This window comes from Euprymna scolopes, chromosome 21 (assembly GCF_053919585.1).
Source record: "Euprymna scolopes isolate OS-2025 chromosome 21, ASM5391958v1, whole genome shotgun sequence".
NCBI classification, from domain to species: Eukaryota; Metazoa; Mollusca; class Cephalopoda; order Sepiida; family Sepiolidae; genus Euprymna; species Euprymna scolopes.
This window is the reverse complement of record NC_136502.1, coordinates 95,049,196-95,176,969: the sequence shown is the minus strand read 5'-3', so window position 1 is coordinate 95,176,969 and position 127,774 is coordinate 95,049,196. Positions and strand designations below refer to the sequence as shown.

At 33.3% G+C, this 127,774-nt stretch overlaps 3 protein-coding genes across 5 annotated transcripts; 2 read left to right on the top strand and 1 right to left on the bottom strand.

The window, feature by feature from the left end:
• The first annotated feature begins 9,659 nt into the window (after positions 1-9,659).
• On the top strand, positions 9,660-75,901 carry LOC145242604 (uncharacterized). Of its 3 annotated transcripts, XM_080105715.1 has the most exons (4): positions 9,660-9,815; positions 30,797-30,906; positions 52,258-52,434; positions 70,185-75,901. In XM_080105715.1, the coding sequence occupies exon 4, from the start codon at positions 70,417-70,419 to the stop codon at positions 71,197-71,199; it is 783 nt and encodes a 260-aa protein (XP_079961841.1). In that variant the 5' UTR covers positions 9,660-9,815; positions 30,797-30,906; positions 52,258-52,434; positions 70,185-70,416; the 3' UTR covers positions 71,200-75,901. The 3 variants fall into 3 exon arrangements, with proteins under 3 accessions (XP_079961841.1, XP_079961840.1, XP_079961842.1); XM_080105714.1 differs by lacking the exon at positions 52,258-52,434; XM_080105716.1 differs by lacking the exons at positions 9,660-9,815; positions 30,797-30,906; positions 52,258-52,434 and adding an exon at positions 57,866-58,186.
• Positions 47,674-70,261, top strand: LOC145242871 (uncharacterized). Its single transcript, XM_080105984.1, has 3 exons — positions 47,674-48,081; positions 48,202-48,904; positions 70,185-70,261. The coding sequence occupies exons 1-3, from the start codon at positions 47,674-47,676 to the stop codon at positions 70,259-70,261; spliced, it is 1,188 nt and encodes a 395-aa protein (XP_079962110.1).
• A 26,102-nt stretch (positions 75,902-102,003) lies between the features above and the next one.
• LOC145242870 (zinc finger Y-chromosomal protein 1-like) lies at positions 102,004-102,816 on the bottom strand. The gene has a single exon (XM_080105983.1). It carries the CDS (start codon positions 102,814-102,816, stop codon positions 102,004-102,006), a length of 813 nt encoding a protein of 270 aa, XP_079962109.1.
• Between the last annotated feature and the right edge of the window lie 24,958 nt (positions 102,817-127,774).

Here is a 127,774-nt window from a genome sequence, read left to right as displayed (position 1 = left end):
AATTTTCACCACTTAGCTGCTTTAAATTAAATTGAATTTGTTCCACATATTCAAATCCCTTATATATCCAATTTCAAGTCTGTAGAAGAAAAATTGACAGAGTAGTTTGGTAGAAACGGTTTTTCACACAGACAGACTGACAGACAAGGTCACTTTATATATATATATATATATATATATATATATATATATTGTGACGATCCAAGATCATTATTTTTTTTTATTTTTTTTTTTTTATTACATTTTCACCCCAAACAAGGCAAATTGCCACTTTGGTGTAGGGGGCTACTATCAGGGGCAACAACTACTGGGGTACTATGTAGGGATTTGGGCAGCAAGGTGTCAGTTCACGTTACACTTGAACTTCTGCATGTCAGTACTGTTGGGGAAGCAGGGACCTGGAATGGAATTCCAGAGTCTTGCGGTTCTGGGGAAGAAACTATTGGAGTAAAAAGATCTTTTACATCTAGGGACCTCTACAGTGTGGGGGTGGGATCTAGTAGCCTGTCGGGTTTGTCGAGGGTGCTCGCGTCGTGGGGGCACAAGTGATTGCAGTTCATCAGAGCATTCACCACTAAAATACTTGTAGAACAGGCAGAGGGATGCAACATTTCGTCGATGGGACAGAGGCTGAAGCTTAGATGCCAGTTCAGGGCCTATCAGATTTGCGACTCTCTTTTGAACCTTGTCAAGGAGCGAGAGACTAGTAGCAGATGCACCAGCCCAGATGTGGCAGCAATACTCCATACATGGGCGAATGGTGGCCTTATAGAGGTACAGGATACTTTCGGGTGTTAGTAGTTTTCTAGCACGGTAGAGAGAGCCTACCTTTCTTGCAGCGGCCCTGGCAATGCCTTCAATGTAATTGTTCCAACTCATGTTTCCTGTGAACGTTAGGCCAAGGAGTTTGAAAGATGGACTCTCAGATAAAGAGTCGTTGGCCATTGCTATTGGTGGTAGAGACTGGAAATAAAGGCCAATGACTATCGGTTAATGAATAGAATTATGATGATGATCCTAAGTTAATTAGTAGTAACAGCAGAGCATTATAATAACGGAAGAACCATGTGGTCAATTAGGTTGGATTAAAAATCAAATCAACTGTAGTGTCAGCAATAAAAGTAACCGTTATTCTGGACCTTCTTTAGTCAGTTGCTGTTAAGGTCCAGTCCAGTCTAGTCCAGTCCAGCTGAACTATTTTGTGACTCTGTTATTAAAATTGGTAACGTAGGAAAAAAAAAAAGGTGAGAAAAGAATGAAAAGGAATTTTTTTTCAGAATACAACAGAACATTGATGCTAATAAGAATTTAGCAATCGAAACGAAAGGGATAATTACCGGATCAAAAAGAATTGAAACCATGAATTTCTGAACAGAAATAAATCCGATATAGAATCAGTCAGTGAGTGCAAATATTTTACGAGCTTACATCCTGCATAATCATCTCCTCAGCAAAATTTTCATGTTTGTTCTTTGAATGAAGTTCGCTAAAGAAAGATGGAGTTATAAAAAAGAAAACTGTGAAAAAAAAAAAAAAAAAATGCAAAAACAACTCATGAACGACAATTACTTCTTGTTGAAAGGTAAGATTTTGTTTGTTTTAAATATAAAGCATTGAAATGAGGCATAACAAAACGTGTACTCGGAACTTACTTTAAGCGCCATTTTTATTTTTGATTGGCAACAAAGCAAAGAAAATAAAATGATAAACCAAAGAAAAAAAAAAAAGAGACAAGATATGATTGAATTATTTTATTTGAATTTAAAACACAAAAGAGGGAAAGAAATTAAGAAATTTCTCGAATGAATCAACTTTATTGTAATCTTTGAACGCTGTTACAGACATTTTTATTTGTGATAATAAAATCCTATAATATGAAACCTCTTTTCAACTGATTCATTTTTTTTTTTTGCTTGACTTTGCAATTTTAATTATCTCTGATTCTTATCCTGTATATAATATTTTGATTGCAGAAATTCCCCTCTGGACTGAATGGTAGGTTTGCAATAACAGATGGCACATACAAATTTATTATATCTAAATTTTTACCCACTATTTTATGTAACTTTTGAACGCTGTTAAGTCATATTTATTCGTGATAATAAAATCCTATCTTCTTTCCTACGAGCAACATCATCATGATTGCCAAAATCAATAGACAAAGTAGTTTGTATTTCCCCTCTACCCGAAAAGTCATCCCATTCTCCTAGTCAAGACCGGGTAAATACACAATCATTATAACCTAAGACCCTTATTAACTGAATTAAACACTCATACACATACAACTACCATTGCACTTCACTATTCGAAAATAATGATTTCTCCGCAGTAACATTCTGCCTATTCTCATTGGCTGCGACCATGACATTCTATTACTCCAGATTATACACAACCATACAAAAAACGCACATCAGCCCTTCATCAATATGGCCTCTCAATCGCCACACATTGTTTTTAAATCATTTATATTTTCCCATCGTCGCTTTTCCTATACTTTACAAACTACTGTTTACAAAAGGTTAACCATAACATTTAGCATATAGTTACACAAACATAATAGTCGTAACTTTTGTATAAAAAAGTTAGCGCAGCTAGCTCAGGTGATGTTTACATCTACTACCCATACCATGGCGTCGTAAATTATGCCGATTTGCATTATTTGGATTAACATTATTTACATATTTTTTACACTAAAAAATTATGTTGCAAGTTTGTTTATATCATGTCTGGTTTCGGCGTCCTAAACTATGCGATGCTAAAATGAACTGATTTCTTAGTAAACGATTAGAAACTGTTCTCTGTAATCAAGTATTAACAGAAAAACAACGAACTACCGATACTTACATTACATAAAAACATTTACCCAAAATGCGGCGAATCTGCAGCAACTATTTATTTATTTTTTTCTTTATAACATTACATGTTATGGTAACGTTTCTAAAACATTAACTTTCTACATTAAAAAAATAAAACAAAAAAGTGTCTCAGCTTTCTTCCTTTAATGCTTTGATTTAATAAAAAATATCTTTCAATCGAACGTCAAACCTTATGAGGTGATAATTTGAACGAATCTCTGGCGGACGTTTAAGAAATTGACCCCCCCCTCTAAATTCCACAATTTACACTTCATTCACATTAATCTCATCGATTATAAACTTACCTTCCAGATTAAAAAAATTTCTTATGACTTTTATTGTCGGGGATTTGTTTTCAATTATAACGTACTACTAAATTGAACACATACTTTGTGACCATCACTGAGAAAAACATTGCGACAATATTTTGCTCAACCTTATAATTGAGCAATAAGCCCCGACAATAAGCCATAATTTTTTTGTTTTTTTTTCCAATTTCATTTTTTTTAGTCTGAAACTGAACTTTCTACTCAATGAGATTAATGTGAAAAAAAAAAAAAATGTTAATTGTGGAATTTAGAGGTGGGGGCAATTTCATATACGTTCGCGATTCTCTTAATAAAAAAAGAGTTGTAGTAGCCCCCTACATCAAAGTGGCACCGAGCCTACATTGGGGGGATTAGGCAAAAACAAACAATTATTTTTCACTTTCAAAGTCATAAAAACTATTTCTTTCTATATAAAACATATTTTTACACTCCAAACCTGAATTACGTCAAGAGATAAGTTATTGTTTCATTACTTTTCACTCAGTTTGTATTTGAATACATTTACGCCAGTTTTTTTTTTTTTTACTTTCTTTGTATGTCAAATAATTTACACTGCTAAATTACAAGTTTCTCCTTTATTACATTGCCTACGAATAGACTTATTTGTTATATATTGTTTTTTTTTAATATAGTTGTTTTTTGTTTAGTTCTCTTTTCAGGAATCATTTTCCACACTGCTCAGACATTAACTTTCTTTTTATTTAGGTACTTTTTTACTTTAGCACCAACTACACCATTTCTTTTAAACTAACGACTTCTATAGGTTTCGAACTCTGCTGAATAAAACAATCTATTTTAACTTTAATGGAAGCAAGTAGTTTTCGAAATATAATGACATGCATTATGCATTGTAATTCATTGTTTTACACACACACAATAAAAAAAGTGTACTTCTTTCCACACGACACTGCCAAACACCCACCCACCTCTACTTTATTTTTGGTTTATAGTCATTGTGGCTATGATGACAACATTTATCAAGGTTGGACTTGGAACAAATACTTTGACAGTTCCCCCCTCCCCTCATTAAATGAGGTGTCTATTCTGAAAGCCGTTCTTAACACTAGGACGTTGAGGATTGGCCACGAACAACAAGAACTGTAGTTTATTTTTTACAAGGAGGGGGCATGCTTCCACTGAGCAACGCCAGTTAACAGGTCCTGCTAGTATATCATAATTTTTTCTAATACAACAAAAACAGATTGTTAACATTTTATAACCAAATTATCGTTTTTGTATTTCTGTATTCAGACATTGTAATGTGAACTACTATATTTCTAACACAATTCAGGAATTAAAGAAAAAGAATAATGGAACAATAGTCAATCTGAGCTTACACTCTGTTTAACTGCACCTATAATTTACAAACCATTTCTAAGCTTATAGACATCATTTTTAAGTTGAACTTGTTATAACTTATATGTTATTACGTTTTGATGGTGAAGGATTTTAAAATGTTGTCTAGCACATGCTCCTATCGATGACCCTCTCGACATATGGACTGTTTATAACTTAATATCTTGGAATGTTTAAAAATATGACTCCCAAGGGAAGATGTAACAATATATATATATATATATATATATATATATATGTATATATATATATGTATATTATTTACTATAGAATCAAGCATGGATCTTATTCTGTAACACACGATGTGAATGTTCTTCAGATTTTTTCAGATTTATGTGATCATGATCTTTTATTTTTATTTTCTTTTTAAAGTTAAAAAGTTCCTACTTTTCTGAAGAGTCAGTGCGAAAGATATTGAAAAGTAACATGAGAATTTTCTGATTGTTTCTGCGCTATGAAACAGGTGCTGCCAAACATAGATGCTTAGATATGTTGAAAGAAATAAATGGTTAGATGAATAATATCTTGGAATTTTGAATATAGCTGTTTTGTCATCTGTTTGTACATGCTCTGTAGTTACATTTAACATACATTGAGCTTCATAAATAAAAGGATTGGTATGAATAAAGGGTGAAATACAATTGAAAAACATTTTTATCATATATATACAGTGCCATGCAAAAGTATTGGATACATTACATTTTTCTTCATAACTTTAATTAGGGTTCAAGATTTTACCAAGATCCCTGACTCCAGTCACCATGTGATCAAAGCTCTATATTAAAACACCTCATATGCTCTATTAAAGTGGTCCAACTGACAACTCTGGTCTTCGCACTGAGTGTCAAGCCAATGCTGCCTTGCTCGCCTGGGAGCCCATCTTTCCTCCATTGGCTCAGATTCGTCTAAGAGGCACAACTTACAACTTCTCTGTCATCACACTGTATGCTTCAACTTTTGACCTTGATGATCAAAGAACTTTTTTTTACAAATATCCACCAATCAGCAGTAGACTGGTTTTAACAAGGATGTGGTTAATCTGGTTAGCTGTCATGCCATCATTTGAGTACCAGGTTGGAAGGTGTCGTTTCCAATGTTGGAAACGAGTGTGTGATACTATCAAACTGTTAGTGGAAGCAAAGTTGATAAAGCGATCTCCATTAGCACATCGGTTACCTATTGTGAATGGACAAACTATGTGGTTAGTGTAAGGATAATGAACACTACTACGAACACTTCAGTCACTAGTAACAAGAAAGAGATTGGAGAACAGAATACGGTCTACTGCTGATTTGTGGATATTGCAAACAGAGACACCAAGAAACTCAGCAAGTGCATTGTGGATGATCCAGTCAGTGGCATAGTTAAAGAGTGTGGACAAAAGAACACAACTCTATCCAACTCCAGATTGGATGTCAAAGAATTCTGATTCCCGGCCATAGAAGCAAATTTTTGTGCACATGGAGCAGTCATATGCTTTAATGAGTGGAAATATGCATTGTTTACTTCGTCCACTTGATCAAGTGCTGCGGCAAAATCCACAAAACAAATGGTCGTACATTGTTAGTAGCATCAGTATTGTTCAAAGGTTTTCCATAGTGTAAAAATTTGATCCATGCACCTGGTTCCAAGTCGGTTGGATGGGTTCTACGGTCACATTCAAGTTGGAATTTTTCACCAATATGGCTTTTGATGCAATATCAGTGAGACCGATATCCCTGTAATTACTGCATAGGCATCGGTTACCACGACTCGTGATGTTATCACAATCCTTGAGGACTATTGGAAAAGTTATTTCATGACCTTTCTCAGCCATTACTACCCTCAAGCACCAGTTCATGTCAACTCTCTTGTCATTTACGTAAGAGTGCCACACAGATACTCCCACCATCGATGAAATAAACAACCTAATTGCCAAATTGAAGAATGGCAAAGCACCTGGAGAAGACGACCTTCCTGCAAAATCTTCAAGCAGACTCAAGACACCATCATCTCCTGATTGCACCATGCCATTGCACATGTATGGAGTACTGAATCTTTCCCACAAGTCTGGAGTGCTGCAGTTCTTCTTCACTTTATCAAAAATGTTGTTCCCCCTCCCTATTTGTGCATATTAATACACTGATTTTAACTCAAAAACGTCCCTCATTTATTAAAACAAACAAACATAAAATCGTTTTTTATCGTCTATGCAAAGTTTTATTTTTTATTATTTATTATTTTTGCATTATGTTAACCGATGCCAATCTATATGACTGCCACAAATAAATTGTTTGTGAGAAACAAAAACCTACCGAAACTCATTTCACTGTAAATAAACTGCATAACTCTTGCTTCCCTTATTCTGTACTTTAGTCCTCACATTACAGGAGTGATGTTTGTGACAAAGAGGGAAGAATTGCTGTTTTCTGAGTCAGAATATATTCCATCTAACACTTATTCTTGGCTAGTTTTTTTTTTTTTTATCTTGAATAGTATTTTTTTTTTAGTTCCTTACATCAAGTGGCTTCATATCTTGTCTGGAGTGATTTCCATAAAAAAAAACAAAAAAAAAAACGACTATATAAGTGATTTAATCTATATCAATAAAACAGTAGAAGTGCTAGTGCACTTACTGATCCGCGCTATTTTTTAAATCGTATTTCCAAGTTTAATTAAAGTTTTATATGTTTTTTTTAAATTCAATTGTAAGGTTAAAGTATAGAATAGGTTCAAAACACCCTCCCCATGTTAAGAATGGCTTTTTAAATAATAACGTTATGATTTCAGCATGGACCAATAAGTGCACTAATACCGCAGTAGATATATGTGTGTGTGTGTGTGTGTGTGTGTGTGTCTGTCTGTGTGAAAAACTGATAAACGCTTCAACTACTTGGTCAGTGGGCACATAACAGAAAATAGTAATCCTACACCAACGATGGTTTATAAAATCTTTGTTTGGATGAATGAATATTACGTAATATTACGTACGCATTATTCATCATTTATGTACTACATAAATATGTTGACAAGTTGAAATGCAAAATGTTCGTTTCAACTTGCCGACATATTCATATTTCCATTACTTCTGCGAATGCGCAAATTCATAGCTTGAACTAACTGGTTTCATTTTAAATTTTTCGTAACTGTCTGTTCAACTGGAGCAGCAGAGCACTAAATGTTTTGGTTTCTATTCTAGCTCAAGTCATATTTTTAACTTTTGAAATCAATACTATAAATTAAGTACGATATAATCTTTAATATCTCTGTAATGATAACTACGAAATATGCATGAATTAAAATATATTTTAACGTATTTTATGGCCGAGTAAGGCCGGGCGTGTCTCTCTCTCTCTTCCTACACTAGTTATGAAATCCGAAACGTCTGCAATCTCTGGCTCAGTTAAATCTTTTATGCAGAATTGTGATTACATTTTTTTTTTTTAAATAAAAATCAACACAAAAATAAATCCATTTGGATTTGAAAAAAAATAAAAAATACAATAAACAAAAACAAAAAAAGAAAGGTATTTTCCTTTCGTTTTGTGAATTTCTAGTCCTCAACCACAGTGCCTTTTCATCCAAATTGTGAAAAAAGACACTGAGATACATCATAACGTCCCACGCTATTAAAAAACAACAACCAAACTATTGAATGTTATAATCGAAGTAGGAACAATAGTTTTAAGATAACAATAAATAAAAAAAAAACTCGCCCCAAAAACTTCCATTCTCAAAACATGAATTCGTTGTTGTCAGAATTTCTACAAAGGAATTCCTCATTGAAGAAAAAACTCAGATCTTTTAATAACTCCAATAAAGTTTCTAGTTTTATAAATTTTAAGATGATTGCAATTTCTATATTAATAAACTCCTTGTGTATGAGTTAGTTTGCCCGTATCTGCGTGACTTACACAATCAATTTAAAACAAAAATATCGTAAATTACTATAACGAGTTTTTAAAAATCGCGTTAAAAATAATTGGGAAATGAAATCCACCCGAAGGCATTAATGCCTTCGGGTGGATTTGATCTGAATTTTCGAATCTGTAATGCCTGGCATTACAGATTCGAAAATTCAGAGATTTATTTAAAAACGTGAAAGTAAAAAACAAAACAAAAAAAAAACAAATAATAAAAAAAGGTACTAGTGCACTTATTGATCCGTGCTGAAATCATAACGTTATTATTTAAAAAGCCATTCTTAACATGGGAAGGGAGGGTGTTTTGCACCTAATCTATACTCTAACCTTACAATTTAATAATAAAAAAAAATATATAAAACTTTAATTAAACTTGGAAATACGATTTAAAAAATAGCGCGTATTAGTAAGTGCATTAGCACCAAAATAAAAATAAATAAATAAATAAAATAAAATAAAATAAAAATCCAACACTGACAGTCGATGTATAGACATTTTCATTTCTTGAAAAAAAAAAAAAAAAAAAACTGTTTGAAGATGAAAATTTGAAAACGTTTTTTTAATCCTATTATTGGTATATTTTTTCCCCACTTCTTCATCCGAATGTTTGGTCTTAACAAATTATAATTTTAATTATAAATAAGTAGGTTAACATAAGTTAAATTGTGTGATTAAATTTAAACCTCAAGTTTACAAATATATAATAATATAATAATAGAAAAAAAAAATAATAATAGAAAAAAAAAATCTTGAAGAGTTATTGCCAATGACTTTCAACAGTAACGTGGGTCCACCCAATTTTAGAACACCGTAAGAAACAGTCTTATTAATTAAAAAAAAAATCTTAAAGTATTTAATTACTAGAAGCTAAAATTATAAACATTCGAAGAAATTATCGATTTGAATTTGTATTATTGTATTTTTATTATTGATTTTAAAATTATGATTTCTGCAACAACAAAGGCCCCAAAATCACAAAGGTCTTTTTGTTTTTTTGTTGGATTTTTATTTTTTGTTTTCAATAACCGGTGGCAAATGAAACCTTTTCGTATTGCATGTTTTAGCGAACGTGTTTAATGACGAGCACAAAAATTAGTTTATTTATTAAATGCGTTAAAAAAATGTTTATGGACAAATAAAAAACAAATAAACGAATAAGTTAAGATGACAAAAAAAAAAAAAAAAAAAAAACTGCTGCGAATTTCAATTCGCCATGTTTAAGTCATCCACGATTATCTCCCTTTGAAACATGTTTATAAGTTGTTCAGTCGATGGCGACTTGGGAATCCTACATTTTATAGACATCCAGTCTTTTTAATAAACACGTAGGGGTGTTTATTTATTTATTATTATTATTTTGTTAACTATGTCAGGTAAGTGACATTAATTCCAATTTGTTTATTTTATCACAGTTGTTGAGAATAGAGCTTGAAGTCGACAAACTTTTCTATCCGTTGAAATGGGGCACTTGTCTCGAACTCTTTCCCAGTTTAAACGAATTACACTTTTTTTGTTTCGTTCTTTCTTACTTGTCAGACAGACCCTCATTTTTTTTTTTTTTTTTAAATCAACCATGATTTTTTGTCTCTTCCACTAAAGAAAATAGGGCTTATTAAATATTTATTTTAGATTTTAACTTTCTTATTTAATCACTTAAATCTGCAAATATTTTCACAAATAAATCAATCAATTTAAAATAAAATGTTGTAGGGGAAGGGGAGGCAATAACTTCTCTAAATTAAAAAAAAATATTTTTTTCTCCACATTTAATAAATAATACATCATTGCAAATTATTTTAGAAAATTTGGTAAAAATTCAGTAAACTGTTTTTTTGTCATATATATATATATATATATAAAATACAAATATATGTTTTAACATATCATAAAGAAAATACGTTAAAATAAAAATAAATGTATTAAAAAGTAAAATAATAAAATACCAACGTTTAATTTCAAACAAAGAAAAAAAAAAAAACTAGAAAATTTTTATTTCACATTTATTTTTGTAAAATTAAAAAAATATCAATTTAAACAAAGTTTCTAATGGTCCTTTTTCTCCTAAATACCGTTTCTAAAAGTGTTTTATACCGTCCCCCCCCCATCATCTATCTGCAGAAAAACTCCAAATAAAAACAAATAATCTTTGATTTTTCACATTTCTTAAGATAAGAATAATAAATAATAATTAAATGTAAAATACGTTTGTTATGTATTTTATATATATATATATATATATATATATATATATATATATATATATATATATATATATATATATATATATCTCACGATGTCTTTTTCTGGTACAAAAAAAAAAAAAAAAAAAAAGACCCCGGGGGTTTCTTTTACCGGCTCTTTTAGTATGAAATGATAAATTTGCAGCGTCTGGTTGTGTATATACGCTTTCGGCGTCCCAAATTCTCTTCAAAATACGTCATTCTTATGCGATTGTTTGTTTTATAGTTTTTATTTTAATTCCATTGCAACATTATATATATATATATATATATATATATATATATATATATATGTCGATTCGTTTTTGCTAACTTGAAAAACTTCACTATGGGGAAAGAGAACTCGGGCATTTTGCAATATAGACTAGGAAACGTTTTTTTTTTTTTTTTTCTATACTGCAAAACTCTACAATTCGAGGAACAACGATTAATCCAAATTTAAAATTTGTTTGTAAAAAAAAAAAAAAAATTCTTTAAAAACGAATAGTGAAGGTAATTGCAGGTTTTAAACCGTTTGTTTTGTATATTTTTCTCATCAAAATACCCAATTTTTATATAAACTAGACATTATCAAATAAAATAATAAAATTCATAATAAATCTAGGAACTTTTAAATAATAATATAAAGAACAATTGTATTTTTAAACTTGCGAAGTCACGATTCTCTGTTGGTCTGATCAGTTCAATTGAATAATAACAAAAATTGGAACGGTAAAACGTACATTTAAATATTAAAAATTTTAGAGTGGGATCACTTTCCTATGATTTCTTGTCTGACCGAGTATAGTACAGGTACTACATTTTGTTCCCAATGCGACTTGCGACGGTCGTGTCTTTTTAAGCATACAATTTGAATTGTTTACGCAACATACTTTGGTTCTAACTCGAAAATCTCTAGACGTGGAGTAGAAAAAAAATGTTTATATATACAAGGTTTAATATTACAAACGATTGCTCCCCCCGACATCGATTCAAGGGAGAAACACGAGAAAACGGCCCCGGATTAGAGTTGTAGAGCTTTTGGGTAGTTTTTTTTTTTTCTTTTGTCTCTCCAAATACCATTGACATCGATTGCTTATCGCAGAAGACGAATGGCCGTGCCTTAACTTACGTCGGGGCGGAGGAGGGGTACTACCTTACTCCTGTTTTGAGTCTCCTCCCTCTTTCGCACACCCCATCAAATACGACGAAAAAAAATATTAGTGCAGAAGTAAATTGTTCGCTTTTTTTTTTTTGTTTTTTCAACAGTGAACCTAACCTAACCCGTAAGCTTGACTAAAATTCTTATTAAAATTATTCGCTTTCCTGAAAACAAGAAAAATAGTTCGTCTTAAAGTTGATTTAAGAATGAAAACACGGAACTTTAAAATAAAACGAAATAAATAACGAAATAGTATTTTATTTCGAAAATAACACACTACTAAACGCTAGACACTTTGTTTTCGAACCGATTAAACGTTTCCAAAGTGAGCAAAACCACTATAAAAAATTCTCCAGGTACGTACAAGAGTATCTTGCCTTTGATCACATTTATTATGTATTTGATTTTTTGGCCACTTTTTCGAAGAACTGTAGACAGTAAATTTCTTTGGTACTTGGGCAGTTTAATCAAGACATTAAAAAAAAATATGAAAATATTGAAAAAAGTTATATTGTATGTATCTGTTATGGAATGAAGTTCTCTGAAAAAAAAACTTTTCACTTAATTTGATCGAGTAGTTTCTTTTTTTTTTACAGTGAAAAAACAAAAAAAAAACAAACAAAAAAAAACAATTTATTATACCGATCCAAACGTAGTCATGTTTCGATTTTTAAAAGCTATTATTTAAGACTAGAGGGGATTCCCGGCGTTGCCCGGGTGTTTGTAGATGTGTGGAAAAAAAAAAGTCTTGGCAGGCAGGCTCAAACCCGTGACGCGAAGTCGGGACAGAAAGTGAAAGAAAACCTGCCATGACACGAGCGGAAGTTTAAAGCGTTCAAATCTAGCTATGAAAAAGAATTGGCAATTAAGAAATGAACGTCTGGCTGTAGGCCAGTTAAGCTTTCAGCTGTACTTGTTCCCCCTCGATGTTAGGGAGAACCAGCCCTCCCGTAAAGGGGGAGCTCTGGCAGTGTCTTAATGAATAGCAATTGTCTGATATGAAGGGTTTGCCCCACATTGATCAAAGGTGATTCAGTGATTGACTTCAAGACGTCCCGGCTCAGAAGGCCAGGCGGATGCGTTTGCTTCGATTTAGTTTCGCTTTATTCATATGAGAAAGACAAACAAACACTGAAAACTAGGGATTTTTTTTTAAACTATCAAAAAAAAAAAAAAAAAAAAAAAAAAGATAGAGACGATGTCCATTTTTTGAATCTGAGATATTATAATCCAAGAAGTATAAGGAGAGTTTTTCATAAGTGTAACTGACATGAGAAGGCCGACGAAAAAAGCCTTTTGTGGACATACAAAAACGTGCATGCCCATTTTGCTTTTTATATAATAGGCTAGCAGCGGTGTTCGCCGTTGCCTGGATGTTTGGAGGTGTGTGTTGAGCAGAAAAAAAAAGTTGTAGTAGGCAGACAGGCTCGAACCCGTTACGCGAAGGCGGAAAAGAAAGTGAAAGAAAACCTGACATCTTACCGCTACGCCGTGACGCGGCGGGAAGAAAAAGTGTTCAAATTTAGCGATTTTTAACCATAACGCTATAGTGGATAAGAATCACGCACTTAACTCTGGCTATAGGCCAGTTAAGATTTTAGCTTTCTGTCATATTTTTTTTCCCCATGTTTTTGGGGAAAACCAGCTCCCCCTAAAAAAGGGGGGAACTCTGGCAGTGTCCAAATGAATGGCAATTGTCTGATATGAAGGGTTTCCTCAACATTGATCAAAGTTAATTAATTGCCTTTCTGGACGTCCCGGCGGGAAGGCTAGGCGTTGTGCCTTCGCTTCGATTAGTTTCGCTTTTATACAAAAAAGACAAACTAACACTGGAAACCAGGTTTTTTTTAAAACCTTGATAAAATAAAAGATAGAGACCATGTCCGTTTTAGAATCTGAGATATTATAAATTAGTAAGTATAAGAAAACTTAAAATAGTAACCTTGTTGAAGACTCCCACCAAAAAACCCTTTCATGGACATGCAAAAACGCCTGCGGCCGTTTTGCCTTTTATATATATATAGAAGATAGATGAAGAGGGGGGGTTTTAGAGCTTTAGACTGAGTTATTTCCCCGTGGCGTATTCTAAAATCCAAACATGGCTACCTCTATCGCGCTGTCATAAAAATGTGTTTTTTCCGCTGTAAAAAAAAAAAAACTACCTAATCAAATTAAGTGAATTTTTTTTTTTTTTTCAGAGAACTTCCGTCCAAAACAGATGCGTACAATATAACTTTTTTTTTTTTTTTTATTTTCATTTTTTAATGTCTTCATTAAACTGTACAAGTACCATTTCTTTTTTATTAATAATTGCAACACTTAGTTTTAACTATTTTATTTCCATGCGTACCTGAATAAAATTTAAAAATGAATCACATGAACAGAAAGATACAAAATAAATCAAATAGTAAATAAGGTTGACTAATTGCTTACTCGTTTCTGCAAAAAAAAAAAAAAAAATTGTTGTAACACTTATATTTAATTATTTTATAGTAAAATCTAATATATATATATAAAGTGAAATGTCTGTCTGTGTGTCTGTGTACATTTTCCACTACAATAACTCTGTCAATTTTCAATCTACAAACTCGAAATTTGATATACAGGGTACTGAGATTTGAGGAAAAATTTTTTTAATCTGTTTTCGGCCAGAAATTTGGCTGTTAAGGGGTCAAAATTCAACGATTTGACCTTTGAGAACTCTACCAAACTCCTCCGACAATTTTGGGTCTAAACACTTTAAATTTTAGATATAAGTTCGATGTAAATGGATCTAACTTGATTTGAGCCCAAAACAATAAATGTTCAGGGGTCATAATAGGGGTCAAAGTTAAAAAAAAATTTGACCTCTGCGGTCTCTACCAAATTACTCAGACAATTTCTGGTCTAAAAAGTATTCAGAGATAGGGCAAGCTTTTTAATCGGTTTGGGTTGAAAATTTTTAGTTACCAATATATAAATGTATGTATGTATGTTTGCATGTCTGCCTAAAACTTTTGACAGAGGCGACAGATTTTACCAAGATCAATATCGTTTTGAAGTTTCACCCTTCAGACGACAAATATCGAAAAATTGGCTAAAATCATTAATATCTTCACCTTCAACTGGGCACTTTTCTACAGGGCGGGGGGGGGTCGCTTTTTTCGCCAATATTTTTGAAAGTCCTCCTCTCCTTCCGATTGTCTAGCCTTAATTTAAACATAAGTCACTTCCGGTTTGGCGGTGGTCGTAACAGCAAAGATGTCAGGGTTTTTTTCCCCGTTCTTTTCCTCAATTGCGGTACGGGTTTGAGCCTGCTTTCCTACTACCACTTTTTTATTTTTGCTCAACATATACATCCAAACACCCGGGCAACGCCGGTCTGAAATACTAGTAGTAAATAAAATAATAGCATAGCACATTTAAGGTAAATGTCACTATCTAAATACCCTGGCCAAATCACCGCTAAAGAAATTGTCCGCATCCATCAAACTTAAACACGGAACCAGAACTTTGAAACGAAATGAAACAAACTTTATTTTTATTATTATCAGAAAAGATGTATTTCCGCGGTTATTATTTTAGTAAGAAACAATTACTATTTCGTTATTTTTCTTAGTAAAATAAAATTGTTAATTCTTTTATTTTTTCCATGCTTACTTGAATAAAATTCACTAAAAATGAAAAAAAAAAAAACACAACACTATAACAGTAATAAAATAATAACAAAAATAATTCAAATTAACAAAAGTAGTGTCAAGTCTGAGTTAGAACGAAAAGAAAATCAGTCGAAAATGTAATGTTCTACTAGTATTGTCAAATTCTACGTCAACAAGCACTTTAAAATGTTTAATTCTAAAGAATATGAACTGAAGTGATTTTTGATGGGTAGCCGGCCTATTACGAAAAAGATATTTACTTTCGTTTTATTTCATTTTAGTAAGAAAAAGAACGAAATAGTCATTTGTTCTTGCTGAAATAAAAACCGGGTAAAATAGGTATGCATGGAAAAAAAAGAATTACTTTTATTTCATTTTGGTAAGAAAGATAACGAAACATTTTGGTAAGAACGATGACGAAACATTTTGGTAAGAACGATAACAAAATAGTAATTCGTTCTTACTAAAATAATAACAGGAAAAATACATCTTTTCTGGTAGTAATAAAAATAAATTTTGTTTCATTTAGTTTTCGAGTTCGGTTTGATGTTTAAATTTGAACGCAGACAATTTTTTTAGCTGTGATTTGGCCAAGGTATTCCGATAGTGACATTTACCAAATCTAAATTGATGTGAATTTACTAAGAATAAATGTATGTTATGTAGCATAACATTTTGCCAAATTTATTTATCCTCGCTTTGTCTCTCCACATAAATTCCTGCAAGTACGAGACAAGCAAACTTTTTGACGTACCGCATTGCTGATGTAGTTTCCTTTCTATTTTGGAAAAATTTCCAAATTTGGATGAATTTCTTGCAAAAAATAAATAACTATTTCATTTTATTTTCCAGTTCTGGTTCAGTGTTTTAATTTCTTAAATCAACTTTGAGGCGATTTTTTTTTTTTTTTTTTTTGCGGTGATTTGCCCAGGTAAACATTTAGTCAACCTTACCACCTAACCCAACAAATTGCACAGAACATAATCTTTTAAGCAAAAAAGTTATGACATAGGTCATGAAGCATGTGATAAATTTAAGTTATTATATTTCTAAAGTTAAGCTAACTACCACTCTTAACAATGTTAAAAATCCATGTAATGTAACAAAAAATAAAATCAATTTTTAATTTTTCCGTTGACAACGTGTGTATTAGGGAGGGGATAAACAGTAAATCTTTTCAAATAGTATAAAACTTTGAAAATGATTTCTTGAATATTAGACCTCCAGAGATTTACTAAAATTTGTTCAATTGTAGAATAGGATCTTTAGTTCTCTCCCACTGCAAGAACTTAAAACACCAGGGTTGGAAAGTGGGATTGAAGTCAGCACATCAAAGGAGGGGCAATCTGACCTGCAAAAAGTACCTGGGCCACCCTGTCAGCATTCTCCAGTAAAGGCGCCTCAGGCGTTTAGCAATAAACTAACTCCTTCTCAAAGAGAAAAGGTAAAGCCTAAGAGGGTTGGCCTCCTAGAACAGTACAAAACTAAAATTCCACTGCAAAATCAACAGGGACTGGATCATTACAGGAATCTGTTGCCTTTGGGCAAATGTGGAATAGGGTTATCGTTGAAATATCACATTGTTTCCCCCTTAATCTCCCGTTACAAAATCAATTAAGAACTTAAATGGTATCTTTAGTCTTAAAACTGCATTTTTCTTTAAAACCGTTAATTCATTGTTTTTATAGCTGCTGGATACAATTTTTTTTATTGCTGATTACTTTCGTTTGTTTTTTCGAGACCAAAAGCAAAACAAAAAAAGTACAATTTAATGAGTCAAACAATCAGTTTTCTCACCCCAAAAATGTAACCGAACGTTTTGATGTCTGTTGCTAGAAATACTTAATACTGATTGGTCAATTGTATCAAAATGCTTAATTTCAATTGGTTAGTGATACCATACGTCAACCAGTCTGAAATGGTCATCTCAGGAGCCGAGCACCTGCTAGTGTTGGCTACACAAGCAAAATTTAAGCACAGCTGTCAATGAAAAGCAAAACTTGCCATATGAGCTTAATTCAATCACAACATCATCAGACTCTTCAGGCGAAGTAAATCTACATGTGAAGCATCTCAGCAAATAACATAAGATATTCTCGTTGACGACTAAATATAGCAGCAGCTTATACAGTCTCACGACCTTACACAAATTCACACACAAACAAAACAACACTAGACTTTTTGTATCCTTCCTAACACTTTAGCATCTGTTTCGTTGCTTATGAAAATAAATTTGTATATGTGATTATTGAAGCGAGCCAGACATGCATTACAAAATGTCTTTTTCTTTTTTTTTTTTTTTTTTGTAAAACCTAATATAACGTTACATCTTACAAAATTGCTAAAAAAACAAACAAATTTTTATTGGTTAAGAACTAATAAAAATTCTGATTTGATAATGGCTAATAGCATTCTTCCTGAGTAGCCATAGTTTAAAATCCTAATTCGTATTTCTAGGTCAAAAACTAGCCAAGGATTGATGTTAGATGGATAAATTCCAATCTAGAAAATGGCAATTCTTCCTCTTTTGTTAAGAACATCTTCTGGAATGTGAGGACTAAAGGACAAAATAAGACAAGTGAAAGTTACAAGGCGGAAAAAATAAATCTAATGTCCACTTTCTACTCTTCTATCTCTCTTTTCTTTTTTTCTTTTTACAATATTTACGTTTTTCATATGGGGGGGGGCATCACATCGGTGAAGGGAAAAATTATTCCCAATTAGCATTTAGGTAAACTGTTTTCATATAATTATTGAATTTGTTCAAGTATTGGGGGTGGGGGGAAATCACATCTATAAAAAGCTACCGGGTCTGGTTCAATGGTAGAGCGTCAGAATCGGTCTCGGTGGTTCTGGTTTCAGATCTTGCTAAGTTCAGTCAAGCTGATGAATTGTAAGACAAAATTCATACCCATAAATAATTATATATTATAATGAAAGATTTTAAAATTTCAGGATTTTGGTTATGGACTCCCATGGCTTAAAATTGGTCATCAAAATCTGTTTCCAGCATTTCTGTCGTTGTGATGATGTTGCAATAGCTATCCAAATTAACTGATGCATAAAATCAGAAACTTTGTTTTTCAACTAGTTTGCAGCATCTACACACTTTCATATATGAAACTAAAACTATTTTTGTGACCTCACTTGTGGAAGTCAAGACTGATTAATCAAAAGAAATGAACTTTTACACATTTTTGTGCCTGAAATAATTAGTTTATTTTCCTCAGAATTTGGTATTTATTTTGGTACAACGACACTATAAAACTGAAATTAAGAATTTTTATGTGTATTATTTGGATTCATCAAACTACTCGTCTCATGTTGAGTGTGATTTTTCACGTCTCAATCGATGTAACCTTCAACCTTCTTCAAGTGTATCTTGCCGAACTCTGCACAGTGGCGCAGTGGTTAGAGTACTTGGAAAAATTAATTGCAAAAAGCATTATTCTCCTGAAGGTTGAAAGTTTAAGCCTCAGTATGGGCGATTGAAATGTACAATTGTGAATTACTTAGGACCTCTATCCAGTAATGGCTGATGGAACAAGAGTATGCTACCCCCGTAAGTAAATAAAGGGTTCCGTTCGAAATTCCGTGCAAATTCCCGAGTTCAACAGAAACATTCCAGAGTTCAACAAGATGCATCTGAAGAAGGTTGGAGGTTTCATTGACCGAAACGTGAAAATCACAGTCAAGATGAATCCAAATAATATAAATAACCAATCCTCATCTTAAAAAATTCAGAAATATCGACATTTTTAATATTGAATTTCAAGGCATGTTATATTACAGTAATGAATATATTAAAAAATTATGAAAAAATAGGTAGATAAAAAATTAAAGAAAATGTTTCTTGAAAATTAGCGAAAATAAAATGTTTTGCTAAAAAAAATGTGGAGAGTTCCAAAGGGAGATAGATAGCGTGTAACTATTACCAATTTTATAAATTGTGTATTAACAATCATAATTACCTTGTTTATATCATAACTGAGTTACTTCCCTTGTTATATCACATATACCTAAAGAGCGTTTTAATAAGGATAAAGAGTGAAAACTTGTTTCTTTTTAAATAATCGTATAGTAGTAAGTGCTTCTGACGTGCCAGTTAAATAGATGTCATTGTTTTTAGTTAAAATTGACACAAAAAGTCAGTAGATGCCATTTTTAATAGATTTTTTTTGTTTTCCGAATTTCGCTATTATAGTGTATTTTTCAACCTCTTTTTGAATTAGGTGTCCTCTGACTTTCCCTGTGTGATTGTGTATTTTGATAAACAATTCCTATCAACGTGCCTGTATGCATTCACCACACTGATCAGTTCAAGGTCTGACATCAATCAATCGCAGTGTCTCATTCATTACTACAAGAATTCTTAGGCAAACAAATAAATGTTACCAAAGGCAAGATAAGTTACTTTTCTATCTGGATAATTTATTTTGTTGTGTTTTAACTTATTTAAAAGTGTTTTTTTAGTTCAATACAAAACTAGTGTCAACTCTTAAGTTAGAATGAAAAATAAAATAGCTGACGTTAGATCATGTGGAATCTTGATAATCTCTCAAAAATTAAACACAATCACAGCTAATAAGTTCTGCAGAATTGTAATGTTTAATCAAATTATTTTTTACCAATATTTTCGATTTTTGATTCTCCATGTGACCGTTTAATGTAAGCCAAAAAAAAATTGTTTTTTTTTTTTTAAATTTTTGTTTTGCTTGTTAAAATGCCTAAATTCTCCCCTTCAGATATAATCATAATTCCAGTTTCAAACAAACTTTTATTCTTTTGGAATGATGGTTGTCTTTGTTTAAATAATAGAATTGCAAATAAGAAATTTTAGCCTGACTAAATCAAACTTCGGCTCAGTGGTTTAGACATACAAACCAAACTGTCAAACCCCAGAAAACTAAACTGCCAGTGAGATGCCCAAAGGACCAACACTGACTACCCACCTGCTGGAATATATGTGGATATCACCAGGATCACCTAAAAAAGACCACTTGAGAAAATGGCTAACCAACATCCACTTGAAAGGGTCAATCTGCTGCCAATTTATCTACATCAAAATGGCTGGTGATAGGTTCCCATACCTGAACAGTTATTTCACTTTGTAGATGTTTAAAAAAATATCAAAAGGATGAGGAACACCAAATCGACTTGTTTAGATTATTTTATTTTTTATCCAATTTTATATTAAAATGTATCATTCAGTTTTAAAATCGCGCTAGAGTTTTCCCGAGAAAAGTTTCATACGTTGTATAAGAATACAACTATATTTCCATTTTTTATGAGCAAGAGAGATGGTTTGAGCTGAACTGCTACAAAATCTTTTGTCCATCAATATTTGTAACTGCACAAAATAATTAATTTGACCGATGAAAAGAGATTTCATTATTTGAATGAAAGATTTGTCTCTTCCTTTTTGTCTTCAAACAGGAGAAAAGGAATTTAAGAATTTTTTTTTATGTTCAAATTTTCAAATAAAGTAATAATAAATTTTTGTGATTGTAATTTCTATTAAAATCTCAAAGTTAACAATCTATATGTTAATAGGATGATGTGTGCTTTATTTATTTTGTGTGCCACACTTACATCCGAGTGACTTGTTTAATTGTTATAGACTTCCATTTCTTGTAATAAATAATTTTACCAAGAAATCTTCGTAAGTTTTGGTTTCAGTTTCGATTATAGCTGAAAAATCTCAAGTTATATACATGTATATTTTTTATAAGTCATATGGATATATTTTTTTATATTTTGACATTGCAACTTTATAATGTGTAAAAATCAATAGAACATTAACTCTATAATTTTTTTTTTTTTTTTTTTTTTTTACACAGTGATCACCACTTATCAAGGCCCGGAAGCCACTCAGGGATAAGGGTTATTGCAAGTACATTATGTTAGTGAGGAGATTTGCTGAAATGTTTACTTAAGGGGGCGGTTCATTAGGAATTTGTTAACATTGGACTTGAAGACATCCAAGTTGTAGTCCGGAGGGAAGCAGGCAGACGGAACAGAGTTCCACAGGCGTGCAGTTCTAACAAAGAAGCTTTGTTCATGGAATCTGCGTTTTGATTTAGGCACAGATATAGAGTGGGGGAAATTTTTCACAGTGGATTCAGCTAGACGGGTGTTTTTCGTGAAAGATTGGCGAGGGGGGACCAGAGATTGGAGTTCAGACGAGCATCTGCCATGGAAATAACGATAAAACAAGGACAGGCTCGCAACGTCTCTTCTGTGGGAGAGAGGTTGCAGGGTAGAGAAAAGCGCATTCCCCACTAAGCCACGAAGTCTATATCTATCTATAATAATACTAGCAGGGGTGCCCGGCGTTGCTCGGGTGTTTGGAGGTGTATGCTGTGACAAAAAAAAACAAAAAAAATGGTTAATTTTTTTAAACTTTGACCCCTATTATGACCTCTTAAAATTTATTGTTTCGGGCTCAAATCACTTTATTAAGTTAGATCCAGGTTCAAGGAACCTAAATCTAAAATTTCAAGTGTCTAGACCCAAAATTGTCGGAGGAGTTTGGTAGAGTTCTTAAAGGTTAAATCGTTGAAATTTGACCCCTTAACAGCCAAATTTCTGGCTGACACCCGTCACATCGATTTTCCCAAATCTCAGTACCCGGTATTTCAAATTTCGAGTCTATAGACTAAAAATTGACAGTTATTGCGTAGGGAAATGTACACAGACAGACAGACAGACACGTTCACTTTTATAGATATATAGATATACAAAATCTGCAAGAATCAAAATATGCTTAAGCATACTTTATGTCTGGGCTACATCGGGCGTCCCTTCTAGCTTAGAGAAATACTTTTGCAGTTTTTTTTTGGCCAAGATTAAAGTGTAGTATCTGTTCTTCAGATGCGGCACTCCCATTTCTCGTTCTCTTTCAGTGGAGGAGAAATCTTTCATGAGACAATTTTTATTTTTGTACCTTTTCTCCACGTTAAAAAACGACCCTGGTGTCTAACTCTGCCCCGTGGTGAGGCATTGTAAATAGGTACAACAATATCAGAGCATCTCCATTTTCACTGAACATTTACAGAATGCCAACATCAATATATTGCACATGAATGAGTCCCTTGTGAAATTTCCATAGGTCCAGCTAGTTAATCATTAAAATGATTAATGATTCTTCTAACCTGTGTATTATTAATTATTAGTGAGGCCACTCACGAAACTTGACTTTTTACAAAAAATTTGATCACTGTTCAAAGAGTGAAATTCTTAAACCAGTGTTCTTTAATTGATGGTCTGTTTCAACAAGAATTGGTTGAAACTTTTCAGTTTTGGATTCATTTAACAGATTTTGTGAACCAACATTGATCACTTTATATTGCAGTCATATTTTCTCCCAAATGTTTTGTTGCTCTTATTAGCAAAGTTGCATTTTGTCTAAACTTGAAGTCAGATTTGAAAATGACTCCTTACTTGAGTATTAACCATTATTATTTGGCATGTACAGTTGATCAATTACATTATGATCATATGCGAAGCAATCATTTGATCCCAACAGATTCATCTTAATGACATGTGACCAGCTGGAGTCAGTTGTATAAATGGTGCATAGTAGTAGTTTGTTCTATCACCGTTTTCTTTTCTTTTTATAATGGTTAGAAAAGTTATTAAAAAAACCAGCGCACAAAACCATTTGGGGTTGAACAATGTTTTTAGAGGTTTAAGTTCTTTTTTAATGCACATGATACATCTAATCCATCTGCCTTAGAGGACTGGAACAACTCTCAAAGCATGAACATCTTTGCAGTCCAGAAAAAAGAGGGAGATCTCAGCTAACACGCTAATCATTTGAAGTCGTTGTTTAATAGTATACATATGGAATAACCTAAGGGAATGAGAATAGCTCTCTCAAACCATGCTCTCTCTCTCTCTCGCAGTTCTGTTAAAAGAGAAAGATCTTATCAGCTACATGTCACCACTGTTTGTGACACAATATCCTAATATGGAGTACTAACCATCACACATGGGAAACATTAACACCTTCATATTATTTGAATTATTCAAACTACTGTTCTTGAGTGTTATTTGAATTAATGTTTTGGTTGATGTAATCTCTTGACCTTCTTCAGGTGTAGCTTGTCTATAAGAACCTGTCCGTGGCGAAGTGGATAGGGTACTTGGTAAAATTAAATTGTAAAACTTGCACTCTTGGAGGTTGAAGGTTTAATCCTCAATATGGACGACTTAAAAATACAATTGTGAATTACTTAGGACTTCTACCTAGTCATGGCTGATGAAATGAGAGCATGCTATCTCTATGACTTGAATAAAGGATTTGTTTAGAAATTCTGTACAGATTCCCAAGTTCAACAAGCTACACCTGAAGAGGTTAGAGGTTATATCACCTGAAATGTTCAAATAACACTCAAGATGAGAGCAATAGTCCGATTAATCCAAATAATCAATCCTCATCTAAAAAAAAATTCAGAACCATTAACACCTTCATCAAATTATTACTACAATCATACATGCAAATCAATATCAAAATTCTAACAAAAATACCATTTAAGTTTTTGATTGATATAATAACTTGCAATATATTTCATGTCCAACAATTGTCACGATACCAGACATAACTAACCCATTAACATTATTTATTCTACTTGATTTGATTGGAAATTTATAAACTATTATCTTCTAAAACATTTTTCTTACATAGATAAAAATATAGTCTCTTTACTTCTATGAATAATCTAAAGTAAAATAACTTAATTTTGTCATCTAATTTAGGCACATGTTTATGGTGTGCAAGAACACATGTAAATTAGATGGCAACACTGAAAAAGTGTCATTCTTTGTCTAAATGCTCACAGAAACATCTATAATATAAATCTCACCTGTCTATTTAAATGTATGTTGGTCTGTCTGCCTAAAACTTTCAACAGAGATGGCGGATTTTCACAAGATCAGTATCGTTTTTAAGCTCAACCCTTCGGACGACAAATATCGAAAAATTGGCCAAAAGCATTAATTCTTTCACCCTCAACTGGGCACTTTTCTACAGGGAGGGGTCGCTTTTTTTTTTTTTTTTTTTTTTTTTTTTTGCTATTTTCAAGTCATTCCCTCTTTTCGATTGATTAGCCTTAATTGAAACCTATGTCACTTCCGGTTTGGCGATAGGTGCAACAGCAAAGATGTCACTTTTTTTTTTCACATCCTTTTCTTTCTCAACACACACCTCCAAACACCCGGGCAATGCTGTGCACCCAGGTTAGTTAAGAAATAAAAAGGAGTGATTAACATAACTTAGTAGAGTCATCGTCATCATATTCGGTTTAACATCTATTCTACATGCTGATATGTGCTGAACAGCTTTTAGAAATTGATTTCCAAACTAATCTCAGGCCAGGTGTTTATTTTATCATTCTTTCAAGTTCATTCTTGTCACTTTATCCCAGTTTTAAAAATTTTTATTTTTTTTAAGCTTTATCCTGTCAACTGATCCCACTACCTCAACTGTTCTACATCTACCAACGAAAGAACTCCCATCTGTTCTTTACAGGGGGACCACACTATTGCAATCACTTGTTCTGCCCACATCTCCCTAAATTATCCAGATTGAATCTTCTTCTGAGGTCATCAAATCTAAGCTCGTCTTCAAGACTCGCATTACATATCCGTCATATCATTCTCATATCATTTCTTTTCATGCAACGCATGCCCTCAACTCTTACTGACCAGATTCTATTTCCATACATCATCACACTGAACACACATGACCAAGAGATTCTTCCTTTCAACATTAGTAACTTGAAGTAAGGACGAGCAACCAGATTGATGGGAATGACTTTAATCAGCAGAACATAAAAAGGCTGCTCAACAGTGAGAGCTGAAACATACAAAGAACAAGTGACAAAAAAAAGGATTGTTCACATATCGTTCACCCCCCCCCCCCTCCGGCAAACAAGACATGCATATTGTTCATCTCCTTCCTTTAGTGAGGTATTCTTTCAGGCGATTGAAAAGAAGATTTTTTAGCACTTGTGGAAGTTTTGTTGAATTGCATTTAATGTTAATGTCATTTCCACTGGTGGTGACTGAATGGTCAGCCTGATGGTTAAAATCGCTCGAATCATATAAAATGTCCAGAGGGCATTTGTTGCTGTAAAGTGACAGGACTTTCATTAGCGTCAGATTTTGTATTCCATGGAGTGCTGAACGGTACATGGGGTGAAGGAATAGGAGAACGTGATTCGGTTGGCAACATTGTGCATGGTTAAATGTGACATCTGTTTCAAAGTGTAACTCTCCCTGACGAGAACAACTTAACTTGATATTGTTTGTACGGGAAAATCTCAACAATGGTACCAGACCTGGTCCACCTCCTGTCAGCACCCTCAACAACGACATTTGTACCAAGTGGAAGTGGACAAAGCTCTTTCTAGTTGGTGTCCTCCTGCACCATTTGATGATGCTGGTTATTGAATGCTTTTTCACGCTGCTTAGCATTGATAATCCAATCTGCGTGCAATTAGTAATGCTCTGGGTGTGTAAGGATGGTATCGCTGAATTGGTGGAGAATCTGTGCTGGACTAAGTTGAATATCGAGCAATGGTGTCTTTCTGTGGAGAAGGATTGTGCATGCTGCTTTGTCATATTTAAGACTTCCGTTGGGAGACAGGTTATCATGAACAATCCTCTTAGCGGTCTTTACCGCCACCTCTGCATGGCTGTTCAACCTGTGTCTCCCACCCCATTGAGTTAGAAAATGTTGGAACTCTTTGGCAATGAACTGAGGTCCCCCATCACTACTGATTTCCCCAGCGACTCCATATGCAATGAAAAGATCACGAAAATTGTCCTTCAGGTGTTTACCAGTTAGCTTGTTCGAACAAAATGCATAAACACAAATCCAGCAACTGAACCAATCAACAATAACTGCAAAGTGGTGACTGTTTATCATGAAATAGTTAGCACACGTTTGCTGAAATGAGTACAGTGGGGCTGGAGTGAAAATCAGTGGCTCAGAATGTTGCAAAGGGGCATTTTCAGTGCAGTCACAACAAGATCTGTAATTACAGACATCGGCATCGTCCCGGCCAGTAAATAGATTAGTTTGCTTCAAATTTCATATTAATGACCCCTTCATGTGCAGAATGAAGATTTTCTAGAACCAGTTTCTCTAATGAAAGAGGGATCACAACACGTTTATCAAGCAAAACAATGCCCTCAAATACAGAGTGGCTTTTATGCACTTCTCAGAAATCGCAAAGTAGTGGATCAGCGTAATGACGCTTCTCTGGTAACCTGAGTGGCACAGCTTTCTACAAGGCTTGATATTGGGGATTGGATTGTGTAGCATCAACAACATGGTCCAAAGTTACATTACCCAACTGGTTAAAAGCACAAACACTGCTGGTTTGAAAGGCGATATGGTCTGAATATTCAAGTGTTTCTGCAAAGTCACACTGAAATGCGAGAATGGAAGAAATGTTTGCTGGATATTGTGACAGGACATCTGGACCCCTGGTCCACTTCTCTGGACGATGAACAATGGCAAATTTCCAGGGAAGCGTTTGTTCTTTGAATTTGCATATCCTGGTTGTTGAAAATGCTAATAAAAGGCATATGATCAATTTCGATGGACAAATCTGGGCAACCAAAAGAAAAAAAGACGGGAGTGCAAAAACAATGGCCAATGACTCACCGTCAGATGATGCGTAATTCTTTGCTGCATTTATTGTAAACCTGAATCCAGCAAAAATGATTTTCCAACCATCTTTACAACAAAATGAGGAATTAGTGGAATGGGAGCAATATTTTTGAAATAGCAAATACCCAATCCTCTCTCTTCTCTGACAGGCTGAATATATGTTTTTCTGTCATGGTTAAATGAGCCAAACACAGTCGTTTACTAAATCAACAATGACTTTCTTCAAAGTTCCAAAAAGGGAGGAAAGGTAGGAGTCCCAGTAAAATGGTTGGTGTGGTTTGATGAACTCTTGAAATGGTTGCATCACAGGGCTCACAGCATATTCCCAGGCAACTTGGTTTACTAAGCAAAACCACGATCGCACACTAGAGAAGTCAGTTGGTTGTGGAAAATTCCAGATAGCAGACAGAATTTTATTAGATGGTGCCACAATGGTAAGAATGATCATTAGGCCAGCGAAGTCAACTGTGTCTTTGCAAAATTGAAATTTCTTTTCATTCACAACATTTCCTTTCAAAGTGCATAATGACAGGCAGTCCAAACAAAGAAATGCTCTTCAATTGTATCATCATGCAGGAAAGTATCAACAGTTTTAACCTTGCGCAGAACTCCTTTAATGATTTCAACGACAATAAAAATATGGGAATGTGAAACATTCGTTGATCATCATTCAATACCCAGCAATGTCGGGTCTCCCAGCTAATATATATATATTTATATATATACTAGCAGGCCACCACTCAGTAATGAATGTTGTGAGGGGTCATGATTCCGGTTCCAAATCAACGGAGTAAAAACCATCAACAGCATCGATGACTGACTTCTTTGTGTCAGGTGATACTTTAGAGGCTAGCTAAAAAATGGAGAAGCTATCTAGTGAGTTTCTCTAAGGCATTGCTCATTTGGATGCTGGAAATCAATAGTCCTACGAGGAGTCTCATAATCCTTGGCAACAACAACCATAGGGCTACACCACTTCACTGATGTCCCCAAAGGAACAGGCATAATGATTCCACGTTCAGCATCCATGTCGAGACTTTCCCTCACTGCTGCTTTCCAGTGACGTGGTACAGAAATGGGAAAGTGTCGTGCATAGAGAACCTTGTTTGGTTTGACATGTATCTTAGCAACTGGGCCAGATATGGCAAGGAATGGAGCCTCATTGTTAAATGCACTTGATGCAAACTGTTCTTTCAGATGCTGCTCCAACTTTGGTATATTTTCAGAAGTAGCTGGGAATGGTAGACATGAAAGTCTCTCAGGAAGATTGGATTGAATTGGGTGAACAGCATTCATCTGCTTTTGTTCCACGAAAGGCATTGGATGAGGATAACAAGTGGATAGAATGTTCACAGCAACACAACCCTGTTTACTAAAGTATAGCCTGTCCATTTTATCGCAGATATACAGGTCTTGCTTGGTTGATAGGCCCTCAACAACAAATGTCACTGGAATCCAACCCTTACAAACAAGAATTGTATCTCCACCCACTTTGACTCGCTTCTGGCATGGATTCAATTGAGTGTCTGCAATACCCATAAGGTGAAGGTGTTGTGGACCACCCAAACAAATGTTCGCTCCACTAACAAGGAAAATACTTAATGTCACTGGTTTACAGGTTGCAATGAAAGGATACACTTCCGCCTCAATTTCTTGGATAACGTCGCAAGCGGTAAAGTCTGATTTAATGTTTTAATGCACATGAACAATAAGTGCATTACCCTCCGATACTGAATTGTCGATTACACTGTGGGCATGACCAGTTGAACAACTTGGCTTCTTGCAGACAGATGAATAGTGATTTAGCATGTTCCAGTTTGTCAAGCAGGACAATGCAAATATCTGCTTGGCTTGCCAAAAATACTGGTTGGTTGGTTGTTTGTTTGTATTTTACGGCATATCAACCCTTTTCAGGTTATTTAATGCCGAATCCAGTGATTTTGAAGAACATTTTTTAATAGAATATATATATATATATATATATATATATATATATTTTATTTATTTTTTTTTTTTAAGTCGGTTTCTATTTAACCCATAGTTGGGACCCTAACAGGAACTACTACCACTCCGGGTCAGATTGGACCTGGGAGCAATGGCAATTAAGGGGTGGCTTTACAGTCCCCAAAGCCCACAAGCTGGGGCCTGACCATTGGATATAGTTTAAGGTCATATCCAGACTCCCAAAATACTGTGCAAATTGCTAGTTTTTCACCCAGTATTTCAATATTCAATGAACTTAAGTGATCAGCTGTCAAGGTTTAGATAGATCTTTATGTGGTGCGATTAGCAACGAAACTAGAAACATATTCTTTGGCAACATGCCTGCATCCAACAAAAAAATAGTCCAAGACTGGGTATCGCGCAGATTTGATCCTGTTTGTAGCACCATGAGGAAGTGAGGACGAACAACCAGATTGATGGGAACGACTTTAATCAGCAAAACATAAAAGGCTACTCAGAAGTAAAAGCTGAAACAAAGAACAAATGACAGTAAAGGGAATGTTCATATATCGTTCGTCTCCTCCTGCCAACAACAAGACATGTATATTGTTCAGTAACATTCTTTTCATTAGTAATGGAAGATCCCTGAGCTTACTCTATCTACTCCTAAAGCACCTGCTCCACCCTGTGCTCCAATGATATCAACAATGTCAAAACTTTTTTAACAACCTCAATAGCGTTGTCATTCGAATATACTTTCAACACATTTGACTTCTCCTTTGTCTCCATCGTCTTACACTTTTGGCACACAAACTGGTTATCATCACTTAATAGATCACTTATGTCGATACAATAGATAAGTTTCTAGACTCATTTGTTCTCATATATTTTATAAACCATAGATGCTCTTTAACCCATAGTTTGGACCTGATAAGTAATCCCATTTTGTGTCTGGAGGAAACTGGTAGTAATGGTAACCAAGTGCGGATTTCACACTCATCAAAGCTCCCAATAGACATCATCAACAGATGCTGTTTTGTTTCATACCTGGATGGTTGGGGGTGGGGGAAGCTTTAGTTGATAGGGTAGGCAGAGAAAAAAATAGAAATGACTTAAGAAAAATGGATTATGAGGGAGGGTTGAGGCAGGAGTAAACATCTTATCCAAGGGTGTTTAAGAAAGCTTAAGGTTGTGCTCGAACACAAATTCTATTTAACCCATAGTTGGAACCATGGAAAGTACTACCACTCTAGGTTAGAGTGAACTTTGGAATAATGGTAACTAATTCCACCTTACTCTCTCAATTCACTCTCTCCCAAATTTCCTATTGCTGTTAGAAGCCACACTTGATGATCTGGAAATCATTCATCATGTCCACGATGCAAAAAAAACCCCAAAAAACACACTTGGCATCTTTCTTGTAATTTTGATTTTGAAACTGATTTGAATTGTTTAAGGAAAAAGTCTTTTTTGTGCTGCTTTCTCCACACACATCAGGTTGGGAAGTTCATCTTCATTTCATCTTTTTTTGCCATTGGCTACTTGCATTCTTAAGAAACTGAATATTTTGTCCCAAGATGAATTCTGACAATTTAGATTGAAAAAAAAAAACTATTTTAAAAAATTATTTGTTGATTTTGAATTTTTGTTTTTTTCAGATTATTCCCATTGCATTTTGACATTGATCGTATTTATCTTCTCCTTTCAGGGGTGAGGTGTTGTCTGGCATGGTATGCACCCATTCATGAATGAGCACAGACAGGATTATACAGCTCGGTACGCCTTCCTCATCTTTGGCAAACTACAGCCATTCTGGAGGTATGTCGATAATGTAACTACTTGCATTGATCTCAAACAGTTGTTACAACTGGATATTGTATATATGATTGACCTAAATCTGTCTTTAAGATTCTCTTTGCATATCCATCATATCAGAAATGACACGAGACTGATATGTGTAATTTGAGTTTTAAAGATGGGCTCAGATTTGGTGGCCGCAAAGGAAGATTAAATCTGGACCATATATTGGATATGGTGTTAGCATTACCAGTTGATTTTTTCTTTTAAAATAATTATGTTATCAGCTTGTATGAAAAGAGCTATGTAAAAGATGTTTAAAACCGTTTGAATTATGCAAATACCATCAGTAGTTCAAAAGTTATGAGAATTTAAAGCGCGAAAATTTAGGCTTTTCCGTGAACATTTTTCTTTAGAAAAAGTGGGCTAAATTACAGACCTCAATATTTCAAGAAATTCGGTAATTTCGCCACCATTTATTTATTTTTCAAACTATTCTCATGAAACTTGGCAGTTTTATGTAAAATTGTGTGCTCTTTCTGATTATGCAGTCAAATCTGATGCATCTCTTTACCATAAGCCATGAATTATAAATTCAGATGTACAAATTTCAATTTTTTTTAAACTGGCCCATGGTATCGTACAGTGGGTGTCTATTTATGAACAAAACTAAATATTATAGTGGTATTTTAATATAGCTTTATTGAGAATAGACATTTTCCTGCCTCCTCACCAAAGGAGAGCTTAATCTTGGGTGTAGCCAAAGAGCATTCATGGCCAGTATTTACTACTCCCTCAAAGAAAAAAAAAAAATTGAGTAGATATGAATTAATATCAAATAAATCAAATAAAATTTTTCATATAGATTTTGGATTTCTGTAAAAGATGGAAATTCCCATAGTCGACCAGAACTTATGCATTTTGGGACCAGTCCAATTTTCAATTTTGTAAATCCTCTCTATCTGGCCCAAAATATACTCCTATTTTTTGAGATGCAACCATACATCGTACTCTACATGAATCCTCGATGTAACTTTCACAGTACCAGGAATCCTGATAAGCAACAACTAGTTCACTAGTTGATGGTAATTTTTGTCATTTCTATTCTGTTGTTTTACTGAAAATTCAATTAAGTAAACAAAGAAATAAAACTGTAATTTTTTACCTTGTTTCCACTTTAACATTTAAAATGATTACTTCCATAGCTTTTAGGGTATGCTGAAAACGAATATCGCATTTAAATTTTATGCAAATAAGTAGTTTTCCGGATATTAAGCAATGTCATTATGTTATCGCTGGTGGCCATCTTGGTGTGCGCAAACGCAACCCCGAGAAACTATGCCCAAAGTGTATACCAAGATTGCCACTAGCAATAACGTAAGAAATGACATTGCTTAATATCCGGAAAGCTACTTATTTGCGGAAAATTTAAATCCGATATTCGTTTTCAGCATACCCGAAAACCTTTAAAGGTAGTCATTTTAAAGAAAAATGGTAAGGTGGAAACAAGATAAAAATTTACAAAATGCATCACAATGAAATTCTTTATCGAACCGCCTAATTATTATTATTTAGATATCCTCAGTTAAAAAAAAAAACGGGTTTGTTTTACAGATTTGAAAAATGATCTTGACAATGAGTTAAAAATAAATTCAAGTTTGACAATATCTTTTTATTTAATTGTTAGGTGAAAGTACATAATAGTTAACAAAAAACACTCTTCCTTCCTCATGTTAAGAATGCGTTTCTAAATAACGTTATTATTTCAGCATGGTAGCATAAGTGTACAAATACCTTTTATTTGTTATATATTTGTTTTTTTGTTTTTTTTGACCACTAAAAAAAAACAATTCTACCTTAAGTACAAATAAGTTAAACGCATGTACTTAAGTACATTGTGGTTTTTTAACGCTTTTAGTGCATATGTACTAAAAGCGTTAAAAACAACAAAATAGTATTGTTTAGAAATCAAATTTGAAAAACTTGATAATAATTTTTTAAATTGACAAACTCAGAATAAAAAGTGATTAGTCTAGTAAGACAGTTTCTATTTTTAAGAGAATACTTTAGTCAGCTCAGCACATGACATGCTTAGCGACCATTTTTCTGTAAGCGGATTTTTTTTTCTATAAAAGTTAACATTTTAAAGAAAATTCAGCGCAATTAATAATTATCAAATATTTACATACTAGCCTATGCCCGAGTGTTTGTTTCCGGGACGGAGGGGGGGGAGTTTTAAAAAATGTTATGGTAGGTAAGTAGGAAGGCTCAAACCCGGAGTCATGAGTAAAAGTAGGAAAATAAAGTGTGAAAAAAACCCCAAAAAAACATCTGCAACGTTAACAGTTCGGCCACCAAGAAAAGTCCATTCCAGTTGTTTAGGAAAAAAAAAAAAAAAAAAAAAAAAAACGACTACGGTAGGTCGGCGCGAACGTGAAAATATAATGTGAATTGTCCAGCATGCTAACCACTACGCCACAGAGCACTGCAGCTTAGTTTATTGATTTTAAATAACTTCACATGAAAGAACTACGAAGCCAAACCGGTGTTCTCTTCTCAACTGTTCCTTGTGAACGATCCCCAAACGGTGTTAAGTGGTGGCAGGAGGAGGAGGAATTTATTAGAGAGAAAATATTTTACCACTTCCATTGATCTTAACCAATTTTGGCCGTGACTTCTCAGCAGAAAAAGTATAGAAATCTAAGATTATCGAGGAATTTGAGAAATAATAAGCCTATAACACACCTCAGATATTGTTCTGCTGTTTGTGCATATTATATTTGCATGAAATATCTTGATTTTTAATCCTATTAAGGTCAAAATCAGACGGGAGAAAAAATGAGTTCATTTTATTTATATAGAGATTATACATGAAATTCTGAAACTATTATCTATATAAAAATGGATGATATATGCAGATTTATCTTATCAATTTTGAAATATTCTTTGTCAACTTTGCTCGGGCGTAACTTTGCTTCCTGTGGTCGTAAAAATAAAACATCAGTAGAGATGGATTTCTTTGTTTTTATAGTCTGTAAAATTTCAGCCATATCCAATCAAATTTAACCCCCACACATATGTATCCAAACGTAACGTGTAAAATGTAAACATTGAAAAAACTGTTTCCCATTTTGTTGTCATTTTTTACCGTTTTTTCATTATTAACTTGGAGCATAAAAACATTGAACACATAAAAAAAATAATAAATCAACATGATTGGAATGCTTATTATATTCTCTTTCCATCTGTAAGTCTTTTAAAAATTGACCAACAAATAAAAAAGATATGACTTGTTGAAGCACATTAGGTATGTAATATTGCCGATGTCCACAAAAATACAGCATACGCTTGTAATGCTGTGTGTGTAGAACAGAAGGCTTTGATGGTATAGCAGTGTTGAAAAAACTGGATGAGAGTTCTTGCATTAATAGATGTAGAATAGTTGAGGTAACAGTTAAGCCAAGGAAAACATGGGAGGAAGTGATAAGAACAGACTTAAAGAGGGATAAGTAAAGACCTATCCAGAAATAGGTTAATCTGAAAGTCAATCTCAAAAAAACAAACATCCAATGCATGTAAAACATTAAACCGAATATGATAATGATGATTGACAATGGTGGTTCTTGCGATCTGAACTGCAGCCATCATGGCAATATGAATGGTGTGTCTAATGAGTTGTATAGAGTTAAATCTTTTTCTCCTTGAAAGTTGATTTTATGCTTCAAGGATCAACTTCAATTAAATGTGATAGAAAAAATTATATTCTACAGAATTTAATGAAATGTAGTTATAATTTCTGAGCTTGTGTGTACGAAAGGGCGTCTAGTATGATTACATGTTTCTTGTCAGAGCATGCAGGTATGATTCTTGATACTGTTGGACCCCAGTCTGATTAAAGTAGTTTCTTTTTAGCTAGTTTTTATGAATGAGTTATATCCAAGACAATCCTTAATATGCATTGCCATAGTTCTGTTCCATTTTTATTTTTTTGTTAATAGATTCACCAAGACGCTCACTCCCTTTTTGATCTTAGTTTCTGTAAATTGTATGTATCTTGGGAGGATGCCATTCACTTCTAAACTTCACCTCCATTTTAATAGCTCCCACTTAATTGCTACTCCCATTTAGAGATAGACCTACTTGTTTTCGGTTCTAAAAAAAACTGAAAAAGATATTTTTAGAAACCAGGTAGGGTGGTGGTTCTTATTAACCTCTTTCATTTTTTGTAAATAAAATTAATTTAAAACCATTTGGGATATTTTAAGTCTGGCTATTTATAGGGTAAATGTGGTATTTTGGTCATAAATTTAAAGTGATGGACAAGGGTAAAAAAAACAAATGGAACAATGCTTTATGAATGGATTAAAATATTATGTTTCTGAATTTTTGAGACATGGATCGATAATTCGTATTATTTGGATTATTATTCACATTACTGTTCTCATCTTGAGTGTTATTATCACAACGTCTTTTAGCCGATGCAATCTCCGATCTTCTTCAGGTGTATCTTGGGTACTCATGCAATTATTGATCCATGCTGAAATAATAACGTTATTATTTAAAAAGCCATTCTTAACATGGGGAGGAGAGGGTGTTTTGTACCTATTCTGTACTCTAACCTTACAATTGAATAAAAAAACATATAAAACTTTAATTAAACTTGGAAATACGATTAAAAAATAGCGTGGATCAGTAAGTGCATTAGCACCGTATCTTGTTGTACTTGGGAATCTTTCTGTTAAGCTCTAGAATTTATATAGAATTTTGAACAGAACTCTTTATTTAATCCATGAGGATAGCATGCTCTCATTCCATCAGCCATAACCGGGTAGAAGTCTTAAGTTATCGTGCTCCTATTATTGCCCAAACTGAGAATTGAATATCGAACCTCTAGAAGTATCTGTTAGAATAAATTTTACTTAGTATTTTATCCGTTATGCCATGAATTTGACAAAAATTTCAGAGTTGGACAAGAGACCCTCAAAAAAGGTCAGAGGTTATAATTGGCCGAAACGTTATGAAAATGGCACTCAAGACGAAAACAGTAGTCGAAATAATCCAAATATGGAGTAAAATCCATTAAATTAAGAGTAAGATGATGATTACTGCCCACCCCCCTCTCATGTACTTTGAATTAAATTTATGCCATAAATAGAAATTTCTCATAGTGTATTTTTGTACTTAGGAGGAAACTCTTTCTTCGATGAAGCTATTTTGTCCCAACTCGTAGACTACATGAATGGATCTAACTTTGAACTCATCATGAGGAAAATAAACGGACAGATGCTTTGCTGAACGTCTCCAAAATTTGATTACTTTTTCTATCCGTCATTTTCTCCTTTTTAACTTAGTAGAAAAGTAAATTTTGGAATACTTAGTTGTTTGTGTGTGTATTTATTTTCATCCAAAATACAAAAAACGGGTATGTTTTACAATCTACAACAGACCAAACAAGTAGTCGAGAAACAAATATAAAACAAATAAATGCTACCAAAGGCAAGATAAGTTACTCTCCTACCTAGATAAGGTTTTGGTGTTCTAACTGATTTTAAAGCGTTTATTAAGTTTGAAATGCAAGTAGTGCTGAACATGTAGGTTGAAACAAAACTAAAGATGGTGACATAATGTTCTTGTCTTTATTTCATCCCGAAAATTACTCAAAACTTGAAACTGAATAAAAATACTGATTGTATTCCACCCAATAAATGTAACGTTATGGTGATATTTATTTGTTGGATTTGTCATTTTTAGCACCAAAAACTTTATCCAGCTACGTAGAGTAACTAATCTTGCCTTTGGTAATATTTATTATGTTTGTTTCTTGATCCCTTTTTCATTCTGTTATTGTAAAACATACCCTAAAAACTCCAAACAAACTTGGAGATGACTGACATATGTTACTTTCTGCCATGTTGACAATGTAACTAACGTGATCGAATTTGAATGAAATATCAAAATGCAATAAAAACACTTTAAAACAACTAAAGTGGATGATTATTTAGAATTCGACTTAATAAACAAAACAAATATGTAACAAATGAATGGCTGCTTGTTTAGAATTACACTTAACAAAAAGTCTTTATAATGCATCGTGCCCGCATCCATTTTCACTAGGTAGGAAAACTGGTCCATTTAGTATCGATTGAAAATACATTTTATGACCGTTCTTGAAGGAGATATTGTTTTTAAAAGACAATCCACATCCCATATTTAAAAATATTTTTACTTGTTTATTGTTGTTTAAAAAAAATAAAATTGTTTTTTCTACGCGTTCGTTTTCTACCTAGCTTTGTAAGTTTTTAGTGGTTCAACTTATTTTAAAGAGTTTATTTAGTTAAAAAGTTTTCCTACCTAGCAAAAATGGATGAGTTTTCCGAAATTCCTTGCGGACACACTGTGTCCATACAGACATGTTCAGCTTCCAAAAATGACATAATCCAAAAAACGTGTTTTATACAATTAAAGTTTGTATTCAATCATTTGTTTGATTTGACTATTTTTGGAAATGTTTTCTGACGCTAAAATAGGACATTACTATGACATTCGTTTTCAGCATGTTTGAAAACCTATCGAGTTGGAAAGAAAGTACCTATTTACCCTAACCCTTTTTTAGACGGGAATATTCACAAGTCAAGTAAGTGTGGGTGTTTGATATAGTAGAACAGTATAATTGAAAACTGGTCCCTGACGATATCATAATAATTATTTTTTTCACAAATGTTCTTCTTTTAATCTGAAAGTTAAGTTTATAATAGATAAGATTAATATGAAAAAAGAAAAAAAAAAATGTGTAAATTGTGAAATTTAGAGGGGTGGGGCAATTTACTAAATGTCCTTCCTATTTTCTACCAAATTGAATTAATTAAATCTTGAAAAATATTAACATAGAATTTTTCATTGGAATATTATATTGGCGGTGTGTATTGATTGGCGTACAAAAAATACCGGTGCTTCTACACTTTATCTCCGAAATTGGAGACGCTATTTTATTTCACGCACCTGCTGTCCAAATCCAAGGGAGAGATCAGTAGTTTAAACTATGGCCGAAGTTATAACAAAACAAAAAAAAAAAATAAACTTCCGGAAAGAACTATGAAAAAAGTAAATAAAGAAAGTGAAAGAACATATATCCATGATTGTTTAATTGGAAATGTTTTGATTTAATTAATGAAAACGGGAAAGTTTTTAGTGAAACATAAAAACAGAAAATGAGGTGCTAATGCAGAGAGTGACTGATCCGCGCTATTTTTTTAAATCGTATTTCCAGGTTTAATTAGTTCTTTTTTTTTTTTTTAATTCAATTTTAAGGTTGAAGTACAGAATAGGTACAACCCCTCCCCATGTTAAGAATGGTTTTTTAAAATAATAACCTTATTACTTCAGCACTGATCACTCTGCATGAGTACCGAAAATGAAATGACATATTCATAATTGGGCCTTCTTGCACTTTAAGTAAATGGAAATTAGGAAGATAAAAAAAAAGAACAGTAGTCGTTTGACACCGGTTGAAAGAATGCAATTTGATTGGATAGGGGAATGTTGACGTCATTACTATGAAATATTGATAAAATTTAAAAATTGAAATTGTTGAAAAAGAATTTAATAACTAAGTATTTAATAATTAATAGTATTTTTAGAATTAAAAAAAAAATTTAAGTTAAGATAGAATTTAAGAATTGAAATTATTGTAAAAGAATTTAATAAATATTTAATAATAGTATAAAAATAATTAATGTAGAAGCATTTTTAAGAGTTAAAGTAACAATTCGATCGCTGATTTATAGTGAACTATTTTACTTTTATTATAAAATTTTTTTTTTTTTTTTTTTACATAGGCATTACCACATTATCAAGGCCAAGAGGCCACTCAAGGATAAGGGTTAAAGATTCCAATTAGAAATTGGACAATATAGTAATCATTAGTAATGAAAATTTGGAAAATTTGATAACTTATATGGAACGGCTCATCAAGAACTTATTTACGTTAGACTTGAAGACAACCATATTGTAGTCAGCCGGAAAGCAGGAAAACGGAAGACAATTCCACAGGCATGCAGTTCTAAGAAAGAAGCTTTGTTCATGGAATCTACGTTTAGGTTTAGGCACAGATAAAGAGTGGGGGGAATTATTGATAGTGTTTACAGCTAGACGAGTGTTTCTTGTGAAAGTTTGGCGAGGGGGGACCATAGATTGAAGCTCAGTCGAACACTTTCCATGAAAATAACGATACATCAGAGACAAACTCGCAACATCTCTTCTGTGAGATAGAGGTTGCAAGGAAGAGAAAAGGACATCTCCTATGAGGCTACGAAGTCTATTTTGAACTCTATCAAGGCAGGCCAAGTCCTTTCTAGCAGCTCCTGCCCAGATGTGGCAACAATATTCCATCCTTGGACGTACCTGGCTCTTATATAGATAGAGAATAGCATCAGCAGTGAGATATCTACCGGATCGATAGAAAGATCCCACCATTTTTCCAGCGGCCTTGGCAACAGATTTGATGTACGTGTTCCATTTAAGATCAGGAGTAATGGTCAAGCCAAGAAGCTTGTCAAAACTTGAGACCTCCTGAAGACAAGAACCATTCATTTCAATTGATGCCAGATGTGGATCAGAATGTTGATGATGTAGAGAGAAGCTTGGTTTTAGATGCATTAAAAGTAACCAGCCACTCCTTACCCCATTGTACTACGTGCTCAGAGGAGAGAGAATTGGAGAGAACGTGGTCGTTTACTGTCTTAGATGTGCTACCATAAATGGTAGTGTCGTCAGCATAGATGTCTACAAATGATGTAAGGATGTGATTTGGAAGATCATTAATATAGATCAGGAAAAGAGTTGGGCCCAGGATGGATCCCTGAGGGACACTGGCATTAATACTGTGAGCTTCTGATTTTTGCCGCTCAACTACTACTCTTATGAACCTATCAGAAAGAAATGATTTAATAAATGAGAAGACTTTTCCAGCTATACCATAGCTAGAGATCTTATGAAGTAAACCTTTATGCCATACCCTATCAAAGGCCTTAGATATGTCAAGAGCAATTGCCCTAGAAAGGTTGCCTCCGTCGAGAGATTTGCTAATCCTATGAGATATAACTAAGCACATCTGCTGTAGATCTAGCAGAACGGAAACCATATTGAGTGTCACTAAGAAGGTTATTTTTGTTGAGATGGTTGATTACTTCTGTATTTAATACAGATTCCAGCAACTTACTCAGGAGACTTATTGGCCTGTACTGAGAGGGGGATGAGCGATCACCTGAATTCTTAAATACAGGGCATACTGATGAAATTTTCCAGGGAGATGGGAAACTATTCTCCTTAAGACAACGTTTAAACAGTTTTGTAAGTATGGGCGCTAGTTCAGGTTGAAGTTTTTTGAGTACTATAATTGGAATACCGTCAGGGCCAGTTGCTTTACTGGAATCAAGGTTTTTGATTAGCTTGGCAACATCACGTACAGATATACGTATATCACATAGCGTGTTTTCTGATACAGGAGGAAATATTGGGGGTTGGCAGCCTTGATCGCAAAGGGTAGAATTAGCTGCAAAGTTCTTGACAAAGAGTTTGGCTTTGTCTGATGCTGACGAGATTACCTCAGGTCCATTGATAATAGTTGGGATGGAGCACACGCTTCTGTTCAGGATTCTGTTTGCTATTTGCGAAAACTGGTGGGAACCAAGCCGCTGCTCAGCTACTTTGGACTTAACAGATTGAGCATACAACTCTCTTGCATTCTTTATTACTTTCTTACAATGGTTGCTGGCAGTCCTGAAAGCGGCTTTAGTTTTCATACATCTATTACGTTTGAAGCAGTGGAAAAAGTGATTTCTGTGCGCAATGGCAGCAGCACATTCTGGAGAGAACCATGGCTGGCTGTTAGGTTTTTGCTGAAACTTTTTCGAGGGTATGAAACGGTTAATACCTACAATTAACCATTCCGTCAGGTCTAACACTATAGAGGACACATCCTTTTTAAACATGGAATGCAGAGGTAGATCAGATATAAATGTACGGAAGCTATCCCAGTCAGCCTTAGTGTATCGATATACTGTACGATGGAGAGGTATGTCTGGGGACTTATTACATTTCATTTTTATCTTAATTGATACAACAGAGTGGTCGGAAGATCCAAGAGGCGACAGAACAGAAACTGAACATAGTTCAGGGCAAGTTGTGAGAAAAAGGTCTAGTAGGCTCGCATACTGGCCATCATTGTCGGGCACACGAGTGGGTTCCTGAACAATCTGAGTGAGGTCATAGGCAATGGAGAAATCATGACAGAACCTCCCCTCATCATCGGTCTTGTTAGAGTGGGTCAACCATTCGACGCTGTGAACATTGAAGTCACCACATACGTGAATGTTAGCTGAAGGATAAGCAGATAGGACTTGGTCAATTTTCTCAGATATGCTTTGAAAGATAGTAACTCCGCTGTTATGGGGACGATAGAGAGTAAATATAAATGCCGTAGTGTGAGCTAAAGCAACCCGGAAGCACATATAGGGTAAGTTAGGATCTTCCCTGGAGATGTCCCTACCACATGGAAAGTTATCCCTAATATAGGCACATATTTCATGCCCATGGCGATCTTGGGGGTCAGATTTAGAAGTTAAGTTAGAGTATCCTTTAATTGCGAACTCTTCTAGGGAAATAGCCTGTCCAATGTCAGTTTCACTTAAAAATAAAAGGTCTAGTTTAGTCTCCTGTAATTGGGTTTCAACCTCTGGAAGGTTAGAACGTAGACCCTCTGATGTTGGAGAAGGAGATATGGTAGTAGGGGTCTACGTTGGAAGTTGTAGAACCGGGTTTAATCGTGTATTTTTTCTTGAAACTTGTCATGATGAATTTTTGGAATTTGTGGACTAATTAGCTCTCCAGTTAAAAGAATTTTTTAAGTTAAGATAGAATTTAAGAATTGAAAGTATTGTAAAAGAATATTTCCGCGTACAATAATATGTATCAGAGAACAATATCAGTTCTAATTATCTTTGTTTGGTTGGTAAAAAAAATCTGTTTTATACTAAATAAAAAAAAAAGTACTTCACGGGTAACGTGCGTAAACAGTTTTCTTTTAATGGTTGCTCCCTGAAATGCGTAAAAGTTTTTTTTTTTTTTTTTTTTTTTTTTTTTACTTTCTTTGTATTTATCTCATTAAAAAAAAAAAATAATAATAAAATCTGTTTTATACTAGATAAAAAAAAAAAAAAGTACTTCACGGGATACGCGGACCCTGCGTAAACAGTTTTCTTTTAATGAAATACGCAAAAAAGTTTTTTTTCACTTTCTTCGTATTTATCTCATAGATCTTTTTTTTTTTTTTTTTTTTTTTATCATCCGTGTATTTATTTATTTCTAAAACAATCATTTATTAAAAGAAAAAATCTGTTTTCTAATAGTCAATTTCAGTATCGTTTCTTATCATTTCTAATTCATTAAAATTACGCTTAAAAAATTGTTTAAAAAAAATCCTGTATTAATAAAAAGTGTCAATCCATTTTATTTATAAAATGACGTCATAATTTCTCTATCCAATCAATGGCATTCTTTAACCGGTGTAAGACGACTGCTGTTCCTTTTTTATCATCCTAATTTCCATTTACTTAAAGTGAAATTGTTTAAACTGGGCGAAACTGTTTAAATTGGGTTGAATAAAAAAAAAAACCCAAAAACTTATATCTAAAATATTATATTCGGTTTATTGGAAAGAGCATAAAATTTCACGTTGACCCTGAAAATATCGTAAAAATTGAACTAATAGAAAAATTTTGATAGATTTTTAAAGTTTAAAAATTGAAAAAAAATTAACTCGTAAAATTCAATTGATTTCATTACGTAAAAAATGGCTGCATGAAGGCGCGCCGGCACTTTGTAAACACTGTTTTTTTTTTTTTTTTTTTTTTAATAAAAAAATATTTCTATTATTTTTGAAACGACTTTAATAGTTTATTTTGGAAGTAAAATAAACAACCACTTTTAAAAGAAATTACGAATTTTTTTATATTTTATTCAGTTTCGTGTTAGGGGTGTCGAAAATTCCCCAAAAATTCTGATACACCTAGGCGAGCGAGCGCCATTTGAAAACCCAAAACATTTATTGTATAAAAATTTATCAAAATATAATTGTAAAAACATTTGAAAAGTTTGCGTAAGAAAATATAATTTTAATAAAACAGTTTGGGTATTTTTTTAGATTAGGTCCACCTCCACAATTTTCTTTTAAATGACAACTTTAATAGGTTTTCGACTATGCTGACTACGAAAATTGCATTGAAATTTTGCAGAAATAATTAGTTATCGAGATATAAAAAGTTGTATTATGCATTGTATTTTTTGGCGGCCATGTTTTTTTTACGCGCGTGCAATGTCAGACATGAGTAGATTTGTTTATGGCGCCCGCACGCGCGTAAAATGGCCGCCAAAGAATACAATGCATAATACAACTTTTTATATTTCGATAACTACTTTTTTCTGCAAAATTTCAATGCGATTTTCGTATTCAGCATAGTCGAAAACCGTTAAAAGTCGTCATTTAAAAGAAAATTGTTGAGGTGGACCTAATCTGAAAATTTACCGAAAAAAAATCCAATGGATATATTTTGTTGCCTATTTTTAGTTTTTATGTAAAATAATAACTTGATCTTAAAAAGGTGAATAAAAGTTTAATTCGTGCATTCATTCATAAAACCGGTGTGCGTTAGTGTTGTTACTTTTGTCAATATAAAAATCAATTGAATCATTTTAATATTAACGAACCTTGATGAATTAATATGAAATATTAACAGAGACAAAGAACATGTTAATTTATATAACAAATAATTAATAAAGCTCTGATTACTAAATTAAATCATTAATATATACATCTCTGCATTTAACGGCCATATTGACAATGCCCGATTGCCCGGCTTTTTTGTTTTTATGTCAAATGAGGTCAACGTTTTAGCTTCCTTAAATTGTTTCCTTTATCAAAGACGGTAAAAAAATATTATTTCTAAAATGATTTTCTAATGTAAATATATTTGAAAAGATTATTATTCATCAACATATTAATGAATAACAGTTGTTAATTAATTTGATTAGTAAACATAAGCGGTTTTTTTTCCCTGCATTCGGTGTTTTGATTGGTTGAAATTATTTAAACGACCTGCCATTTTCTGTTACTATTTATTTATCGGGAGGGGGACAACTTATTTCATCTAATTTTTCTCGTTCTCTTTCAGTGGAGGAGAAATCCTTCAGGACTGAAGCAATTTTTATTTTTGTATCTTTTCTTCACGTTAGAAAACGACCCTGGTGTCTAACTCTGTCCTGTGGGGAGGCATTGTAAATAAGTACAACAAATACTGTCGTCTGATTTCCTCACCTTTTTTTTCTGGGAAGGAAAACTAATTTCTAAATAGTAAGAGTGCAGCGCAGCACGCAGCAGTAGACTGTATCCCAATAACAAGAAACACTCTTCTTACTCTTTCTTGACCAAAATTTCTAAAGGAACAAAAAGAACGATGAGTCACGATTCACCGCTTGAATTTAACTCTCGTACTAGAAAAAATTTCTACCATTATTCTACCGTTAGATAGCTTTTTTCTTTTTTGTTACTGATTTTGGTAAACTTTATCATCACACCCGTCGCATTCCCTTCCTCAAAATAAAATTGGATTTTTATTTTTTTAAATTTTTTAATTTTTTTTTTTTTATTTGAGCCATTCCATGTTAAGCAGCGTGGAAAACTATCCGCCAAAAAAAAAAAAAAAAAGAATAATTCTTATTTAGATTTTAGGGTAGAGGATCACTTTCCTGTATACATTTGAGTCCCCACTTCCTGGTAAGCTATCGGTAAATAGACGTGTAAATCAATTATTACTTCTCCCCCCCCCCAAAGGAAAATCTATTTAATGAAAAATGTGCTGATATTATTCACGTGTTTGATTGTATGGTTTTATTTTGGTTTGTTGGTCCCCCGACAAAAGGAGGGTGGAACTGGACCTGTGAATTCACCCTTGTCCGTTCGTCTGTCTGCACTTTTCTCAATAGAATTTTTTGAAATTTTGCACAAACATTAAACATGATATAAGTAAAAAAGTAGCAAAACGCCCCCCCCCCAAGGGGTACCTTTCGAGTTAAAATGACTAAAATTGACACTATTGTGCTTATTAAAAAAAAAATTGATGCTTTGGATTTTATAAAACTTTCTGAAAAGTTGTAACTAACTGATTCCCATACAATTATGGGGGTGTCCGGAAAACTCGTCCCCGGGAAAACTCGTCTCCGGAAAACTCGTACCCGGAAAACAACAAAAAAGAAAACACGGTCTTATGTAATTTTGGTCCCGCGCTGAAATAATAACGGGGGTTTGTATTACTGTACACATAGATTCGAAAAAGTTGTCAAAAAACAAATATAGAACAAATAAATGTTATCAAAGGCAAGATAAGTTACTTTTCTACCTAACTGGATATATTTTTTTGTGTTTTTATTCAGTGTAACATGTTTATTCAGCTCGAAAAACATGCAGTGTTTACCGATGTATTGGAAAATTCAAAATGGCAGCCGACTCTCTCTCGGAGAGGGTACGTTTGGGAAAAGGTATTATAAATAATAAACTAGCCAAATACTGTTAGAAAACAACCGAATACATGTCAACTTATGTCACGGTAACATATATTGAGCGAATTTCTAACAGTATTTTGTCTAGTTTATTATTTATAATACCTTTTCCCAAACGTACCCTCTCCGAGAGAGAGTCGGCTGCCATTTTGAATTTTCCAATACATCGGTAAACACTGCATGTTTTTCGAGCTGAATAAACATGTTACACTGAATAAAAACACAAAAAATATATCCAGATAGGTAGAAAAGTAACTTATCTTGCCTTTGATAACATTTATTTGTTCTATATTTGTTTTTTGACAACTTTTTCGAATCTATGTGTACAGTAATACAAACCCCACAAGTGCCCCCGAAATGACTTTTAAACAAGTTGTGCAGTTACTTAAAAATATACAAATTTATTTTCTTTTGGAGGTGGGGGAGGCTCGTTTTAAAACTGTCTCTACCTCAGTGTTTTCTTTAATTTTCGGACATTTTTTGTTAAAAATTATTTACCAAGTAATGTCGAGTGCGACATTACTTGTTATTTCTTTTTAACTAAATAAACTCTTTAAAATAAGTTTAAACACCAAAAACTTACAAAGCTAAGTAGAAAACGAAAACTTAGAAAAATCAATTTAATTTTTTTTAAAACAATAAACATGTAAAAATATTAAAAAAAATATTATGGGATGTGCATTATTACCTAAAAATATACAAATTTTACTTTCTTTTTTTTTGGGGGGGGGTCGTTTTAAAACTATATCTACCGTAATATTTTCTTTAATTTTCTATTTTTGAGTAATTATCCTTTTAAGACGTGATCCTCTTATGTCGGACATTTTTTGTTCATAAGTAACACTCGACATTACTTTTTTTTTTTTTTTTTTAACTAAATAAACTCTTTAAAATAAGTTGAAAGACCAAAAACTTTCAAAGCTAGGTAGAAAACGAAAACTTAGGAGAATTAATTTATTTTTTTTAAAACAACAGTAAACAAGTATGGAATGAGATCTTTTAAAGACAATATCTTCTTCAAGAACGGTCATAAAATGTGTTTTCAATCGATATTTATTCAATAAGGGATCAGTTTTCCTATCTAGTAAAAGGGGACGAGTTTTCCTAAATTCAATTTTGGGCGCAATAAATGGTCCACAAGTAATCTTTTTTACTATAAAAAATCTGAAAAAAATCTTTTATAATGTACGTACTTGTCACTGCATGAAAATGTCATATTCCAAAAATCACATAAATAGATCAAGTAGTTTTTTTTAATTTAAGAAAATCAAGTATTATGAGACATTTTATCGAAGAAAAACTTCACGCCATCTTGTTTTTGAATGATACACTGCTAGCGACACCTATTGGGAATGTTGGGAATATAAGACCAGAAAGGGGCAGACACTATAGAAAAAAAACTTGGAAAATTAAGACATAAGAAAATAACGTTTAAAATTCCAGCAAACGAGTAGTTTCCAAGATATGAAGAAATATTAGTTTAAAGAAAGTGGGGTATCACTTTTCTATAATAATTTAAAGTATAATGATCACCAACTTTATGGCCACCACTAGTGTAAAACTTGAATTTACGCCGCTGAAATACACATTTGCCGAATTTTTGTTGGAGGAGCGTCAACATGTAGGTGCTCAATTTATGTACAAAAACCAGCCATATTGATGTAAGAGATATTGTGCTTAAAGGTCGGATTTATAAGGGGAATACTAAGAGGAAGTATTCAACAAGATGCTGGAGGAGGAGAAAGGGTCACTGTTTATCAAAGCCTGAAAGCCACATAAGGATACGGGTTAAGTGCCAGGTGACTGGTGAAACTTGGGTAGTGTTTGTTTATTTAAAAGAATGGCTCAATAGGAACTTGTTTACATTAGACTTGAAAATGACTGTTATAGTTAGCTGGGAAGCAACCTTGTGGTAGTATTTTCCACAGATGGATAGCTCTAAGTAAGACACTTTACTCGTGGAATCTATATTTAGTTTTAGACACAGAGAAATAATATTGGGAATTGTTGGTAGTTGTTGTAGCTAGACAAGTGTGTTGTGAATATTCTACATGAGGAGACTATAGATAGAAGCTCAGTTGAACACCTGCCATTAAAATAATGATATAGCTAAGATAGACTTGCTATGTCTTTTCTGTAAGAAAGAGGGAGCAGGGTGGTGTGGCAAAAGCTGTGAAAATGAGGGCGACGAAGGCATCAGTCGAAATGCTCATACGGAGGCGGCTTGCTACCCTAACCGAAACCATCGAGGAATACAACCTGGTCATGGATGTGATGCTAGTACAGTCCTGTCAGAATCGCGCGGATCGGCTGACCAGAGTGCCGCGCCGTTGGCTGGACCTGCCGAAAGAAATGGAAGAACCGACATCTGTGAACTGCGCCGCGGTGGGGTGTCGATTCAAACCAGACCATGTTGCTGACGTCCATTGCCAGAGTGGGCACCCCGGTGTAAACCGAACTCTCTATTTCGCTAGACTGGTCGACCCCTGTGTGTCAAGGAAAGAAGTAGAATCAGTGGTGAGGAGTTGTGAAACCTGCAAGTCGATCGATCCGGCGCCTGCCCGGTGGAAGAAGGGAAAACTGAGCGTAAAGAACAATTGGGACAGGCTCGCGGTGGACGTGACCCACCACAACAGCGGGGATTTTTTGACGATGATTGACTGTGGACCATCTAGGTTTGCGTTGTGGCGGCCACTTCGCCGATAGGACGTGGCCGCCGTTGTCCGGGAACTGGAAAGTGTCTTCCTTGAGCGTGGCCCTCCTTTCGAAATACTGACCGACAACGGCACTGCTTTTGCTAGCGGGCAGTTCACAGACGGCTGGGATGTGCGACTACGATTTCGGTGCGCCCATGTGCCTAGCGGGAACGGGATCGTGGAACGGAACCACCGGGCCATCAAGACCATTGCAGCTAGGAAGAGGTGTACAGTGCCTGAAGCGCTATATTGGTACAACGTCACCCCTAAGGACGATATCTTGCTCTCTACCGTGCCGGCTGAGGCGCTGCACCGGTACCATGTCAGGGTGAAAGGGTTAGAGGCCAGCCCTCTACCCGAGCCAGAGGCGACACAAGATAGTATCAAAGTGGGAGACGTCGTTTGGGTTAAGAACCCCCGTGGCAGATGCACCACGTGCTATGTAACCGGGCATGTTACCGAGGTGATCAGCCTGCAAGCCATGCGGATTGATGGGGTGCCCCGACACGTCAGGGACCTGCGATCGGCATCACAGGCGCAGCCACCACTCGGTGACGAAAGTGAAACGAGTTCCACAACCAGTGAACCATCATTCTGGTATACGCCGGCTTCATCGGACGACGACAGCACTGAAATTAGCAGCCTCTGGTTCACTGATCCCCAGACCGCAGACGGGAGCTCAACTGAAGATGAGGCTCCTTGTCTGCCCCTCCGTAGAAGCACCCGAAGAAGGAGGTCGCCGCCTCCCTGCCCTCTCTGTGATAATGATATCCGGGGGGGGGGGAGTGTGGCAAAAGCTGTGAAAATGAGGGCTTACTGTTCAAACGACCTAGGTGTGCGTGTGTGCTTTGTCATCGCTGCGAAGCTAGGATAAGAAAAGAATTCCAAGATGGCGCCGACGGCGTTTTGTAATGGTATGATCTGGGAAACTCTCGCAAAATCTCGTGCATATATGCAAATCAGTTGGTCTTCGACAACTATAAATCAGGTCGTTTTGGAAGGCAAGGCGAGAGGAAAGAACAGCCGGTTGGTAATTGTGTACATTGGATCGTGTTGGTGGCGTGTCATCATGTCTGTGTGTGTGTACTGATCGAACCGCTTTCCTGTCCCTTGCACATTGGACTTGGACTTTGAATTGGTTTACATTGGACTTGCACATTGGACTTTGAACTGGTTTAGATTGGACTTCAACTTCAGGTGGAGAAGAGGATTTGTTACATTTAAATTTCTTCATCTTGGTATAGAAACTGGAGACAAGGAGGGAATTATAAGGACAAGTGGTAAGAGGAAAGAAGCTTTTTGGCATCTGGGGACCTCTACAGTAAAGAGATGAAATTTTACTTCAAATCTGTAATCCATGTTAAAGAGGTTGTTTGAGTTTGAAATTAGAAATGTTTGTAATAAGCAAAGTCTTTTAAGTGTAATGTTAGCAATTAGTTTGCCTTTAAATTTGATTTTTTTCACCATTGATTTTTTTGTTTTTTTTTCTTGTCAAAGTTAGTTTCCAATTTTTTTCCACATTGATTTTTTTGTTTTTTTTCTTGTCAAAGTTAGTTTCCAATTTTTTCCACATTGATTTTTTTGTTTTTTTTCTTGTCAAAGTTAGTTTCCAATTTTTTTCACCATTGATTTTTTTGTTTTTTTTCTTGTCAAAGTGAGTTTCCAATTTTTTTCACCATTGATTTTTTGTTTTTTTTCTTGTCAAAGTTAGTTTCCAATTTTTTTCCACATTGATTTTTTTGTTTTTTTTCTTGTCAAAGTTAGTTTCCAATTTTTTTCACCATTGATTTTTGTTTTTTTTCTTGTCAAAGTTAGTTTCCAATTTTTTTCACCATTGATTTTTGTTTTTTTTTCTTGTCAAAGTTAGTTTCCAATTTTTTTCCACATTGATTTTTTTGTTTTTTTTCTTGTCAAAGTTAGTTTCCAATTTTTTTCACCATTGATTTTTTTGTTTTTTTTCTTGTCAAAGTTAGTTTCCAATTTTTTTTACCATTGATTTTTGTTTTTTTTTCTTGTCAAAGTTAGTTTCCAATTTTTTTCACCATTGATTTTTTTGTTTTTTTTCTTGTCAAAGTTAGTTTCCAATTTTTTTCACCATTGATTTTTGTTTTTTTTCTTGTCAAAGTTAGTTTCCAATTTTTTTCACCATTGATTTTTGTTTTTTTTTCTTGTCAAAGTTAGTTTCCAATTTTTTTCACCATTGATTTTTGTTTTTTTTCTTATCAAAGTTAGTTTCCAATTTTTTTCCACATTTAAAGATTTATTATTGACAAATTTGGGACGGCATCAAATTGTAACTTAATATTTTTAGTCAGTATTTTTACTTTCACGAACTTCCTGATATTTTCAACTTAGTCACTTTTAGCAATTTTAATAAAACCTTTTTCATTTTATATGGACAATGTTTGTATCAATGCAACTGCCTGCAATGAAAATACGGTTTAGGGGCAAATTATTTTTTGTTGATCAAATTTGGTGAATTAATTTGTTGTTTTTACAGATTTTTCTAATATGTGACACTCTGCTTTGCTCAATGTCTCTTGAATCATAGCTAGCACTAATAAAACAATGACAGTCTTCTGTAATATGTTGAAGTGTTAAACCAGGTTAATTTTCTAGTTTATTAGGAGCCCATTTTTCTTATTCCTGCATTTGATCCTGTGCAAACATTATACATTTAAAGTTATTAGTGCTGAACGCTGACAACTTGAAATTATTGCAGTGTTTATTTACTGCACAAGTAAAAATAGTGTAGTCTTCATTTTTCCTTATGTATATGATGAATTTCTACCTATTTATGAAAACATGTTTTTGAGCTAAACAATTTAGTTAATAAGTGTACTGTTTCAATAAATGTAAGGTTGCATTTGATAATTCATATAATTTTTTTCTATTATTGGGTATGAAGAAATATTTCCTCAAATCTTTTCATTTTGCTCCAATTATCTTTCTCGAAATTTCTCTTCTATATGCCAGTTTGTTGCATGTGAAAGTTAAAGCATTTGGGTAGTGTTTTAGTGGTACTTGGATGTGGGGGTAACTGCATGGCCAAACAGAGAGCATACATCCAGAGGACAAGCGTTTCCAAATCACACACAAGTTTGTATGTTATGTAATTAATTCACTACTTTAAGGAAATTGTTTAGTCCAAAAAACAACAAAAAAAAACTAATGGTATCGCAAGTATTGAAATTATAGAAATAAAAATGAATTTAAAAAGTGATCGTTAAACAAAAAAAATGATCCCCCTCCTCAAATTGTTACTCTTGTCAAAAAAGACACACACGTATGTATACATACACACACATATATGTTTTTTTTTTATTACTGTTTTATCTGCTTAGTTACACATGTTTCGGTTACTGAATCGTATTAATGATCCAGTAACTTCATTAGACATTACAGAAATGGTCGTTATGATTGGAAAAATGATATCAGAAGTCCAATCATAATGATCATTTCTGTAATGTCTGATGAAGTTACTGGATCGTTAATACAATTCGGCAACGGAAACAAGCAGATAAAACGGTAATAAAAAAAATAAAACATATTTGTTCTGCAATAATATTCAGCACTTTCTTTAGGTTTTTACTAATTACATAAATATATATATATGTGTGTGTGAAAGTGTCTGTCTGTGTATCTGTGTACATTTCCCTACACAATAACTCTGTCAATTTTAAGCCTACAGATTCGAAATTTGATATACAGGGTACTGAGATTTGGGGAAATCTATGTGATTGGTTTTCGGACAAAAAATTTGGCGATTAAGGGGTCAAAGTTCAACGATTTGACCTTTGAAAACTCTATCAAACTCCTCCTACAATTTTGGGTCTAAACACATGAAATTTTAGATATAGATTCCTTGGACATGGATCTAACTTAATAACTTTATTTGAGCCCTAAACAATAAATTTTAAGGGGTCATAATAGGGGTCAAAGTTAAAAAAAAAAAATTGACCTTTTTTTTTTTTTTTTGCTCAGCATACACCTCAAAACACCCAGCAACGCCGGGCACCCATGCTAGTATATATATATTTATGAATATTATATTTATTATTTACAGACACTAGTGTTTCATGCTTTTGCAATCATCAGTGCAGGAAGTGACAATTACTATTGGTTGGGAGATTTGAACCCAGCTACAAAGTCACCTTTGATTCCATTTGCTAAGACGTTACCTCTGAGCCAGCATCAATTGCCCTGAGAAGTAAAGGAAATTAAATACCTATAAATGCCAAATGTAAGTGAAAGTTGTGAATATTGCATAACATTTGTTTATATATATATATATATATATATATATATATATATATATATATATATATATATATATGAAAAACTATAGCTATATTTCAAAATCAAAGATTTTATTTATCTCAATCAGTTCTTTCAACATATCAAAACTTGGGCACATTTTACAGACCCGTTTTATTTACATCAAGCAATCAATATTTTTATGTTAATATTGAATTTTTCCTTGCATATGCTTATCAGAAATAACCCAGAAATTTTCCTTAAAAAGAAATAAGCATGACTATATAATGTTGGAAAGGAACCAGATGGAAGAATTAACATTGTGTTATTTACGTTGCCATCTTTGTTTTCAGAGTAAAGCTATGTATATCCTAATTTTCGTATGGGTTTAAATTATAGAATTTTTCTATCCAGCTTTAATTTACAAAAAGATTTCTGTATAAAGGAATTTTATTCTATTTTAAACTAATAATTATTATCTATTCTATGTTTATTGGGGTTATATCTACAAGGGGTTTATTTAGGTTGAAGGTATGAAACAAAATCCTTACATTTTAAATGTATTTCATATTTAGGAGTAGCCGTCTTAAGTTTATGGGAAAAGCTATCATATTGTTTATTATTCATATAAACTTAAATTGTTGAGTATTGTACTATTGGTTACAGGGTTCAAAAAAAAAAAAATATATATATACATTTCAAAATTTAATTATATTTAAATAAATACATGTTGCCCATTATAAGCTAGTTATTGGGGATGGGCATTCATTTTTGAGATGAGCATTATATATATTAATTTATTTTTATTTCGGACTATTATTCTCATCTTTATTAGTTGTTGTTTTTCATCATTTATTGGTTTGTTTATTCACAACGTTTCGGCTAACTATTCCTCTGGCCTTCGTCAGGTGGTAACCGCGACGGATAGGAACTTCGAATCTCCTAACTGCATTTTCAGCCATCATTGCCATCCGTAGTTGTTGCCGTCTCACCACATTTTTGGCCAAGTAAACCTCTGGCACGCTTTGGGTGGGATTGAAACCGCTATCTTCAGACAATGTTCATCTGGAACTGTACAGATTCAACGTCTCTATCAACTGCACCACGGGCCCCGAAGGGGCGATCAATGTTGGATTCTTGCTAAATAAATTAATATGCCTCCACTTAGTCAACCCGTTTTTATTCATTAAGTTGTCAGTATAAGAGATTTTTTTTTTTTTTTTACAACAATATCTTTACTGTACTAATGGAATATATTTATTATAAAATATTTTTAACCAAAGTTTCATACTAATAATATAATAGCATCGGATATATTATGTCTATATCTTTCTTTATGTATTATGCTACTTAATTACCTATTAATCACTTGTATAATTTTATTTTAGGAATTTCTACTGAGGTACTTATTATTTGCATGACTATTCTTTTTGATCCAGACCTCTTTTTATATAATTAATTAGTATATGTAAATTTATTCTTTACTTTGGGCTAACTAGTTTGGCTTTAGATGGTCGAGTATATACTTAGTTTTATGCAAACAACTTTGAACCACTTCCTGTCTTTTATTTAATAAATTTTCCCAAAATTAGTAATGAACAAGATGTGGGTGATCATTTTAAATTTAAATTGTATAGGAAAGCTATTCCCCACTCTAAAATAGCGAATTAAATAATAAAACAAACAAACAAAAAAATAAACAAAATTTTAGTGATATACTTCATACTTCATATACAAAAAACAAAACAAAAATTGGTCAAATTTGTTGAGCATCATAAGATGGGTGATCGGTTTTCGTTAATTTTTTATATACATATATATATATATATATATATATATATATATATATATATATATAATATACTTTTTTTACAAGGTAGTCACCACTTATTAAGACCTAAAGACAACTCACAGATAAGGGTTAATGAATATAAGGTGGTAGTTTCGTAATTGCTAATGGTGTAGATTGGGTAGAATTTGAATTATTTAAGAGGACGGCTCAACCAGAAATTGTTTACATGTGACTTGAAGGCTATCATAAGAAATTGATCTTCCCTATATTGTATTTGAAAGAATTTCTCCCCCCCCACCAAAAAAAAACCGATTTCTTTAGTGACAGAATTAATTAATTGTCTGCAGAAAAAGAAAATTAGTCCATAAAAAAAAAAAAAAAAGCTCAAAACAACTACTGGGTAAATACTGAGGAAATGCAAAAAAACAAACAAAAAAAAAACCAAAAAACAAACAAAAAACTCTTAATACTATTACTAGTCCTAAGTTCAGGTAGAAATTACTTTTTCTTTCTCCAGTCATTAGATTTTGGAGGGAGAGTGTTTCCACCGGGACTTAGGGTTAGTGATAGAGTAAAAAAAAAAAAGAAAAAGCAATTTGTTTTGTAAGAAAGATAAAATCAGTCTTTATGAAATTCAAATATATTCCAAATTAAACATGAAAAATGGTGTATCGATATTGTTGAAGAAATTGTCTTTTATATGGCAAATAAATTGTCTTTTATATGGCAAATAAATTGTCTTTTATATGGCACATAATTTGTCTTTTATATGGCACATAATTTGTCTTTTATATGGCACATAATTTGTCTTTTATATGGCAAATAATTTATTTTTTATATGCTGCATAATTTGCAAAAATCAGAAAACAAATTAACATGTATTTACCCTATTATTGCTTATAAAATCAGACAAAACTAATCAATTATTTTTGAAAGCTAACCTATTCAATATAACCATATATACTATCAAACCTTCGGATCTTGCTCGCTTCTTTGCTAGTCTCTATGCACAAGGGTTGGAATTGCTGAAACACATTTCACTAAGAAACCAGACATTAGGACATGAACGTTTTGCTTTCATAAGAAAAAAAAAATGTCTGTAAACTTGAATTCTGGCCAGAAATTATGTTCAAATTGAAAGTTTTGTCAAATAATTTTTACTAATAAAAAAAATTATTTAAATAAATAATTAAAATAGCAGTTCTGAAAAGCTCCAGAGTGACTTTCGAATTGGCATTGTTATGAATAACCATTTTTATGTAATCAGGAAAATAAAACTTCCGATATAAATTAATGGAAATTACAATTCTCGGGAGGATTAATGTTCTTTAAATATCTTAATCTTTTGAAATCAAAGACAATCTGCTTGAAAAAGATTTTAGAATCAAATTTCAAATTAGTGATTTACCTCCCCATCATCCGTTCAAATGGCATCAATTTAAATAACATTTTTTTCATGGTATTTTTTTTGTTTTTTTTTAGTTTAAAGAAAATGGAAAACAAAAGCCACCTTTCTACAAAGAGCATTGATTTCCGATTTAAATGTTTGAAAATATCTCCATGCATAAAATTGTAAATATGTATTTTAATTGTTGAATATTGAGTTTTTATGTAATTGTGAAAATTAGTTGTTAAAGCAGTATCTGGTCCAGCTTTAAGAATTAAGAAATGGTACGGGGGGGGGGGATGAAGATAGATAAGAATGGAGGATCCTCAGGTGTTGACGGCTGCAGGTGAAACCGGCATTGAGATGATAATAGAAACAAAATCAGATTATAATTTGAATACATTTTAAAATGATCATTGCATTAGTTTAGGAGTGAACTCAGTTTATAGAAATGTAAACCTACACACACACACATGTATATATGAACAATTAGTGTAATAATTACAGGCATGAGCTGTTGGCCTAGGTTGGGCTCCTGCATTAACTTCACTAATACTTTTGGGAAAGGTCCATATGTTAAATAGTAGAGTAGGCTAAACTCTCAAGCCTTGGTTGTGCAACTAATCTAGGCGAAAGAAAACTGAAATGGCACCAGCCTTTCTCTGCTCATTCTCTCATTGTTTCCAGTCATTATAAACTTCTTGGCATGGGACTAGAGCAGCATTATAAGGAAAGGATCAAGAGTAAGTGGAGTAATCCTGGAAAAAAAAGTGATACCCTTTCCTACATATCAACATAGTAAACAGTTTTTCACTTAAATTTAGGAACTACTGCATCCTGCAGTGCACGAGGAAGTCAAAGTAAACCATTTTCAATTTGATGGCAGATCTGCAACATCCCTTCAGCTTTGTTGTGCTCAAATCTCTCTAGATTGTTTGCTATCTGTTCAATTTTGGTCTTTTCTTTTTTCATCAGGAGTTAACTGGAGTACTTGATTAGTAGTTTTCTCTGAGGCCAATCTTAGGACATGTCTTTGGAGCTACACAGAATTTTTCGTGCTTTATCCTCGTGAGGATTTGTCAGGCTGTAGAAACCTTATCCATGTCAGTTCTTGAACCCTTTTCTTTATAAACTCGTTTAAAATTAAAAGTATGTAAAAAAAAAATAAATAAATAATTTTAGAAACAAATATTCCGAAATTTTAACCAACCACATTAGTTGTCACATCAAATCAGTGTGTATTTGATAATTTATTTTGAAGTAAAGACTTAATGAATCACTAATATATTTGTTTTACTTTAATAAGTATTTAAAATTTTACATTTAATTTTATTTATTATAAGCAATCTATTTTAGATCTATGTGGAGAGGTAAAAACATCCCCATGCCGAACTCCTTTAACTAGGTTAAAAAGACAAAATAATTTCTTGTAGTTAAAGCATTCGCGATCAGTTCCAATATTTTAGGCTATCATGGTTTCGAAAACTAGCTCTAGACCAGTGGTTCTCAACCTTTTTTTACTCATGGACCCCTTTTCCCTTCTTTTTATCTTGGTGGACGCCTTCATAACTATTGGTCATAAGACAATCTTCTATTTTTCACTCATATAAATTTTGAGGTTTTAATAATCAAAGAAATATATATATGGCTTTATTTTTAAATGAAAACTAATTTAATGCAAATAAAGTATTCTACAACAACTATAATAATAATAAGTTTTGTCATGTTTTGCCTGTGGACCCCCAGAAATATTCCATGGACCCCTAGGGTCCATGTGGACCCCGGTTGAACCACTGCTCTAGACAATTGGTTTTGGTATAGTGTTCCAGTTATTTCCTCGCCGATATCTATCAAAACTTATTTCAAGATGGATGAAGAATATTAAACCCATGACTATTTTTTACTACCTGCCCCATGTTAAGAACGACTTTCGAGGTGTGGGGTGTTTATTCCGAAAGCCGTTCTTAACAAGGGGAGGTAGGAGGTATTTATACTACGCTAGGACAGGTCGTAAAAAAAAAAAAAAAAAAAAAAAAAATACACACCAATGTTGGTTATAAAATTCAAGAAAAGTTTAGAAACCCGCCGTAGGTGGGTACTTCAGGTATAATTTTTTGTGGCGGTGAATCTACACAAAATTGTCTAATTCCTTTCTTTTTGTCTTCAAAAACCGGTTGTTTGTTTCTCTTTTATTTATTTATCTCTAATCTTTTCTCAGATTCTTCTAACGTTTTATATCGTCCAAATATTATTTTAGTTTGACATTTTTAAAGCAAAATTTCGTTTTTCTTTAAGCCCTGACATCTTGAAACCAACGACATTTTCGTTGAGAAACGAAGAGGGGGAGTAGACTTACAGACGGAGTAGGAGAAGGAGGTGACGAGCCGTTTTTAAACGATCAAAAAAACAAAACCTTTTTTTCACCTAAACAAACAAAAAAATAAAAATTCACCTAACAAAATTGTTTGAGAGTTTAGAAAAACTTAAAACATGAATTTTTGATTTTAAAATAATTAAAACAAAAAAATTATTTCGATATATCCCAATGGAAAATATATTGTAAGTACTGTTTTTATGTACGTTTTTAGCGTCCCAAATTCTTTCGATCTGTAATTTTGAAATTTCATTAAAAATGTTGAATCGAAAAGTAAAACAATATTCATAAATTTTTTTTGTTTCAATTCGTTAGATTTTAAAACTATTTTGTTTTTGCATAGAATTTTTTTCTCTTTGACCAAGTTTGAAATTTACCCGTCTTTTTTTTTTTTACTGAATCGATTACTTTTAGAGTTTTTTTTTTTTTTTCTAATAATTTTGCCTTTTTTAATTAAAAAGCGAACCACCATTAAATTAAAGCACATGCAAATGTGTGTCACACGTGAAAACAATATTCTTGAATATTTGTCAAATTTCATCACGCCCCCTCCCCCTTCCAGAACCCTTTTTTTCTTGGACGTTTTTAAAATTCGTTTTACGCTTCGTTTTTTTTTCTTCCCTACTCTTGTTAACCTGTCTTTGAAAATGTCATAATTGATCATTTATGAACACTAAAATGGATTTAAATTACTGCAGACATCATGTTTTTGTAAAAGAAAGAAGAAAGAGAAAGAAAGACAAAGTTGGCGTTATTCTTCCTTTTTGATTTCTATATCGGCCATGTTCCGTTTCCCGCTCGCTCTGTTTTGTCTGAGTTTCACATATTAAAAACTTGTCGTGTAACAATAAAACTCAGCCGAAACCCATTTCGTTGTAAATAATCTTACATTAGGGTGCGATCGAACATTTTGGCTTTTGTTTTTTGACCGATTAACTTTATTCATTTCGGCTCCATTAAAATACAAAAGTAAACAAAACTTTTCACACGCAACACATGAAATCTCAAGGCGTTAAAATAATAAATGTTTTTGTTTTTTTTTTCAAATTCCATTTGCGGTCAACTTTAATTTTAAGGAAATCCTAAAGGAATGTCGCTCGGTACCCCCCCTTTTTTTTTTACTTGTATTTATTCCCAAACAAGACAGATTGCCACGGAGACGTAAGGAGTCCTTACGGTAAGGACTACTGTGATTTATAGACCAGATTTATAGAGGTCACCCAGGTGACCGTCACCCTAAGTGGCGAATTGTGTAACAAGATGTTTGTTCACATTACATTTAGATTTTCGCACGTTGGTACAGTGGGGTGGGGATTAAAGGAAAAACGCTATTAGAGTAAAATGTTTTCTAGCATCTAGAGACCTGTACAGTGAAGGGAGGAAGGGGTGAGATTTTGCTCCTAGTCAGATTGGGCTAGATTATGGGTTCGGTACTCGTGCAGAATTCGAACTGTACTGAAATAACGTTATCTAGAAACCTGTTCTTAACATGAAGAGAGAGTGTATTTTTTTTTTTTTATAACTATTTTGAACTTTCACCTAACAATTTACTAAACAAACGGTACAGTAAAAAATTGAAGTTAACTTGGAAATCTTATCTAAAATAAAAAATCGCAGATTACATATTCTGCATAACTAACGTCAATTTATCAGAGCAAATTCCGTGGTTGTATTTTTAAAATAAGCACAGGGATGCAATATTACGGTGATGGGACGATATGATGTGTTGGAGCTTGCTAGACAGTGTGGGAGTTATGAAATTGGAGTTTTTTTTTTTTTTTTCTTTTTTTTCCCCTCTCTTTCAGCCTGTCCAAAGTGGGAGAGACTAGTAGTTGGTGTACCAGCTCAGATGTAACAATAATACTCTGTGCATGGTCGAATGGTGGCTTTGTAGAGATACAAGATACTAGCCGGTGCGAAAAGTTTTCTAGCACGGTAAAGAGAACCCGCCTTCCTTTTAGCAGCCTTGGAAAATTTAGGTCATTCACAATGACTGTATATCCAAACTATGTTACATTAATATGGGTGTGCCTCAAAGGGTGATGCTTAGACCTTTATTATTTTTAATCTTCATAAAAAAACATTCTGAAGCTATGTACTTGTTCTAATTCATGTTACCCGTGAATGTTAATCTAAAACAGTTAAAACGTTGGACTCTTAGGAAGTGTGCTGTCAGCCATGGCAGTCAGTGGTTGCTTTAATTGCTAAAGCCGACATGTTCTATCTAGGTAACATTGAACATGACCATCCATGGTTGGCCTGATAGAACTACAAACTGGGAGGTAATTTTCTAAGAATTCAGCCATTGTCTTGCATGTGTATGTTTGCTTTGCTTGCATGTTAATGATAAAAACATTGTGTCATCAGCAAATGTAGCCATCTTGGGTGTGATATCATCAGAATGATTTTTTTTTTTATGAAGAATAAATGAATAATAAAGGTTTAAGCATCACCTCTTGAGGCACACTTCTATTAATGACATCGTTTGGCTATACAGTCATGGAGAACAACCTGAATTTTTCCTTTTCGTAAACAACGGTCTGATTATCTATATCTCTTTCTCTCTCATAAATATATAAAAAATGAACTCTCTCATCGATTTTGACATATGAGGTTCCGCCACAACAACCAAGTTGTTTAGAAATCCACACATAATTTGTTTATAGTGGTGAAGGCTTTGTGTAGAACCAACCACAGTTTTTTGGTATTACTGCTAATCTTTGTCGGTGCAATGGCTGCTACAAGACCGAGCATACAGTAAACTGCAGGTCTTTACATTAGTTTTTCCTTCTGTTAGATACATATCTTAATGAAGACTGGGGTGGGGGTGCATCTCTCCCAGGGAATTAAACATGCCCCAAGATATCAACCTGGAAACTTCTATACACTGCACGATATATACAGTGCCTAAGCTTTCCAAATGGTCACCATCTGATACTGATCAAGTTCATCGTTGCTTAACTTCGGTGATCTGGCAAAAATCAACGTGATTTTGCCATACATGTATATACTAGTCTGGGTACCGGCGTTGCCTGGGTGTTTGGAGGTGTGTGTTGAGCAAAAAAAAAAAAAAAAAAAAAAAAAAAGTGGTAGTAGGCAGGCAGGATTGGACCCATACTGTGAAGGATGAAAAGAATATGAAAAAAAAAAAAACATGACCTCTTTGCCGTCGCGTCCATCGCCAAACCGGGAGTGGATAAGGTTTAAATTAAGGCTAGTCAATTTAAAAGAGGGAATGACTTTCGAAAATATTGGCAAAAAAAGTGACCTCTCCTTGTAGAAAAGTGCCTAGTTGAGGGTGAAGGAATTAATGATTTTAGCCAATTTTTTTATATTTGTCATCCAAAAGTTTGAGGTTTAAAACGATACTAGTTTTGTCACATTCTGACGCGTCTGTCAAAAGTTTTAGGCAGACATAACATACATACATTTAAACAGACAGAAAAGATTTATATTTTAGAAGATATATATATATATATATATATATATATATATATATATTTCTTTTTGTCTGTTCTATTTTTTTCTCTGAAACAACTGGGCCAACCTAGTTGAAATTTTGTATGGAACTTTGCTATAATAAGGTGTAGTGAACTAAGTATTATGGTATCCATTCCATGCACAGTTATGGATTAATAGGGATTCGAATTTAATGCAAAAACTAGCACAAATTTAATTATATTCAACCATCAATTTGGTATGAAATATTAATTCTAACTCAACGGTTTATAACTTTTGCCTGTTTTTAACGCTAAAAACTCTAGTACGTTATATTTGTCCAGTCATACAGTAAAAAGTAATTTTTCTGATATCTTCATGTCGGACCTTATCAAAGGCCTTTTGATATATCTGTGCAATCACCGTAACTTCACATGCGTTACCAATGTGTGGTGAACACGTTCAGAGATGACCATTAAAATACCTGCACTAAAATGAGATTTCCTAAATCTATACTATTTGTCAAAAAGAAATGTAGCATTTATTTGGTGATGGATTCCTGTTGGATTGATTAATGATCCAAAAATTTTAATGAAGAACAATAGGATCATGGGGTGATAATTTTGTGGGTCAATTTTTTCAGTTATTGAAAACTGGTACTACAGAGGCAATTCTCCAGTTATCAGAGAAGCAAGGTTTGATAAGGCATTTTTTTTTTCTTGAGAACGAGCAAACGCAGCTAAACATTTTTAGTTACTAGCCCAGGAACAAGATCTGGTCTACATGCATTGGAAGTGTCAAGGTTTTTTTTATCAAGGGGTTGGGAAGACCTGGTAAATCAGATGATCTAGTGTGGTTGTCATTCATGGTGAGAAATTAATGAGGGAGTGGTTTGGAGTTTAAAGTGATCTACTGAGAAAGCAGTTACTATTATTAGCCATTATTGTGTGTGTTTGTTTGTTTGTTTTTCCCATACTATTATGGATTTTCCAGAAATCATAGGTTCTGTATTTTTGTGGTTGGATACATTTGCTAATCATTACGAAAGATATCTATATATATAAAAGGCAAAATGTGTGTGATCATTTCGTGTATGTCTTCAAAAGGCTTCTTTTGCACGCGCTCCCGGGATTGTTACTATCGCTTAAAACTGTGTATATAGGTCCTATATAATAATATCTAGGAATTAGAAAAGTGCGTAGCGTATAGATTTATTTACGTCCGATTTTTACAAAATTATTGCTATTTTGGCTTCTCGCATGTTGATTGGACTTTTTAGTATAAATATGTGAAACTAAACTCAAACGACGTCTTCTCGGCATTGCGCTGGGAAAAACGTCCAGAAGCAATCAGCTTTGATCAGACACCCCTCCCCAACATCTGTTGGGGAAAGAAACAGTTAAATTTGGGTAAACAAACCCAAACGCTGTGTGACTTTTATTTGACCTTCTTAATTAGGTCAAATTGAAGCAGCAGAGTTAACTGTTATTGTGCACCACACCTCTTTTTATAGTTAAATAACCCGCTTAACATTGTCTGTTGTCGCCGTGGGTCAATGGTTAACGTAGCAGGTTTTTTTTTTTCCACACATTAATTTCCAACTCAAGGGTACGGGTTCGATTCTCACACTTACCTACCAAAACATTTATTTTATTATTTAAACCCCCCCCCCCCCCCCCCCAGTTTTGATTTACCTCAAGACACCCGGGCATCGCCGGGTACCCCTCGCTAGTATATATATATAAAAGCGAAAATGTTTGTGTGTGTGTTTGTATGTCTCGCAAAAACTTTTGTCACGGGCCACGGATTTTCGCCAGATAGGTATCATTTAAAAGCTCCAACCATCACCCGACAAATATCGAAAAATTGGCCCAAAACAGTGATTCCTTCACCCTAAACTGGGCCCTTTTCTGTAAGGAGGGATGCCGAAAAAATCGTTCCTTCATTTTCTCTGCTCCTGCTACTACGACAATGACGTCATGTTTGACCTAGAAAACGTTGACGTTAGTTTAAACCATCTACAAGTGTTTTTAAAGGTTTAATTTCATTCGTTATTAAGTGTATGTCTCTTTGGCGTAGGGGTAACCTGTAGAGCATTTTTTCCGCCTTAACCTCGATGCTTCGGGTTCGAGCCTGTCTTTCTACCTAAACAAATATCGGAAAATTGGCTAATAACATTAATTCCTTCACCCTCAACTGGGCACTTTTATACAAAGAGGGGTCGCTTTTTTTCCCGATATTTTCAAAAGTCATCCCATCTTTTTGATTGACTAGCCTAAATTCAAACCTTCACCACTTCCGATTTGGTGATGGACGCAACAGCAAATGCGTCACTTTTTTTTCTTCTCCCCCCCCCCATGTTCTTTTCCTCCTTTAAGGTACGGGTTTGAGCCTGCCTGCCTACTACCACTTTTATTTTTATTTATTTTTTGTTCAACACCTAACACCCGGCAATGCCGGGCACGCAGGCTAGTTGTATATAAAACGATTATAGGTATTTTTCTTTCTTTAATTTTGATAGAATATGAGTAATGCAATTAGAAAAACATTTATATCATCTCACTGACTGTGGGAAGCGATTTTTTTTTTTTTTTTTTTTTTTTTTTTTTTTCAGGAATGCTACATTTTATTTAAAACTCACCAAGGCATTATAGTCAATTTTATTTTCATAGTCTTGGCTGGATCGATTTTAAATTAATATCAGTAAGAGGAAATAAATGAACTTTTTATCATTTTTAATTCTTTCGTAACAAATATATTTTTTCATAAGTTTAGATGATCATCTTGAAGACAAAGCTGGAGCTATTCAATTCTTGCAAGAGTGATTTTTCACAAAGCTTGGCAACTTTGTAATATTAAACATCAAATGGTCCTAAAATTGTCAGACAAGGACATACATGGAGATGTCACCGTGATGGATGCCAAAAATCTAGCATGGTATTTGAATACATATATGAATTTTTGTGACAATACCTGGGCAGTGTTGTCTGCAGGGATGGAGGAACAGATGAGGACATCAAGCACCAGATAAGCAAAGCCACACACGCCTTCAGCATCTTAAGACCAATCTGGAGAACAACAGTCCTCTCACTCCGAAATAAGATCTGAATTTTCAACACCAATGTGAAGTCGGTTCTACACTATGGCTCAGAAACGTGGAGAGTGACCAAGACCAACACCCACAAACTCCAGATATTCACCAACAGATGTCTCTGAAACCTCCTAAACATCAGATGGCCAGAAACTATCTCCAATTAACAACCGTGGGTTAAAAGCCAAACTCTTTGCAAAGAACTTTGTAGCAAATTCTACCCTATGCGACTTAAAACAAACTTCTATCTTTACATCATCAATGCTCTGCTGCCCAGCTGCCATCAATCAAAATGAATGGCTCTCGCCTTGGGGAGGCTTCATGTTTTGACAAGTTTCTGGGCTTGATCTTTATTCCCGATCTGAAATGGAACACGTATATCAAATCAATTGCCAAAGTCACTCCAGTAGATATCTCACTCCTGGCGCAATTCTCTACCTATATAAAAGCCAGGTTCAGCCAATGATGGAATACTGTTGCTACATCTGGGCAGGAGCTGCTAGAATCAGCTTATCCTGTCTTGAAAGAGTTCAAAATAGACTTCGTAGCTTAGTGGCGGATGCCCTTTTCTCTTCTCTGCAACCCCTTTCCCACAGAAGAGACGTAGCGAGCCTGTCCCTGCTTTATCGTTATTTTCATGGCAGGTGCTCATCTGAACTTCGATCTCTGGTCCCCCCTCGCCAGACTTTCACGAAAAACACTCGTCTTGCTCTTTATCCGTGCCTACACCTAAACGTAGATTCCATGAACCAGGTTTCTTTCTTAGAACTGCTTGCCTGTGGAACTCTATTCCGTTTGTCCGGCTGGCTACAATCTTATTGTCTTTCAAGTCCAACGTGAACAAGTTCTTATTGAACCGTCCCCCTAAGTAATCCAAGTTACAAAATCCCCACTAATGTTTACTATGCTAAAATCACAATGACTAATGTATACCTATTAACACTAATCCTCGAGTGGCCTCTGGGCCTTGATAAGCAGTAAAATAACTAGCCAAACAGAAAAGTTACTAGCCCAACCCACATGATTTTTAGAATATGACATCTTCATTCTGTGATGAGTATGTACATTATAAAAAGTTTTTTAATTTTTTTAAAAATTTTAAAAAAACTTTTTTTTTTTTTTTTTTTTTTAAGTGTAATTCTAAATATACAACAAATTTTATGTTGATACTTGAAGGTATAAACATTCTTTCTTCAGATATTTTTTTAAACAGCCTTTGTTAAAAAAAAAAAAAGAGTACATTGTTCTATTAAACTGTTATTGTTTAAATAATTTAACTGTTCGTTTTATTAAAAAAAAAAACAAAGTTGAAAAGATATTTTTCACTCAGTAGTGAGCTTTGGAAGATTGTCAGTGAAAGCAATACAATCGCCAAAAGATAAGCGTTTCATTATTTCTAGTCAACACTTTGAAAAATCACTTGCAAATGCGACTGTTTCACTCTCAATATAAAGCCCTGTTATAGTATTAATGCTAGAGTCCCTCAGGAGTTCTTCCTGGGTCCAACTCTCTTCCTGATCTACATTAATGGTCTTCCAAATCACATCCTTAGATCATTTATAGACATTTTTGCTGACGACACTACCATCTACGGCAGCAGATCAAAGGCCGTAAACGACCAAGCTCTCTGATTCTCTCTCTGATCTTGAGCATGTGATACAATGGGGAAAGAAGTGGTTGGTTATTTTTAATGCATCTAAAACCAAGCTTCTATCTTTACATCACCAGCATTCTGATCCCCATCTGGCATCAATTGAAATGAATGACTCTTGTCTTGGGGAGGCTCTGTTTTGTCAAGCTTCTGGGCTTGACCTTTACTCCTGATCTAAAATGAAATAGGTATATCAAATCTGTTGTCAAGGTCGCTGGAAAAACGATGGGATCCTTCTATCGATCCAGTAGATATCTTCCTGCTGATGCAATTCTCTACCTATATAACAGCAAGGTATGTCCAAGGATGAAGTACTGTTGTCACATCTGGGCAGGAGCTACAAGAACGACCTTATCCTACCTTGAGTTCAGAATAGACTTCGTAGCTTAGTGGGGGATGCCCTTTTCTCTTCCCTGCAACTTCTTTCTCACAGAAGCAGAAGACGTTGCGAGCATGTCTCTGTTTTATCATTATTTTCAAGTGCTCATCTGAGCTCCAATATATGGTCCCCCCTCGCCAAACATTCACAAGAAACACTCGTTTGGCTGAAAACACTATCAATAATTTCCTCCACTCTTTATCTGTGTTTAAACCTAAATGCAGATTCAAATTGGTCGCCTGAGGCAGACATGAAAAATAAGCATTGAAGCTGAGAGACAGGGCTGCTAGAATGACATGGGCCAAACTGAAGAGGACCAGGCAGAACCAGGTCCGTTGGAGGAGCGTTGTTGCGGCCCTATGTTCCTCAAGGAATCAAGAGGCCTAGATTAAACTTATAAAGACAAAAACACTTTTGATCATATTTGCAGTGACATAGTTGCATTTTCTTCATCAAGTTTTTTAATATGCTCTGGCCATGCCATAGCTCCCAAAGTTCGAGCACTGCTAGAAACTTATGCCTATCAGTCTACTATTAAATGCACAAATATATATATATATATATATATATATATATATACACACGCACATTTTTTTTTTTTTAATCGTAACCGCTTAAAACTTTTTCTTGCTGCCCTTATCGTGAATTCATATCAGTGGATTTTTTTTCAAACTGATATAAATTATTGCACAGTAAAAATAATTAAATTAAAACAAAAAATCATTTAGCAAGTATAGTTGGACGCAACTTCATTTTCTTTTTTTTATATGGCCCAGCCAATACCAAGTACTCCTGCTAGTGGGTCATAAAAAAACAAAAAAACAAATTTATGTTAAGACAGTTGAAAAGTACCAATTCAAAAGATTTTTTTTAACATATTCAGAAATAGGCTAATTCTATGCAAATTTTTGATAATTAGTTTTAAATTGTCTTTTTAGTCTGTAAATAAATTCATAATCTATTCTATAGATCTCACCTGTCTGTTAGTGTGTATGTATGTATGTATGTATGTATGTATGTATGTATGTGTGCCTAAAACTTTCAACAGAGGCGATGGATTTTCATGAGATCGGTATCATTTTGAAGCTCGACCCTTCGGAGGACAAATATTGAAAAATTGGTCAAAAGCATTAATTCCTTCACCCTCAACTGGGCACTTTTATACAGGGAGGGATGGCTTTTTTCGCCGATATTTTCGAAAGTCAACCCCTCTTTTCGATTGTCTATACCTTTTCCAGTTCAAAATGGGAGTAGTTCATTTTAAAATGGGAATAGTTCAGTTCAAAATGGAAAAATTATTATAAGTATAAATATAAAAAATATTTTATAAATTATTTTAGCAATTATATTAACATTTTATAATATAAAAAAATTCTTCAAGTCATTTATTAGAACACATCTTCTAATGCTACAACTGCAGGAATTTTAGATTGAATTCCAGCTATGAAATGATTGCATACTTCTGGTGTAACCCTTCCCAAATTCTTCCTCAATTAATAACGTCAAAGTTCGAATACTCACAATTTTAGCAGCCAATTCCTGCTTGACATAAGTTTTGATTAAAGACCATACTTGTTCAATTGGATTAAACATTGGACTGTATGGTCCTAACCTAAGCACTTCACATCCTAGAAATTCTTCTTCACTAAAAACTTCAAAGTTTGAGTGACAACCATCATAACTATATTATCTCTTTGCAGCTCTGAAATATTCTTGCATCCAAAACTGCGCTTTCCTTTTAAAAAGATCCTCTTTGAATTTCATGGTACACGAGGCTATGGGGACCAATACATCCAATAATGTGAATATTGGCACCCTGAGTACCGGCTGAAACTATTACATCACCTACCCTTTAGAGAATGCCCATCTCTCCTGGAAATATGAACATTAAAGTTTGTTTCATCCATAAATAAAATGTGTTTTCCAGTTGATTGGTAATTCAATAATTTTGAACAAAATAACTACTTTTATTTTTATTCTCAATTGAATTTGCCCTCTCGGGCACAAATCTTACAGCTTTAATCGTATAAGTCATCATATCTAGATGCTTTGCTACTGTAGATTTGGACAATTTAAACCCAAACTGGGCTTCAATCCTTTCACAGACCACATTTAATGTGATCCTAGGATTTTCATCCACTAGTGCTTGAATAAAATCCAAATGCACCTGTTTGACCTTACAATTTCTAGGCCTTCCTCTCGTATCAGGTTGATTTCCCTTACTAATCGAACGATAGACGGTGGTTTTCAGAATAGAAAGATTTTCTGCTAGGGCTTTCCAATTTCCATCCATCTCAAATACCTCCAAGATACATGCTTTCGCACTTCTGTAATCACAGTTTTCAGTTGACCTAATCATTAGGCTAAAAAAAATTAACAAATCAATACCTTGTTGTAGCACCAAAGATATTTATAAATTTATTTTTTTTTATTTTAAATTTCTCATTTTGAATTGAACTATTCCCATTTTGAACTGGAAAAGTTAAACCTCTGTCACTCGGTTTGGCGATGGGCACAACAGCTAACAAGTCACGTTTTTTTTTCACTTTCAAGCCTGCCTGTCTACTACCACTATTTTTTTTTTGCCCTCGCAATCACACACCTTCAAACACCCGGGGAAAGCCAGGCACCCAGGCTAGTTTATTTTAAAACTCATTTAATTGTTTCTCTCATAAAAAAAAAAAAATCGAACCATAATGCATCAGTAAGCAAGATGTGGTCATGTTGAAAATAATCTTTCACACTTATGGTGCGGAAATAATTTTAAAAGATTTGTTTACACATTTTTATGTAAAAAAAAAAAAAAAAAGTGTTTTGAAAATAGCAGTATTTGGTATGCTTTGAAAGTTAATATAAACTATGTTCATAATCGATGCGTCCATTCAATCTTAAAAGACAATGGACACCACTGTAAAGGTAACTGCACATGTAATTGTGAGGCAAGGGCTGAACAATCTCCAAGTACACTTCTCCTGAATTGGCAATGTTTAGGTCCAGTGGCAAAAAGAGGTCCAAAACTGACTGGAAGATGAGCGTAAAGCACATACAGCCCCTGAAATTCTCAAATGGTCACCTATTTTAATACTGACCAAGCTCAACGTTGCTTAACTTTGGTGATCTGACAGGAACCGATGTGTCAACGTGATTATGCCATATGTATTTTCAGTGGGCAGCTGTTCTGCTAAGGTCCTGGATTTTATAATTTTGCAGGCAAAGAGTAAAAGATCTCTCTCGTGTTGAAACAAAAAAAATTATATGCTTGAATGCTAAAAGATTCAATATTTTTATGGAGCAACTTTGCTTTCTGATTGGTTGCTAACAGAACGTGACGCCATTTGATTCCCTATCGTCAATGTTTATAAGTAGAACCTTCCAATTTTCAGTGATACTCCCCTCTCTCTTATACCAATAATATTGGAACACTTTGGTGATCTGACTGGAACTGGTGTGTCAACGTGATTATCCCATACATATATGTTCATAATAGCTGAACATAATATTAAATTAATATGCATGTCTATACATTAATTATTGTTCTTATTGAAATGAAGCTTAAAATTTTCTTTTCATTATTCTTTGCTATTTTTCCGTGGATAAATATTTCATATTTCTTTCTCGTTCCAGGAACCTTAGAAGAAGAGATGTTCATCTATGATATGGACAGAGATTTTGTTGCCTCGCGTTACGAACAATTTTTTTAAAAACCTCAAGAGACATTTCTTGTTTTGACTGCAACCAGTTCTGGCACTTTTGAAAAATACCAAATTGGATTCAGAAAACAAGAGTCATTTCGGTTTCATTTTGAAGCCGTGTTCGTGTTCTTCCTGCAAACGGCTGCACATTTCCACATGACATCATGCTTACCATCGAGAAACGGTTCCACTGCGAGATCTGCGGAAAGAAGTTCTTGCTTAGCAAGACACTTGAAAAGCATCGGAAGACGCATGCCGAGACTGCAGACAAACCACCACCGCCGCCGCCGCCGGTAGTACAGCAAAAGCAGAACTACCATCACAATCACCATCATCCGCATCAACATATCCATCAGCATCATCCACACCAGCACCAACATCCGCACCATCATCATCATCATCATCCACATAATCACCCAGTCAAAGTTCAGAACAACAACAACAACAACAACAATGATGGGGGAGGGGGAATTATGATGGCACCTTCAGCTGGCGTTGAAGATGGAGATGATGACAACAACGATGACGACGACGATGATGATGACGACGATGATGATGACAGTTCGGAATCTGGAGGAGAGGATAGTAATGTGGTGGCCTCTGCTGCCGTAGCTGCTGCTGCTGCTCCTGCTCCCGTGCCTACTGCTGCTGTCCCTGCCCCAGCCCCCAAAATAGATAACTCGTCAAAGCCTTATCATTGTGAGATCTGCTCGAAGCGGTTTGCACGGCGGGGCACGTTGCGTATTCACAAGAGCACCCACTCTGGCGAGAAACCATTCCACTGTGACATTTGCTCGCGACAATTTGCACAGAAGCATCATCTTAAGACGCATAAACGAACGCACACTGGTGAGAAACCGTTTCACTGCGAAGTGTGCACCAAACAGTTTGCGCGCAGTGACACCCTTCTGCGACATAAACGCATGCACAAAAGTCGAGAGAAGTAATTAGCAGAAAACACATACACAAAAAAAGTCAAGAAAACAAGAAATGGTGATCAGATAGGATTCGTCTAGTTATCATCACCCCTTCCCCCCTCACTTTGTTATCGAACGATTCATCATTTTTTGGTTTGAAAATTTAAAAAGATAATTGTCTTTGAAAATATGACACAGTTTTTTTCCTTCCTTAAAAAAAAAAAAACGCTCTTAAAAAAAAATGTCTCTTATACAAACATAGGTGACTTCTGTTGTGTGTCTAATACCACTAAACAACTTATTTTAAATTTTTTTTATACAAACATTTGTCGATTAATGTCCTTATCTACTCGTCTCCTCACCAGCTCCATTTTTTTTTTTAGAGGGAGGGGGGGGGGCAAAAAGGAAGCTGGGGTACTCTGGATGGAATACTCGCATTGTCTCGTTGGCTTTCTCTCTCTCACAAATGTGGACACCTCAGGCAACAGGTAAATCACCCTTACACCCCCATAAAAAAGATTAAAGGCAATAAACAAAAGCATACAGATACAGCACTTTGATCCTCTCAATGTAGCTGGAAATGCTGTATAATAATCACATCACACACAAAATTTTTTTCGCATAAATTTAAAAAAAAAAAAATAGTTAATACCTACCGACTGATACGATTTATTAATTTATTTTTAACTAAAAATCTTACAATTGATTTATTTATTTGTTTTTTTTTTTTTTGCTCTTAAATCTATTACTTAGGAATAGAAATCAGATGCAAGATCTTAATGACGTTCAAAACAATAGTTGATTGGGTGGCAAAATCAGAAACCATGAAATTAAAACCACTTCAGTACAAAACCAAATTTTTAAAGCAACCAGTGAGAAATAAATAGAATGGCTTCAAAGTCGCAGATCAACTTTATTATTCTTGCATTCTCGTTTCTGAAATCATGTCAAAACCATTTATAATGAAAATGAAAGTTACCTTTCATTATTTTTCTTGCCGATTTTTACCGAAATGCATAATGACAATTAACAAATTTTATTATCCGTATTTTACATTTTATAGTAAATATAGTTAGTTTCACTTCTAAAAGAATTAAAATGAATAAAACATAAAAAAATTTTTTTTTAAATGAATAAATTGATAAATATTCGGTTACTTAGCATCTATTTCTTTCAGATAAAAAAAAATTTAACTGTTAAATATGATCGGATTATGAAAATAACCAAGATGAAGGATTTTTTATTTTACCAAGTCCAGCCAAATACCCTAAAGTAGGTTTACAGAAATGGTTTCCTTTCTCCCTCTGCAAAAAATGGTGAAATCTTGGAGTAGAATAAATGTGGAGCCGTAGCCTAAACCCATGACTATGATTCTGGAGTTATTTTATTTTTTTTTTTAATTAGAATGATTAAACCAACAATAAAAAACAAATAAAAAAAAAACCACTTTGTATTGATTGTCTTCAATTTCAACCTATTTTAACTTTTTTTTTTTTTATTTATTTTTTTTTTTTTTATTACCAAATGTTTTCAACTGAGCTGGGTTTGCATGGCTGGAACAGTTCTGTCATTTTGTTTTCATTAATACAAAAGTGCTGCAGTCAAAATTACTATTTTTTTCTTTAAAAATACTAATAATACTATAATACTTGACCCCCATCCCAACTTTAATTTTATCTAAAAATGACTTTCAAATTGACAGTTTATTTTCAACAATAATTTAAAAAATGGCTTGTCCCATTTTTACTTTGTATAGCCTTCAATATTTGTAAGTGATTTTGAAGCCATTAAATTATCTTAATTAGCTTAGTATAGGGCTTTGTTTTTAATTGTATCTATATATAAAAGCCACTTTGCGCATGTGTGTGTGAGAGTTTGTTCCCTATGGACTCCAAAACTATGTTTTTAAATTTTCAGACAAATGTATTTCATATGTCTTCGAATGCTTTCACATAGGTTTTGTATCGGAATGCTTCTGATAAAGCGATAATTGAGAAATCTGATTAAAGAAGGAGCAGCTCGATTTGGACCAAAGTTTACAAACATCGCAAATAGATTTGAGAAGTTTCATCACTGTACAAACAAAAGAAGTCAGTGTATAATAAAATCAACCCTACGTTCTTTGATAAGGCAGGGGTGCATTCGAAATGAATGTATCTGTTTAGATAACAAGTGAACCATAATAATTGCCTTTAGCCATTTATATGAAAATGATTTTATAAAATCAACAGTATTGTGGACCAAGTCACTACAGAGAGGCACGTGAAGCTTCCTCCTGGTCCACAGCGGTGGGTCTCCACGTCGAGAAAGTAATCAATTTGATTAAAAAAAGTGCAATTTCACCGATTTCTGACATTATTGTATTATAGCAGTTGTAAGTGTACAACATTCGTTGATCCTCATTCAATCTCGGGGGGAAACGTCGGGTCTCCCTGCTAGTAGATTTCTAAGAAAAACCTTTAGTTGAAACAAAGTAAATCTTAAGTCACTAATTATCACGATTTCAATGAATTTATCACAAACCCTTGATTCCACCAAAATGGTCACTGGTGTCTATTGATTTTAACTTCATTTTGTATTATTTTTCATTAGATGTAAACAAATGTCACCTCATGAAAACTGCCATATTCACTGTCTTTTTGAGGGAAGCTCTTTTAATGTAATGATAAAGATTTTTCTTTATAACTCTGCCTTTTAAAGTGCCTGTTGAGCTGAGAATTTTTTTTTTTTTTTTTTTTTAAATTCACACGGAAAGTAAATTACCAGCTGATTTAATAAATAAAATTGAATCCGTTTTTATCATAACATGTAAACGAGTATTTCTTATAGTCTCATTATTTGTTTTTGAACTGTTTTCCTAATATTGGTGGCTTCCATTTTCACAAGATTTCTATCCTTTTGTCATAGATACTAACTTCAAACTGTACGTATGGACTTGAGAGAAAAAAGAAAAGATAAATAAAGACTTGGCCAGAGATAGATTAGTTTGAGAGTTAATTTTCTGTATTCAGTTTTAAGCATCATTCTTCTGGATGTTGAAGGTTCAGTTCTCAGTGCAGATGATGGCAAGAATACAACTAACTGATGGAATGACAGCATGGTACTCCCATGAATTTAATAAAGGATTTCTGTTTGAAATTTCCATGCAGATTCTTTGAGTTTGACAAGATACATCTGATGGAGGTTACTTCGGTTGAAATGTGAGAATAACACTGAAGATGAGAATAATAGACCAAATAATTCAAATTGTGTAAATTTACACATGGGATTTTTAAAATGTGTAAGTAGGATTCACATAAAGAATTTTACTTCTCGTATAATAGACGTTGATAAAGATGTGACACATGAGACATGGCGAATCACCAGATGAGCTGCACTATTAACAAAATTCCAGGTAATTTTTTTTTTTTTTTTTTTTTCACTTGAAATGCATCTGCCATAAACAAAAGTTGACTTTTCTTGGTTAAATAAGATTTTTTTAATGAAAAATGGAAGCATTTGAATTCTATTATTATTATTATTAACACCAATTTTCTGTAGAGTCATTATGTTATAATTAAAACAAATTCTTGGTCAAATATTTTTATGAATCATGAAAATGTTATTAACTATTTCGTTCACAAATTAATTTCTCACTATTTAAAAGGCAACTATAAAATGCATTAAAATTTAAAAAAAAAAAAAAATACATTTCTTATTTAGTTATTCGCCTATGAACAATAAACAAATTTATTTAAATCCAGAAATATCCACTGGTTTCGGTTTTCCGATAACTTGTTTAGTTGATTAGAGATAAATTGTCAGTAACCGATTTATTCCATATATATATATATATATATATATATATATATGAATAAAAAAGAATGCGAAAAGTATAAAAGCTTATAACTTTTCTTTATTCGTTTTTAATTGGCGACGTGCAGGAATACAAAATAATAATGTTATGAAAAAAAAAAAAAAAATTAAAAAACTTTTTTCATAAGTACATAATTTTCGACCGATCCTTCAGTCTTCATCGGTGTAGTGAAAGTATCTATATATATATATATATATATATATATATACACATATTTTTTCTTTTTAGATTTATTTTGGATTGAGTTCTTGCTAATCCCTTTATTTATTCTTTTAATTTTTTTTACATCCAACCCTATTATAAAAAGATGAATAAATGCTAAAAAACTAACTTAAGTTTTTAGAGTTTCTAAGACAAAAAGTACAGCAAGAAATCCAGCCTTTGGTTTGAGAATTTTATTTTCGTTCTTTATAAAAAGTATTGAAGACAGCCAAATGCAAGGTTCTCTCTGATCACCACAAACAATTGAAAAACTATAATACCCATTACTTGGTGCCATAATTAAGAATCCCGTTATGAGTAGTATAGACACTTACAGTTAAACAAAACAAAAAAAAAAAAACTTTTTCACCTGCCTTCTTCAAGCGGCCTTCCATCACATTTTTTTTTTTATATATACACATACATTTTTTCTCTCTATTTAGAGCTACCAGTCATAAGCCTGAGCAAAAGAAATAACTTTTACAAAATAATGGACCAGTGAGTTCACCACCTTTGAAATCAAATAATTATTTCACATTTACATATTTTCTTGAGAAAACCATCCAATCTTTTTCTGTTGAATTGAAAAAGTGAGGAACTCCAACAACAAATATTTTGGGTTTGTCTTAAAAGTGATTTTTATGGCTTCAGTTCAGAATTTTTTTTTTTTTTTTTATCAAGAAAAAAATGATTAATCACTAATGGAAGTTAAACATTTCAAGACTGAAAAAAATTCTTGGAATAATTTATTTTAAAAAAATTTAAAAAAAAATGGGTTTTTTTTTCTTAACTTCTGATTTGTTTGAAAAACAATTTCAAAGTAGACTTTTTATTTGACCATTTTTTTTTTTTTTTTTTTTTTTTTTTACACCCAATAAATTTTCTGTAATAAAATTTAACATTTTCAAAATTGCCTTTTTGTGCAGAGAATTCAAAGAAAATGTCTTCCTGAGTCACTCTTCAAAGAAATCTAAATAATTTGAAAAAGGGTTGGCAATTTACCTGACCACCAAAAATATTAACAAGGATTGTTTTTAATTAAGATTTCTCCATTTTATTTTTTATTTACCTCATGATTTTGAGCATTTGCATCAAATCTGTTAAATCAGCTTTGTGTAAATTGTGTGTGTGTGTGTTTTTTTTTTTGTTTAATGAAAAGTTGTCAGGTAAAAAACTTTTCAGTAATTTTTACTTTTAATTTGAAAACATTTTTATTTAACTCCTATGTTAAAAGGCAATTTTAAAAGTTTGTATCACTAAACAAACAAACAAAAAAAAAACATCTTTTTCCCCAGATATTTAACTTTTTCTTTGTTCTTCCTCACAGACTATTCTATGAAGAGAACAATTTCCGAAAAAAAAAAAAAAAAAAAAAAAAAAAAAAAATATTTTTTTAATTTTTAATTTGAAAATGTTGAGTAGTCCTCTTTCTCGATTCACTTGTCTCCGATAGTGCTTTTGTCTGAAAACATAATAAACAATGAATATGGCAGGAAGGAAGCATTCACTGTAGATGGCACAACTGAAGAGTGGAGAATATATAGGCAGAATCATAGTTGAGGAATTTAAATTACAAATAATTCCTGTTTGTTTCATCTCTGTCGTGATAAAATGAGCTATGCTTCCTGTCCAGAATTCCCTCATATTAAAAAAACAAAAAGAAAGAAAAATATATTTGGAAAATTACATTAATTGGTTAAGTAATTTTATTTTTAAATAAAAGCAACTTTTATGACATTCAAGGAGTGTCTTGCCCCATCATTTTGAAAAACATCTAAAAAAAAACAAGGAAAGTAAGTCAACAATAATTCATACTACCTCTGGTCGGAAATAGTTGGTGCAGAATTAAAACTGTCCGCGTTTTAGGTTTTGTCACGCACCATTTCAATGTTTTAGGGGTTTTTGGTAGTACTTTAGCGCGTGCTTGATTGTAAAAGAACAGTTTTCATTCTAAAAGTCATTTAGACTTTAATCTATGCGCATTACTTTGTTGACTGCTATATAATCTATTTTTAAAAATACCCGCAGTGGCTATATAAATATGGGAAATGTAGTTGATGCCAATGTGGAAGGTAAAAACAGAAGTGATAAGAGAGAATTGACAAATTCAAGATGAACAGCAGTTCTGCAAGCGTTGCTACAAAGGTCTAAAGGGCGCATCCTAGAACGAGGTGCAATCAAAGATGTTGCCACAAAATTCAGTATAGGAAGAAATACTGTAGGCAGAATTTGGTCACGAGCACTATACAGTTCGTCCGATATATCGGTGCCAATGGATTCTTTGAGCCGTAAGTTTCTCTGTGGCCGAAAAAAGAAAGACTAGTTCACAGTTGGCAAAAATAAACACCATTCCCTTGAGAAAAAGAACCAATTTGAGGTCTACTGCTCAAGCATGTGGAATACCTAAGACAACGTTGATTGCAAGGATGAAAGATGGCGAAATTCGGGCACATTCAAATGCTGTAAAACCGCTTCTCATGATAGAAAACATGAAATGTTGCGTTGATTTTTGCCATTTGCAGTTGGATTTAAATCGAGGAACTTTTAGAGAAATGTTTGATGTCATACATATTGATGAGAAATGGTTTTACATGACGCAAAATGCAAGGAAATTTTATTATGCAAAGACGATCATGATCCTTTAAGAACCACTAAAAGCAAGCGTTTCATTACAAAGGTTTATTGCTGCCATGGCTCGATCCCGTTGGGATCCACATCGCTGATGTTACTTTGACAGGAAGATTGAAATTTGACTATTTGTCAAACAAAAGGCGGCTGCTGGAACAATGGTAACTAAAGTCATGGATACAATCACGAAAATTCAAATTCTTGAATTCCTTGTTGAAAAGGTCCTTGTTTCCACACAGAACAAATGGCCAAATGGATCCATTGCATAACGAATCATAATTCAACAAGACAATGCTAAGCCACATGTACATCCAACGGACCCTGTGTTCAAAAAAAGAGAGATTAAGGCTGAACATTGAACTGGTTAACCAGCCTACAAACAGTCCGGATTTGAATGTGCTTGACCTACGTTACTTCAATACAATCCAATCCATTCAACACCAAAAAGCTCCAAAGAATATTGATGAATTAATTGAAGCAGTTGAAAGCAGCTGTCAAGAATTAGAAAAATCAAAGTTGAACAACATTTTCCTGACATTGCAGGAGACAATGGAACAAATAATTTTGGCTGATGGTGGCAACAATTACAGGCTTCAGCATATGTCAAAAGCACAGCTAGAAAGAAAAGGAAAACTTCCTACTTCAATTTTGATATCAGAAGAATTGAAAAGTAAATTAACACAATTGAATAAATAGTTAGATGTTTTAGCTTTCTTTTTTTTTTTTTTTTTGCATTATTTTTTGTATATTTATTTAATCATACATTGTAAGAATGTACGTACTATCAATTGTCAATTTAATTAAGTATAATTATTTGGTTAACCTGTATTTCCTTTCAAAAGTACTGCCTTATAAAACTTGAAACGTGTATGCACCAAGTATTTTTGACCAAATTGAACATTTTTGTGCACCAACTATTTCCGACCAGAGGTAGTATTAGATTTACCTTATAATGCCTAAAAATTCTCATTAATCGCTTAAATATTATTTTCTTTGCAAAAATAAAACTACTTCATCAATTAACGTGATAAAAAAAAAAAAACATTGTTTTAGCACGGATATATAAATCATACAGAATTTTCTTTATTTTTTAATATAGGGAGAATTCTGGACAAGAACCTGAGCTACAAATAATGTTCTCATTTCAAACAATTTTTCAGTACTTCTGCACTTTAGAGTCTCGCTTGGCAACACCTGGTGAATAATGGAAACCGGCAGATTATACGAAGTGAGTAAAAAAAGATGCAAGTGAATGAACCAAAAGCGTCTTCTCTCCAATGAAAAAAATTCTGGCTTTTTATATGCTCAAATTCAACCGAGTCTTAATTTGCATATGTTTCCTATTCGTCGGGTTTTGAGTTAGTGTCTGTGACATTTTTAACAATATGCTTGTTTCTATGACCGTTGTCACATTCAAGCAACAACTCTTGTGAAAACAAAGGAAAATGAATCGTTCAGGATTGGAATTTATTTGCAAATCTCCAGAAACAGTCCTTGCGTTTTGTCAGGAAAACCAGCTGCTTGCAACGGAGAGAAGGTGTAAAACATGTCGAAAGTGTATCTTGAAACAACGAAGCGTAACTGATGGTTTCGGCTGGAGGTGCAATAATAGCCACTGCAGACACAGGACCTTCTTGCGCAACCTTTTCCAGAGGTCCCATCTCCGGCTACCTATAATTATACGTTTTATATATTTGTTAGCGTACAAAATGGCTACACACAAAAAATCTACAGCGAGAGTGCAATATCAGGTTAGATCACACTCTCACCGACTGGAAAAACTTCTTGAGATATTTGCGAAGACTATTTCCTTAGGAATCCCAGCAGATTGGAGATTCAGGGCACATAGTGGAAGTTTTCAAGTCATTTTTTAATAGACGGAAACATTGTTGAGAGGGCTGTCGAACCGTTCTGGGTCTTCAGAGAATATGACCCTGCTGAGAAGGAGGATTTTCTTGTCACAGTCCCAGACTGTAAATCGGAAACTCTCCTTCTGTTAATTAAAAAATATGAACTGCCAAGGACCATGATAGTCTCTGATTGCTGGAAAGCTTTCTGCAAATTTAGATCTGAAGGGTATGAACATTTTACAGTTAACCACAGCCTTAATTTCGTGGACCCTACGACTAGGGCTACCGACCACAAATCATATGGAGAAGATGTGGAAGGAGGCGAAACAATGAAATAAGATTGTGGAACCAACTGCGGTCTGGTTGGCAGTTATTTTAGTGAATTTATGTGGCAACAAAAATTCAGAAAGAATCCTTTTGTCTCTGTCATAAAGCATATTGCAGAAAGCTACCCGACGGTTCAGGAACTTCCTCCTTCTACATTCTCTAACAACCTTTCTCAGCCGACTTTGCCGCTGTCAGCTGATTTATTCCAACCGGTAGAAAATGCTATCCTTAAGGAAATAACCTATCCTCAGGAAACCACAAGTTTCCCCCCAAAAAGCCTAAGCCCATATGAATGACAAACACTAATAATCAAACTTAAAAGCAGAAAAAAATCTATTTGCAGAAAAAAATGCATTTAAAAAAAAAAAAAAAAAAAGCCATCGTCAGCTGCTCCAAACTTTTCTTTGGCTGTAAACAAAAAATTCTTTTTTAAATACTCAAAAAAAAAGTACACCTGTTTTATTGAAAAAAAAAAAAAAAAAATTCATATACCCCCAAGCTAAAAAAAAGTGTTAATACTTTTGGATTAATTTAAAAAATACAATACCAAAATAGTTTTTCGTAATCAAACAAAACAAAAAATATATTTGTTCACTAATTCAAAGAAATAAACTTTTATCCCCCCCACCCCCAACAAAAAAAGACCTAGAAAAAAAAAATAAATAAAACAGTAAAAGTTATGAAATTATTACAGTAGTTTTTTTTTTCTTTTCTTTTTTAATCATTTTTACAGTGACATCCCTTTGCTCAGTATAGTTGGTAACTTTTGTTGTCCACTAGACGTTGCCAATCAAAACTCACAAAAAAATGGGCTATAAAGTGGAGAAATATCGGTTTTTCTGAAAATGTACATCTGCTTATATTTCTAGTTTCATGTGGGAACACCAACTTAAGATTGATGAAGAACAACTGAATAGAGTAACTCTGACGACGAAAGATGAAGAAACCTGCATTTAGTAGAATTAAAAACATTTCATTCACCTGTCTTATGTGAATAAAAAAGCTTGTTAGAAATGTGTTATTCAAGAAAACAAAAAAAAAACCCCAAAACACTTGACCTTTCTTTAGAAGACTATCCGCCGTTTTATGATTTTTTTTTTTTCATTGCAATCAACCAGACTTGAAACTTCCCATATATGACCTTTTTTTGTCTGCCTTTCAGGTCATTTGTACGTTTTCTTTTCTCTCTCTCTCTCTCTCTCTCTCTCTCTCTCTCTCTCTCTCTTCCCCCCCCCACACACACAATTAGGTGGACTTATACAACAGATGTATTTTAATTTATTTTTTTAAATTTAATAATGAAAATGTTAGTAGTGAAGAAGCCACCAGGAAAATATCAGTTGCAGGGGATCATTGTTTGTTAAACTTAGAAAACAATATGTCATCGATGAGTTGATCTGAAAATCTGGTGTTTACTGCGGAAAGAATTTTGTATTAAGCATTGACAAGAATTAATAATGTGCAAATAGTGATCTTTCTCTCCTACTCATCTCCCTTTTTTTTTTTTTATTCAACTATGCAAAACTGAAATCTTAGCGAATCTATTCCATTTGATTGAACACTTATTATTCCCCTGACAAAGGAGGATTTGGATCTAGTAATTCACTCCTGTTCGTCTGTTTGCACTTTTCTTAATAACCACACCTTGGATTTTTTTTTTTTTAATTTTGCACAAAAAGTGAAAGTAAAATTTTGCCAGAATGGACACTTATCTCCTGCAATATACAAGTGTGAATTTAGCAGATTCACTGAGAACGTAAGACATGTTATTCTCTCTCAGAAACCGTCTGGAATTCAAAAGACAACCAATAAATTTCCACATGAAGAAAACAAAACAGAGCAAATAGGGAATATATGTACATGTGAATACAAGAAAAAGATGAGGAAATATTAGGTGTATAGAGTTTGAAAGTAAGGATATTTATCTTAAAAGCACAATTAACCAGAATATTCTGATTAAGAAAATGAAATAAAATAGCACTTAGTTTTGAATGATATCCAATAAACTTAAAATAATAAAATGAAATATAATATTCAAAAGTCTCAATGGATGATGCTGAATTATATTTTCGGTGCAATCAAACTGAAGATGAAAAATGATATTTCTATGGATTCAGATAAAAGATTTCTGCATGAGATTTAATCAAAAAATTAACATCTCTATGAGAGTAGAAAGTTCTTTTGTTTTTAAATTAAGCCACGTGTGCGTGGTTCCCCTCTGGTGCTGCACATGAGATGACGCCAAAAAAAAAATAGTGAAGAAATGATGAATGTGAGAAGTGTGAAGGGTGACTTGCTTTCACATTTTTGTCAAGTTTCAGAAAAATCTAATTGATGGGGCAAAAGTTATGGGGTAAAAAGTATAAGTTTTTGCAAATTTGGGGCATTTGTTACCCCCTTTTGAGCTCCTGGGAATGCTGAATCCCAGTGAAAATAGACAAACCATGCAGTTTCACACCTTAAGACATGTATATTTGAGTTTGGCACCATGGAAAACCACTGTATAGACATACATATCAAGTTTTGGAGTAATATGAAAAAGTGCTCCAAAAAGGCATGTTTTTTTAGCTTTAAAAGTCCCAGAGGGATGTGAACCAAACTTTTACCAGGGTAAACCATGCTATATTAAGAACAATGGTCTCTCCATTTTGGCCAAGTTTCAGGAAAATCTAATGAATGGATCAAACGCTAGTAGGCAAAAAGTGCCATTTTGGGGCATTTTTGATCTGTTTTGAGCCCGAGGATGCTGAATCCCAGTGTAAATGGATAACAGTGCAGTTTCAAGCCATAACACATGTATATTTAAGTTGACTACCATGAAAAACCACTATATAGTCAGACATAAAGTTTTTGTAGAGAAATATGAAATAAATCCACAAAAAGGGGCGTTTTTAGCACTGAAAGTCCCCAGGGATGCAAACCAGAATTTTGCCAGGGTCACCAATACTGAAGTTATATTAAGAACAATGAGCTCCACATTTTGGCCAAGTTTCAAAAATATATAATAGATGGATCAAAAGTTATGGGGCAAAATGTGTAATTTTGGGGTATTTTTTACCTCTTTTGAGTCCCTGGGGTCGCAACGGGAATTTTCACAAAAAAATTTTTTTTTACTGTGCACATCTAATAAAATACAATTTGTGGCAAAATTTCAGGAAAAACTAATGAACGGTTATCTGGCAATCGTCTGGACTAATGGATGCCACTGAAAACATAGGTCCCTCTCTGATAAATTAGGGGACCAATATACCTGTTGTCTTCTGTCTTTTCATGGGTCACACATGATCAGGCTTATGAGATCTTATTTTAATTGAGATTTCTATTTGAAAAAGCGTCATCCTTCGTGAGGGATTCAGTGGCCAGAATGGATAGTCAGCTCAATCCACTCAGTGAATTTTGTTTCAAGTAATCCAGATTTCGCTCCTGTTCAAAATTTGGTTTTGTTAAAGGATTAGTTGATGTATAAATAAGACAATTTAGATCCATGTTCCTAAGTTTTTTTTTTTTTTTTCAATTTTTTCTAAAAATTTTTTATTTTTAGAGAATTTAAAACCGATGATTTACATTTAAGAAGAGAATTAATTTTCTTTACATTAAATACGATGTTGGCTTTGGGCTCAGAACTTATTTTTGAAAAACATTTGGCCGGAAATGAGCTTGTCAGCCCATGCTTAAATGTATGTTAACTCAAGGATCATTTTATGTTAAATTTATATGTGAAAATGATCCCTCCACTTTAAATTAATTGTATTTTTGTTTTCCTCATTTATTTCTGAAGATGTTTAAGATGATCACATGTAATAGATTTAAAAAATAAAGTAGAATCATTTCTAATATTAATGTTTGAAAGTTGAGTATTTGAACTTCTTAAGAAAAACAACGGTTATAGTCAGCTAATGTACTTCCTAACTTCCGGTGGTGACAAAGCAAATCAATTCCTTTCCTTTTACTGTTCTTCATTATTTATATTGTGAAGCGATTTATTGAAATAAAACATAAAAAAAGGACTTTATTGAAAATTATACAGATAAAATTAACAATCTTTAATTGCACTTTTAATAACAAAATTAAAAAAAAAAAAAGGTTTCATTTTATTTGAAATTATAAAAATAACAGCCAGTATTTTTGTCTTTTAAACATTTATTTTCATCAATTTGCGATAAAAGATGCTAAACCTCATTAATAGCGAACTAGATATTAGCAAATATTTCACCTAGTAACACATTATCATTTGCATAATCCTAAATCCTTCATGGCAAAATTGCATCGAACAGTAACACTGGGAAACTTTTTTAAGCCATGCAAAGTGATCCAATCAATGGCATGATTTAAAATTGTTGGCATAGAATACATCCTTGGTGAATGGCAAATTGTATTTTGAAGGGCTTTGAAATTTCTCCATACATGTGTGTGGAATCGTCTCAAGCAATAATATGCTTTAAGATAAAATGGAATAACCTTTTAGATGGTGCCGCAATAGACTGCAGCAACTAAATCGATGAAACAGATGACTACTTTACTAGAAGTACCAACGATATTTAAGTTAAGAAGTTGTCTTAGGGTGAAGATTTGATCGGTACATTCATGGTCTCGATGAAAGTCACATTGGCTTGGCCTTATTGTTGTGACTGAAATTGTTTTAGAACAATGGAAGTCAATGTTTTAGCAGATACATCGATCAGGTTCATACCATGATATCTGCTGCAGTAGCGCTTATCACTTTTCTTAAAGAATGCTACAATAGTTGCATCACTCCAATCTTGGGGGAGTATTTCAGTCTCCCAGATCTAGTTGACAATATGATGAATCCTCGGCCCTAATATATTTCACTGCGTTTGAGGATGTTAGCAGGTGTAACATTGTTCAGGAACAAACATGTTGTAGCCTCAGTCGCAGAGCAGACAAAGAATAGAAAAGAACTTCAACTCGCCTTTTCTTTGTAACAACATTTATTTCCTCATTGTTATGGCCGCGACGTCATCCACATAATCTCAGACGTTTTTCACATCTCTAATGTGATCGTTATCTCTTTTTTATAGTTTTTTTCTTCTTTAGTGGTGATGTCATTTGATATGCATTTGTGTCAACACTATGTTAAGTCATTTTTTTTAGTTCTTTTTTACTTTTGAAATGACTACTATATATTAGGTACAATATAATAATCAATAGAATATTTGCTCTATAATAATGAATATGAAATTTGCATAAATTAAAATATTTAATTGTATTTTATGACAGTCACACCGGGTGGCCTCTACTATAAAAAATTGGCTCTCTAATAATAGATACAAAATAAGCATATTTTTTGACCGGGCAATGCTGGGTAGCTTGTTAGTAGTCAAATAAGAGTTGGCAAGGGCAAAATTGGGTTTAATGGTTAAAAATTTTATTAAAAATTTAATTATCAGCGTTTTGGTTTCACTGGCTGAAGTACCTGTCCTGTGTCCATTGTGATAAATATCATTTGCTTTTTTTGTAGGTAAAACTAATTGGAAAAACGATTTTTATTTTAAGTTAATTAAAAATTATGGTTAAAAAAAAAAAAAATTGAACCAAAAATAAACTAGCAGTAAAGGAATAACAGTAATTGAATGATTATTAGTGTTTTTATTTAAATGAAGTTATTTAACATAACAGACCAATATAAAATGTATATTGACAACGAATGTGGTTTTAGGTTTTCATTTATTATCTATCAAATTGAAGTTAATAGTTTTAGTTGGAAAATCAAATATTCTCTCTGTATAAATAAAACAGTAGATGTCTGTCTGTGTGAAAATATTTAACTGCTGAACTCTTAAACTCATAGTTACATAACACTGAAATTAACAGGAAACAGTAATCATTCACCATGAGTAGTTTACAATGAGTAACATCTTTGGATTGATGAATAACACGTACAAAAATATGACGGCAAGTTGAAAATGCAATATGTTCACTTTAATTTGCCGACATTTTTATTAGTTTTAAGCATGCGCAAATTCAATCATTGGAAGTGCTAGTAATTAGTATTTTTGAGATGAGGTGTTTTCTTTTATTGAGATTGTCGGACTGACTTCCTCATCTTGGTCATCCTAGTGACATATGGCCGAGTGGTCGTAGACGTTGTATCAAAGTTTACAGTTACCCAAAGGTGCTGAGTTCAATCCTGAACGAAGGCAGTGAAAAGTAACATTCAAAACAGAGAATCAGCAACTATGTCCCAGAGCCTAGCTGGAGTCCGAACACGTTACCCCCGTAATAATAATAAAGGGTTGAGGTCGAGACTCCTAACAAACGGTTCCCCAGTTCGATACAAACACCTGATGAAGGCTGGAGGGCAAAACGGCCGAAACGTTGTGACTATAACAACCAAGATGAGGAAGCCAGTCCGACAATCTCAATAAATTGGAAGTGCTTTAATTTTAAATCTTTATCTGTTAAGTTAGCTTACATGGAGGATCGCTAAATATTTTGGTTTTGATTCTAGCTGATGGCACCCAAGTCATTTTTGAAATCGGATATATAACATAATATATAACATATATAATACATAACATATATAATACATAAGCATATAATATATAACATATAATATATAGCATATAATATATAACATATTCCACAGAGAATTAACCGTAATAATAAATACGAACTCTGCATGAATATTTAAGCATACCCCTCCCCTCCCTAGTAAATAATAAAACTAAAAAATAGATTCAATTTTTTATTTTATTTATGAGAGAATTATTTCCTTTGTTTTCAATTGGACATAAAGTTTTATTTTGCTATAAACAATATTTGATTCTAGTCTTATCTTCACTACAAGGTAGTAAAAAAAAGAAAAAGTGTCTAAGGGGAAATAACTCCTACTGACACACACACACACACACACACACACACACATTATCATAAACTTGTCCAGATGTAAAGAAATAGAAAGTTTATACAATCTGATATCGCTAGTGTTTTTGTTTCATTTTTATTATTTGCTTTCAGAAATTAATTTTGTTTTAGATTTCAAAAACGTCTTTTTAAATCGTTGCAATAAACTTAATACACGAGCAGAAAAATGACTTTCATCTTCCTTCTATAAAATGACAAGATATTAATAAGTTTGAAGAAGAGGGAAAGAATACAAGTCAGATGAAATATTAGTGGAATCACATAATCCCCTCCTATCCCAAAATAAAAAATAAATAAATGGTGGCAGCAGCAGCAGCAGCTTTGGCTGGTTTCATATGAAATGCTTGTGAAGAATCAGAGTTGAAAGTTTGAAGAGATAAAGCACCATCCAGATCTCCACTGGAAAAGTACAGAGAGTACTGAAACCTTGCCACTCACATTCCAGAGAAGGCCAATAACGTGAGAAATCAATGGAAAACGACTGTTGCAATGGTGCAAAGTGATTTTCAATGATTATCGAAAGCGGTGAAGAAAGCTGGACATCTGAAGACACTTGTCACTCAGACCCCAGGGAAACCAATTATTATTGCCAGTGAACAATCCCTGATAGTGACTCATGTGCCAACTCATAGAAAGTAAATATGTAATAATTGAATTTAATTTAAAAAATTATATTTAAAAAAGAATAAGTATTTGTGAAAAAAAAAAAAATGAAATAAAATAACAATAATGCTAAGTAGGTACAGCTACTTCATAATATGTAATAATTACTATATACAACCTTAATAATAATAAAGAAGAATACAAAAAAGTTTATAGTTCTGCAATGCTTTTGCTTGGACATGAAGGGTAACTAATTGGGATCATGTCTACAGAAAGCGATCTGGGGAGTTGAGTAGCAAGATGTCTGTTTGCGTTATATTTAAACTTTTGCACATTAGTAAAGTCAGGGAAGCAAGAAACAGGGAAGGAATTCCAAAGTCTAGCAGTCTGAAGGAAAAATCTATTATATTAATGCTTTCCTGCATCTTGGGACTTCAACAGTGAAGAGGTAAAATTTTGCTGCTTGTCGGGCTAGTCAGAGATATGTATGTTGAGAGAACACAAGTGCTTGGAGTTCATCGGAGCACATTTCATTAAAGTACTTGTAAGACAAGTACAGGGATGCAACATTGCAGCGATGGGACAGTGGCTGAGGTTGGTTTGGCCAATTAGATTTAGGATTATTTTTTTTTGACCCTATCTAAGAGGGAAAGACTAGCCCAGATGTGGCAACAGAACTCTGTGCATGGGAGAATTGTGGCTTCGTAAAGATATAGGACACTCTCTAATGCAAATTATTTTCTAGCATGGTAGGAGGAGCCCATCTTTTTCTAAGCAGTCTTGGCAATGTCCTCAGTGTATTTATTTGAATTCATGTTGCCTGTGAATATTAAACCAAAGAGTTTCAACGATGAACTCTCAGGTAGCGTATTATTAGTCATGGCAATCGGTGGTTCAGAAGATTTCTCATAATTGTTGAAGGAAAGAAGTTTAGTCTTAGCAGCATTAAATGTTACCATCTATTTTTTTTATGGAAATATGTCCAGACAAGGCACGAAACCACTTGATGTAAGAAGCTAACAAGAACGAAAGATGATTATTTACCTTGGAAAACAGTCATAGGGAAGAGTTCCACAAGCTTGAGGTTCAAAGCTACTGAAATAGCAAGCCGTATTACAGTGAGGTATTAACACAGCAAATTGATGGTGACCTCTAGATGAACGAGTCAAATGAGTTAGAACAAAGAAAGCAGGAAATAGATCAGACAATTCAGAAGAACACATGACATTATAGTATTTAAAGAAAAGACTGAGACTAACAACATCACGTCTGTGAGAGGGAGATTGCAGAGAGATTCACCTAGCATAAATATGACGACAATATTATTATATTGTCCAATTTCTACTGTACACTCTTTAACCCTTATCCTTGAGTGGCCTCTTGGCCTTGATAATGAGTTGATACCTATGAAAAAAAAAAAAAAAGAAAAAGTCTAATGTGAACAAGTTCTAATTGAATCGTCCCCCTAAGTAATCCAAGTTTCAAAATTCCCACTGTTTACTATGCTAAATCACAATGACTAATGTATACCTATTAACCCTTATCCTCGAGTGGCCTCTTGGCCTTGATAATGAGTTGATACCTATGAAAAAAAAAAAAAGAAAAAGTCCAATGTGAACAAGTTCTAATTGAATCGTCCCCCTAAGTAATCCAAGTTTCAAAATTCCCACTGTTTACTATGCTAAAATCACAATGACTAATGTATACCTATTAACCCTTATCCTCGAGTGGCCTCTTGGCCTTGATAAGTGGTGACACCCTTGTAAAAAAACAAAAAAAAAAAAAACAAACATCGTCTGATAGTAGATTTGTAGAGATAGAGAATAGCCTCAGGTGTGGGAAAGTGCTTGGAACGATAAAGAACCTACTTTATGAGAAGGAGAAGAAGCAGTGGACCTAATATATGTACTCCTAGAAATATTTGATGAGAAAGAAAGACTTAGTTCTGGAGTTAATTTTTCTCCACGAGAAGAGCAATCCATAATAATCTTGCGAAGAAAAGGGACACACCTACGATTGAAAGACACTAGCCAGATCTTAACACAGTTAAACAAGCCATTTCATTACCCCAATCTACAACTGAAGCCAGGTCAACTTCTAGATTAGCTGCATATTTCAACTGATCCGAGTGAGAGGGTAAGTAGCAACACCAGAACAGAGTGTGGCATCGTTAGCATAGATTTCAATTTTCTGGATAATATTCTCAAGACGTTATTGATATAAAGAGATTTTAACTCTAGAATTTATTATTTTATGCTTCCATTCAGTCTTGAGAGACAAAGGATACCCCTTAGGGGCAGTAGCGCGTGTAATTGTGAGGCAAGGTTTGCACAATCCAAACCACATCTCTCCTGGATCGGCACTGTTTGAGTCCAGTGGCAAGGAGAAGATCAGGATGACTGGAAACAATGCCGAGATAAGCGGAGAACATATACAGCACCTGAAAGTCCCAAATGGTCACCCATTTAGTACTGACCAGGCTCAATGTTGCTTAACTTCGGTGATCCAGTAAGAACCGGTGTGTCAACATGATTATTCCGTATAGGATAGAGCCCTGAAGAACACCAGCATTGATAAGAAAAGAGAATGAAAAGACACCATCCACAGTAACTCACAATCTTCGGTCCAAAACAAAAGACCTAATGATGTAAAGAACCTTACCACCAATATCAAAAGTTTAAAAGAGTTTAGAAGACCAGAATGATACATTTTGTCAAACACCATCAAAATGTCAAATGCAATAGCCCTACCCTCTCCTGAATTATACATAAACTAACAGATCAGGTCAGCTACAACAGTTAAAGGATCAGTAGTTGAATGAAAACCACGAAAGCCATATTGAACAGCATTAAAGAAATCCAGATTTTCCAGAAACTCAACAAGCTTATTGTTGATAACCTTTCAAAAAAGGCCTTATTTCGCTACAGACTGAAGGTCGATTTCTTAGGTTTTTGCCGTTGCTCTGGATATGTGTACATTCGTTCTCCCCTCATTACTATTATAGTGCATGGGGTCATCAGCAAATATGTCTTTTTTAGACACAGTTTTATCAAGGAGGTCATTTATGAACATCAGGAATTATAAAGGTCCAAGGAGTGCTATCGAGGATGAACTGGATTTTTCTCTAAAGTAAGAAGGATCTGATTATGTCAAGTACTTATTCAACCAAGATCACAGTCTAGTATCTGTTCTGATACTGTACTTTGCCTTTTTTGACCTCGATCAGTAGAGGAGAGATCATTCTAGATTGAGACAATTTTTATTTTTGTTCCTATCCAGAGTGCCCTTATTTGAGGAGTTGGATTTGCCCACATTAAAATCCGACCGAAAACTCTGCCCTCGTGAGGAGGCAAATAAATAGAAACACCATATGATTTCATTTTATGAGAAATCTTTCACGCAAGACTTTATCAAAGGCTTTAGTTATATCGAAGGCTACTGCTTCCTCTGCTTTATTTCAGTGCATGGTACATGTGCTCTGAGATGACTGTCAAACCATCTGAAGTAAAATGGTTTGCCTAAATCCATAGTATTGGTCATAACCTCACCATTTACGAGGTAATAGATTAGTGCTTGATTGATTAACGACTCAAATATTTTAGTGAAGAGAAGACTGATGGAGTGATAATTGAGCTAATTAGTTCTTTTGCCAGAATTCTTGAATACTGGTGCCACAGAGGCTTGCTATAGAACTTCCATGTGGGAGCAAGTGCTTTAATGGCTGATTTGCACTAGTCGGTTGTCTCAGTTGCACATTGTTCAGCAAGAAGAGTAAAGGTATAACTCCATGTGATATATATATACTTGAAAAAAAAACCAGCAATTGTTAAGTTTGCATCTTGAAAAACAATTGTAAATCATATTGTTCTGATGATTCTATATTTATGATCTATTACCAATATTGACCACTCTCCTCTTGTAGATTATATTTTCGTTTTTCCATTTGTAAAATGTTTTTTTTTTCTCAATTATATTGTAGCAGCCGAAACTTGCTACAATCACAGGCAGGAGCTAATTCTCGCGGCTCGAGATTTGAAATCCATTTTCTCCCTGGCTTGTCCAATCACAAGCCAGCTCTTAATCATGTACATAAACGAAAAGGCAAAATCACAAACCCTATTTCTCTTTCCTCCTAGCCCTACTGGGCAGCAGACTTTGCCTGGGCCGTTGGCTCCAGGTCTAATGTGAGTACAACAAGCCAACATAGCTACCGTGAAAACTTGCTTCCACATGCACGTCACACACATACTCCTTCTTACCACGAGACACTAACCCTTTGCCCTGGCTCTACTATCAGACGCACGTTCCTACATGCATAAACACATTAAACACTTTTCTCTTTTTCAACAGGCCTGACCTTTATCAAATTGTCGGATATCTAATCTACATCCCCACATCAGGAACTCTTTTCACGACTACTATAAGTACAAGCGCGCACGAACACTGAACTCTCCTCCTAAGCCATTTCTCTCTTGTACACGCTACTAACGAAAATGACAAATAAAGTTGTTTATGAAATGTTAAAATGAGACTTCCTTTTGTTGTCTTCATATTTAACTAAAATGTTTCACTCTTTGTGCTTTCACTTTTTGCTTAGAAGCTCAATGTTTATTCAATATAACAATAGAGCATATATGGTAGAATAATAGTATAGCTTCATTCCAAGATTTAAAAATTTATTTTTCTTACCAAACAGCTCTTTCAGCATATTAAAATTTTGGTATATTTTTTACAGATCCGTTTTGTTATTAAAAAAAAAAAAAAAAAAAAAAAATATCAATGTTGTTATGTCAATTTTAATATACTGAAAGAGCTGTTTGGTAAGAAAAATAAATATTTGGATCTTGGAATGTAGCTATGCTGTTATTCTTATATATGATGATGATTGCAACGTCTTGTCAGACGAGTGCCACTCCCTCAGACATTTAAAATCCATGAGCCCAAATGCCTGAGGGAGTATCTATACAAAGATGATGTTACAGAGTCTTAGCTTTGTACGACAGCTAAGTCTCTCTCTCGGTTCAAAATGTTGAGATCCAGCAACAAATTAAACTGCAGACCAGCTTAATGCGGGTACTGGTCTCCCGCTTTATGGTTTTTTAAATCAGAGATTTGCTTCTCCTAGAAAGGTTGCCTTCACTACGGCTTACGGGAGCCCTCTCCACCCGAATACACATATAAACACACACAAATATACACGGTACTAGTTGGCCGTTGACCCAGAAAAAGAGTTCATTCGCCCTTATATATAGTCATTCACATACAGTACTGTTTCGCTGTATCATAGCACATTAGTGCAGCTAGATCAGTAACTACTCCAAGCCAGGATTGGAACTCAGTCGACAGATGACAGTCAGCTTTTCTCACCATTACGCTAGTTGGTTGCTGCCAAGATGGGTATGGGAAATTACAATGTTATAAACATTGTTCAAATGACCTAAACTACATTTGTTTACACAAAGAGAATTGCTTCTAACGTTAGCGGCAGTGTGTTATTTCATTCCCCAATATGCTTGATCCAAGACAAGGAGCATTTATAGTCATCCACATACAGTATATATATATATATATATATATATATATATATATTACACACATTAGCGGTAGGGTCAGGCCTTGTCTGATCATAAAATACGCTTAAATATGTATTAATTCATGCAGATTTCATATTTATTACAGGGCTATTTCTCTATTGAATATTATATTGTATCTAAAATATAGTATTTCAAGATTAAAAAAAAGGAAAAAGGGCTTGAGTGCCATCAGCTAGGATTGAAATCAAAACATTTAACAACCCAGTTGTGTTCCCTACTGTTTGAGCTATCAACAGATAAGAAAGATTTAAAATTAAACCACTTCAAGCTATGGATGAATTTCCACATGCACACAAGTAATTAAAAATATGTCGGCAAGTTGAAATGAACATTTTGCATTTCAACTTGTCAACGTAGGCGTTATTCAACCCTCCAAACAAAGATTTTACTCGTTATAAACCATCCTTGGTGTAGGATTACTATTTCCTCTTAATTTCAGTGTTATGTTAGCAGTAGTTTAAGAGTTTATTGATTAAATATCTTCATGCAGACATACATCTGTTTTATTTATATAGAAGATAACACAGCCTATAATGTTTGCTGCTTGAAGCAATTGCATATTTTCCCCACAAGGAAAACTTTATGTTGAAACCCTGCATAAAAAAGTCAACAATTAAAATAAATAAGACACATGACTCACTGAAACTTTGGCAAAGTGCCATCTTTCTTTGCCGCTAGAACAGCATTTGATGTCGTGCCAGACTAAGCTAAGAGGATTGAATAAATTAGATTTTGTGGCATTAAGTCAATTTTGCCATTTTCAAATTTAAAAGAGGAAAAACGAAAATCCATCAACAGATGGGGACAATGATAAGCTAAAGTAAAATGCAAAAAATATTTATATGTATTTAGCCTGACGAATTCCTTAGGGAATAAAACAAGCGTTTCTATATAGCTCACTTACAATAAGTATATTTCTATACTACTATAATACCAGGCTGTTGTTTGATTTTAAGTTCAATCTATACAAAATTCCTTATTTAATATCAAGTCATTAAAATATACATAAAGAAAATAGAAAACTTTGTCTCGGAGCCAAACTCCATCCTCAGTATGTTGTTTTCTTTCTTTTTTTTTTCCTCTTCTTTCTTGCCATCTTGTAAAGTTAGAGTAAACAAAGTCTGTTTGTGAAGAGTCGCACGTTGTATCTCAGCAGTTGTATTTTGAAATGTTGAAACTGTGTGTTGGCAACGCAGGATTAACGTCAAATGTGTGAGTTCTATTATAGAAACGTTGATTTAATTTGAATAAAAATACGCATCAGCTGTGCTTGAAAGCCAAATCACAATGTAATATTAGGAAAATAAACAATATTTTACTTGTTTGAAATTTATAACAAATATATTTCGGAGCCAAACTCCATCCTCAGTATGTTGTTTTCTTTCTATTTTTTTTTTCTCTTCTTTCTTGCCATCTTGTAAAGTTGGAGAAAGAAAAGTCTGTTTGTAAAGTTTGCCAACGCACAGAAAACTGTATATTTGGGAGAGAGTAAAGGATAAAAGTTGAAATAAACGATTTGAGAAGTTCAGAAAAAAAAAGTAAAAATAAATTATATGCTATGTTCTAACTTTTATTCTTTATGATTAAAATATTTCTCTCTTTACATATCTATCTATCTACTATTATATAAAAGGAACTTTGTGCGTGTGAGTGGGTGGGGGGATGTTCGTTCCCTATGAACTTGAAAACGACTATGCCAATTTTTATGAAATTTTACACAAAGGTACTTTATGTGTCTGGCAGTGTTCTTAGATATGTCTTCAGTAAGTATTTATAATCAATAATCTTGTTACAATATTTGTAGTATAATGAGGTATGATTCCGCAGAGTCGGGAGATTTCGCATATGTGTTTTTTTTTTTTCGTCTCAACATGGAAGAATCTTTTGCTCTGCGGATTCCAACTCGAGAACTGTCTACTGCAAACCAGTCACCTCTTAGGACTTGTGTAGAACAATGAACCATCGGCAACTGTTCTGTCTACTGCAAACCAGTCACCTCTCAGGACTTATGTAGAACAACGAACCATCGGAAACTGTTCTGAAACTAAACATGGCTTACACTTCTAGATAAAGAAGGAACAGGCGATTTTGACCAAAGTTAACATCTTACATAGCCTAACATCACAAATGTATTTGAGAAGTTTTATTACCACACAAGTCGAAAGGCCCAACATATAAAATCAACAGTAGATTCTTTGATATGGCAGGGGTGCGTTTGAAATCAATATTTCTGTTTAATGCAAAACTGAAGCATAATACATGACTTTTGCATTTTGATTTTAATGCAAGCCATTATATAAAAAATAATTTTATAAAATTAAAAGTTCTCTACAGTGCAATGTAAACTACAATGCATTATGGACTAAGTCACTGTGAGGCTTTCTTCCGGTGCACCATAATAGGTCCCAAACTAGAGCAGGAAATTAATCGATTTGATTGAAAAATGGGCGATTTCACCGATTCTGTTGACAAAAAAAAAAAAAAAAAAAAAAAATACCGGGCAACGTCGGATCACCCTGCTAATATATACATATAAGTTATATAAACATCAGAAAAATTCCCACGTGAATTGATCTACATTTCCAGTGTTAATCGTCTCATCAAGAGTCCAATAATAGCTAATATAATAAAAAGAAAGGTTAATATAATTAAAGAATATATAAATAAAAATAAAAAAAATCAAGGATATTTGCAAAAATGACATTCGGCAAACTGACACCAATTAAAACATCAGTTACTGTCCAGACAGGTCACCCCTGACTAATATATTCATCGAGTGCACACACAACACTTTTTTTTTTTTTTTTTACACGGTGATCACCACTTATCAAGGCCCAGAAGCCACTCAGGGATGAGGGTTATTGCAAGTACAGTGCGTTAGTGTGGAGATTTAATGAAGTGTTTACTTAAGAGGGCGATTCATTAGGAATTTGTTAACGTTGGACTTGAAGACATCCAGGTTGTAGTCAGGTGGGAAGCAGGCAGACGGAACAGAGTTCCACAGGCGTGCAGTTCTAAGAAAGAAGCTTTGTTCATGGAATCTACGTTTTGATTTAGGCACAGATAAAGAGTGGGGAAAATCTTTCACAGTGGATTCAGCTAGAGGGGTGTTTTTCGTGAAAGATGGCGAGGGGGGACCAGAGATTGGAGTTCAGACGAGCACCTGTCATGGAAATAACGATAAAACAAGGATAGGCTCGCAACGTCTCTTCTGTGGGAGAGAGGTTGCAGGGTAGAGAAAAGGGCATCCCCCACTAAGCCACGAAGTCTATTTTGTACTCTGTCAAGGCAGGATAGGCTGTTTTTAGCAGCTCCTGCCCAGATATGGCAGCAGTACTCCATCCTTGGCTTTTCCCTTCCTTTATACAGAGGTTAGGGTTAGGGTTATACATACAGAGGTGCAAGAACGATTTCTTTTACTTTTAGTTGTGCTGGATTATCATCTGATTTCACTTTACTAATCACGCATTCTACCAGGTCTCTACATTATCCAGAATTGCTAAAATCTTTTTCAAAAAAGTTTTTTCACCAGTTCAGCTTTTGTTTTTTTGACGAAAATAAATCAATGTTGACGTTTAATACCTTGGCTGCCACTTGAATTTGCCCGTGAAGAAATAACTAAGGTTAAATTAAAACAAAATAAGATAAAAATCTCAAAATAAAAGGGAGACTATCACCAGCGGGTGCAGTATAAAGAAAGAAATTGATGGTGTGCTACACACACAGACATCTGTTGGCTGTCAAGTAGATTAGTCTGACAGCAGCAAAATTATCAAGTTCCTTCTTGTTTTTGGTTCAGATAAAAAAAAAAAAAAAAAAAAAAAAATCTGTAACAGCTGGATGTACATGTATGCATAACATTATTTGTACAGCCATTAATTTTGAATATTTTTTAATGCCTGCATAATTCCAGATTTTAAGCATACAAAAATGAATATATAATTCAAGTTTCAGAACAGAAGAATATTTATATGAAAAGACAAAGTTATTTTTACAATAGAAAATATTGTTATAAATTCATTCGGACATAATTATTTTACCATAAACTATAATATTCCAATCATCTTGAAGCATATTGTTCATCACACAACTGAATCTCATTAACCCATATCCTAGAGTAGCCTCCAGACTTCTACCTATAAACTTTCACAGAAGTCAGAAAAAAAAAATCTCAAATCGTGAAAAACTTTATGCTTACATATTTTTTTTTTTAATTTAAATAATTAAATCATTTTCAAAAATCAAGTCTTTTAGAAACGTGTTAAGAATCTTATAATTAAAAAGATCAAAAATAAATTTTTTTTTCAGATGCAAAAATCAAATTAGAAATGTTTTAAAAAAGAAAAATCAGTTTTATAATTTGTGATTAAATATTCAGAAACTTTGGTAAGTTTTAAATTCAATTTGCAAATGTTATTTCATGTGCGATGGTCACACACAAATGTCCCAGCAAAAAAGAAACCTCACTACAATAGACGTGATCTTTTGTAAAACAATTCAGCGTGAATTTCAAACAATAAAAATAACTTTTTGTTGTCCATTTAGTTTTAGTGTTGAATACTAGTGGCTGCGTTTGCTTGTTTAGATATTAGCCAAAAACATTCGTTCAGACAACTACAATTTTTAGCGGAGGATTCTTATCTAAAAAATTCACAAACATACCCACAGCTATCTGAACGAATATAAATGCTATTTGTGAAAAATAACACTAAAAAAATAAAAACAGTAGTCGGAAGAATCCAAATAATACGAATATGTATTTATCAAAATGCACAAGATATGCACATAAACACAGCAAATATTACAAAGTAACTAAAATATTTATATTATTTGGATTTTTTGAAATACTTGGGATATCTGCATGGAATTTCAAACAGAACACTTTATTTAATCCATGCATGCTCTTATTCCGTCAACCATGACTGTTAGAAGTCCTAATTCCCAATTTTACTTGCGTCACCTGTACTGAGGATAGAATCTTTAACTTTCAGTAGAGTGTAACGAACAACTGAATTTTATCAAGTACTTTATCCACTATGCCATGGTCCTTACAGAAAGATTCCAGAGTTTGACACGATACACCTGAAGAAGGTTGGAACAAAATGTTGTGAAAATAAAACTCAGGATGAGAACAATAGTCTGAAGAATCCAAATAATACGAAACTTTGTGGTTCGTTCATAAACCTGAGATATTCTATACAAAGATCATGAAGAGGTCATCGGATTGACCTGTCTGAATTTGTGAGAAAGAAAGCTCATCAGAATTAGTGGGAATGACGTCAGACATACAATAGAGACTATGGTGGTTTTCAATTAGCAGTCTTACCGAAAGACCGATTGAAACAAGATGCAACATAAAATACTTAAGTGGTGACCTTAAAATATGTCTCCTTTTTCTCTATACATCCCCACCTCTTTTTTGACCTTGCAGCTTACTTGATGATCATGTTGAATAAATCAGTCATCTAAGATCATGTGTTGATGTAATCAACTGAAGTGACAATGATGTCATATAGTTTTCTACTGTAGATTTGGCAGGAATCTGCACATAAGCACAATGTCAACCCTGTCGAGTAAACAATGAGCTATAATTTTGAGTTGATTGAAATATTAATTATTGCATAACATTTTTGTAAATTAATGATGTAACAATAGCATAGATTTGTTTGTTTTACAAACAGATACAAAATCATTGGAAAAACGGTGCAGTAAGAAACAAAATTAAAAGCATAAAAATTAGAAAAAAAAAAAGGAAAAGGGATAAAAAAAAAAAAAAAGAGGGGAAAATGATTCTGGTCAGAAAAAAGAAAAAAAAAAAAACTCAAAACAATCGAAGACTTATTAAACTGTTTATTGATGCTATTTACATTTGAAAAAAATATAAATAAAACAAAACAAAAGTCCAAACTTTAGTCTTTTCAACACCTTTATCTCTGGAAGATGTATAAATATATTTTTTTAAAAATAAAATGTATAAATATATATTAAATGGTTGCACAAATGCAATCTTGTTTTTACCTTTGATCTCGTCAAGCCCCAAATGATAGAGATGGAAATGTGATTGCATAGCCATTCAATTTCAATAATTTTATTATATAGTTCAAAACAAATTGTATTACATTAAGGGTTAAAAAATACCAATTAATTATCAATGATCAAGTCCACCTTTTTGAAGTTTGCTATGCACACAAACCCACATATATATATATAGTATACATTTTTATTCATATGTGCATACATGTTTCAACTGCGACTTTATTCAAAGTCCAGCTTTTTCAGGTGACAATAAATAATATTTACTGTGACCTAAAAAAAACTGGACTTTGAATAAAGCCTCAGCTGAAACATGTATACACATATGTAGCAAAAAAATGTGTAAAGAAAAATTTATACTAAAATACAACTCTACTTTTATTCATCACCATCTTATAAAGTCTGTAATTTCATTGGAAAAAAAAAATCTACAAACTAATAACCATACGGACATTATATAGAAATTTCCATTCCCATTTAATTATTTCTGATTGTGGTTATAGTCAGCTAACGTACTTCCTAACTTCCGGTGTAGCGCTACCGGAAGCAGTGACAAGGCAAATCAGTTCCTTCACTTATTATTCTTCAATATTTTTATAGTGAAATGATTTATTGAAATAAAATACAAGAAAACATTAGTAAAAAGTATACAATAAAAATTAAAATTTTATTATTAACTTTATTTACACTTTTAATAACAAAATTAAAACAATTTTTATTTTATTTGTAATTTTATAAAAAATATGTTTATGAAATTATAATTAAAGTGTTTTTTTTTAATTTTAAAATGTTTTTTTTTATTTGAATTTATATAATAAATATATGTTAATGAAAGTATAAAAATATCAGAAAAATGTAATTAAAAAAAAACAAAAAAAAAACTATGTGCACAGAGGAGATTTAAGCGTGAAAGAAAAAAAAAAGGTAAAAGGAACTGATTTGCCTTGTCACCACTTCTGGTAGCACTATGCCGGAAGTTAGGACGTATATTAGCTGACTATAACCCTTATTATAAAACTATTTGAAGGGATATTGTATCGTTTGTGCATGCAAGCTTGTGTCAATAACATGGAAAATTAGCTTCTCAGAATGATGACAGATCAAACACAGCAGATCTTGCATGAACAAACGATTCAATAATCTTTCAGACTGAGCTTTAAACAATAAGAAATAATTAAAAGGTACTTGAATAAATTGAAACTATATATATGACATAGTTAAATAGCATGGAGTGTTTTTGCTTAATCGTCTTTTTGTTTTGTAAGTTTTCCATTTTTGTATGGGCGTTCTTATATCTCAGTCGAATTTGTGTAATTTTCGCCCATCTGTTTTTGTTTTTGTTAAATTTACATTACAACCATTATAAATTTATGTAAAAAAAAAAAAAAGAAACAAAAAAAAAATTGTAAATTCCATACCATTTTGTAAATCACTTTTAAACTATTGTACATTTATTTTAGCCATTTTCTTAACACGTTCATTTTTTTTTTTTTTTTTATATACATGCACGAGACACTTCACTATTTCAAGCAATTTAAATGTAATTTGAACTGAAGCATATAAAAGCATCCAGATTTTTAACGAAACAGAAATCAAAATCTGTCTGAGATGACTATTAAAAAAAAAAAAAAATAACAGTTGAAAGTACTTGCAAAAAAAAAAAAAAAAAAAAAGAAAAACAATACACACAGACATGGACGAAAACGACTATGAAACCTTACACAAATTCAACTGAGATAACAACTATAGGAAAAATGGAAAAATTATAAAGAAAAAAAAGACGATTAAGCAAAAACATTCTGTGTTATCTAAAGAAAAACATGCTGCCTAAATACACAATATATGATTTTCCCCTTTTTTTTTCAATTTTCTTATTTTGTTCTAGTTGGGGATGGGACATCCTACTGGATGGCAGACATCCATCTACTATCTCATAAATTCACACCGAGAGATGTTTTTAAGATTCTAATCGTCTCTCTAAGTGCAACTGTTTGTATTTCTCTGGCACTTGCTTGACAGAGTATATTTGCCAGGTAGTTTTTGAAATTTTTTTTTCCACGAGTCCAGTTACTCCTATAATTAAATGGAATGATGGAGATCTTACACTGGTGTATAAAGTCGGAAACACAGCTTCATTGAGTTTGTTATTTGAAACAATTATGTAAGGAATATATACCCGAAAAACATATTTTTATATAAACTGAAGGAATATATATATATGTGACAGAAAAATACTATATGCAAATGAGTTTTATTCAATCCATATGACATTTCCATACCATTTATACTTTTTCAGATGTATAAAATCCAAGTGAGAAAAAAATATTAACACCGAGATCTCCGAGTCTGTGCCCCCCCCCCGGCACCATATATTTATTTTTGATATCCCCGGTCATCCCCTATTTGCCGACAATAAACTATAAATGAGATCACATTAAAAACAATGAAAAAAAAAAAAAAAAAAAAATTCTCTATATTTTTACTTATTCATTTCTAACAATTTAATTTTCAATGTTCTTTATTATTACATGTTTGAAGAAGGAATGCAAAATACAGAAATTTCATATGAACTGAAATCTACCTGGTTCGCAAAGATTTACAGTTAATATTTACTAATACTTTCTCTTCTTGCTTCTGCATTTATACAAGGTCATTCAAAGGTCATTATGCATCCTACCATATCTCTAAACTACCTGATTAGTCTCACAACATGGTAGACCTTATTCAGAAAGATCATTTTCATTATAACATGTTCTATCGCCCGACACTGACAGTTTCTTCAGCTACTTAATGAACACATTAATTCTGATTCGATCTACGCTGGTTGACAGAACATTATTTTAGAACTAAACATTTTTTATGGAGGAGGCCGAGAACTTTTTGAATGACTTTCATGCAGATACAAAGTCGGACCCGTGAACGGAGTCATTTTCGAATGGCTATTTTGCTTGTGTTTTACCAACATGTCTCTTCGAGCAAAAGTACGATGGCATAATTGACAAATATAAGGCCTAAACCGAGCATGAATCCTTAAATGAACACTAAGGGAAAATTCACAACTGAAATTCTTTCGACAAATCTTGCAGGTGAATTGCTTTTCTGTTAGTTTATGTGCAACAAGTACGTGATTTTCTAGTGCAGAGTTGACAGCAAACAATTTAGAGCACAGCTTACATCTAAATACTTTACCCGTATGAATCATCACGGGAAGTTCTTCATCTTTTGTTTTCTCAGTTTCAATACCAGTCTCCGCATCCACTTGCATTCCATAGTGAGTCAGATGATGGATATTAAGCGACTCTCGATACAAGAACTGGCTGCCACAAAATTCACACAAGAATTTATGAGCATGAAAAATATTTGTGTGCTTAACAAGTTCCGCTCTTCGGGCAAAAGTATCGTTACAACGCCAACAATGGAACACACTGTGCGGTTTTAAATGGTTGGCTTTTCCTTTCTGCAGGGGATTGTGTGTGTGCAGATGCTTCTTGTATGAAAAGCTACGATCAAAGACCTTTCCACAGGTCTCACATCGGAAGGGCATCGTATCAAGGTGACCGAGCTTGTGAAATTGAAGAAATGAATTGCGAGAGAATTCTTTGCCACACAAATCACATGTGAATAGTTTCAATTTGGGGGCAGCACATCTTTTTAGCCGTCTCTCTGCCATTGCTAGAATTATAGCTGTCTGGATAATTAGAGTCACAATATATTGAGGGGACTTTAAAAATAAAAATGAAAGAAAAAAATCAACTACATAAGAGAAAAAAAAGGGCTTTAAATATTTTTTTCATGAATTGAAAACCTCAAAAAGAAACCTCGGAAATCATTGAATGCAATCTTATGCAGACAATGTCGAAAGATTTGCTGACAATACAAAAAAGAAAAAAAAAAAAAAAGGATGAAAATAGCAACAACAATGCCAAAAGAAACAGCTAAATAGTTTTTCAGAGAAACAAGAAACAACTTCATAATTTTGAATTAATATAAACTTATCACAACATATAAATGCACAAATGAATCTAGTAGTCACAAAATAATATTTTAGAATTAATTAGTAGAAACAATATTAATTAGCAGATTTTGTGGTGAGAATTTAATTTCGTATTAATATTGAATTTCATCAGTTTATATGCCTTAAAATAAGCTGAATTAGTTTTAAATAAAATCAGTTCATCTTTTCCTACAAAATATCTGAAAGAAAAAAAAAAAAAGCAAACATTTTTGTATAAGTTCTAGAAAAAAAAAAGAAAGTACATCTAAATAATGAATCTAAAAGCTAGTTATAAACGGGGAAAATAAGTGTGAAATATTTATTTTTATCATTGGTTAAAGATTTAAAGTGTTTTAATGTGTGTGCAGAGCACTTGTTAACAAAGCGACATTGTTATTCTGTCATTATAAAGAACATTACAATGTTTATAAAAGGGCTTTCAAAACAATTGAAAATTGAACTCAGAAAAATCTTCTAAAATTTCTGATGCCATTGGTTTTACAGCAAAACTAGTGGGTAAGTGACAAACCAAATTAGGAGGTGACTTGGATCAATTCGATGCCACAAAAAAGGTAATGATGCTCAAAAAGATGTCCGAACAGAATTTTTTTTTTTTCAGAACTGCAAATTCATCAGCAAAATAAAAGTCAACTGAAAGAGAAATTAAAAAAAAAAAAAAATGTAAATAAAACTAAAAATACAAAAATGTGGTCGAGATAAATGAAAATAACAGACCTAAAACTTATATTAACATGTAGAAGAAACTGCCAAGACAAAATAGTCTTGTTTTATGAACAACCTATAAAGAATGGTGGAATTAGCTTATGGAAGTAACAAATTATGAGAAGATGGAAAGTTGGGGAGATAGAGAAGCATAGACGAACTATATTTCAGACGACATAGACGAAACACAGAAGAAAACATTAGATTATCAGGGGAAAAAATTAATTGAAATAAGTGAGAACACAATTAAAATGTATAGAATAGAGCAAACTTTTCACTAACAAAAAAAGCAAAAGAAATAAATGTAAAAAAAAAAAAAAAAAAAAAAAAAAAATTATATAAAAACATTTAAAATTAGAATGAGAGCAAGTTAGCTAAAAGATCCAACGTTAGTTTTGCAACACATTTTTCCTTCTTTGAGGGAAGCTGCATCACTTCATATTCAAGAAATATTGTTGCAATGGCCAATATGCATTAAAATGATGAACAGTAAAAATTGCACAGAAAAAGTAGCCATTTTTATTTTATCATATTGTTTAGGTTAGGATCTTACCTCCTCTGGATAAACAAGAACTTGTCTAAGAATTGATATTTATACCAATGATTAAAAAAATAAATAAAAATAAATAAAAATAAAAATTGATGCTAAACACTTAGCATTCTTCTTGTTCTCGTGATCATCATACGATAGTTTTCCCAAGTTCTTACACACTTCTTAGCATTATTGTTGTATTCTACAAAATTTTAACAGCTGCACTGGTTGGGCAGTAGGGGGCTGACAACTTGTGTTGCATCGTATGGTGCTCCTTTCCACACTCGCAGATGTTTGGGTTGGTTTTGTAGCCCGTTCTAGTTAGCAACTTTTTTCTATTCTCAACTAGTTGTCTTCCACTGGATCCAAAGTGCTTCGGAGCCAGGAAGGACGCCTCAGAAAGTAGGAGTGGGAGTGTCCCTTGTCAGTAAAAGGAGGTGTAATTCTGTCTGGTTCACAACTGTAGTCTGGTCTCTTTATTTTATGGAAATTGCCAAGAGGGATTACTTCAGATAGGAGATTCATATGCCAATAGGAGAAGTAGGTCATTCTTTATCACTCATTGTCAAAAGAAAGGGTTTCAGAAGAGAAGGAATTCCTTGTCAGTAGGAAGTGGGGGGTCATTTTCTAGTTGTCTAGTTCACAACTGTAGTCTGGTCTCTATCTGAGATATTGTTAAGGGTTTGTCATGGCTGAATTTATCTTTGGATTCATGTTCATGAAGGAAGTGTCATTTATCACGGGTATCCTATGTGATTTCTACTTGGCTGGCAACTCCTTAAACCTGACAGAGTGAGGAAAAAGCAACCTTGGAAGAAGTTAGTGTCTCCAATGATTCTGGGTTAAACAGAACTGAAATGGAAAAGATAATGAAATATCAAGGTCTTATGTATGATATGAAAAGAAACTGGAATCTTAAGACAATCATTCCAGTTATTATAGGAGCAACTGGATTCATGAAAAATAATTTCAAAAACTACCTGGCAAATATACCCAGTGAACCAAGCGCAAGAGAGATTCAAACAATTGCACTTCAAAATCTTAAAAAGATCTCTCGGTTAGAATATCCAGGTTAGCGGGTAAATGTTTGATACTCCATCCCCAGCCTCAACAAACTGATAAGAAAGAAAAAAAAAAAAAAAAAAAAAGGGCAATACCAGCATGGAAATGCAGGTTGTTCAGGTTGGTAGGCTTCAGGCAACCAGTAATCAAACAGCAATGTTGTTCAATACTATGCCTAATTTTTGGATGGCACTGACCTCTTCCAAACAAGACATGTATACTCCATAAAAGAATAGCACAGGATCAAAGCAGTACGTGCTAGTATGTGTGCTGTGATTCCCCACTAAGAATTGATCAGTTTCCATAGAATGTAGTTTCAAAAGCTGACTTTCATTTTTGTCTCTAATGAGAGTGCACGATCCAGGGTTACATCAAGGTAGGCAGGGTTGGTGCAATTCTCAAGTTGTATTACAGACCACATGATATTAAGGGGTCAGTTAGGGTTAAGGTTCCTCGAGATAGAATGAAAAGATTTGAACTTGCACAGGATTTGCATGGGTTAGCTTACGGTGGTTTTCTGTTAAGGTCAGATGGTTCTAGCATTTGTATACTTCCAAGCGTTTTCTTTTGCTAAATTGCATGTATGCACGTCTGACAATTCTCCTTTTCATCTCGTTTTGTTTCAGAATAAGGACTGTGCTATTTTTACTTTATTTTACACTGAATAAAATGGATAAAATTTGATTTGAACGTCACAAAATAAGCAAAACATAAGATGAGAAATTAACATGGCGTCGCAGATATATAAAACACAGGTCTTATAAAATAATAATAGAGGAAAAAAAAAATCTTAGTACAAATATATATTATATCTTTTTATATTTTTTGTTCGATCATTATTCAAGCGAAATATAATAGTAAAAGTCTTACCTTTGGCTTGAAGTATTATGAAAAAAGACATAGATATCCAGAAAATCATATTTTAAGAAGACAACACCTAAAACAATTTTTTTGCGTGTGCGCGCAAAAACAAACAGTGACCAGTAAAAACAATAAGGAATACAGACTCAAATACCCCCTAAAAAAATCAATTTCTTAAAAATAAGTCCTTAGTTGGTACTCTTGTACACATTCATTGTCCTTAGATTGTGTATTGAGTGACACAACTTGAAGAATGCGTATTTAAAAAAAAAGGAAAAGAAATTTGTTTGTAAATGTCTGGTGATGAAACTTGAAAATAACCATATATATATATATATATATATGAGAATGTGTGTGTGCGTAATGACAACTTTCAACCTATATACTCAACAAATTTTTAATCTATAAACTTGAAATTTGGTATATAGGGTATTCAGACACGTGGAAAACTTTTCAATCCATTTTCATCCAGAAAAGTCGGCTGCTAAAGGGTCAAAATGGAAAAATTGATACATGAGGGAGGGGTCGTATTTTTATCTGTTTGCTGTTTCATGAATGCATGAATGATTCACATAACAGATTCATTACGTCAAGAATAAGTAGGTTTGAAAACACGTTTTAAAGATAGTGTCAAGCTGGCCTGATGGTTATCGTACTTCACTCACTGTTTTAAGATTTTGGTTTCGATCTCAGCTCGAGTATATATATATATATTTTTTTTTTACTTACAAGAAGTTTGTTTAGAAAAAACAATACTTGCATACATATGTCTCAGTTTCTGTATGAATTAAAATATACTTTTGCACATTTTACGACTGGGCAACGCTGGGTGGCCTGATAGTACGTATATAAAATAATCTGAGGAAGCGAAATTCAAAGAAAAGGCCAAATTTGCGAAATGTGGGCTAAAAACGCTGAATGGTTCTAAAATGGGTGATCAATTTACTAGAACGTTGCATAAGAAATTGAGCACCCACTACAAATATTTAAGTATTGACTTTTTTAAACAGTTTTTTTGATAATCTAAACCAACTAGTGTCCATGCGACGATAGCACGGTCTTTATTTTGTATAAATACCCAAAGTTCGATATTTACTTGAAGAGATTGAAGCGTCTGTTCTAACGATTAAATTCATGTTAGCTTTAAGCAATTAAAAAATTCTGCCATATATTTTTATCGCACTGCTAGTTATTGAATGCTGCAATTTCATTGGCTAAAAGCGTTTCGGCACCTATCGGCGAGTTACGTAACCATGCGGTATATGCCAACTAAACACCGGTTTTAAAACGACCTCTATTCTGCATATATACCAAAAAATAATTACATCTAACTTTCTCTATTTTTAAAGGTTATAAAAGTGTTAATTTAAGAACCTCTATTTTATTGTATTAAAAAAAAAAAAAAAAGGTGTGGGGGGATGCTTAATCCAATTAAAATAAAATAATTTTAAAAATTATGCAAAATACGGTTAGCAACCCAACCCACTCAATTCAGTTGGTTCCTAACAGTATTTTGTATAAAATGTTTTAGTTTTAACTTATTTTTCCAAACTTTATGTATTTAACAGTTAGCTCGCCGTCATTTGTCTGTTTCACAAACACAGTATGATTTTCGAACCGGTTAAACGTTTTAAAGCAAGTAAAAACTTTAAAAACTTTTCCAGATAGGTAGAAGAGTGGCTTATCTTACCGTTGACAACAATTATTATATTTTTTAAATTTTTTATCACTTTTTCGTACGTCTGTGGATTGTGATATAAACCCTGTTGTCGAACGTATTCTGTTTTGGAGTTAATTTTTTTTTTTTTTTTTTTTTTAATAACCCTATTATTTAACATGGGGAGGAGACTATTCTGTACTTTCACCGAAAAAAAAAAAAAAAAAAAAAAATAGCGACCATGAAAACAAAGAATACATTGAATAATAAAGGTTTTAATATCGCAACTACTTCTCAGCGACAAATTTAAATGTGATATTCGTTCAAAACAACTTGAATACCGCTAAAAATCAATTTTTTAGAGGTGAGTGTAAAGTTGGTACACTTTGGCAATTTGACCAAAACCTTTAGCAATTCCATTATTACTAGATATACATTAGGCACCTCCACGGCGATGTATAAAACGTCAGTAGTACACATTTTAATAGTGACGTCATCATTTCCTGTTAGTGTTAATTTCTATGGAAAAGCGTTCGCGTTATAATTATTTTTGACTATTTGCATTTGTATTTTTTCCGGTTTGTTTTGTTTCATTAGTCTGCGTCTGTTACGACGCTGCTCGGCTGACACCGATAATTGCCGGTCTCGCCCGATCCATGCTTGACGGGAATTCACGAGAATTCGAATCAAATTATGCAAGAGTACCCCCCCCCCAAAAAAAAATTGGTAAATATCCAGATCCGCTACTACAGAACACTGACCACTCTAATTTTTTTGGGTAATTGAGGTCGCTGACAACGAATCTGATAGTCAAACTTGGGGCAAATTTACCGTTTGCATGGTATTAACCCCCCGAACAACTTTCCACCATTTTGCAGCTTCCGTTTACGCTACGCGCGAGCGCTGCAGCATGAACGACGGCTAAACTGCCTTCTCACATGGCGTACCAATCCAAAAATATACAGCTTCATGAATATACCACCATCAAGGACCTAGAAGGGCAGGAAGGATACAAATACCTTGGCATAGAAGAGAATGATACCATCCAGCATGCCAAGATGAGAAACAAAATTGGAAGTGAGTATATACGCCGAGTCAAGAAGATATGCAAAACAGAACTCACAGCCAGAAACAAAATAACTGCCATTAACCAACTAGCCATGCCAGTGGTAACATACAGTTTTGGTATTGTCGACTGGCCACAAAAAGACATAAATAGACTAGACACTAAGACACGTAAAATGCTGACAATGTATAAGGTAATATACAGAAACCAGTGTCTGTCTAGAATGTATCTGCCCAGATGGAAAGGAGGTATGGGGCTCTCGGAGATTGACCATCAACATCGTGCAACTATTGTGAGCACCGGACAATATCTGATGAGCTCTAAAAACCCAACTCTAAAGATGGTACACCAACATCAGGAATCAAGAGCCAGTAGAACAACATCCATCACAAAACTGGCCAAACATTTTGGGGAAGACTGTCTTACAAGTGAGACAGAAACAGAAAAGATACCTGCGACTGAAATAGCCAGAAAAAGTCGCCAGAAATACACTAAAGCTTTCCATGACAAGAAAGTTGAAGAATGGGCCAACCAACAACGGGCCAAGTATTTTCTGGACGAATATAACCAAGACTATATTGATAAGGAAGGGTCTATAAGCTGGCTAAAGGATGGATCGCTCCACTATGACCAGGAGAAGTATATAATAGCTGCCCAAGATCAAGGCTTGATGACCAATGCGTTTAAAAAAATGAGTGGTCTCAGCAAAGACAACAAATGCAGGTTCTGCCACACAGAAGTAGAGAGTGTGAGCCACCTGATTTCTAGCTGTAAGGTTCTGCTAGGGGACGGCTACTATACAATGCGACACAATGAAGTATGCAAATATCTCCACTGGACGATCTGCAATAAGTTAAATATCGAATGCAGTAAGAAGTCATGGGAACATATACCCGAAAGAACAGTCGGAAACAAGTCATATACCATCCACTATGACTATGCAATCCCTACAGCCACATACCTAGAAAACGGAGCTATAAAACCCGACATTGTAATATGGGACAAGAAGGAGAAGGAAGCAACCTTGGTGGAAGTTAGTGTCCCGAATGATGCTGGGTTAAACAGAGCTGAGAGGGAAAAGATTACTAAATACCAGGGTCTTATGTATGACATGAAAAGAAACTGGAACCTTAAGAAGATCTCTATCATTCCAGTAATTATAGGAGCAACCGGACTTATGAAAAAGAATTTTACAAACTATCTTACAAATATACCAGGTAAACCAAGTGCAAAGGAGATTCAAACAATTGCACTTAAAGGGACGGTTAGAATCTTAAAAAGATCTCTCGGTTGGAGTGTCTAAAATAGCAGGTGTATGTTTGGCATCTGGTAGGATGCCCCATCCCTGGCTTAAACAAAATGATAAGAAAAATGAAAAAAATAGAGAGAAAAATTACGGACTGACATTTTTTTAATGACTTAAAAAGTACAACAAATTGGGGGACTTTTTTTTTCGTCTCACGTAGTTTTTAATGTTGTTTACAAAAACATAAGCACCAAACATCTTTGTTTTTCATTCTTTTTTTGCGGGAGGGGGATTCAATTATAGAACTTATGTGGCTTAATAGGTGCTTTTGCAGTTTAGTTAAACGTTTTTCCGTAAGTAACGCACCAACATCACATCCGCGCCCCCAATGTAAACAGTAAAATCTCCGGAAAATGTTAAATGGTGTTCTAATTGGTAAATGTCGGTGCGTTACTTACGGAAAATTTGAAAATTCCATGTTTCAGGTAAAAAAACAAAACAACAAAAAAAAAACAAAACAGATAAATTAACCCGCCCCTTACGCCAACTTGGAGTGCTTTCCTTTTCTTGTTTTATTTCTTTTTCAGCTAATTTAAAAATTTCCACCCAAAAAGTGCTATAATGTATTTTTGAAAATTAGAAAATTCTATGCCCTGGAAAAAAAAAAAAAAAAATTCCCTCCCCCAACGTAGTTTGCTTGATGAAGCCGTCGTTTATGCTACAGCGTGCATGCGCGTAGCGTAAACGGAAGCTGCAAAATGGTGGAAAGTAGTTCGTGGGTTCAGGGGTAAATACCATGCAAACGGTAAATTTGCCCCAAGTTTGACTATCAGATTCGTTGTCAGCGACCTCAATTACCCCAAAAAATTAGAGTGGTCAGTGTTCTGTAGTAGCGGATCTGGATATTTACCAAAAAATTATGTTACGGTTAGTTTAAAACAATACCTTTCATTAAAAACCTTTTTTCTTTCCGATTCAAAAAAAAAAAAAAAAAAGGTCGACCTAGACGAGAGGATCCAAAATGGCCGACCATAGAGCCGATGAATTGTCAGATATTTTTTTTTTTTTTTTACTTCGTTTTGTTTTGGTAAGGTTTCATTATTATTTAACATTTATTTGTGTGTAAGTTGCTATTTATTAGTATAAGCTCGAGCCGTTGTTTCCTTAATAAATTATTTGGTCGACCAAAAAAAAATGTAAATACAAAAAGCATTATTTTACCATTTTTTTTTTTTTTTTTTTTTTTTTTGGAGCGGCAGGTAAAAATTCGTCACCTTGGCTACGGTAAAATATTTTTAGTTCTGTTTTTTTTTTCTTACAAAAAAAAAAAAAAAGATTTAAGTAAAAATAATGGTAAATTTTTACGACGGGCCCAGCGCATTATAAACACCCCATGTTAAGAACGGTTTTCGGAATAAACACCACCCCAACCTCGAAAGCCGTTCTTAACATGGGGAGGTTGAAGGGGGGTATTCCGAAAGCCGTTCTTAACATGAGGTGGTTGGGGGGGGTGTTTATATTATGCTGGGGCTGGGCAGGTCGTAAAAAAAGTACGAAAATAATTTATCCGGAGGGGGAGGGGGAAATGTGGAAAACTGGGTGCTAGTGCACTTACTGATCCGCGCTATTTTTAAATCGTATTTCCAAGTTCAATTAAAGTTTTCTGATATGTTTTTTTATTCAATTGTAAGGTTAAAGTACAGAATAGGTACAAAAGCCTCCCCATCTTAAGAATGACTTTTTAAATAATAATAATATTATTATTTCAGCACGGATCAATAGGTGCACTCACTGCACTAGTACAAAAAACGGTTTCATTATAAACAATTTACTTGACCGAAATAGGGTTTAATCCAAAATATTTATAGAAAATTAATCATTTTTGAAACATTTATTTTATTTTTTTTTTGGGGGGGGGGAGGGAAGTTGCTAATGCACTTGATCCGCGCTATTTTTTAAATCGTATTTCCAAGTTTAATTAAAGTTTTATATGTTTTTTTTATTCAATTGTAAGGTTAAAGTATAGAATAGGTACAAAACACCCTCCCCTCCCCATGTTAAGAATGGCTTTTTAAATAATAACGTTATTATTTCAGCACGGATCAATGAGTGCACTAATACCGAAAAAAAAAAAAAACACAAAAGAAATGGAAAAACGATTGATACGAATTAATTTTAAAAACAACTCAGAAAATTCAATAGATTAAAATCTTTAACAAGAATTTTAAAAATGGTGATATGACGAGAAATTTGGAGATTAAAACCATTAAAAAACAACAAAAAACAATTGTGGGGGAAGAAGTTTCATTAAAGTTGACAAAACTTTTTACCTGAGAAGAAATATTTCCCTTCATATTTTCTTTTTCCATTTTAATTTTCTTTGTACAGCGTCAATTTCATTCAATTCATAAATTTAAATGATTTATTTCCTGACGCAAAAACACTGGTTATCTCCCTTGGATTATGATCACTGCATTATCTCCCTTGGATTAAAACAAATATTTTAAATTATTTTCTAGTTCTTAAAAATATTTCGCAGTATCACATTATCAGATATTAACTGGGAGACCCGATTTTACCCGGGATTCAATGAGGATCAAGAAATGTCCCACTTTCCACTATATTGTCATCGAACTCGGTGAAATCACCTATTTTTTCAATCAAATCGATTGTCTGCTCTAGTCGGGGACCCACCACAGTGCATTTGGGAAGAAACTTCACATGCCTAATCGCAGTGACTTTGTCCACAATACATTGTAGTCTACATTGCACTGTAGAGATCCTAATGTTGATTTTATAAAGTTATTTTCATGTAATGGCTTGAATATAAGTCTAAAATTCAAAAGTCAAATATCATAGTTCCATGGTGCTCTAAAAGAAACATTAATTTGGAACATGCTCCTGTCATATCAAAGAACCTACCGTTAATTTGATATATCGACCCTTTCTGTTTGTGCAGTGATAAAACTTCTCAAATGCATTTGTGATGTTTTGGTCAAAATCAAACCATTGCTTCTTTAATCAGATTTTTTGATTAGCAAGTTTCCATATTTATCAGAGGCATTCCCATACAAAACCTATTTAAGAACGCTCCCAGACACATAAGTACATTTGTGTGAAATTCCAAAAAAATATCGGACCTGGCGTTTCAGAGTCCATAGGAAATGAAATCACGCACGCACGCACGAGCGCGCGCACACACACACACACACACACACACACACACACACACACACACACACACACACACACACACACACACACACCGTGGCTTTTATATATAAGTAGAAATTTGTTGGGTTATTGTTTCCAAGTCACTTCTAGTTGCCTCTCTCCCATGTTAAAAATGTTTTTTTTTTTATATATATAAATAATGCTATTATTTAGAAAAGCCGTTCTTAACATGGGGGGGGGCTTCCTTTACTTATTCTTTACTTTTAGCTAACAATTTAATTAAGAAATGGTATCATAAAAATTAATTAAAAACGAAAGAGCAACCGGAAGTGAAATGAAAACAGGATTCGTAAAGATAACCATTTTTTGTAACAATTATTTTTTGTTTATAATCAAGTGGATCCACAGAATAGACAGAATTTGAGCCATAGTCAAGACTTGAAAATCGAAAATGAAACAGCATCCTGGTAGAACATTAGGTAATGTTTACGCATAACGATCTAAAAACAAAAGTGACTGTCTGAGTTCCATGTAAAACCGGAAACTGAACGAAACTGAAATTGCATGTAGTCGATGTTACTTTGCATTTTTTTATAGGTACTTTAAAGTAAAACCTGAAAATAGATACATTAAAATTTTATGTAAATACATAAAATAGTATATATATATATATATATATGTGTGTGTGTGTGTAAAATATTTACTATAATAATTATTGAATACCTACAGACACTAGTGTTTCATCCTTTCGGGGATCATCAGTACCGGGTGTCACAATTAACACAGGTCGATAGATTCAAACCCGGCAACGAAGCCATCTCTGACTCCATTAACAATGATCATCTCCATTCGGCCACCATTAACCGCAAGAAATGCAGTTGAAATTCAAACATTTATTTTGAAATATTTTTAACGTCTATATATAGTTATCCACAGACAGACTGTTTCACTGTACCACAGCTCTTCAGTGTGGTTAGACTAGCAACTGCCTCAAGCCAGGATTGAAACTCGACTGCCTAGGCATCAATCAATGATTATGCTATTTGGCTGCTGCTAAGACAGGTATGTGAAATTACAATGAATAAACATTGTCCAAATGCTTAAGCTCCATTTGTTAACACAAAATGCATTGCATTATATGCTAGTGAAAGTTTGTTATTTCACTCCCCAATATGCTCAACCCAAGATAGGCAGCATTTAAAGTCATCTACAGACAAACTGTTTTGCTGTATCACAACTCTTCAGTGTGACTAGACTAGCAACTACCTCAAGCCAAGAGCAGGTCGCCTGGTGTTACCTGATCGTAAAATATGCTTAAATATGATATTCTAATTTATGCAGATTTCATATTATTTTAACACCAATTCTCTATTGGTTATTATATTGTACCCAATATATAATAGTATCTGTCCGACATGGCATTAGCCTGGTCGTAAAAGATGCTTAAATATAATATGTTAATTTATGCAGATTTTTGTATTTAGTATTATAGGGCCAATTCTCTATTGATTTTTATATTGGTACCCAATATATAGTTGTGATTTCAAAATGTTAAAATAGAAAAATATATGACTTGGGTGCCATCAGCTAGAATTAAAACTAAAATATTTAACGCTCCAGCATTAATTGATACTATCTGATAGAAGTCTATACGCAGATAAAAACTTGAAAAATAACATTGTTAAATATTAGGCCATCCCGGAAGTTCATAAACACTTGCAAACAATTGAAATTTTATTCACCAAGTAATAAAAAAAAAAAAAAAAAAAAAAAAATGAATCCTCAAAATAAAGACAATCATTTTCAAAGACTTTTTTCCCCATCGATCTGCAAGCTTGCGGATCTGGTTAAAGTACCGTTCAACCGTCTTTGAATTAAATAATTCTTGACACGCTTCCTCGACTTCAAATGAGCTGAATTGGCAGTCCTTCAGAAGGGGTTGCATTGAGGGGAAAAGGCCATAATCTGATGGAGCTGCCTATCTTGGTTGTAGGCTGGATGTGGCAGACGAGATCCAAAAAAGAATCTCAAACCTGATAGGTTCTACACTATTGGCCAAGTTTAAACCTCTGTCCCATCATCACAATGTTGCATCCATGTACATGTTTTACAAGTACTTTACCTGTGAGAGAAGCGTTCATCCTTTTTTTTTTTTTTACAAGGTAGTCATCACTTATCAAGGCCCGGAAGCCACTCAGGGATAAGGGTTATTGCATGTACAGTATGTTAGTGTTAAGGTTTAATAAAGTGTCTACTTAAGGGGCGGTTTATCAGGAACTTGTGTATGTTGGACTTGAAGACATTAAAGTTGTAATCAGGTGGGAAACAGTCGAACGGCAGAGAGTTCCACAGGCATGCACTTCTAAGAAAGAAACTTTGTTCATAGAGTCTACATTTTGATTTAGGCACAGATAAAGAGTGAGGAAAATTATTGACAATGGTTTTAGCTAGATGGGTGTTTTTTGTAGATTGGCGAGGGGTGACCAGAGATTGGAGCTCAGATGAGCACCTGCCATGGAAATATGATAAAACAAAGATAGGCTCGCAATGTCTCTTGTGTGGGAGAGAGGTTGCAGGGAAGAGAAAAGGCATCCCCCACTAAGCTACGAAGTCTATTTTGTACTCTGTCAAGGCAGGATAGGCTGTTTTTAGCAGCTCCTGCCCATATATGGCAGCAGTATCCCATCCTTGGATGTACTTGGCTTTTATATAGATAGAGAATTGCATCAGTAGTGACATATCTTCTGGAGCGGTAGAAGGATCCCACCATTTTTCCAGCGACCTTGGCAACAGACCTGATGTACGTGTTCCATTTCAGATCAGGAGTAAAGGTCAAACCCAGAAGCTTGTCAAAACATGGAGCCTCCCCGAGACGAGAGCCATTCATTTCAATTGATGCCAGATGGGGATCAGAGCGTTGATGATGTAAAGATAGGAGCTTGGTTTTAGATGCATTAAAGGTAATCAGCCATGTCTTTCCCCACTGTATCACGCACTCGAGATCAGAGGAGAGAGAATCAGAGAGAACTTTGTCATTTACAGCCTTTGATGTGTTGCCGTAGATGGTCGTGTCATCAGCATAGATGTCAACGAATGATTTAAGTATGTGTTTAGTGAGATCATTGATGTAGATCAGGAAGAGAGTTGGGCCAAGGATGGACTCTTGAGGGACTCCAGCATTAATACTGTGGGATTTTTGTCCATCGACCACTACTCTTATGAGCCTATCAGAGAGAAATGATTTACTGATTGAGAAAACATTTCCAGTTATACTGTAATTGGAAATCTTGTGAAGTAGACCCTTAAGCCATACCTTGTCAAAGGCCTTTGATATGTCAAGAGCAATTGCCCTAGAAAGGAAGCCTTTGTCAAGAGATTTGCTAATCCTATGAGATATAACCGTTAGCACATCTGCTGTAGATCTGGCAGAACGGAAACCATATTGCGCGTCACTAAGAAAGTTGTTTCTGCTGAGGTGGTTGACTACTTCTCTATTTAATATGGATTCCAGCAACTTACTCATGACACACAGGAGACTTATTGGTCTGTACTGAAAGGGAGATGACTTATCACCTGAATTCTTAAATACAGAGCATACTGATGAGGTTTTCCAGGGTGTTGGAAAGCACTTCTCCTTAAGGCAACGCTTAAACAGTTTTGTAAGTATGGGAGCAAGTTCTGGTTGAAGCTTTTTTAACACTATAATTGGGATGCCGTCAGGGCCAGTTGCTTTACTGGAATCAAGGTTCTTGATTAGCTTGGCAACCTCACACACAGATATTTGTATGTTGCATAGCGTGTTGTCTGTTATAGGAGGAAATATGGGGAGTTGATGGCCTTCGTCGCATAGGGTAGAATTTGCTGCAAAGTTCTTGGCAAATAGTTTGGTCTTGTCTGATGCTGACGAGATGACCTCTGGTCCATTGATAATGGTTGGGATAGAATGCACACTTCTGTTCAGGATCCTATTTGTTATTTGCCAAAACTGGTGGGACCAAGCCGCTGATCAGCTACTTTGGATTTAACGGACTGAGCATATAACTCTCTTGCACTTTTGGATAAACCTTCATAAAAGCATGGATGCCATAAATTGCAGAAAGGTTGGTCGGCCAAGGAAAACTTTGAAGCAAGTGGTTACACAAGACGATGTAGAGTGGAACATGACCCATTAAACCATAAGAATATCAGAAAACCTTAGGCCTTTGATCACAGTGTGTGTGTGTGTGTGTGGAGAGGGAATTGGAGTTGCTTACAGATTATTTCATCATAATACTTCAGATTATTTCACCGTAATCCTTCAATACCACCCTGTGCTGCGCCTGAACAAACCAAACCTGTGATGATATACATTCGCATTAAACCCACTGCATAATCACACCGGCGTTTGCTCAGAGATGTACCGAAGATCTCCTTTCGCATTGAACAAACTGATGAGAAAATTTAAAAAAAAAAAAGCAGAGGATTGCGTCGCCAGTATGATCTCTTTTTTTAAGTGGTAGACTGATCTAATCATTTTACCAGCAACATTGGCAACGGATCAGATGCGTGTCTTTCATTTAAAATCAGGAGTTGAAGGTTTGACCCAAAAGCTTGTCACAGCAGAATGCTTCCTCAAGACGAGAGCCGTTTTTTTTTTTGTGCACATTATTTTATTAGAAGAGATTACAAACAACATGTATGCCTTGAAAAATGTAGTTTTAGTTTTGGTGCTTCTCCGGATTCAGAATAAAATTCGAAAACGGTAAAATTGAATTTCTATTTAAAACCAATGTTATCTGCTTAATTTTTAAGTCAATTTCAACTGAAAGCAATTTTATCTGCTGCCATGTCGCAATTAATAACATAGTACTGTATTATCAAATAAAACATGTACTTTCACGATTTCACTATTCATTCATCCGCCATTATATTAGGGGGAAACTGTAATAAGACAAATTCAAGAGATTCAAACAATTGCACTTAAAGGGACGGCCAAAATCTTAAAAAGATCTCTCGGTTGGAATATCTGAGTTAGCGAGTGAATGTTTGGTATCCGGTAGGATGCTCCATCCCCAGCTTGAACAAAGTGATAAGAAAATTAAAAAAGAAGAAAAAAAAAACGTGCTGCCTCAGAGTTGTGTGAATGAACATGTATCACTGTGATATTTTCGAGTTCTGTATTGTCTGATATCGTGATATTCATGAGCTTTATGCCTTCCCAAATAAGCTGTCTATTAAATAACAACAAAACAATATATATTTTTTTTTTTTACAAAAAAGCAAAATTTTATTTCTTTATATCGAATTTTTTAAATCAACAATTTTAATTTTAGCAGAGAAAGAAGGAAGAGGTAGAGAAAACAGCATTTTAGATTTTCTTTTTTTTTTTTTACAAGCGGATGATGAACAAAAAAATAAAAATGGAATAAATGAGGCCGAACATTCAAACAGATATATATATATATATATATATATATATATATATATATATATATATATATATATATATATATATATATATTTATTTATTTTTTTTTTGTAAAAATCATTTTTTGTTTCTTTTTGCTAAAATAGATTTTACAAAGTTTTTTTTTTCATGTTAAAAAATAAAAGAAGAAAAACACAACAATAAAATCATTAAAATATTATTTTGATAAATCTGAAAATATCGGAAAAAAGAAAATTTTTGTCTGAGTCAAAGACAAACAACACTTAAATATGCTGTCTGGTGATTTTCTTTTTCTAACCACTTGGGCTTAAGAAACATGCATATATATATATATATATATATATATATATATATATGTATATATATATATATATATATATATATATATATATATATATATATATATATATATATATATATATATATATATGTATATCTCTGGATATCTATCTATCTATCTATCTATCTATCTCTATATATGTGTTTGTGTGTGTATACATATATGTACATTTCTGTATATCTATCTATCTATCTCTATATCTGCATATATATATATGTATGCATATATATATATATATATATATATATATATATATATATATATATATATATATATAGCAGTCAGCATATATATGTGTGTGTGTGCAAATATGTGTAATTATGTTTATATATATATATATATATATATATATATATATATATATATATATATATATCTGCGTATATGTATATATGGACATATATATGTACCTATCGGCATATGCATATATATATATATATATATATATGAGAGAGAATTTTGGCTTAATAAAGGATAGACGTCTTGTAGAGTTTTTAAAGATTTCTTTCCCAAAGAATTTCTAAATACCAAAAACTCAACGTTTTAGGTCTTCCACATATATCCATTTTAACTTTTTTATATATAAAAGAACTTATAATACAGTTCAGATCGATTGTTATAAGAACCGAATTCCATAGCAAAATGAAGGTCAGCATTCAAACCTTTAAATAGTTATTTCAAACTTTGCAATAGATTTGCTATAAATGAAATGAGAGATCAAAGTTATGTCATATTGTGATTTAATGATCAATGTTGTTCATCCTGTAAGTTTTTTTTGCTCTGAAAATTATATTGATATAACTTTGATCTGCTGCTTATATATATATATATATATATATATATATATATATATATATATATATATATATATATATGTATATATATATATATATGTATATATATGTATATATATATATGTATATATATGTATATATATATATGTATATATATATATGTATGTATGTATATATATGGTAAAACTGGTAATTAGTAAAAACCTGAAGAGAGTGCCCAATACTATTGCAGAGCAAATATGTGTTTTATATTTTATTACCGTTTGATCTGTTTGGTTACATATGTTTCAGATGTTGGACCATGTTTAGGATCCAACAGCCTCGTCAGACCTTACAGATGTCTATCTATCTATCTATCTATCTATCTATCTATCTATATATATATATATATATATATATATATATATATCACTCATCTGGTACTAAGTAGGCTCAACGTTGCTTAACTTCGGTGATTTGTTTCCAGTTGTCTTGTACGAACACTTCACTTGCCACTGGTATTTAATAATGTCGACTCTAGGAATTTAAATTTTATGATTTCAAAAGGTTAAATTTCAAATCTACAAGTTTATTATTATATGCAAAACATAGCTGGGATTGTCTTATATAAAATATTACACCCAATAATATTTAGTAAGACCGATAATCACTGGATTTGCATCCCAGTAGATTTATTGCATTTCATTATTCTGGAAAAAAAAAAAAAAAAAAAAAAAAAAAAAAAATATATATATATATATATATATATATATATATATATATATATATATATATATATATAATCAGTGTGTGTGTGTACTTTTATTTATATTCAAATTAACATTTTTAATGTCACTACACGATCATGACACTGTTTTGGTCATTTATGTATAAATAATTAAAGACCGCGTCAGACGACGAAATTCTATTCTTTTTAAGAATCCAATCCTAAAAAGAAAAGGTTTTTACGATTGGATTCTTTAAAAGAAGGGACGTGACCATTCAGCCATATGCGCGCGCGTGTGTGTGTGTGTGTGTGTGAGATAAAGGAATCTCCAAATGGTTAAAAAATGGTCACAAAAAACTTTGAAAAAAAAAAAAAAAAAGAATTTCAACCCTAAATTCAAACAATACAGCCTCAAAGATTTATGAAGGAACGGAAAACTGGTACCTATCACTATGTTGCAGAACAATGACAATTGACACCGAATAACAAGTTTGTGTATATATATATATATATATATATATATATATATATATATATATATATATATATATATATGTATGTATGTGTGTGTATGTGTTTATATATATATGTTCCTTTGTGTATAATACATAGTGTAAAAACGCTTGATAGATATATTTATGTATGTGTGTATATGTTTATGTATGTACATATATGCTTACTTGTGAGCCTGTATTTAAATAAACTCATTATATTTATTGATAGCTGTGATGCAAGAAAAATATGTCTGTGGATTACTATACATACATATATATATAAATAAAAATTAAGGCAGTATTTAGTATATTTCTTTAATGTTCAATAGTCCAGCGGTATTGATCCTCAAATTTCAGGAAATAAACTCTCTCTTCAATATATATATATATATATATATATATATATATATATATATATAGTGTGTGTGTGTCAATGGAGCTGGTCAGACGGTTTTGAGGGTAGCAGCGTGCCCAGGTCCAGAAGGACCCAGTTTTTCCATCTTTCAAGGAACCACTGCTTACCCCCCCCCCCCCCCGCCTCAATGAGAGGTTAACCACTTGGATGGGGGTGAGATTGGGAGCATTGACACCCTCAGCTTTGGTGACACACACACACACACACGCAATCATATATATAATATATATATGATTGCGTGTGTGTGTGTGTATATATATATATAAAGTTTTTTAAAATTTTTTTCATAATATTATTTTGTATTTCTGCACGTCACCAATTGAAAACGAATTAAAAAAAGTTATAAGCTTTTATACTTTTCGTATTCTTTTTTTTTTTGTTTTATACATTTCCATATATATATATATACTTGGTTATATTTTGGAAAAAAGAATTCCAGCAGAGTGTTCTATGATAAGAAAAAAATTTAAAATAAGAGCGTAATATTTATAATTTTATTTTCAGAATAGATGAGATAAATCATCGGTACCGTCGGTATCAAACCTGATAATAGGGAACCGTTTTAGATCTATCATCTCCATATCAAGCTCTCTTCAGCCGATTTATCTCATCTGCTGGCTAAAAGAACCACTGCCTTTATCACATCCGCTACGACACTCAATTTATGTATTTGCATATATATGTATATATTATGTACTTGGAAAAGATTGTGTGTGTGTGTGTGTGTGTGTGTGTGTGTGTGCGCGCACGCGCTGGCACGCGCGCACATATGTGTGCACGTATATGTGCTGGTGGAAAGCTCTTTTTTATGACAGGGGCGCGCGAGAGAATTAATTTTTTTACTTCAGTTCAGCAGCACAAAAGAACAGTAATGCTTGATATTTACCCTTCTAAACCTTTGTTCGTATAATGTCGGGATTTCAAAATTACTTTCGAAATGTCACAAAGTAAACACACGTCGGCCACTTTTTTTTTTTAAATCTATGAAAAAAAAAAAAGGAAGATTACAATGGCTGACTTATTTTGAGTATCATGAGCTTTCGAAAATCGAAAGTAAATTTAGATCTCTTGAACTGACAAATTGTAGTGAAGTTAATAGGTGCAAACTAACTATCAACTATTAGGGTCCATTTGTGCCGCTTAATTTAAAAGAAAATATTACTTTACTTCTACGACCCTGTCGTATCAAAGAGCCGTGTGTGAGAGTGGATGCGTATAGATGTACAAAACTGCAAATATATACAAAAATGACATACCACAAAAGGTACAGATTTTTTTTTTTTTTTTACATTCACAAAAAAAAAAAAAATAAATAAATAAAATAAATTGGACTGACAACAACGGCGGTGGGGGGGGGGCACATATGGCCTGAAAGACTTGCCCAAGGTCTTGGCGGTCAAATTTTTTTTTTTTTTTTTCTTTTTTTTTTTTTTTACAGAAGATAAATTTTACAATGACACAAAATGGACTGACTGCGATGGGCACACAGCATGAAAGACTTGCCCCTCCCAAAATGACCGCCGTGGCTTCAAGGTGGAAATACACAATAATAGATCATTATACTTTTCAAATTGTCATTGGTTTTGTGAATTTTACAATTTTATGTAATCATTATTTACAGTTTAAACAGTAACAGACTCGTCCAACGTCTACATGGTCATACAAAGGCTCACGCCCATTAATATTGAACATATGAAAATTCTTACATTTTCTCCATTTTCTTTACATTTATTTAATTTAGATTCAATTTTTTTATTAAAATTTTTTTTTCTTTCGCAAAATGTACAAGTTCATGCATTTAATATTTTTGTTTTTATTTATACAGTTTAAAGAACGGACTTTCCCAATTTCGATATGCTCATAGTGAGGCTCAAATTCATTACAATATATAATAGGCTGTTTGTGTTGCTTCTATGCATTTTATTCAACATATGAAAATTAACTCATTTTGTTTTCTTTTTAAAAAACTTTTCGGCGAATTTAACAAGTTTATGTAAACTGATTTCGTTTAAAAAAAAACAGACTTGCCAAATGTCTATATGGTTAGATTTAGACTCCACATTACAGTTAATATATATATATATATATATATATATATATATATATATATATATATATATATATATATATATGATGAAAATAATGGAAATAGTATTCCGACAAAATAGAGAAAATAAAAAGGAACAAACCGTATTATGTGTTCATCAACGTTTCGTCTTTATTTCATCCAGAGGAAGTCTCGAAATAAAGACGAAACGTTGATGAACACATAATACGGTTTGTTCCTTTTTATTTTCTCTCTCTCTCTCTCTCTCTCTATATATATATATATATATATATATATATATATATATATATATATATATATATATATATAATGAATGAATGGCTAAAATCTATATTCCAAAGTTCATGACCGACTTACAATTTATTCCTTTAATTCATTTGACATTTACAATTCTTGACAGTATCTGTTTCGTTGCACAAAATCAATCACTTAATTATTATATCAATCAAAATGGCGTAATGTAAACATATTATAAGGTATTTACAACTTCTCTTCCAATTTTCGGATTTTTAATCATGTCAAAACGTACTTTTTATCTCCTTTTGATGCATTGATTGTTGCTATTTCTTCTGGTGAGTTAAGGGTAAAATATATTCACTGATTGATATAATAATTAAGTGATTGATTTTGTGCTACGAAACAGATACTGTCAAGATTTGTAAATGTCAACTGAATTAAAGAAACAAATTGTAAGATGGACAACATCATGAACTTTGGAATATAGACATTTGTCATTCATTCATTATTTTGCTCTGTAATTACATTGAGCTTCTCAAAGATTGATATATATTATAAGGAAATATATATATATAGCATTATAGATAAGACAAAACTATAATAAATCTATGTATACCAATATATTACTTTGTCTTGTCTTTAATGCTATTATTATATTTAAACTCCATCATATCTGTTGAGCTTCGCGCACTTAAAAAATCTTACAATACTCCTTTAATCCTTTTCAAATATATATATATATATATATATATATATATATATAATTATTATTTTTTTTTTTGAAAAAGAAATCCAGCAGAGTGTTCAATTATAAGGAAAATCCGAAAATAAGAGCGTATATATAGAGTAAGAGTAAATATATATATTGTTTTTGTTTACAGAAAGTTTTTAGATGAGACAAGTCATTGGTACCGTCGGTTTCAAACCCGACAATTAGCAACGTTTTTGATACCCATATCAAGCTCTCGTCAGATATCAGTATTTAAAACGATCCTGAAACCGACGGTATCAATGACCTGTATCATCTAAAAACTTTCTGTAAACAAATATATATATATATATATATATATATATATATATATATATATATATATATATATATATATATATATAAAATAGAACTCGCTGATGTAACTGCCATAGTCATTTTTGACCCAAATACTTTAAGATCCGTTCAGATCCATCGTCAGGGATAATTAGCAGGACTAATTTTAGGATTTTATAAAAGTGTTTTTTTTTCTCCTCAATAAATCACATGTTATTAAACATATTAATCATTTCATGTCACTTGTAAAAGCATTTAAGAATGTTATCGCCGTTATTGAAATTTATTTTATTAATATTTGTTTTTTTTTTTTGTTTTTTGTTGTGCTCTAATTAGTAATGATTCTAGGATATGAATTTTATGATTGTTAGTTCAAGAATGAATGTGCATTCTATAAAAAAACTTTTCAAAATTGGGAGTAGGGACACGAATGTCAAAAGTGACTATGATAGTTACATCAGCCAGTTCTTGCCAGCAGCAAGAGAACGAAAAAAATTAGAGATCAAAGTCAAAATATGTAGACAGAAATTGTCAATTCATATTATTTAGTGTGTAGTGGATAAAGTACTCTGTAAAATTCAGTTGTAAAAGTTACACTCTTTTGGAGGTTGAAGGTTCAATCCTTAGTACGGGCGACACTCCAAATTACATTACAATTGTGAATTACTTAAAACTTCTACCCAGTCGTGGCTGACAGAACAAGAGCATACTACTCTCGTGGATTAAATAAAGGGTTCTGTTTGAAATTACGTATAGATTCCTGAGTTCAATAGAAAGATCCCAGAATTTGATAAAATGATTCCCGAGTTCGACAAGATACACCCGAAGAAGATCGGAGGTTTCATCAATGGAAACATTGCGAAACTAACACCTAAGATGGAACAGTAGTCCAAAATATCATAAGAAGAATAATCAATTCCAATACTAAAAATTTGTTCATATATATATATATATATATATATATATATATATATATATATATATATATATATATATATAATATTTTGTCATTTATTCCATATATATATATATATATATATATATATATATATATATATATATATATATAATATTTTGTCATTTATTCCATATATATATATATATATATATATTTTGTCATTTATTCCATATATATATATATATATATATATATATATATATATGGAATAAATGACAAAATATTATATTCCAAAATACATGATGTTGACAATTTTTATATTTTATTCCTTTACATCAATTGATCCTTACAGTCCTTGACAGTGTCTGTTTCGTAGCGCAAAATCAATCATTAATAATTATATCAATTAGTGAATCTATTATGCCCTTAACTCATCAGAAGAAATAGCAACAATCAATCCTCCAAAAAGGAATTAAAATGTGATACGACATGGTGAGAATCCGAAAATTTGGAAGAGAAGCTGCAGTTACCTTTATATTTTACCATTACGCCATCTTGGATATATATATATATATATATATATATATATATATATATATATATATATATATATATATATATATGAAATTTACTTTGCTAAAAAACATCTGCACGTAGGTAATTAATTAAATAGCAAAGTCAAACAACTGAAACGAACCTATACCCCACTGTTAATGATTCGATATTTATTTCAGTATTAAAAAAAAAAGGTATGGATTTCTACTTAGCATAGAAGCTGTGCCTATCTCCTAATAGCCAAGAGATCAATTATAACCTCTGTAGTTCTGCATATTTCGGTAGGAAACCTTTTTTTTTTTTAAATATAATTTGGCATATTTTGGTAGGAAACCTCTTTTAAGAATGTAGTTCTGCATATTTCGGTAGGGAACTTTTTTTAAAAATATAATTCTGCATATTTCGGTAGAAAACCTCTTCTAAGAATGTGGACCTAATTTCAGTAAATCGTGCATCTCTTATTTGGTCGCTGATCAGACAACATGCAACGGTGACAAATCCGTTCAGAATTATTGTTTGAACAAAAAGTGAAGCCTGAAAACAATCTTCTGAACAAGAATAAGTTTTATTATCTTTGTGTTGCGCACAGCTTATGAGTAGACATTTGTGAACTGGACCTAAATCACACAGCATTGTTATAGAAAACATTGCCCCTCCCTACTATTTCGTAGTTTTTATTAGCATGATAATTTTCATAGTTTTTACTTCAATAATTTACGAATGTTTATTAGTAAAATCCAAAGTCCCCCTCGCCAAACTTTCACAAGAAACCTTCGTCTAGCTTAAAACACTATCAATAATTCCTCCCCACTCTTTATCTGTGCCTAAACCTAAACGTAGATTCCATGAACAAAGCTTCTTTCTTACAACTGCACGCCTGTGGAATTGTCTTCCGTTTTCCTGCTTCCCGGCTGACTACAATATGGTTGTCTTCAAGTCTAACGTAAATAAGTTCTTGATGAGCCGTTACATATAAGTTAACGAATTTACCGAATTTTCATTACTAATGATTACTATATTGTCCAATTTCTACTGTATACTCTTTAACCCTTATCCTCTAGTGGCCTCTTGGCTTTGATAATGTGGTTATGCCTGTGTAAAAAAAAAAGTTGTCACAGGTAATGCTGTTTAGGTCTGAATTCGAGAACAAGACCGGCTTTTCTTTACCTAAATTTAAATCAACCAAAAACTTTACTTCAATCAATGAGAAAATATTCGTGTGTGTGTGTGTGTGTGTGTGTGTGTGTGTGTGTGTGTGTGTGTGTGCACCTCATTTTATTTCTTCTTCATCGCTGCTGGCATTATAAACACCAAATGGTAAAAGGATTTATTC

Excerpts from the sequence above, each read along its gene's own strand:
- LOC145242871 (XM_080105984.1), top strand. The coding sequence starts at position 47,674 with ATGAGGGCGACGAAGGCATCAGTCGAAATGCTCATACGGAGGCGGCTT. Across the intron at positions 48,082-48,201 it reads GGAAGAAGGGAAAACTGAGC|GACGTGGCCGCCGTTGTCCG; the intron begins GTAAAGAACAAT and ends CTTCGCCGATAG. Across the intron at positions 48,905-70,184 it reads GGCTCCTTGTCTGCCCCTCC|GAACCTTAGAAGAAGAGATG; the intron begins GTAGAAGCACCC and ends TTCTCGTTCCAG.
- LOC145242870 (XM_080105983.1), bottom strand. The coding sequence starts at position 102,816 with ATGGCAGAGAGACGGCTAAAAAGATGTGCTGCCCCCAAATTGAAACTA.
- LOC145242604 (XM_080105714.1), top strand. The coding sequence starts at position 70,417 with ATGCTTACCATCGAGAAACGGTTCCACTGCGAGATCTGCGGAAAGAAG.